Source organism: Pan troglodytes, chromosome 17 (assembly GCF_028858775.2).
Source record: "Pan troglodytes isolate AG18354 chromosome 17, NHGRI_mPanTro3-v2.0_pri, whole genome shotgun sequence".
Lineage (NCBI taxonomy): Eukaryota > Metazoa > Chordata > Mammalia > Primates > Hominidae > Pan > Pan troglodytes.
In genome coordinates, this window is record NC_072415.2 from 405,419 (window position 1) to 549,597 (window position 144,179).

Sequence of the window (144,179 nt, forward strand, 5' to 3'; positions counted from 1 at the left end):
AATGCCCTCTTAGGCAGATCACAGACAAGGGCCTGTCACCTGGGTTACCAGTGCAGAGTTATGATGTCACAATGCCCCTTTACGCCGTTCACAGACAGTGGCTTGTCACCTGGGTGACCAGTGCAGAATTATGATGTCACAATACCCCATTAAGCAGATCACAGACAAGGGCCTGTCACCTGGGTGGCCAGTGCAGAGTTATGATGTCACAATGCCCCTTTACGCAGATCACAGACAGGGGCTTGTCACCTGGGTGACCAGTGCAGAGTTATGATGTCACAATGCACACTCAGGCAGATCACAGACAAGGGCCTGTCACGTGGGTTACCAATGCAGAGTTATAATGTCCCAATGACCCGTTAGGCAGATAAAAGACAAGGGCCTGTCACCTGGGTGACCAGTGCAGAGTTATGATGTCACAATGCCCCCTTAGGCAGATCACAAACAAAAGCCTGTCACCAGGGTGACCAGTGCAGAGTTATGATGTCACAATGCCCCCTTAGGCAGATCACAGTCAGTGGCCTGTCACCTGGGGGACCAGTTCAGAATTATGATGTCACAATACCCCCTTAGGCAGATCACAGACAGGGGCCTCTCACCTGAGTGCTCAGTGCAGAGTTATGATGTCACAATGCCCCCTAAGGCAGAACAAAGTCTAGAGCCTGTCACCTGGGTGCCTAATGCAGAGTTATGATGTCACAATGACCCCTTAGGAGGATAACAGTCAAGGTACTGTCACGTGGCATACCAGTGCAGAGTTATGATGACACAATGCCCCCTCAGGCACATCACACACAAGGGCCTGTCACATGTGTGACCAGTGCAGGGTTATGATGTCACAATGCCCCGTTAGGCAGATCAGAGACAAAGGCCTATCACCAGGGTGACCAGTGCATGGTTATGATGTCACAATGCCCCCTTACGCAGATCACAGACATTGGCCTGTCACCTGGGTGCCCAGTGCAGAGTTATGATGTCACAATGCATCCTTAGTCAGATCACAGACAAGGGCCTGTAACCTGGGTTCCCAATGCAGAGTTATGATGCCACAATGACCCTAAGGCAGATCACAGACAAGGTCCTGTCTCCTGGGATACCAGTGCCGAGTTATGATGTCACTATGCCCCTTACGCAGATCACAGACATGGGCCTGTCACCAGGGTGAGTAGTGCAGACTAATGACGTCACAATGCACCCTTAGGCAGATCACAGACAGAAGCCTGTCACCTGGGTGACCAGTGCAGAGTTATGATGTCACAATGCCCCTTAGGCAGATCCCAGAGAATGTCCTGTCACCTGGTTGACTACTGCAGACTCTTGATGTCACAATGCCACGTCAGGAAGTTCACAGACAAGGGACTGTCACCTGTGTGACCAGTGCAGAGATATGATGTCACAGTGCCCCCGTAGGCAGATAAGGGAACAGGGCCTGTCACCTGAGTGACCAGTGCAGAGTTATGATGTCACAATGCCCCCTTAGGCAGATCAAAATCATGGGCCTCTCACCTGGCTGCCCAGTGCAGAGTTATGATGTCACAATACACCCTTAGGAAGATCACAGACAAGGGGCTGTCACCTGGGTGCCCAGTGCAGAATTATTATGTCACAATGACCCCTTAGGCAGATCACAGATAAAGGCCTGTCACCTGTGTGACCAGTTGAGTGTTTTGATGTCACAATGCCCCCTTAAGCAGATCACTGTCAAGGGCCTGTCACCTGGGTTACCACTGCAGAGTTACGATGTCACAATGCAACCTCAGGCAGATCACAGACTAGGGACTGTCATCTGGGTGACCAGTGAAGAGCTATGATGTCACAATGCCCCATCTGGCAGATCACACACAAGGGCCTTTCACCTGTCTGACCAGTGTATGGTTATGATGTCACAATGCCAGATTAGGCAGATCACACACAAAGGCGTGTCACCAGGGTGCCCAGTGCAGAGTTATGATGTCATAATGCCCCCTTAGGCAGATCACAGGGAAGGGCCTGTTAATTGGGTGCCCAATGCTGAGTTATGATGTCACAAAGCCCCCTTAGGCAGATCGCAGACAACGTACTGTCACCTGGGTTACCAGTGCAGAGTTATGATGTCACAATGCCCCTTACGCAGATCACAGACAAGGGCCTGTCACCTGGGTGACCAGTGCAGACTTATGATGTCACAATGCCCCCTTAGGCAGATCACAGACAAGGGCCTGTCACCTCAGTGACCAGTGCAGAGTTATGATGTCACACTGTCCCCTTAGGCAGATCACAGACAAGGGTCTGTCACCTGGCTGACCAGTGCAGAGTTATGATATCACAATTCTCCCTTAGGCAGATCACAGACAAGGGACTGTCACCTGGGTGTCAAGTGCAGAGCTATGATGTCACAATGACCCATTAGGCAGAACAGATAAGGGCCTGTCACCTGGGTGACCAGTACAGAGTTATGATGTCACAATACCCCATTAAGCACATTAGAGACAAGGGCCTCTCACCAGGGTGCCCAGTGCAGAGTTATGATGTCACAATGCCCCCTTAGGCAGATCACAGATAAGGGCCTGTCACCTGGGTGGCTAGTGCAGACTTATGATGTCACAATTCCCCCTTAGGCAGATCACAGACAATGGTCTGTCACCTGGGTGACCAGCGCAGAGTTATGATATCCCAATACCCGCTTAAGCAGATTACAGACAAAGGCCTCTCATCTCGGTGCCCAGTGCAGACTTATGATATCACAATGCCCCCTTAGGCAGATCACAGAGCAGGGTCTGTCACCTGGGTGACCAGTGCAGAGTGATGATGTCACAATGCACCGTTAGGCAGATCAAAGACAAGGGCCCGTCACCAGACTGCCCAGTGCAGAGTTATGATGTCACAATACCCCCTTAGGCAGATCACAGACAAGTGACTGTCACCTGGGTGCCCAGTGCAGAGTTATGGTGTCACAATGACCACTTAGGCAGATCACAGATAAAGGCCTGTCTCCTGAGTGACCAATACAGAGTCATGATGTCACCATGCCCCCTTAAGCAGATCACAGAGAAAGTCCTGTCACCTGTTTGACCAGTGCAGGGTTATGATGTCACAATGCCCCCTTAGGCAGATCACAAACAAAGGCCTGTCAAAAGGGTGACCAGTGCAGAGTTATGATGTCACAATGCGCCCTTAGGTAGATCCCAGACAGTGGCCTGTCACCTGGGAGACCAGTGCAGAATTATGATGTCACAATACCGCCTTAGGCATATCACTGACAAGGGCCTCTCACCTGGGTGCCCAGTGCAGAGTTATGATGTCACAATTCCCCTTACGGAGATCGCAGACAGGGGCCTGTCACCTGGGTGCCCAATGCAGAATTATGATGTCACAATGCCCCCTTAGGCAGGTCACAGACAAGGTCCTGTCCCCTGGGTGACCAGTGCAGAGTTATGATGTCACAATGCACCCTCAGGCAGATCACAGACAAGGGCCTGTAACTGATTGACCAGTGCAGAGTTATGATGTCACAATGCCCCTTTAGGAATATCACAGACAAAGGCCTGTCACCAGGGCGACCAGTGAAGAGTTATGATGTCCCAATGCCCCCTTACGCAGATCAGAGACAGTGGCCTGTCACCTGGGTGACCAGTGCAGAATTATGATGTCACAATACACCCTTAGGCAGGTCACAGACAAGGTGCTGTCACCTGGGTGCCCAGTGCAGTGTTGTGGTGTCTCAATGCCCCCTTAGGCAGATCACAGATCAGGGCCTCTAACCTCGGTGCCCAATGCTGAGTTATGATGTCACAATGCCCCCTTAGGCAGATCACAGACAAGGGCCTGTCACCTGGGTTAACAGTGCAGAGTTATGATGTCACAATGCCCCTTACGCAGATCACAGACAAGGGCCTGTCACCTGGGTGACTAGTGCCGACTTATGATGTCACAATGCCCCCTTAGGCAGATCACAGACAAGGGCCTGTCACCTGGGTGACCAGTGCAGACTTATGATGTCACAATGACCCCTTAGGCAGATCAGAGATAAATTCCTGTCACCTGGGTGACCAGTACAGAGTAATGATATCACAATGCCCCCTTATGCAGATCACAGATAAGGGCTGGTCACCTGGGAAACCAGTGCAGAGTTATGATGTCACAATGCCCCTTAGGCACATCACAGATAAGGGCCTGTCACCTGGGTGACTAGTGCAGTCTTATGATGTCACAATTCCCCCTTAGGCAGATCACGCACAAGGGTCTGTCACCTGGGTGACCAGTGCAGTCTTATGATAACACAATGCCCCCTTAGGCAGATGACAGACAAGGGTCTGTCCCCTGGGTGACCAGTGCCGAATTATGATGTCACAATACCCCCTAGGCAGATCACAGGCAAGGGACTGTCACCTGGGTGCCCAGTGCAGAGTTATGATGTCACAATAACCCCTTAGGTAGATCACAGGTAAGGTCCTGCCACCTGGGTGACCAATAAATAGTCATGATATCACAATACCACCTTAGGCAGATCACAGAAAAGGTCCTGTCACCTGGGTGACCAGTGCAGAGTTATGATGTCACAATGCACCCTCAGGCAGATCACAGACAAGGGCCTGTCACCTGGGTGACCAGTGCAGATTTATGATGTCACAATGCCCCCTCAAGTAGATCACAATCAAGGGCCTGTCACCTGTCGGACAAGAGCAGGGTTATGATGTCACAATGCCCCTTTAGGAAGATCACAGACAAAGGCCTGTCACCAAGGTGACTAGTTAGGGTTATGATGTCCCAATGTGCCCTTACGCAGATCACAGAGAGTGGCCTGTCACCTGGGTGACCAGTGCAGAATTATGGTGTCACAATACACCCTAAGGCAGATCACAGACAAGGTGCTGTCACCTGGGTGCCCAGTGCAGAGTTGTGATGACTCAATGCCCCCTTAGGCATATCACAGATCAGGGCCTCTAACCTGGGTGCCCAATGCGGAGTTGTGATGTCACAATGCCCCCTTAGGCAGATCACTGACAAGGTCTTGTCACCTCGGTTACCAGTGCAGAGTTATGATGTCACAATGCCCCTTACGCAGATCACAGACAAGGGCCTGTCACCAGGGTGACTAGTGCAGATTTATGATGTCACAATGCCCCCTTAGGCAGATCACAGACAAGGGCCTGTCACCTGGGTGACCACTGCACAGTTATGATGTCGCAATGACCCCTTAGGCAGATCACAGACAAAGGCCTGTCACCAGGGTGACCAGTGCAGACTTAAGATGTCACAATTCCCCTTTACGCAGATCACAGACAGTGGCCTGTCACCTGGGTGACCAGTGCAGAATTATGATGTCACAATACCCCATTAGGCACATCACAGACAAGGGACTGTCACCTGTGTGCCCACTGCAGAGTTATGATGTCACAAGGCCCCATTAGGCAGATCATAGACAAGGCCCTGTAACCTGGGTGCCCAATGCAGAGTTATGATATCACAATCCCCCCTTAGGCAGATCGCAGACAAGGTCCTGTCTCCTGGGTAACCAGTGCAGAGTTATGATGTCCCTGTGCCCCTTACGCAGATCACAGACAAGGGCCTGTCACATGGATGACTAGTACAGACTTATGATGTCACAATACCCCCTTGGGCAGATCACAGACAAGGTCCTGTCACCTGGGGGACCAGTGCAGAGTTATGATGTCACAATGCACCCGCAGGCAGATCACAGACAACGGCCTGTCACCTGGGTGACCAGTGCAGATTTATGATGTCTCAATACTCCCTTAGGCAGACCAGAGACAAGGGCCTGTCACCTGGGTGACCATTGCAGATTTATGATGTCACAAAGACCCTTACGCGGATCACAGACAAGGGCCTGTCACCTGGGTGACTAGTTCAGGCTTATGATGTCACAATGCCCTCTTAGGCAGATCACAGACAAGGGCCTGTCACCTGGGTTACCAGCGCAGAGTTATGATGTCACAATGCCCCTTTACGCCGTTCACAGACAGTGGCTTGTCACCTGGGTGACCAGTGCAGAATTATGATGTCACAATACCCCATTAAGCAGATCACAGACAAGGGCCTGTCACCTGGGTGGCCAGTGCAGAGTTATGATGTCACAATGCCCCTTTACGCAGATCACAGACAGGGGCTTGTCACCTGGGTGACCAGTGCAGAGTTATGATGTCACAATGCACACTCAGGCAGATCACAGACAAGGGCCTGTCACGTGGGTTACCAATGCAGAGTTATAATGTCCCAATGACCCGTTAGGCAGATAAAAGACAAGGGCCTGTCACCTGGGTGACCATTGCTGAATTATGATGTCACAATGCCCCCTTAGGGAGATCAAAGACAAGGGTCTGTAAACTGGGTGACCAGTGCAGAGTTGTGATGTCACAATGCACCGTCAGGCATATCACAGACAAGGGCCTGTCACCTGGGTGACCAGTTCAGTGTTATGATGTCACAATGCCCCCTTAGGCAGATCACAGATAAAGGCCTGTCACCAGGGTGACCAGTGCAGACTTATGATGTCACAATGCCCCTTTACGCAGATCACAGACAGTGGCCTGACACCTTGGTGACCAGTGCAGAATTATGATGTCACAATACCCCATTAGGCACATCACAGACAAGGGCCTGTCACCTGGGTGCCCAGTGCAGTGTTATGATGTCACAATGCCCCCTTAGTCAGATCATAGACAAGGCCCTGTAACCTGGGTGACCAATGCAGAATTATGATGTCACTATGCCCCCTTAGCAGATCACAGATAAGGGCCAGTCACCTGGGTAACCAGTGCAGCGTTATGATGTCACAATGCACCTTAGGCAGATCACAGATAAGGGCCTGCCACCCGGGTGACCAGCGCAGTCTTATGATGTCACAATTCCCCTTAGGCAGATCACAGTCAGTGGCCTGTCACCTGGGTGACCAGTTCAGAATTATGATGTCACAATACCCCATTAAGCACATTAGAGACAAGGGCCTCTCACCAGGGTGCCCAGTGCAGAGTTATGATGTCACAATACCCCCTTAGGCAGATCACAGTCAAGGGCCTGTCACCTGGGTTACCAGTGCAGTGTTATGATAACACAATTCCCCCTTAGGCAGATCAGAGACAAGGGTCTGTCACCAGCGTGACCAGTGCAGAGTTCTGATGTCACGATACCCCCTTAGGCAGATCAAAAACAAAAGCCTCTCATCTGGCTGCCCAGTGCAGAGTTATGATATCACAAGTCCCCCTTGGGCAGATCACAGAAAAGGTCTGTCACCTGGTTGACCATTGCAGAGCTATGATGTCACAATGCACCGTTCGGCAGATCAAAGACAAGGGCCAGTCACCAGGCTGCCCAGTGCAGAGTTACGATGTCACAATACCCCCTTAGGCAGATCACGGACAAGGGACTGTCACCTGGGTGCCCAGTGCAGAGTTATGATGTCACAGTGACCCCTGAGGCAGATCACAGATACGGACCTGTCACATGGGTGACCAATAAAGAGTCATGATGTCACAATACCCCCTTAGGCAGATCACAGAGAAGGTCCTGTCACCTGGGTGACCAGTGCAGAGTTATGATGTCACAATGCCCCGTCAGGCTGATCAGACACAAGGGCCTGTCACCTGTGTGACCAGTGCAGGTTTATGATGTCACAATGCCCACTTAGGCAGATCAGAAAGGCCTGTCACCAGGGTGACCAATGCAGAGATATGATGTCACAATGCCCACTTAGGCAGATCACAAACAAGGGCCTGTCAACTTGTTGACTAGTGCAGATTTACGATGTCACAATGCCCCCTTAGGCAGATCACACACAAGGTCCTGTCACCTGGGTGACCAGTGCAGAGTTATGATGTCGCAATGCACCCTCAGGCAGATCATGGACAAGGGCCTGACACCTGGGTGACCAGTGCAGATTTTTCATGTCACAATGCCCCCTCAAGTAGATCACAAACAAGGGCCTGTCACCTGTCTGACCAGTGCAGGGTTATGATGTCACAATGCCCCCTTAGGCAGATCACAAAGCCCTGTCACCAGGGTGACCAGTGCAGAGTTATGATGTCACAATGCGCCCTTAGGCAGATCCCAGACCATGGCCTGTCACCTGGGTGACCAGTGCCGAATTATGATGTCACAATACGGCCTTAGGCAGATTACAGACAAGGGCCTCACACCTGGGTGTGCAGTGCAGAGTTATGATGTCACAATGACCCCTTAGGCAGATCACAGATAAGGGCCTGTCACCAGGGTGACAAGTACAGAGTTATGATGTCGCAATGCCCCCTTAGTCAGATCACAGACAAGGGTCGGTCACCTGGGTGATGAGTGCAGAGTTATGATGTCACAATGCCCCCTTAGGCAGATCACAAACAACGGCCTGTCACCAGGGTGACTAGTGCAGAGTTATGATGTCACAATGCGCCCTTAGGCAGATCCCAGACAGTGGCCTGTCACCTGGGAGACCAGTGCAGAATTATGATGTCACAATACCGCCTTAGGTATATCACTGACAAGGGCCTCTCACCTGGGTGCCCAGTGCAGAGTTATGATGTCACAATGCCGCTTAGGGAGATCACAGACAGGGGCCTGTCACCTTGGTGCCCAATGCAGAGTTATGATGTCACAATGCCCCCTTAGGCAGGTCACAGACAAGGTCCTGTCCCCTGGGTGACCAGTGCAGAGTTATGATGTCACAATGCAACCTCAGGCAGATCACAGACAAGGGCCTGTAACCTGGGTGACCAGTGCAGAGTTATGATGTCACAATGCCCCTTTAGGAATATCACAGACAAAGGCCTGTCACCAGGGCGACCAGTGAAGAGTTATGATGTCCCAATGCCCCTTACGCAGATCAGAGACAGTGGCCTGTCACCTGGGTGACCAGTGCAGAATTATGATGTCACAATACACCCTTAGGCAGGTCACAGACAAGGTGCTGTCACCTGGGTGCCCAGTGCAGAGTTGTGGTGTCTCAATGCCCCCTTAGGCAGATCACAGATCAGGGCCTCTAACCTCGGTGCCCAATGCTGAGTTATGATGTCACAATGCCCCCTTAGGCAGATCACTGACAAGGGCCTGCCACCTGGGTTACCAATGCAGAGTTATGATGTCACAATGCCCCTTACGCAGATCACAGACAAGGGACTGTCACCTGGGTGACTAGTGCCGACTTATGATGTCACAATGCCCCCTTAGGCAGATCACAGACAAGGGCCTGTCACCTGGGTGATCAGTGCAGACTTATGATGTCACAATGACCCCTTAGGCAGATCAGAGATAAATCCCTGTCACCTGGGTGACCAGTACAGAGTAATGATGTCACAATGCCCTCTTATGCAGATCACAGATAAGGGCTGGTCACCTGGGAAACCAGTGCAGAGTTATGATGTCACAATGCCCCTTAGGCACATCACAGATAAGGGCCTGTCAGCTGGGTGACCAGTGCAGATTTATGATGTCACAATGCCCCCTCAAGTAGATCACAATCAAGGGCCTGTCACCTGTCTGACAAGAGCAGGGTTATGATGTCACAATGCCCCTTTAGGAAGATCACAGACAAAGGCCTGTCACCAAGGTGACTAGTGAAGAGTTATGATGTCCCAATGTGTCCTTACGCAAATCACAGAGAGTGGCCTGTCACCTGGGTGACCAGTGCATAATTATGGTGTCACAATACACCCTAAGGCAGATCACAGACAAGGTGCTGTCCCCTGGGTGCCCAGTGCTGAGTTGTGATGTCTCAATGCCCCCTTAGGCAGATCACAGATCAGGGCCTCTAACCTGGGGGCCCAATGCTGAGTTATGATGTCACAATGCCCCCTTAGGCAGATCACTGACAAGGTCTTGTCACCTGGGTTACCAGTGCATAGTCATGGTGTCACAATGCCCCTTACGCAGATCACAGACAAGGGCCTGTCACCTGGGTGACTAGTGCCGACTTATGACGTCACAATGCCCCCTTAGGCAGATCACAGACAAGGGCCTGTCACCTGGGTGACCAGTGCAGACTTATGATGTCACATTGACCCCTTAGGCAGATCAGAGATAAATCCCTGTCACCTGGGTGACCAGTACAGAGTAATGATGTCACAATACCCCCTTATGCAGATCACAAATAAGGGCTGGTCACCTGGGAAACCAGTGCAGAGTTATGATGTCACAATGCCCCTTAGGCACATCACAGATAAGGGCCTGTCACCTGGGTGACTAGTGCAGTCTTATGATGTCACAATTCCCCCTTAGGCAGATCACCCACAAGGGCCTGTCACCTGGGTGACCACTGCAGTCTTATGATAACACAATGCCCCCTTAGGCAGACGACAGACAAGGGTCTGTCACCTGGGTGACCAGTGCAGAATTATGATGTCACAATACCCCCTAGGCCGATCACAGGCAAGGGAATGTCACCTGGGTGCCCAGTGCAGAGTTATGATGTCACAATGACCCCTTAGGCAGATCACAGGTAAGGTCCTGTCACCTAGGTGACCAATAAATAGTCATGATGTCAAAATACCACCTTAGGCAGATCACAGACAAGGTCCTGTCACCTGGGTGACCAGTGCAGAGTTATGATGTCACAATGCACCCTCAGGCAGATCACAGACAAGGGCCTGTCACCTGGGTGACCAGTGCAGATTTATGATGTCACAATGCCCCCTCAAGTAGATCACAATCAAGGGCCTGTCACCTGTCTGACAAGAGCAGGGTTATGATGTCACAAAGCCCCTTTAGGAAGATCACAGACAAAGGCCTGTCACTAAGGTGACTAGTGAAGAGTTATGATGTCCCAATGTGTCCTTACGCAGATCACAGAGAGTGGCCTGTCACCTGGGTGACCAGTGCATAATTATGGTGTCACAATACACCCTAAGGCAGATCACAGACAAGGTGCTGTCCCCTGGGTGCCCAGTGCTGAGTTGTGATGTCTCAATGCCCCCTTAGGCATATCACAGATCAGGGCCTCTAACCTGGGGGCCCAATGCGGAGTTATGATGTCACAATGCCCCCTTAGGCAGATCACTGACAAGGTCTTGTCACCTGGGTTACCAGTGCATAGTCATGATGTCACAATGCCCCTTACGCAGATCACAGACAAAGGCCTGTCACCAGGGTGACTTGTGCAGATTTATGATGTCACAATGCCCCCTTAGGCAGATCACAGACAAGGGCGTGTCACCTGGGTGACCACTGCACAGTTATGATGTCACAATGCCCCCTTAGGCAGATCACAGAGAAGGGTCTGTCACCTGGGTGACCAGTACAGAGGTATGATGTCACAATGCCCCTTATGCCGATCACAGACAAGGGCCTGTCACCTGGGTTACCAGTGCAGAGTTATGATGTCACAATGCCCCCTCAGGCAGATCACACACAAGGGCCTGTCACCTGTGTGACCAGTACAGGGTATGATGTCACAATGCCCCTTTATGCAGATCACAGACAGTGGCTTGTCACCTGGGTGACCAGTGCAGAATTATGATGTCACAATACCCCATTAAGCACATCACAGACAAGGGCCTGTCACCTGGGTGACCAGTGCAGAGTTATGATGTCACAATGCCCCTTTACGCAGATCACCGACAGTGGCTTGTCAACTGGGTGACCAGTGCAGAGTTATGATGTCAAAATGCACACTCAGGCAGATCACAGACAAGGGCCTGTCACGTGGGTGACCAATGCAGAGTTATGATGTCCCAATGACCCCTTAGGCAGATAAAAGACAAGGGCCTGTCACCTGGGTGACCATTGCAGAATTATGATGTCACAATGCCCCCTTAGGCAGATCAAAGGCAATGGTCTGTCAACTCGGTGACCAGAGCAGAGTTGTGATGTCGCAATGCACCGTCACGCATATCACAGACAAGGGCCTGTCACCTGGGTGACCAGTTCAGAGTTATGATGTCACAATGCCCCCTTAGGCAGATCACAGACAAAGGCCTGTCACCAGGGTGACCAGTGCAGACGTATGATGTCACAATGCCCCTTTACGCAGATCACAGACAGTGGCCTGTCACCTGGGTGACCAGTGCACAATTATGATGTCACAATACCCCATTAGGCACATCACAGACAAAGGCCTGTCACCTGGGTGCCCAGTGCAGAGTTATGATGTCACAATGCCCCCTTAGGCAGATCATAGACAAGGCCCTGTAACCTGGGTGCCCAATGCAGAGTTATGATATCACAATCCCCCTTAGGCAGATCGCAGACAATGTCCTGTCTCCTGGGTAACCAGTGCAGAGTTATGATGTCCCTGTGCCCCTTACGCAGATCACAGACAAGGGCCTGTCACCTGGGTGACTAGTGCAGAAGAATGATGTCACAATGCCCCCTTAGGCAGATCACAGACAAGGTCCTGTCACCTGGGGAACCAGTGCAGATTTATGATGTCACAATGCACGCGCAGGCAGATCACAGACAACGGCCAGTCACCTGGGTGACCAGTGCAGATTTATGATGTCTCAATGCTCCCTTAGGCAGACCAGAGACAGGGGCCTGTCACCTGGGTGACCATCGCAGAGTTATGATGTCACAATGACCCTTACGCGGATCACAGACAAGGGCCGGTCACCTGGGTGACTAGTTCAGGCTTATGATGTCAAAATGCCCCCTTAGGCAGATCACAGACAAGGGCCTGTCACCTGGGTGACCAGTGCAGAGTTATGATGTCACAGTGCCCCTTTACGCAGATCAAACACAGTGGCTTGTCACCTGGGTGACCAGTGCAGAATTATGATGTCACAATACCCCACTAAGCAGATCACACACAAGGGCCTGTCACCTGGGTGACCAGTGCAGGGTTATGATGTCACAATGCCCCTTTATGCAGATCACAGACAGTGGCTTGTCACCTGGGTGACCAGTGCAGAATTATGATGTCACAATGCACACTTAGGCAGATCACAGACAAGGGCCTGTCACGTGGGTGACCAATGCAGAGTTATGATGTCCCAATGACCCCTTAGGCAGATAAAAGACAAGGGCCTGTCACCTGGGTGACCATTGCAGAATTATGATGTCACAATGCCCCCTTAGGCAGATCAAAGACAAGGGTCTGTCAACTGGGTGACCAGTGCAGAGTTGTGATGTCACAATGCACCGTCAGGCATATCACAGACAAGGGCCTGTCACCTGGGTGACCAGTTCAGTGTTATGATGTCACAATGTCCCCTTAGGCAGATCACAGACAAAGGCCTGTCACCAGGGTGACCAGTGCAGACTTATGATGTCACAATGCCCCTTTACGCAGATCACAGACAGTGGCCTGACACCTTGGTGACCAGTGCAGAATTATGATGTCACAATACCCCATTAGGCACATCACAGTCAAGGGCCTGTCACCTGGGTGCCCAGTGCAGAGTTATGATGTCGCAATGCCCCCTTAGGCAGATCATAGACAAGGCCCTGTAACCTGGGTGACCAATGCAGAATTATGATGTCACAATGCCCCCTTAGCAGATCACAGATAAGGGCCAGTCACCTGGGTAACCATTGCAGCGTTATGATGTCACAATGCACCTTAGGCAGATCACAGATAAGGGCCTGCCACCTGGGTGACTAGCGCAGTCTTATGATGTCACAAGTCCCCCTTTGGCAGATCACAGTCAAGGGCCTGTCACCTGGGTGACCAGCGCAGTGTTATGACAACACAATTCCCCCTTAGGCAGATCACAGACAAGGGTCTGTCACCAGCGTGACCAGTGCAGAGTTCTGATGTCACAATACCCCCTTAGGCAGAACACAAACAAAAGCCTCTCATCTGGCTGCCCAGTGCAGAGTTATGATATCACAATTCCCCCTTAGGCAGATCACAGAGAAGGGTCTGTCTCCTGGTTGACCAGTGCAGAGTTATGATGTCACAATGCACCGTTCAGCAGATCAAAGACAAGGGCCAGTCACCGGGCTGCCCAGTGCAGAGTTATGATGTCACAATACCACCTTAGGCAGGTCACAGACAAGGGACTGTCACCTGGGTGCCCAGTGCAGAGTTATGATGTCACAGTGACCCCTTAGGCAGATCACAGATATGGGCCTGTCACCTGGGTGACCAATAAAGAGTCATGATGTCACAATACCCCTATAGGCAGATCATAGACAAGTTCCTGTCACCTGGGTGACCAGTGCAGATTTATCATGTCACAATGCCCCCTCAAGTAGATCACAAACAAGGGCCTGTCACCTGTCTGACCAGTGCAGGGTTATGATGTCACAATGCCCCCTTAGGCAGATCACAGACAAAGGCCTGTCACCAGGGTGACCAGTGCAGAGTTATGATGTCACAATGCGCCCTTAGGCAGATCCCAGACCATGGCCTGTCACCTGGGTGACCAGTGCCGAATTATGATGTCACAATACCGCCTTCGGCAGATTACAGACAAGGGCCTCACACCTGGGTGCCCAGTGCAGAGTTATGATGTCACAATGCCCCTTAGGGAGATCACAGACAAGGGCCTGTCACCAGGGTGCCCAATGCAGAGTTATGATGTCACAATGACCCCTTAGGCAGATCACAGGTAAGGTCCTGTCACCTAGGTGACCAATAAATAGTCATGATGTCAAAATACCACCTTAGGCAGATCACAGACAAGGTCCTGTCACCTGGGTGACCAGTGCAGAGTTATGATGTCACAATGCACCCTCAGGCAGATCACAGACAAGGGCCTGTCACCTGGGTGACCAGTGCAGATTTATGATGTCACAATGCCCCCTCAAGTAGATCACAATCAAGGGCCTGTCACCTGTCTGACAAGAGCAGGGTTATGATGTCACAAAGCCCCTTTAGGAAGATCACAGACAAAGGCCTGTCACTAAGGTGACTAGTGAAGAGTTATGATGTCCCAATGTGTCCTTACGCAGATCACAGAGAGTGGCCTGTCACCTGGGTGACCAGTGCAGAATTATGGTGTCACAATACACCCTAAGGCAGATCATAGACAAGGTGCTGTCCCCTGGGTGCCCAGTGCTGAGTTGTGATGTCTCAATGCCCCCTTAGGCATATCACAGATCAGGGCCTCTAACCTGGGGGCCCAGTGCGGAGTTATGATGTCACAATGCCCCCTTAGGCAGATCACTGACAAGGTCTTGTCACCTGGGTTACCAGTGCATAGTCATGATGTCACAATGCCCCTTACGCAGATCACAGACAAAGGCCTGTCACCAGGGTGACTTGTGCAGATTTATGATGTCACAATGCCCCCTTAGGCAGATCACAGACAAGGGCGTGTCACCTGGGTGACCACTGCACAGTTATGATGTCACAATGCCCCCTTAGGCAGATCACAGAGAAGGGTCTGTCACCTGGGTGACCAGTACAGAGGTATGATGTCACAATGCCCCTTATGCCGATCACAGACAAGGGCCTGTCACCTGGGTTACCAGTGCAGAGTTATGATGTCACAATGCCCCCTCAGGCAGATCACACACAAGGGCCTGTCACCTGTGTGACCAGTACAGGGTATGATGTCACAATGCCCCTTTACGCAGATCACAGACAGTGGCTTGTCACCTGGGTGACCAGTGCCGAATTATGATGTCACAATACCCCATTAAGCACATCACAGGCAAGGGCCTGTCACCTGGGTGACCAGTGCAGAGTTATGATGTCACAATGCCCCTTTACGCAGATCACCGACAGTGGCTTGTCAACTGGGTGACCAGTGCAGAGTTATGATGTCACAATGCACACTCAGGCAGATCACAGACAAGGGCCTGTCACGTGGGTGACCAATGCAGAGTTATGATGTCCCAATGACCCCTTAGGCAGATAAAAGACAAGGGCCTGTCACCTGGGTGACCATTGCAGAATTATGATGTCACAATGCCCCCTTAGGCAGATCAAAGGCAATGGCCTGTCAACTGGGTGACCAGTGCAGAGTTGTGATGTCGCAATGCACCGTCACGCATATCACAGACAAGGGCCTGTCACCTGGGTGACCAGTTCAGAGTTATGATGTCACAATGCCCCCTTAGGCAGATCACAGACAAAGGCCTGTCACCAGGGTGACCAGTGCAGACGTATGATGTCACAATGCCCCTTTACGCAGATCACAGACAGTGGCCTGTCACCTGGGTGACCAGTGCAGAATTATGATGTCACAATACCCCATTAGGCACATCACAGACAAAGGCCTGTCACCTGGGTGCCCAGTGCAGAGTTATGATGTCACAATGTCCCCTTAGGCAGATCATAGACAAGGCCCTGTAACCTGGGTGCCCAATGCAGAGTTATGATATCACAATCCCCCTTAGGCAGATTGCAGACAATGTCCTGTCTCCTGGGTAACCAGTGCAGAGTTATGATGTCCCTGTGCCCCTTACGCAGATCACAGACAAGGGCCTGTCACCTGGGTGACTAGTGCAGACTTATGATGTCACATTGCCCCCTTAGGCAGATCACAGACAAGGTCCTGTCACCTGGGGGACCAGTGCAGAGTTATGATGTCACAATGCACGCGCAGGCAGATCACAGACAACGGCCAGTCACCTGGGTGACCAGTGCAGATTTATGATGTCTCAATGCTCCCTTAGGCAGACCAGAGACAAGGGCCTGTCACCTGGGTGACCATTGCAGAGTTATCATGTCACAATGACCCTTACGCGGATCACAGACAAGGGCCTGTCACCTGGGTGACTAGTTCAGGCTTATGATGTCAAAATGTCCCCTTAGGCAGATCACAGACAAGGGCCTGTCACCTGGGTGACCAGTGCAGAGTTATGATGTCACAATTCCCCTTTACGCAGATCACAGACAGTGGCTTGTCACCTGGGTGACCAGTGCAGAATTATGATGTCACAATACCCCATTAAGCAGATCACACACAAGGGCCTGTCACCTGGGTGACCAGTGCAGAGTTATGATGTCACAATGCCCCTTTACGCAGATCACAGACAGTGGCTTGTCACCTGGATGACCAGTGCAGAGTTATGATGTCCCTGTGCCCCTTACGCAGATCACAGACAAGGGCCTGTCACCTGGGTGACTAGTGCAGACTTATGATGTCACATTGCCCCCTTAGGCAGATCACAGACAAGGTCCTGTCACCTGGGTGACCAGTGCAGAGTTATGATGTCACAATGCCCCAATAGGCTGATCAGACACAAGGGCCTGTCACCTGTGTGACCAGTGCAGGTTTATGATGTCACAATGCCCAGTTAGGCAGATCACAAAGGCCTGTCACCAGGGTGACCAGTGCAGAGATATGATGTCACAATACCCACTTAGGCAGATCACAAACAAGGGCCTGTCAACTGGTTGACTAGTGCAGATTTACGATGTCACAATGCCTCCTTAGGCAGATCACAGACAGGGGCCTGTCACCTGGGTGGCCAGTGGAGAGTTGTGATGTCACAATACACCCTTAGGGAGATCACATTCAAAGGCTCTCACCTTGGTGCCCAGTGCAGTGTTATGATGTCAAAATGCCCCTTAGGCAGAGCCCAGGCAAGGGCCTGTTTCCTGGGTGACTAGTGCAGACTTATGATGTCACAATGCCCCCTTAGGCAGATCACAGACCAGAGCCTGTCACCTGGGTGACCAGTGCAGATTTATGATGTCACAATGCCCCCTTAGGCACATCACAGACACGGGCCTGTCTCCTGGGTGACAAGTGCACAATTATGATGTCACAATGCCCCCTTAGGCAGATCACAGACAAGGGTCTGTCAACTGGGTGTCCAGTTCAGAGTTATGATGTCACAGTGCCCCCTTAGGCAGATCACAGACAAGAGCCTGTCACCTGGGTGAACACTGCAGAGCTTTGATGTCACAATGCCCCCTAAGGCAGATCACAGACCAGGACCTGTCAGCTGGGTGACCAGTGCAGAGTTATGATGTCACAATGCACCCTCAGGCAGATCACAGACAACGGCCTGTCACCTGGGTGACCAGTGCACAGTTATGAAATCACAATTCACCCACAGGCAGATCACAAACAACGGCCTGTCACCTGGGTGACCAGTGCTGAGTTATGACGTCACAATGCCCCATCAGGCAGACCAGACACAAGGGCCTGTCACCGGTGTGACCAGTTCAGGGTTATGATGTCACATTGCCCACTTAGTCAGATCACAGACAAAGGGCTATCACCAGGGTGACCAGTGCAGAGTTATGATGTCACAATGCCCCCTTAGGCAGATCACAGTCAGTGGCCTGTCACCTGGGTGACCAGTGTAGAATTATGATGTCACAATACACCCTTAGGCAGATCACAGACAAGGGCCTCTCACCTGGGTGCCCAGTGCAGAGTTATGATGTCACAATGCACCCTTAGGCAGATCACAGACAAGGGCCTGTCACCTGGGTGCCTAATGCAGAGTTATGATGTCACTATGCCCCCTTAGGCAGATCATAGGCAAGGGCCAGTAACCTGGGTGACTAGTGCAGACTAATGATGTCACAATGCCCCCTTAGGCAGATCACAGACAAGGGCCTGTCACCTGTATGACAAGTGCAGGTTTATGATGTCAAAATGCAACCTTAGGCACATCACAGACAAAGGCCTGTCACCAGGGTGAGAAGTGCAGAGTTATGATGTCACAATGCCCCCTTATGTAAATCAAATGCAAGGGCCGGTCACCTGGTTGCCCAGTGCAGAGTTGTGATGTCACAATACCCCTTTAGGCAGATCACTGAGAAGGGATTGTCACCTGGACGCCCAGTGCATAATTATGATGTAACAATGCCACTTAGGCAGATCACAGACAAGGGCATGTCACCTGGGTGCCTAAAGTAGAGTTATGATGTCACAATGCCCCCTTAGGCAGAACAGATAAAAGGTCCAGTTACCAGGGTGACTAGTGCAGACTTATGATGTCACAATGCACCCTTAGGCAGATCACAGAGAAGGGCCTGTTACCTGGGTGAGCAGTGTAGAGTTATGATGTGCAATTCCCCCATAGGCAGATAACAGAAAACGGCCTGTCACATGGGTGACCAGTGCAGAGTTATGATGTCACAATGCCCCCTTAGGCAGTTCACACACAAGGGCCTGTTACCTTTGTGACCAGTGCAGGGTTGTGATGTCACGTTGCCCCCTTAGGCAGATCACTGACAAAGGCCTTTCACAAGGGTGACCAGTGCAGAGGTATGATGTCACAATACTCCCTTAGGCAGATCACAGACAAGGGTCTGTCAACTGGGTGACCAGTGAAGAATTATGATGTCACAGTGCACCCTCAGGCATATCACCGACAAGGGCCTGTCACCTGGGTGACCAGTACAGAGTTATGATGTCACAATGCACCCTCAGGCATATCACAGACAAGGGCCTGCCACCTGGGTGACCAGTGAACAGTTATGTTGTCACAATACCCCCTCAGGCAGATCACAGACAGGGTCCTGTCACCTGTGGGACCATTGCAGGGTTATGCTGTCACAATGCCCCTTTAGGCATATTACAGACAAAGGCCTGTCACTAGGGTGACCAATGCAGAGTTCAGATGTCACAATGCCCCATTAGGCAGATCACAGACAAGGGCCTGTCACCTGGGTGACTAGTGCAGGTTTATGATGTCACAATGCAACCTTAGGCAGATCACAGAAAAAGTCCTGTCACCACGGTGAGAAATGCAGAGTTATGTTGTCACAATGCCCCCTTAGGTAGATCAAAGACAAGTCCGGTCACCTGGCTGCCTAGTGCAGAGTTATGATGTCACAATACCCCTTTAGGGAAATCACAGTCAAGGGATTGTCACCTGGGTACCCATTGCAGAGTTCTGATGTAACAATGCCACTTAGGCAGATCACAGATAAGGGCCTGTCACCTGGGTGACCAGTACAGAGTTATGATGTCACAATACCCCCTTATGCATATCACAGACAAGGGCCTGTCAACTGGGTGACCAGTGCAGAGTTATGATGTCACAATGCACCCTCAGGCAGATCACAGACAATGGCCTGTCACCTGGGTGACAAATGCAGAGTTATGATGTCACAATACCCCCTTAGGTAGATCAAAGACAAGAGCCGGTCACCTGGCTGCCCAGTGCAGAGTTATGATGTCCCAATACCCCTTTAGGCACATCACAGACAAGGGATTGTCACCTGGGTGCCCAGTGCAGAGTGATGATGTAACAATGCCACTTTGGCAGATCACAGATAAGGGCCTGTCACCTGTATAATCAGTACAGAGTTACGATGTCCCAATGCCCCATGAGGCAGATCACAGACAAGGGCCTGTCACCTGGGTGACCAGTGCAGAGTTATGATGTCACAATGCCCTCTCAGGCAGATCACACACAAGGTCATGTCACCTGTGTGAGCAGTGCAGGGTTATGATGTCACATTGCACCCTTAGGCAGATCACAGACAAAGGCCTTTCACCAGCGTGACCAGTGCAGAGTTATGGTGTCACAATACTCCCTTAGGCAGATCACAGACAAGGGTCTGTCAACTGGGTGACCAGTGCAGTGTTGTGGTGTCACAATACTCCCTTAGGCAGATCACAGACAAGCAACTGTCACCTGGCTGCCCAGTGCAGATTTATGATGTCACAATGACCACTTAGGCAGATCACAGATAGGGGCCTGTCACCTGGGTGCCGAATGCAGAGTTACGATGTCCCAATGCCCCCTTAGGCAGATCACAGACAAGGGCCTGTCACCTGGGTGACCAGTGCAGAGTTATGATGTCACAATGCCCTCTCAGGCAGATCACACACAAGGTCATGTCACCTGTGTGAGCAGTGCAGGGTTATGATGTCACATTGCACCCTTAGGCAGATCACAGACAAAGGCCTTTCACCAGCGTGACCAGTGCAGAGTTATGGTGTCACAATACTCCCTTAGGCAGATCACAGACAAGGGTCTGTCAACTGGGTGACCAGTGCAGTGTTGTGGTGTCACAATACTCCCTTAGGCAGATCACAGACAAGCAACTGTCACCTGGCTGCCCAGTGCAGATTTATGATGTCACAATGACCACTTAGGCAGATCACAGATAGGGGCCTGTCACCTGGGTGCCGAATGCAGAGTTATGATGTCACAATGCCCCCTTAGGCAGATCACAGAAAAGGTCCTGTCACCTGGGTGACCAGTGCAGAGTTATGACGTCACAATGCACCGCAGGCAGATCACAGACAAGGGCCTGTCACCTGGGTGACTAGTGAAGACTTATGATGTCACAATGCCCCCTTACGCAGATCACAGACAAGGGTCTGTCACCTGGGAGACCCGTGCAGAGTTGTGATGTCACAATTCTCCCTTAGGGAGATCACAGACAAGGAACTGTCACCTGCATGTCCAGTACAGAGTTATGATGTCACAATGACCCCTTAGGCAGATGACAGATAAGGGCCTGTCACCACGGTGACCAGTACAGAGTTATGATGTCACAATGCCCCCTTATGCAGATCACAGACAAGGGTCTGTCACCTGGGTGACCAGTGCAGAGTTATGATGTCACAATGACCCCTCAGGCAGATCACACACAAGGGCCTGTCACCTGTGTGTACAGTGCAGGGTTAAGATGTCACAATACCCGCTTAGGCATATCACAGTCAAAGACCTGTCACAAGGGTGACCAGTGCAGAGTTATGATGTCACAATGCCCCCTTAGGCAGATCACAGTCAGTGGCCTGACACCTGGGTGACCAGTTCAGAATTATGATGTCACAATACCCCGTTAAGCAGATTACAGACAAGGGCCTCTCACCTGGGTGCCCTGTGCAGAGTTATGATGTCACAATGCCCCCTTAGGCAGATCACAGATAAGGGCTTCTCACCTGGGTGCCTAATGCAGAGTTAGGATGTCACAATGACCCCTTAGGCAGATCACAGACAAGTTCCTGTCTCCTGGGTTATCAGTGCAGTGTTATGATGTCTCAATGCCCCTTTCGCATTTCACAGACAAGGGCCTGTCACCTGGGTGACTAGTGCAGACTTATGATATCACAATACCCCCTTAGGCAGATCACATCAAGGGCCTGTGACCTGGGTGACCCGTGCAGAGTTATGATGTCACAGTGCACACTCTGGCAGATCACAGACATGGGCTTGTCACCTGGGTGACCAATGGAGAGTCATGATGTCACTATGCCCCCTTAGGCAGATCAAAGAGAAGGGTCTGCCACCTGGGAGCCTAGTGCAGTGTTATGATGTCACAATACTCCCTCAGGCAGATCACAGACAAGTGACTGTCACCTGGGTGCCCAGTGCAGATTTATGTTGTCACAATTACACCTTAGGCAGATCACCGATAAGGGCCTGTCACCTGGGTGACCAGTGCAGAGTTATGATGTCAAAATACCCCCTTATGCAGGTCACAGACAAGGGCCTGTCAACTGGGTGACCAGTGCAGAGTTATGATGTCACAATACACCCTCAGGCAGATAACAGACAAGGGCCTGTCACCTGGATGACCAGTGCAGAATTATCATGTCACAATGCCCCTTCAGGCAGCTCAAACGCAAGGGACTGTCACCTGTGTGACCAGTAAGATTTATGATGTCACAATGCAACCTTAGGCAGATCACAGACAAAGGTCAGTCACCAGTGTGAGAAGTGCAGAGTTATGATATCACAATGCCCCCTTAGTGAGATCACAGTCATGGGTCTGTCACCTGGGTGACCAGTGCAGAGTTGTGATGTCCCAATTCTCCCTTAGGCAGATCACAGACAAGGGACAGTCACCTGAGTGTCCAGTACAGAGTTATGATGTCACAATGACCCCTAAGGCAGATCACAGATAACGGCCTGTCACCAGGGTGACCAGTACAGAGTTATGATGTCACAATGCCCCCTTATGCAGATCACAGACAACGGCCTGTCACCTGGGTGACCAGTGCAGAGTTATGATGTCACAATGCCCCCTCAGACAGATCACACACAAGGGCCTGTCACCTGGGTGAGCAGTAAAGAGTTATGTTGTCACAATGCCCCCTCAGGCAGTTCACAGACAAGGGCCTGTCACCTGTGTGACCAGGGCAGGTTTATGCTGTCACAATGCCCCTTTAGACATATCACACACAAAGGCCTGTCACCAGGGTGACCAGTGTAGTGTTATGACGTCACAATGCCCCCTCAGGCATATCAAACAGGAAGGCCTTTCACCTGTGTGACCAGTGCAGGGTTATGATGTCACAATGCCCCCTTAGGCAGATTACAGACAAAGGCCTGTCACCAGGGTGACCACTGCAGAGTTATGATGTCACAATGCCCCTTTACGCAGATCACAGACAGTGACATGTCACCCGGGTGAAAAGTGCAGAATTATGATGTCACAAAACCCAATTAGGCAGCTCACAGAGGAGGTCCCGTCTCCTGGGTTACCAGTGCAGAGTTATGATGTTACAATACCCCTTACGCGGATCACAGACAAGGGTCTGTCACCTGGGTGACCAGTACCGGGTTATGATGACACAATGCCCCCTTAGTCAGATCACAGACAAGGGCCTGTCCCTGGGTGACCAGTACAGAGTTATGACGTCACAATGCACCCTCAGGAATATCACAGAAAAGGGTCTGTCACCTGGGTGACCAGTGCAGATTTATGATGTCACAATGACCCCTCAGGCAGATGACAGACAAGGGCCTGTCTCCTGGGTGCCTAATGCAGAGTTATGATGTCAGAATGACCCCTTAGGCAGATCACAGACAAGGGCCTGACACCTGGGTGCCTAGTGCAGACTTATGATGTCACAATGCCCCAGCGGCAGATCACAGACAAGGGCCTGTCACCTGGGTGACCAGTGCAGAGTTATGGTGTCACAATGCCCCCATAGGTAGAAAACAGAAAATGGCCTGTCACCTGCGTGACCACTGCAGGGTTATGATGTCACAATGCCCCCTTAGGCAGATCACACACAAGGGCCTGTCACCTGTGTGACCAGTGCAGGGTTATGATGTCACAATGCCCCCATAGGCCGATCACAGACAAGGGCCAGTCACCTGGGTGACTAGTGCAGACTAATGATGTCACAATGCCCCGTTAGGCAGATCACAGACAAGGGCCTGTCACCTGGGTGACCAGTGCAGAGTTATGATGCCACAATGCCCCATAGGCAGAAAACAGAAAACGGCCTGTCACCTGGGTGACCAGTGTAGAGTTATGATGTCACAATGCCTCCTTAGGCAGATCACACACAAGGGCCTGTCACCTGTGTGACCAGTGTGGAGTTATGATGTCACAATGCACACTCAGGCAGATCATTGACAAAGGCCTGTGACGAGGGTGACCAGTGCAGAGTTATGATGTCACAATGCCCCTTAGGTAGATAACAGTCAAGAGCCTGTCACCAGGGTGACCATTGCAGAATAATGATGTCACAATGCCACCTTAGGCAGATCACAGACAAGGGTCTCTCACCTGCATCACCAGTGCAGAGTTATGATGTCACAATACTCCGTTAGGCAGATCAGAGACAAGGAACTGTCAACTGGGTGCCCAGTGCAGAGTTATGATGTCACAATGCACCCTCAGACATATCACAAACTAGGGCCTGTCACCTGGGTGACCAGTGCAGAGTTATGATGTCACAATGCCCCCTCAGGCAGATCACAGACAAGGGCCTGTCACCTGTGTGACCATTGCAGGCTTATGATGTCACGTTGCCCCCTTAGGCGGATCAGAGTCAAAGGCATTTCTCCAGAGTGACCAGTGCAGAGTTATGATGTCACAATTCTCCCTTAGGCAAATCACAGAGAAGGGTCTGTCAATTGGGTGACAAGTGCAGTGTTATGATGTCACAATACTCCCTTAGGCAGATCACAGGCAAGGGACTGTCACCTGGGGGCCCAGTGCAGAGTTATGATGTCACAATGACCCCTTGGCAGATCACAGATAAGGGACTGTCACCTGGGTGACCAGTACAGAGTTATGATGTCACAATGGCCCCTTAGGCAGATCACAGACAAGGGCCTGTCACCTGGGTGACCAGTGCAGAGTTATGATGTCACAATGCCCCCTTAGGCAGATAACAGACAAGGGCCTGTCACCTGGGTGACGATTGCAGAATTATGATGAACACAATGCCCCCTTAGGCAGATCACAGACAAGGGTCTGTCACCTGGGTGACCAGTGCAGAGTTATGATGTCACAATACTACCTTAGGCTGATCACAGAAAAGGGACTGTCACCTGAGTGCCTAATGCAGAGTTATGGTGTCACAATGCCCCCTTAGGCAGATTACAGACGAGGATCATTCACCTGGGTGACTAGTGCAGACTTATGATATCACAGTGCCCCCTTAGGCAGATCACAGACAAGGGCCTGTCACCTGGGTGACCAGTGCAGTGTTATGATATCACAATGCCCCCTCAGGCAGATCACAGACAAGGGCCTGTCAACTGTGTGACCAGTGCAGGGTTATGATGTCACAATGCCCCTTTAGGCATATCACAAAGTCCTGTCACCAGAGTGACCAGCGCAGAGTTACGATGTCACAATGCCCCCTAAGGCAGATCAGAAACAGTGGCCTGTCACCTGGGTGACCAGTGCAGAATTATGATGTCACAATACCCCATTAGGCAGATCACAGACAAGGGCCTGACACCTGTGTGCCCAGTGCAGACTTATGATGTCACAATGCCCTCTTAGGCAGAACACAGACAAGGCCCTGTAACCTGCGTGCCAAATGCAGAGTTATGATGTCACAATGCCCCCTTAGGCAGATCACAGACAAGGGCCTGTCACCTGGGGGACCAGTGCAGAGTTATGATGTCACAATGCGCACTCAGGCAGATCACAGACAAGGGCCTGTCACCTGGGTGACCAATGCAGAGTTATGATGTCACAATGCCCCCTTAGGCAGATAACAGCCAAGGGCCTGTCACCTGGGTGACCATTGCAGAATTATGATGTCACAATGCCCCCTTAGGCAGTTCACAAACAAGGGTCTGTCACGTGGCTGAGTAGTGCAGAGTTATGATGTCACAATACTCCCTTACGCAGATCACAGACATGGGACTGTCTCCTGGGTGCCCAGTGCAGAGTTACGATGTCACAATGACCCCTTAGGCAGATCACAGGTAAGGGCCTGTCACCTGGGTGACCAGTACAGAGATATGATGTCACAATACCCCCTTATGCAGATCACAGACAAGGGCCTGTCAACTGGGTGACCACTGCAGAGTTATGATGTCACAATGCACCCTCACGCAGATCACAGACAAGGGCCTGTCACCTGGGTGACCAGTGCAGAATTATGATGTCACAATGCCCCCTCAGGCAAATCACACACAAGGGCCTGTCACCTGTGTGACCAGTGCAGGTTTATGATGTCACAATTCAACCATAGGCAGATCACAGACAAAGGCCTGTCACCAGGGTCAGAAGTGCAGACTTATGATGTCACAATGCCCACTTAGGTAGATCAAAGACAGGGGCCGGTCACCAGGCTACCCAGTGCAGAGTTATGATGTCACAATATCTCTTTAGGCAGAACACAGACAAGGGATTGTCACCTGGGTGCCCAGAGCAGGGTTATGATGTCGCATTCCCCCTTAGGCAGATCACAGGCTAAGGCGTTTCACCAGGGTGACCAGTGCAGAGTTATGGTGTCACAATACTCCCTTAGGCAGATCACAGACAAGGGTCTGTCAACTGGGTGACCAGTGGAGTGTTATGATGTCACAATACTCCCTTTGGCAGATCACAGACAAGGGACAGTCACCTGGCTGCCCAGTGCAGAGTTATGATGTCACAATGAGTACTTAGGCAGATCACATACAGGGGCCTGTAACCTGGGTGCCAAATGCAGAGTTATGATGTCACAATGCCCCCTTAGGCAGATCACAGCAAGGTCCTGTCCCCTGGGAGACCGGTGCAAATTTATGATGTCACAATGCCCCGTAGGCAGATCACAGACAAGGGCCTGTCACCTGGGTGACTAGTGCAGACTCATGATGTCACAATGCCCCCGTAGGCAGATCAGAGACAAGGCCCTGTCACCTGGGAGACCAGTACAGAGATATGACGTCACAATGCCCCGTTACGCAGATCACAGACAACGGTCTGCCACCTGGGTGACCAGTGCAGAGTTATGATGTCACAATGCCCCCTCAGGCAAATCACACACAAGGGCCTTTCACCTGTCTCACCATTGCAGGGTTATGATGTCACAATGCCCCGTTAGGGATATCACAGACAAAGGCCTGTAACCAGGGTGACCAGTGCAGAGTTATGATGTCACAATGCCCCCTCAGGCAGATCACACACAACGGCCTGTCACCTGTGTGACCAGTGCAGGGTTATGATGTCACAAAGACCCCTTAGGCAGATCACAGTCAAAGCCCTGTCACCAGGGTGACCAGTGCAGAGTTATGATGTCACAATGTCCCTTTACGCAGATCACAGACAGTGGCCTGTCACCTGGGTGCCCAGTGCAGAGTTATGATGTCAAAATGCCCCCTTAGGCAGATCACAGAAAAGGCCCTGTAACCTGGGTGCCCAACGCAGAGTTGTGATGTCACAATGACCACTTAGGCAGATCGCAGATGAGGGCTTGTCACGTGGGTGACCAGTACAGAGTTATGATGTCACAATGCCCCCTTAGGCAGATCACAGAGAAGGGCCTGTCACCTGGGTGACGAGTGCAGAGTTACGATGTCACAATGGCCCCTCAGGCAGATCACACACAAGGGCCTGTCACATGGGTGACCAGAGCAGGTTTATGATGTCACCGTGCCTCCGTAGGCACATCACAGACCAAGGCCTGTCACCCGGGAGACCAGTGCAGAGTTATGATGTCACAATGCCCCCTTACGCAGATCACAGACAGTGGCCTGTCACCTGGGTGACCAGCGCAGAATTATGATGTCACAATACCCCCTTAGGCAGATCACAGACAAGGGCGTGTCACCTGGGTGCCCAGTGCAGAGTTATGTCACAATGCCCCCTTAGGCAGATCACAGACAAGGGCCTGTCACCTGGGTGCCCAATGCAGAGTTATGATGTTACAATTCCCACTTAGGCAGATCATAGACAAGGTCCTGACCTGGGTTACCAGTGCAGAGGTATGATGTCACAATGCACACTCAGGCAGATCACAGACAAGGGACTGTCACCTGGGTGTCCAGTACAGAGTTATGATGTCACAATGCCCACTTAGGAAGATGAGAGACAATGGCCTGTAACCTGAGTGACCATTGCTGAATTATGATGTCACAATGCCCCCCTTAGGCAGATCACAGAGAAGGGTCTGTCACCTTGGTTACCAGTGCAGAGTTATGATGTCACAATGCCCCATTACGCAGACCACAGACAAGGGCCTGTCACCTCTGTGTCCTGTGCATAGTTATGATGTCACAATGCCACCTTAGGCAGATCACAGAGAAGGGCCTATCACCTGGGTGACCATTGCAGAATTACGATGTCACAACTCCCCCTTAGGCAGATCACAGACAAGGGTCTGTCACCTGGGTGACCAGTGGAAAGTTATGATGTCACTGTGGCACCTTCGGCAGATCAAAGACAAAGGTCTCTCACCTGGGTGACCAGTGCAGAGTTATGAACTCACAATGCCCCCTTACGCAGATCACAGACAAGGGCCTGTAACCTGGGTGTCCAGTGTAGAGTTGTTATGTCACAATGCCCACTTAAGCATACCACAGACAAGGGCCCGTCATCTGGGTGACCATTGTAGAGTTCTGATATCACAATATCCCCTTAGGCAGATCACGTCAAGGGTCTGTCACCTGGGTGACCATTGCAGAGTTATGATGTCACAATGTCCCCTTAGGCAGATCACAGACAAGGGTCTGTCACCTGGGTGACCATTGCAGAGTTATGATGTCACAATTCCCTCTTAGGCAGATCACAGAAAAGGGTCTGTCACCTGGGTGACCAGAGCAGAGTTACGATGTCACGATATCCCGTTAGCCAGATCACAGAGAAGGATCTCTCACCTGGGTGACCAGTGCAGAATTATGATGTCACAGTGCCCCCTTGTGCAGATCACAGACAAGGATCTGTCACCTGAGTGACCAGTGCAGCGTTATGACGTCACAATGCCCCCTTAGGCAGATCACTGACAAGGGCCTGTCACCTCTGTGCCCTGTGCATAGTTATGATGTCACAGTGCCATCTTAGGCAGATCAGAGATAAGGGACTGTCACCTGGGTGACCTCTGCAGAATTACAATGTCACAATGTCCCCTTAAGCAGATCACACACAAGGGTCTGTTACCTGGGTGACCATTGCAGAATTATGATGTCAAAATTTCCCCTTAGGCAGATCACCGACAAGGTTCTGTCACCTGGGTGACCAGCACAGAGTTATGATGTCACAATGGCCCCTTAGGCAGATCAAAGACAAAGGTCTCTCACCTGGGTGACCATTGCAGAGTTATGAAGTCACAATGCCCCCTTACGCAGATCACAGACAAGTGCCTGTCATCTGGGTGAGCAGTGTAGGGTTATGATGTCACAATGCCTCTCAGGCAGATCAAACACAAGGGTGTGTCACCTGGGTGACTAGTTTAGAGTTATGATGTCACAATGACCCCTTAGGCAGATCAGAGACAAAGGTCTGTCACCTGGGTGACCAGTGCAGAGTTATGATGTCCCAATGACCACTTAGGCAGATCACAGACAAGGGCCTGTCACTTGGGTGACCAGTGTAGAGTTATGATGTCACAATGCCCACTTAGGAAGATCACAGACAAAGGCCTGTAACATGAGTGACCATTAAAGAATTATGATGTCACAATGCCCCGTTTGGCAGATAACATTCAAGGGCCTGTCACCTGGGTGACCAGTGCAGAGTTAGGTTGTCACAGTGCTCCATTAGGCAGATCACAGACAAGGGCCTGTCACCTGGGTGTCCAGTGCAGAGTTATGATGTCAAAATGCCCACTTAGGCAGATCACAGACAAGGACCTGTCACCTGGGTGTCCAGTGCAAGGAAATGATGTTACAATGCCCCTTAGGCAGATCACAGACAAGGGCCTGTCACCTGGGTGACCAGTGCCGAGTTGCGATGTCACAATGCCCCCTTAGGCAGATCACAGTCAAGGGCCTGTCACCAGGGTTACCAGTGCAGAGTTATGATGTAACAATCACCCCTTAGGCAGATCACAGACAGGGTCCTGTCTCCTGGGTGACCAGTGCCGTGTTGTGATATCACAATGCCCCCTTAGGCAGATCACAGACAAGGGCCTGTCACCTCGGTGACCAGTGAACGGTTATGATGTCACAATGCCCCCTTAGGCAGATCACAGACAAAAGCCTGTCACCTGGGTGATGAGTGTAGATTTATGATGTCACAGTGACCCATTAGGCATATCAGAGACAGGAGTCTGTCACCTGGCTGACCAGTGCAGAGTTATGATGTCACAATGACCCCTTAGGCAGATCACAGACAAGGGCCTGTCACCTGGGTGACCAGTGCAGAGTTATGATGTCACAATGCCCACTTAGGAAGATCACAGACGAAGGCCTGTAACATGATTGACCATTAAAGAATTATGATGCCGCAATGCCCCGTTTGGCAGATAACATTCAAGGGCCTGTCACCTTGATGACCAGTGCAGAGTTATGTTTTCACAGTGCTCCATTAGGCAGATCACAGACAAGGGCCTGTCATCTGGGTGTCCAGTGCAGAGTTATGATGTCAAAATGCCCACTTAGGTAGATCACAGACAAGGACCTGTCACCTGGGTGTCCAGTGCAAGGATATGATGTTACAATGCCCCTTACGCAGATCACAGACAAGGGCCTGTCACCTGGGTGACCAGTGCCGAGTTATGATGTCACAATGCCCCCTTAGGCAGATCACAATCAAGGGCCTGTCACCGGGATTACCAGTGCAGAGTTATGATGTAACAATCACCCCTTAGGCAGATCACAGGCATGGTCCTGTCTCCTGGGTGACCAGTGCCGAGTTATAATGTCACAATGCCCCCTTAGGCAGATCACAGACAAAGGCCTGTCCCTCGGTGACCAGTGCCGTGTTGTGATATCACAATGCCCCTTAGGCAGATCACAGACAAGGGCCTGTCACCTCGGTGACCAGTGAACAGTTAAGATGTCACAATGCCCCCTTAGGCAGATCACAGACAAGGGCCTGTCACCTGGGTGACCAGTGGCTAGTTATAATGTCACAATGCCCCATTAGCCAGATCACAGACCAGGGCCTGTCACCTCGGTGACCAGTGCCGTGTTGTGATATCACAATGCCCCTTTAGGCAGATCACAGACAAGGGCCTGTCACCTCGGTGACCAGTGAACGGTTATGATGTCACAATGCCCCCTTAGGCAGATCACAGACAAGGGCCTGTCACCTGGGTGACTAGTGCAGAGTTATGATGTCACAATGACCCCTTATGCAGATCAGAGACAAGGGTCTGTCACCTGGGTGACCAGTGCAGACTTATGATGTCACAGTGAGCCCTTAGGCAGATAACAGACAAGGATGTGTCACCTGGGTGACCAGTGCAGAGTTGTGATGTCACAATGCCCCCTTCGGTGGATCAAAGTCAAGGGTCTTTCATCCGGGTGACCAGTGCAGAGTTATGATGTAACAATGCCCCCTTAGTCAGATCAAAGTCAAGGGTGTGTCACCTGGGTGAACAGTGCAGGGTTATGATGTAACAATGCTCTCTTAGGCAGATCACAGGCAAGGGTCTGTCACCTTGGTGACCATTGCAAAGTTATGATGTCCCAATGTCCCCTTAGGCAGATCACAGGGAAGGATCTGTCACCTGGGTGACCAGTGCAGAATTATGATGTCACAATACCCCCTTAGGCAGATCACAGACAAGGGTCTGTCACCTGGGTGACCAGTGCAGAGTTATGATGTCACAATTACCCCTTAGGCAGATCACAGACAAGGGCCGGTCTCGTCTGTGCCCTGTGCATATTTATGATGTGAAAATGCCATCTTAGGCAGATCGCAGACAAGGGCCTGTCACCTTGGTGACCAGTGCAGGGTTATGACGTCACAATGCCCCCTTAGGCAGATCACAGACAAGGGCCTGTCACCTGGGTGAAACAGTGCAGCGTTATGATGTCACAATGCCACCTTAGGCAGATCACAGACAAGAGCCTGTCAGCTGGGTGACCAGTGCAGGGTTGTGATGTTACAATGTCCCCTTAGGCAGATCACAGACAAGGGCCTGTCACCTGGGTGACCATTGCATAGTTATGATGTCACAATGCCCCTTTAGGCAGATCACAGGCAAGGGCCTGTCACCGGGTTGACCAGTGCAGTGTTATTATGTAACAATGCCCCCTTAGGCAGATCACTGACAAGGGCCTGTCACCTGGGTGACCAATGCATAGTTATGTTTTCACAGTGCTCCATTAGGCAGATCACAGACAAGAGCCTGTCACCTGGGTGTCCAGTGCTTAGTTATGATGTCAAAATGCCCACTTAGGCAGATCACAGACAAGGACCTGTCACCTGGGTGTCCAGTGCAAGCATATGATGTTACAATGCCCCTTAGGCAGATCACAGACAAGGTCCTGTCACCTGGGTGACCAGTGCCGAGTTATGATGTCACAATGCCCCCTTAGGCGGATCACAGTCAAGGGCCTGTCACCGGGGTTACCAGTGCAGAGTTATGATGAAACAATCACCCCTTAGGCAGATCACAGACAGGGTCCTGTCACCTGGGTGACCAGTGCCGAGTTATAATGTCACAATGCCCCCTTAGGCAGATCACAGACAATGGCCTGTCACCTCGGTGACCAGTGCCGTGTTGTGATATGACAGTGCCTCCCTAGGCAAATCACAGACAAGGGCCTGTGACCTCGGTGACCAGTGAATGGTTATGATGTCACAATGCCCCCTTAGGCAGATCACAGACAAGGGCCTGTCACATGGGTGACTGGTGCAGAGTTATGATATCACAACGTCCCCTTAGGCAGATCACAGACAAGGGCCTGTCACCTGGGTGACCAGTGCAGAGTTATGATGTCACAATGCCCCCTTTGGCACATCGCAGAAAAGGGTCTGTAACCTGGGTGACCAGCGCAGAGTTATGATGTCACAATGCCCCCTTAGGCAGATCACAGACAAGGGTCTGTCACCTGGGTGATGAGTGTAGATTTGTGATGTCACAGTGACCCCTTAGGCTGATCAGAGACAAGAGTCTGTCACCTGGGTGACCAGTGCAGTGTTGTGATGTCACAATGACCCCTTAGGCAGATCACAGACAAGGGTCTGTCACCTGGGTGACCAGTGCAGAGTTATGATGTCACAATGCCCACTTAGGAAGATCACAGACAAAGGCCTGTAACATGAGTGACCATTAAAGAATTATGATGTCACAATGCCCCGTTTGGCAGATAACATTCAAGGGCCTGTCACCTGGGTGACCAGTGCAGAGTTATGTTGTCACAGTGCTCCATTAGGCAGATCACAGACAATGGCCTGTCACCTGGTTGTCCAGTGCAGAGTTATGATGTCAAAATGCCCACTTAGGCAGATCACAGAGAAGGACCTGTCACCTGGGTGACCAATGCAGAGTTATGATGTCACAATGGCCCCTTAGGCAGATAACAGACAAGGACCTGTCACCTGGGTGACCAGTTCAGAGTTATGATGTCACAATGCCCCATTAGGCAGATCACATACAAGGGCCTGTCACCTGGGTGTCCAGTGCAGAGTTATGATGTCACAATGCCCACTTAGGCAGATCACAGACTAGGGCCTGTCACCTGGACGACCACTGCAGAATTATGGTGTCACAATGCCCCCTTAGGCAGATCACAGACAAGGGTCTGTCACCTGGGTTACCATTGCAGAGTTGTGATGTCACAATTTCCCCTTAGGCAGATTTCAGACATGGGTCTGTCGCCTGGGTGACCAGTGCAGGGTTATGATGTCCCAGTGGCCCCTTAGGCAGATCAAAGACAATGGTCTTTCACATGGGTGACCAGTGCAGGCTTTTGATGTCACAATGCCCCCTTACGTGGATCACAGACAAGGGTCTGTCACCTGGGTGACCAGTGCAGAGTTATGATGTCACAATGCCCCCTTAGGCAGATCACAGTCTAGGGTCTGTCACCTGAGTGACCAGTGCAGAGTTATGTCACAAGGCCCCCTTAGGCAGATCACAGACATGGGCCTATCACCTGGGTGACCCGTGAAGTGTTATGATGTCACAATGACCCTTAGGCAGATCAGAGACAAGGGTCTGTCACCTGGGTGACCAGTGCAGAGTTATGATGTCACAATGACCCGTTAGGCAGTGAACAGACAAGGGTGTGTCACCTGGGTTACCTGTGTAGAGTTATGATGTCACAATGCCCCCTTAGGCAGATCAAAGACAGGGTTCTGTCACCTGGGTGACCAGTGCAGACTTATGATGTCACAATGCCCCCTTAGGCAGATCAAAGACAATGGTGTGTCACCTGGGTGACCAGTGCAGAGTCATGATGTAACAATGCCCCCTTAGGCAGATCACAGGCAAGGGTCTGTCACCTGGGTGACCAGTGCAGCGTTATGATGTCACAATGCCCCCTTAGGCCCCCAGTGTGTGATGTTCCCCTTCCTGTGTCCATGTGTACTCGTTGTTTAATTCCCTCCTATGAATGAGAACATGTGGTGTTTGGTTTTTTGTCCTTGTGATAGTTTGCTGTGAATAATGGTTTCCAGGTTCATCTTTGTCCCTACAAAGGACATGAACTCATCATTTTTATGGCTGCATAGTATTCCATGGTGTATTTCTGCCACATTTTCTTAATCCAGTCTATCATTGTTGGACATTTGGGTTGGTTCCAAGTCTTTGCTATTGTCAGTCGTTCCTCAATAAACTCCTTCTTTCTTTGCCTAGTTACACCTCAATGCAACCTCCTGGCTGGCCAGCCTTAAGCCCAGCAGTCCAACCATGCATCTAAGCTGAGTTCTCATCAGAGCCGACTTCAATTATAAACAACTGAGATGATGCCAGAGGCCAGAATCCCTGAGAACCCAATTTGCTGTCATCACTGCAGCTGAAACAAGGCGCTTGGCATCTAGAAAATCTGATCTGTAGGAAATTTCCAATAGAGTTCAATTTTTTCTAAGTTTAAAGTGTACAATATCATCAAGGTCAGACCCTCAAGATAAAACTAGGCTTGTGTTTAAATATAATAAAAATATTTGAAGAATAGTATGAGTGGTGAATGCTTTTACACAGAAATGTTTCAAATAAATTGTTTTTTTCTTGTGCCTTTTAAATTTTGTGATTTGTCAATGAGATGCTGACATATTTTTAATGAAGCATGCCTTGTAAAATAATAAGTGAAAGAAAACTACACAGTAATATTTACATCCACAAAGCTAGAAGAAGACTGTATGTCTCAAGAGGCTCCATCATCTACCCAGTGGCCACTTCACCAAATTAAGTTCCAAATACCAAAAAGAAAAGTAATTAAAATTTGTGTTGTATGCCTTATAAGACCAAACCTATAAAATGAGGGGAAACTTCACAATTACTTGTAATTTGCTCTGTGGAATTGTAACTGATGGATTATAAAGATGATTCCATGATAAACATCTAAATGTGGTTACTACCTTCTGTGCTTTCTTGGTTCATCTTTTTATTGATTTTTTTCTTTATAAACAGATAATTCATTCTTATCTATGGCAATGCAAACTTTTCAGATGTATTGAATATGTCATAGTTTTTTTCTATTGTAGGCATCTCTAAAAAATTATAGAAAACAAACAGAGAAAAGTCTAGTGTTGGAAAGGAGAGAGAAATAAAGCTTGTAAAGGAATGAAGATTAGAGCTTTCTGGAGATGAACATTTTTAGAAGATACAAAAGCTAGTTACTGAATTAGATGAAGGTTCTTTTTCAGTTTTTCCCAGTTTTTCACCTCTTAGAAGGCACATATTCACAGCAGAAAAGAAAAAAAGTGTTAAAAAGAAAATACCTCAGCGTAGTGAGACTGTAATTTCATGAGGGCATTACTGAAGACTCACTTTCTCCAGCATCACTCAGCATGGTATTATGCATGTGTGTAATGTAAAGGAAAGTGAATACGCATTCTTGGATGGGTGATCAAATCGTAATTCCAGAATATAATCAGAAGCTGATTCATTATCCTCTTGAGATTTCACAATCTTTTCATCAGGAATTAAAATTCAGAAGAGGGTAAATGTATCTAATCACTTGAAAGTTAAAAATTAGAAGATGGAGGCAACATGGCCGAATAGGAACAGCTCCAGTCTACAGCTCCCAGCGTGAGTGATGCAGAAGACAGGTGATATCTGCATTTCCAACTGAGGTACCAGGTTCATCTCACTGGGGAGTGCTGGACAGTGGGTGCAGCGCACCATGCAGGAGCCAAAGCAGGGCAAGGCATCACCTCACCTGGGAAGCACAATGGGTCAGGGAATTCCCTTTCCTAGTCAAAGAAAGGGGTGACAGATGGCACCTGGAAAATCAGGTCACTCCCACCCTAATACTGCACTTTTCCAACAGGCTTATCAAATGGCATACCAGGAGATTGAATCCAGCACCTGGCTTGGAGGATCCTACACCCACGGAGCCTCACTGTTTGCTAGCACAGCAGTCTGAGCTCAAACTGCAAGGTTACAGTGGGGCTGGGGGATGGGCGCCCGCCATTGCTCAGGCTTGAGTAAGTAAACAAAGCAGCCAGGAAGTTCGAATTGGGTGGAGCCTCACTGTTTGCTAGCACAGCAGTCTGAGATCAAACTGCAAGGTTACAGTGGGGCTGGGAGAGGGGCGCCCGCCATTGCTCGGGCTTGAGTAAGTAAACAAAGCAGCCAGGAAGTTCGAACTGGGTGGAGCCTAACACAGCTCAAGGAGGCCAGCCTGCCTCTGTAGGCTCCACCTCTGGGGGCAGGGCACAGACAAACAAAAGACAGCAATACCCTCTGCAGACTTAAATATCCCTGTCTGACAGCTTTGAAGAGAGTAGTGGTTCTCCCAGCATGCAGCTTGAGATCTGAGAACAGGCAGACAGCCTCCTCAAGTGGGTTCCTGACCCCTGAGTAGCCTAACTGGGAGGCACCCCCCAGTAGGGGCAGACTGACATCTCACATGGCCGGGTACCCCTCTGAGTCAAAACTTCCAGAGGAATGGTCAGGCAGCAGCATTTGCAGTTCACCAATATCCACTGTTCTGCAGCCACCACTGCTGATACCCAAGCAAATAGTGTCTGGAGTAGACCTCCAGTAAACTCCAACAGACCTGCAGCTGAGGGTCCTGACTGTTAGAAGGAAAACTAACAAACAGAAAGGACATCCACACCAAAACCCCATCTGTATGTCACCATCATCAAGGACCAAAGGAAGATAAAACCACAAAGATGGGAAAAAACAGAGCAGAAAAACTGGAAACTCTAAAAATCAGAGTGCCTCTCCTCCTGCAAAGGAATGCAGCTCCTCACCAGCAATGGAACAAAGCTGGACGGAGTATGACTTTGATGAGTTGAGAGAGAAAGTCTTCAAAAGATCAAAGTACTCCGAGCTAAAGGAGGAAGTTCGAACCAGTGGCAAAGAAGTTAAAAACTTTGAAAAAAAATTAGACGAATGGATAACTAGAATAACAAATGCAGAGAAGTCCTTAAAGGACCTGACGGAGCTGAAAACCATGGCACAAGAACTACATGACAAATGCATAAGCCTCAGTAACTGATGTGATCAACTGGAAGAAAGAGTATCAGCGATGGAAAACGAAATGAATGAAATAAAGCATGAAGAGAAGTTTAGAGAAAAAGGAATAGAAGAAATGAACAAAGCCTCCAAGAAATATGGGACTATGTGAAAAGACCAAATGTATGTCTAATTGGTGTACCTGAAAGTGATGGGGAGAATGGAACCAAGTTGGAAAACACTCTGCAGGATATTATCCAGGAGAACTTCCCCAATCTAGTAAGGCAGGCCAACATACAAATTCAGGAAATACAGAGAATGCCACAAAGATACTCCTCGAGAAGAGCAACTCCAAGACACATAATTGTCAGATTCACCAAAGTTGAAATGATTGAAAAAATTTTAAAGGCAGCCAAGAGAATGGTCAGGTTACCCACAAAAGGAAGCCCATCAGACAATCTGCTGATCTCTCCTCAGAAACTCTACAAGCCAGAAGAGAGTGGGGGCCAATATTCAACATTCTTAAAGAAAAGAATTTTCAACCCAGAATTTCATATTCAGCTAAACTAAGCTTCATAAGTGAAGGAGAAATAATATACTCCACAGACAAGCAAATGCTGAGAGATTCTGTCACCACCAGGCCTGCCCTAAAAGAGCTCCTGAAGGAAGCACTAAACATGGAAAGGAACAACTGGTACCAGCCACTGCAAAAACATGCCAAATTGTAAAGACCATCAAGGCTAGGAAGAAACTGCATCAACTAACGAGGAAAATAACCAGCTAACATCATAATGGCAGGATCAAACTCACACATAACAATACTAACCTTAAATGTAAATGGGTTAAATGCTCCAATTAAAAGGCACAGACTGGCAAATTGGATAAAGAGTCAAGACCCATCAGTGTGCTGTATTCAGGAAACCCTTCTCACCTGCAGAGACACACATAGGCTCAAAATAAAGGGATGGAGGAAGATCTACCAAGCAAACGGAAAACAAAAAAAGGCAGGGGTTGCAATCCTAGTCTCTGATAAAACAGACTTTAAACCACCAAAGATCAAAAGAGACAAATAAGGCCATCACATAATGGTAAAGGGATCAATTCAACAAGAACTAACTATCCTAAATATATATGCACACAATACAGAAGCACTCAGATTCATAAAGCAAGTCCTTAGTGATCTACAAAGTGACTTAGACGCCCACAAAATAATAATGGGAGACTTTAACACCCCACTGTCAACATTAGACAGATCAACGAGACAGAAAGTTAACCAGGATATACAGGAATTGAACTCAGCTCTGCACCAAGCAGACCTAATAGACATCTACAGAACTCTCTATCCCAAATCAATGGAATATGTATTCTTTTCAGCACCACACCACACCTATTCCAAAATTGACCACATAGTTGGAAGTAAAGCACTCCTCAGCAAATGTAAAAGAACAGAAAGTATAACAAACTGTCTCTCAGACCACAGTGCAATCAAACTTCAACTCAGGATTAAGAAACTCACTCGAGGCCGGGCGCGGTGGCTCACGCCTGTAATCCCAGCACTTTGGGAGGCCGAGGCGGGCGGATCACGAGGTCAGGAGATCGAGACCATCCTGGCTAACACAGTGAAACCCCGTCTCTACTAAAAATACAAAAAATTAGCCGGGCGTGGTAGCGGGCGCCTGTAGTCCCAGCTACTCGGGAGGCTGAGGCAGGAGAATGGCGTGAACCCGGGAGGCGGAGCTTGCAGTGAGCCGAGATCGCGCCACTGCACTCCAGCCTGGGCGACAGAGCGAGACTCCGTCTTAAAAAAAAAAAAAAAAAAAAAAGAAACTCACTCGAAACCACTCAACTACATGGAAACTGAACAACCTGCTCTTGAATGACTACTGGGTACATAAGGAAATGAAGGCAGGAATAAAGATGTTCTTCGAAACCAACAAGAACAAAGACACAACATACCGGAATCTCTGGGACACATTCAAAGCAGTGTGAAGAGGGAAATTTACAGCACTAAATGCCCACAAGAGAAAGCAGGAAAGAAATAAAATTGACATCTTAACATCACAATTAAAAGAATTAGAGAAGCAAGAGCAAACACATTCAAAAGCTAGCAGAAGGCAAGAAGTAACTAAGATCAGAGCAGAACTGAAGGAAATAGAGACACAAAAAACCCTTCAAAAAATCAGTGAATACAGAAGCTGTTTTTTGAAAAGATCAACAAAATCGACAGACCACTAGCAAGACCAATAAAGAAGAAAAGAGAGAAGAATCAAATAGATGCAATAAAAATTGACAAAGGGGATATCACCACCGATCCCACAGAAATACAAACTACAATCAGAGAATACTATAAACACCTCTACACAAATAAACTAGAAAATCTAGAAGAAATGGATAAATTCCTTGACACATATACTCTCCCAAGACTAAACCAGGAAGAAGTTGAACCTCTGAATAGACAAATAACACGCTCTGAAATTGAGGCAATAATTAATAGCTTACCAACCAAAAAACGTCCAGGACCAGATGGATTCACAGCCGAATTCTACCAGTGGTACAAGCAGGAACTGGTACCATTCGTTCTGAAACTATTCCAATCAATAGAAAAAGAGGGAATCCTCCCTAACTCATTTTATGAGGACAGCATCATCCTGATACCAAAGCCTGGCAGAGACAAAACAAAAAAAAAAAGAGAATTTTAGACCAATATCCTTGATGAACATTGATGAAAAATCCTCAATAAAATACTGGAAAACCGAATCCAGCAACACATAAAAAAGCTTATCCACCATGATCAAGCGGGTTTCATCCCTGGGATGCAAGGCTGGTTCAACATATGAAAATCAGTAAACGTAATCCAGCATATAAACAGGACCAAAGACAAAAACCACATGATTATCTCAATAGATGCAGAAAAGGCCTTTGACAAAATTCAGCAAACCTTCATGCTAAAAACTCTCAATAAATTAGGGATTGATAGGACGTATCTCAAAATAACAAGAGCTATCTATGACAAATCCACAGCCAATATCATACTGAATGGACAAAAACTGGAAGCATTCCGTTTGAAAACTGGCACAAGACAGGGATGCCCTCTCTCACCACTCCTATTCAACATAGTGCTGGAAGTTCTGGCCAGGGCAATCAGGAAGGAGAAGGAAATAAAGGACATTCAATTAGGAAAAGAGGAAGTCAAATTGTCCCTGTTTACAGATGACATGACTGTGTATGTGGAAAACCCCATTGTCTCAGCCCAAAGTCTCCTTAAGCTAATAAGCAACTTCAGCAAAGTCTCAGGATACAAAATCAATGTGCAAAAATCACAAGCATTCTTATACACCAATAACAGAGAAACAGAGAGCCAAATCATGAGTGAACTCACATTCACAATTGCTTCAAAGAAAATAAAATACCTAGGAATACCATTTACAAGGGAAGTGAAGGACCTCTTCAAGGAGAACTACAAACTACTGCTCAATGAAATAAAAAAGGATACAAACAAATGGAAGAACATGCCATGCTCATGGGTAGGAAGAATTAATATCGTGAAAATGGCCATACTGCCCAAGGTAATTTATAGATTCAATTCCATCTCCATCAAGCTACCAATGACTTTCTTCACAGAATTGGAAAAAACTACTTTAAAGTTCATATGGAACCAAAAAAGAGCCCAAATTGCCAAGTCAATCCTAAGCCAAAAGAACAAAGGTGGAGGCATCATGCTACCTGACTTCAAACTATACTACAAGGATACAGTAACCAAAACAGCATAGTACTAGTACCAAAACAGAGATATAGACCAATGGAACAGGGCAGAGCCCTAAGAAATAATGCCACATATCTACAACTATCTGATCTTTGACAAACCTGACAAAAACAAGAACTAGGGAAAGTCTACCCTATTTAATAAATGGTGCTGGGAAAACTGGCTAGCCATAGGTAGAAAGCTGAAACTGGATCCCTTCCTTACACCTTACACAGAAATTAATTCACGATGGATTAAAGACTTACATGTTGGACCTAAAACCATAAAAACCCTAGAAGAAAAACCAGGCAATACCATTCAGGACATAGGCATGGGCAGAGACTTCATGTCTAAAACACCAAAAGCAATGGCAACAAAAGCCAAAATTGACAAATGGGATCGAATTAAACTAAGGAGGCTCTGCACAGCAAAAGAAACCACTATCAGAGTGAACAGGCATCCTACAGTATGGGAGAAAAGTTTTGCGACCTCCTCATCTGACAAAGGGCTAATATCCAGAATCTACAATGAACTCAAACAAATTCACAAGATAAAAACAAACAACCCCATCAAAATGTGGGCAAAGGAAATGAACAGACACTTCTCAAAGAAGACATTTTGCAGCCAAAAGACACATGAAAAAATGCTCATCATCACTGGCCATCAGAGAAATGCATATCAAAACCACAATGAGATACCATCTCACACCAGTTAGAATGGCGATCATTAAAAAGTCAGGAAACAACAGGTGCTGGAGAGGATGTGGAGAAATAGGAACGCTTTTACACTGTTGGTGGGACTGTAAACTAGTTCAACCATGTGGAACTCGGTGTGGTGATTCCTCAGGGATCTAGAACTAGAAATACCATTTGACCCAGCCTTCCCATTGCTGAGTATATACCCAAAGGATTATAAATCATGCTGCTATAAAGACACAAGCACATGTATGTTTATTGTGGCACTATTCACAATAGCAAAGACTTGGAGCCAACACAAATGTCCAACAATGATAGACTGGATGAAGAAAACGTGGCACATATACACCATGGAATACCATGCAGCCATAAAAAATGTTGAGTTCATGTCCTTTGTAGGGACATGGATGAAGCTAGAAACCATCATTCTCAGCAAACTATTGCAAGGAAAAAAACCAAATACCACATGTTCTCACTCATAGGTGGGAATTGAACAATGAGAAAACATGGATGCAGGAAGGGGAACATCACACACTGGGGACAGTTGTGGGGTGGGGGGAGGGGGGAAGGATAGCATTAGGAGATATACCTAATGTTAAATGACGAGTTAATGGGTGCAGCACACCAACATGGCCCATGTATACATATCTAACAAACCTGCACGTTGTGCACATGTACCCTAAAACTTAAAATATAATAATAAAAAATAAATTAACAGGAGACTTTTATACAGATAAATTTGCTTTGCATCATGATCAGCACTAAAGAGCATCATAGATTTAAACCATATTTACACAGTTAAAACAATGTAACCAAATATGCAATATATTATGTAACATTCTACAAGATGCTTTCAAACATGCAAACTGACCTTTAAAACAATTTTGCATAAAATAACATTTCTAGGTAAGAGAAAATACAGACATGTGGTTAGTGCAAAATATTTCTGTTCAAATTACAAAATACTGAATGACAAATCACAGGATAGAAAAGAATTATATTGTACCTGGAATTTGAAGTCTTCAAATTTATTTAGATATATGTATCTATATGTATTAATAGAGACGTATTTAACTGATTATAAATTTAGAACATTTATATTTTAAAGATGTCATTCTTTAAAAATTATTAATATCTACAGGATTGCTGCAGATATTTTAATTTTAAACAAATATTTTTCACTAATGTGACCAGTATTTATGTCCTATTTCATTAAACAGACATTTCAAGATTTTTTAGAGTTAATTTTTAAAAATTAAGTATCGCAAATATTTCTGAAGTACTACCTTAAAAAATAAAACTCTTTCCTAGCTTTTCATATAGTTAAACATTTTCATAATGACTAAAAAGATAAAAATAAATTAACAACCATAATTAAATTAGAATTCTACTTTTTATATCAGATGAAATACTATATAAATGTCCAGAAAATCTAGTGTTAATGAGGCTGTGCAGCCGGGACATTTGATGTCTCATCTGTGGGAATGTGAACTAACCCAACAATTCTGAATAATTATTGGCTCTGTGTGTTAACAGTCTAGAGTCCTGAAACAAGGATCTTAATTCTAAAATAAAATCCTATTCTAAGAATATACCAAGGGTTGATAATCAAGGAAGTTTCAAAGTTATAGAGAAGAACCTTCATCCTAGCATTATATATGTAATCATCCATATAAACCAGATAGTGTTGAATGAAACTACAGAAAAACAAAGAGCCTACAGAATATGTTTCTCTTTGTGTACAACAGTAAATGTACACATCTATCCATGTAAAATTTTACATCTCAGGAGGATAGGTACCAACATGTTAACATGCTATATCTATAAGATAAGAAATTTTACTTTCCTACAATTTCATACACACACACACACACTCTCAAACACACATACACACACACCGAGGATATATACGCACACAAATATATATATAAACATACATGTTTATATAGGTACACACAGTACAATATTCAACAAATTACATAAAATATCCAATACTTTATTATAAAGTGGGTTTTGTATTCAATGATTTTGCCCAATTGTCAGCTGATGTAAGTGTTCTGAGCACATTAAAGGTATGCCTGGATAAGCTGTGATATTCAGTAAGTTAGGTATTAAATACATTTTTAACTTACTGTATTTTCAATTTAAAGTCAGCTTATCAAGACTTAACCCCATTGTACATTGAAAAGCATTTGTATTGCATTAAACATGTTATATAATATTTTTAATTGAAATTACTGGCAACTTTTGAAAAAATGTAATGAAATAATGTGCTTTGCTTTGCTATTGGTTAAAATGTTTTTGGGCAGGGTCAGTGGCTTACACCTGTAATCCCAGCACTTTGGTAGGCTGAGGTGGGCAGATCGCTTGAGGTCAGGAGTTTGAGACCAGCCTGGCAAACAGGGTGAAACCCCATCTCTACTAAAAATACAAAAATCATCTGAGTGTGGTGGCATGTGCCTGTAATCCCAGCTACTAGGGAGGCTGAGGTGTGAGAATTGCTTGAACTAGGCAAGCAGAGGTTGCAGTGAGCCAAGATCATGCCACTGCACTCCAGCCTGGGCAACAGAGTAAGATTCTGTCAAAAAAAAAAAAAGAAGGAAAGAAAAGAAAAAAAAGTTTTTAGCTTCAAGTAACAGAATAGTCAACTAATTGAAGAAAAAAACAAGGAGCAACTTTTACCAAATCGCACAACAAATAGATGGTATCAATGCTTAGTTAATTCAACATGATCCACTTCTTTGTGATTCTCTTATCTTTCTACCTATGTTTTCAAGATGGCTATGGCATTCCCAGCCTTACAACTTCACGTGACAAAATCCAATGGCAGGAAATAATAAGTGATGGTATTTTGGAACTTTAAGGAAAAACTTTAAGGATTGGAAAACAGGGATGCCATATGTCCAGTAACATGGGATAGCCGTTCCTAATTAAGGATTGCTGTATGTCCTGAATGACTTTCTAATGTAATGAAGGTGAATAACCTGCTTTGTTTAATTATACAATCCCAAATGTAACTGCCTAAGTGCCAAGTACTTTTGCATGGTTTTAATATGCCATGAATTTTGCAAGAATGAAACTACTATGTATATGAGAAAAGATGGTAGATTTTTTCATTTAGATACTCATTTCAGAGTCTCAATAGGAAAAACAGAACACACACAAACTAAGATAATTTAACATGGGTTTATTTCCAAAGAGACTACTTACGAAAATGTCAGGGGAGAAGGGTGAAGGAATCACAGAAATCACACCCCACAATAACTCTGGGTTAGTAGCAGCAGGCAGAGTTCTGGGGAGTAAACTGCCCTGATCACGCAAGGAAACACTAATTTTCTTATGAAAAAGATTGGTCAAGGAGACCTAGCAGAGAGGGAGTTTAGGCAATAACCCCCAATCCCATTTCCTCCTTCCCTTTAATCTCATGAACATGCATAGAAGGCAATGAGCAAGGGAACAGATTGAGATATTCAATATGGACCATTCCACTTGGACAAAAGCCAGTAAATAGGAGAGTATAACAGGGGACAAGGGCCAAACAGAAAGTATCTATTACATTTACCAATGCAGATCAATCATGTCAAAAACAGAAATGGCAGTTTTGGCATTTGGTTATTCAATGAAACTATATTTGTAGCTTTTTATTTACAATGTTTCAAGGTATGGGCGAAGATATGAAAATCTCATTATGTTCTATTGTATTTGATATGTAAATGTTCTGGCACAATTATATACATTTTGGATCATATATTGACAGTAAATTATTTCTCCTTTGTTAGCTTCAGCATAACATTAATATTTTCAACAACTTGAATACATACATTGTGTTCTCACTAATAGTTTAGAATAGTGAAGGGGTCTTTGAAGAATTTCTTATGAAGTAGAGGCATTGGGTCAGACAGAGCCAAAAACCATCGGCTTAGATTAATCACTATTTATCCTAGGGCTGAAGAGGGCCAATTGAAAACACAAATGTCCAATCCCTCTGTGACCTTGGAGTTCTATGAACCACAGAAATAGAGACTGGTTCTCAAGGAGGTAATAAGTGTGCCTTCTATGGTTTATAATAATATGCATTGTCTTAACAATCAAATACTTAAAAGTTAATGCCCTCATAATATGCAAAATTTTTAATAAGCACATTGGTCCCTGTGTTCAAGTAGTTGGTAATCAAATTAGCGAAGTATGGTAAGTCTTTTGAAGAGCATTAAACAGCAGAGAATGTAAGAAATTTGTCTCTATAATAGTGTGGGCCTTCTGTGTTTCCTAAGGGCACATTCATATGATCTAATAACTGAGCAGAGACAAGCCTAAAGGATAGTTTATGGTTTCATTTGTTTGTTTTTGCCAATTAACATACATTTCTAGATTAAAAGTCAACTATCTTTTCCTTGGGAGTCAACTATAGGAGAAGATAGTGAAGAGGCAAGGAAAATTACAGCAGCTCAACAGCTTTACCCTGGAAATATCTGTATTGTGTACCGCTATAGCCTACCTTTATCAGTCAGATAACAATGTCAAAGAGGCAAGATTGGCACCATTGCTCTTAGTGAATCCCTGCTGCCAGCCTTTTATCCTAAGTGCTCTCCAAAGACCCATTTAATGGACCTTCCTGAAATTGTGCTCAGGATCAATATGAGGCTCATTGATACAGCATTTTTGGAACTCACCATTTGCTTATTTATTAAACCTGGGATAGTTGCCCGACTTCTATCATCTGAAATCCTCTTAATGACTTTCAAAATTACCAACATTGGTTCCAACGTCATTCCTAGAAAACATTTCAGTGGAGTATATTTATCTGACATTTGACTGTATTTATAGCAGTAAGAATTTATGATGATTCCTCCCAAAATAATCCCACAATTACCCATTTTGGGTCACCTTTGAGGGTCTTACCCTTAATATCAGAGATCTGTTCTATACATTTGAGTCTTAGAAAAAATTACTAGCTTCTCTCTGAATTTAACTGAAGTTCCTTACTTTTATTCAGCCTGTTACCCAAATTACATAATGTATTGAAGGCTAAAAACTGTCCAAATTTCTGATTACATTTAGTTAAAAATGGGAATATGACTTTCTTTTTCTAACTTGGCAAAGATTATGTTTTTTCATGAAGAAATATAGGCATATTTAAACACTCAGGATCTGAGAATTTGAAATACATGAAACTTAGCAAGTGGTCTTTAAGTAGTTTTCATTTCTAAATTATAGTACATACCATTGAATGCTGCAGAAGGAAAGACAATGAGGGATTACTCATAAACATTGCCTTTATGATATCCTTCCAAAGAAAACCAAGTGTCCCTGTGCTTGGACTCATAAAGCAGAAACGCTTACCTTGCTTTTATCTCACTAACAAACAATTGTGCCTAGTCATTTAATTCTAACGCATTTAAGCCATCTAGAGAGTGGAGCCCCTAGGGAAAACTACAAATGGAAAATTCATTGATTTTTGATTTTGCTTTCCTATGGATTAAATTTAACACTTTCTTGTAAATCTCTCCCTTTACAGATCATATGTGATCAATAGTTATCCAACTTTCTAGATGTCCACCCAGAGCTGCTTCCATATGAAGAGGTGGAAACGGATTCTGTGCATGATACTGGTTAGGTTCGGGAACTGTTTTTTATAAAGGAGATTTTTAAAATTTGTTTTCCTTCTACACATAGCCTTAATATTGTGTTGCTAACTGCCCTCTGGGAACAAAGTCATACCAATCACAAATACATTGCCTAAAGCGGGAGGGTTATTACTCTGCTGTGAATTCCTTCTCCTATTATGTTTTAAAGATGCTACAAACTTGAGACATTACTATGTAGATGACATTCCCAGCAAATCCCCAAACAACACTTAATGAGATTTCAAATACCAGGATCATGAAACAGTAAGAGATATAAGGAAATAAAGAAAAGCACAGTATATGTGTAGAAGGCATTAAAACACAAATTTTATAATTATGAATGCATATAATAAGGAACAAGTTTTATTCTAAATAGCAATTAAATCAGAACTACGATACAGGGAATAAAAGTGAATATTAAACCATTGTACCAACAATAACAGAGCCCTTTTTCTGCTGCGTGATGGAATTTCGTGTTTACTAAGGAAGAAAAAAATGCAAGATATCTTAAATTTGGTACTTTCCAACAAATTTAAGAAATGTGTACACACTTGAGGACACTTAAGAAGTCTGACTAAAATACTAGAAAAGAAAACCAGTGAAAAGCCAAATAAGTATTACTCAACAATAACAACATTTGTTACTATTATATTAATATTAAACACACTATTAAGCAACCACATTTCAGTTACTCACTGAGCCCAGAGTCATTTTTCATGAACCATTCACAACACTGATAACCTATTGAAAAATGATTGAAAACAAAAAAGCTTATTGCTTTCCAAGTCCTTTTAAAGCCTTCTCATGTGTCATTTCATATAATCCTTATAACGAATCTATGGAGTATATACTGACTTTATCTCTGTACAGAAAAGAAAACTGAATCACATTCAGAATAAGTTGCAAAGTTCCCCAGATAATCAGTGTCATAGGTGAAATATGATGTCACAGTGTACTCAAGAGTAATTTACGGAAGCAGTACAAATGATGGTTGAAAGCACAGGTTCTGGGGTAAATAGCCTGAAGTCAAAATCTAGTTCATATCCTCAGTGGCTGTGTGATCTTGGGAAATTTCCCTTAACTCTCTGTGTCTTGATTTTATAGTTTCATCCATTTTTGCCTCTCATATGAGCTGGTGAGCATTACACCAGTTTATGCTTCTAGGACACTGAAAACAGTACCTGGCTCTTGATAAATATTAACAATTTTGTTTCATTTTCTTCACCTTGAGTATTTCATGGCCAGATGGAAATCAATGTCAATATGAAAAAATGTTCATAATTCAGCAGGAAGAAATACAAAACCATTTAAACAACTTTGTTTTACTGGCAAGTGTATTTGGAAGCTATGTTAAATTGAGAAGGGGAAGGGAAAGCCTCTAAGGATATCAATTAATCAATGACCAAAAGCTGATGAGACTTGTCTGGAATTTTTTTTGGAGACTCTGAGACTTAAAATTTTGACAGAATAAGGAGATGAATTGAGTAGTGTGGAAGAGACATTTTCTGAAGTCAGCAGAAAAAGGAGAGACAAATATGGTAAGGGGAAAATGGTATGAAGTAATAATATGAATGAAGTGCTTTCTAAAGTATAACACATGTAAGTTGTGTTAAATGTAAACTATCGTGATTATATCATTACTGCCTGACTGATACAACTATATCCACCTCAGTTAGCCACATAAGATCAATTTTCCTATACCTTATAATAATACCAGTAACCTCCAGTTCAGAAACAGCATAAATATCTATCCTCAGCTGAGCAGACACATACAGCTAGCTACCAGATGAAATGGGCTATATCTTCAAATACTATTGTTTTCCGTTTTTTAACTGTGGCAAAACACACTCAACAATTTGCATCTTAACCACTGTTAAGTATACAATTCAGTGTCATTAAATGTATTCACAATGTTGTGCAAGCATCACCACCACCCATCTCCATAATTCTTTTTGTCTTGTAAAATTGAAATCCTGTACCCATTAAAAAGTGACTCCCCATTCCCCGCCCTCCCAGGGCAACTACAGCTTTACTTTCTGTCTTGATGAATCATACAATATCAAATGGAATTTTTAAGATATTTAAAATCTTTTGTCTGGAAGCGAAGTGGAAGTTAATATCAATGGCTATGCTTTCAGTGAGTTCTCAGACCACATTGCAATGTAGTTAACTATTTATCTTTTATTACGTTCTAGACCTATTATTTCTTTCTGGCACAAAAATATCTTCTTTGTAGATTATGGCATTTACCTCTATCTCCACACCTTTCTGGGTCTGTCATCCACAGATCATCAGCCTCTTGCTTAGTCTCCATTTAATGACAATTTCTATTTAGCATACAAGAGTCCTTCCCCCTGCAATGCAATTTCTTCACTCTTTAAAGCTCTGACTCTGGCTACTGGTCTCTGTTATGTACTCATCCCTAGAGCCATGTCTTCAAATATTTCTCAGAACTTCTTCACATCTAAAAATCTAGGATTAATTTATTGCTCTCTGATTATATTCTTCTGGTATTTCAAGTATCCCCTATAACTTCTTCATCTGCCCTTGCTTTTCTTCTACATCAAGATGTCAAGTTCATGGACTTCCCAATTAATCATTTTAAAAATTTATTTCAAGCCTTTATGAGTCACTACAATGTACATATGTTCTCAGGAATTGTGGCCCTACAATTTGTATATAAGAATAGTTCCTGTGTCAGGCATTATGGACATAAGAATAAATAAATTCTAGCCCCTGCCTACAAGGAGCTAATTCCCAGCCTAAGACAGATTGCAAGCCAATAATATGCAGAGTTGTAAGTCTAAGGAAACTGATTGGGATGTAACTAATTCGAGCTGGGAATATCGGAAGAAAAACTTTTTGAAAGTCATGAGACATGAGCTGTGCCTAAAAGAATAAAAAATAGAGTGAGAAATAAGAATAAATAAATTAGGGAATGAGATGGGTATAATAGTAGAAAAAGGAAATCTCTTTAGATAAAACAGGTTATGAGAGTATATAGGAGGCTTATTAACTCAGTGTGGTTGGAGAAAACAGGTTGAAAGGAGAAATAGGGGAGAAAGTTACAAAGGGAATCAAATGTGTTAGTAGTTGAGGGAAAAGCAAATATTGAATACGACCCATAGATCTTGGATAACCCAGTGTTTGGTAGTAGCTTACATAAAAGGTTGTGACAAAATAACCAGAGATATGCGGAGAAAATAATAACTCAGTGTTATATTTCCTCTCAGTAGAAACCTAAAAAAAAAAATGTAATCACACCCTGATCTTTTAACTGACCTCCACTTATCTTGCTGCCTGGATTGGTATACATATTCCTCTGCCTGAAAAATTGCTCAACACTTTTGAAAGGTTGTTTCTCACTGTTACACCCAGGCATTTCTGCTAACACCAGCTGAGTTGTAAGGGGCCCTCCAGGAGGCCTAGGTTGTTCTCCTTATCACATACATTATTTTCATTTATCAATTTACCCAGAACATCTAATGAAATATTATGGACACCAATAACATGAATACAAATATAGCTATAGACCCTAAAAAGTAAATTGATGTCTCTTGAAAGGCTGTCATGTCTTAGATGCTAAATTTGGAGTATGTGTTTCTAATAAATAAATAGCTTGCTTTAATGATTCTGATTTATGAATGTAATATAGGGGAGCAGCTTTTATTTCCCACTTAATCTTAAAAAACAATTAGCCGGGTGTGGTGGCGGGCACCTGTAGTCCCAGCTACTCAGGAGGCTGAAGCAGGAGGATGGTGTGCACCTGGGAGGCGGAGCTTACCGTAAGCCAAAATTGTGCCACTGCACTCCAGCCTGAGTGACAGTGTGAGACTCTGTCTCAAAAAAAAGAAGTATGCTAACTAGTAAACAGAAAAGGAATGACGAGGTAGTATGTTGACATTTTGCAACCCCTAATGAAACAGTGGACCCACGGGAAGATTGTCAATGGCAGCTAACAGCACACACAAAAACCACTGGAACTCGCCAGCTTCTGAAGGAAGAATAAAACACCACCTTTGAAGTATTCTTATGAAAAAATCAAACCTGACCTTCATCAGGCCCCAAACTACCAGTTTTCAGGAAAAGGGGAGGCAGAAGGTTACAATCAGCAAAATGCAGACTGTGGGAAACTCTACAAGACAAGGGAGAAAAGAAAAAGAGTGAGGGGAGAAAACCTAGACATTGAAAGAAATCTAGAAGTCATATGAATCAATTGCAATGTATGAACCTTATTGGGTCCTGAGTTAAATAAATTATTTTAAAAGTAAAAAAAAAAAAAAAAAAAAAAAAAAAAAAAAAAAAAAAAAAAAAAAAAAAAAAAAAAAAAAAAAAAAGATCATACAAGGAGTAAATGATGATTTAGCATAAAACACAACTTTAGCCTAAAACACAGATCATAGGGCTCAAACTTTGTTATTTTATGGGATTATACTAACCAGTTAATATTCAAAATTTACCATTTCAAAAGAAGAAATATTGGTCTGGGAAAATTGCCATTGCTTATACAGAAGAATGGAGGAATCTTTTTGAGAACAACAATTCTAATGATCTTCCTCATCACTGGTTCCAAAACCAAGCCCATGGAAGGCCTGCATAGGGATAATGTGGAGAACATGCAAAAGAAATACACATCACCAGCTCCTCAACTCAGAGCTCCAAGGGAATGGCCAAGGAAGCTGTATTGTCCTAAGAAATTTGAGACTGTTTTGACTTACAATAAATCCTGCTCAATCATATGTATGTATACACACACACACACACACACACACACACACACAGACGGTGTTGTCAGTGAAGCCTCTAACATTGCATCTTGACTGGACAGATTTGACAATTAAAATGGCTGGAAGAAAATAGGCTTCATAAGTGTCACTTACTATTCACATTACTCATTAAAAGGACATCTCCTAAATTAAATCTTGTCTATGATAAAAAGGCAGAAAATCATGACCCAAGGCTCATTTATAACTGCAGAAATGTTCAAGATAGACCAAGGCTTGCTATGTTTAGGAACTGACAAGAAAGTACAGGTCTTTATAATCTACGATTTTGCCCCTTTTGATACCAGGTGACCTTCATAATGCAGCCTATAGAGAATTGCAAGATTTGTCAGAGATTTCAGGTCTTTGGAAAGCTATGCTCTTTCACAAGAACAGCCATGGAAACAGGAAGAAAGTCAATTCCCACCTAAGGTAATCAGAATTTACAAATATTCCTTTCTTCATTGAAATCTCAATAGGCACTTCGATATTATATTTAATTAATTCTTTTGTTACAATCATGCATCACATAACAACATTTTGGTCAAGGATAGTGCACTTGTATGACAGTGGTGCAATAAAATCATAACACTGTATTTGTACTGTACCTCTTGTATGTTTAGACATGTATAGATACACTTACTGTATAGATATAAGTAAGTATAGATATACTTAACTGTTGTGTTACAATTGCCTACAGTATTCAGTACAGTAACATGCTGCACAGGTTTGTAGCCTAGGAGGAATAGGCTATACCACCTAACCTAGATATGTAATCAGCTATAGCATCTAGGTTTGTGTAAGTAAACTCTGTGATGTTCATACAATAATAAAATTGTCCAGCAATGCATTTCTCAGACACACCCCTGTCATTAAATGACACATGACTGTATTAGTTAACACTATGGGAACTTCATGGGAAATGGACACTCTAGCTCCACCATAAATAGAAACGGTTTATGTCAAAAAACACATAAAAGCATAGTTGCAAGATTACAATTCCTTCCAGATATTTCATTTAGTACCTCCACAGATCACTAACTTCCTGAATAGCATTCTTGTGTCTCCACTGCCTCCCATTTGATTTCAGGTCATTCCATCAATTGTCAAAGGCGCATCCAACATTAACTTTCCAACTACTGGTTTGGATTGTGTCAACATTGTCATTCTGGGCCACAACAACACAAAAGGCTAACTCAGTGAGGTAACAGACACTGATCAGTGAGATTTTGCTGATGGGTGGTACCATTTTTTACCAAGATTAAGGGTATTCATACCTTCAGGCATCTAGATAACATTGAAAAGGGCAGGTTCATAGATAAAAAGGGACAGAGGAAGGGTTTTTGCAGTATACATGAGCTACCGTGTCTCCTGTTTAACCTGAGTCTGAAGAGATTCAAAGTGCAGGTGCCATGAATGCCTCTTTAATAGCTCCATGTCGATTGATTTTCTGGGCTCCACTTCCCAGCATTGAAATTGCTAAATGCATATAAACTACTAGTGAATATTTATTACCTGGATTTCTGATTTTGAGTGACCTTATCTATAGTTATGTGCTTCAGTGATCCAACTTGGGGTACACTCCAAACTTTGATAAATTAAAGACCCTGCTTATTCCTTCAGTATTGCTACACTGACAGCTGATTTAGTGAATGCCACTGTGAAAATAATAAACCTCTTGGTGAATATATTTAAACATGTCTTGTAACCTGTACACATCTTAACCAGGGATGTTACTTGGTCTTTTTATGTTCAGGAGTGTGTGGAGATAGAAAAACATACAGGATTGTAATTGTTGCCTGTGAGACTAACAGAAAATTCAAGCTAGTGAAGTATGCTTATGCATGGCACACTTCTCACCAGCAATTTTAGGAAGTTCTACCCACAACCCATATGTCTTTTGATATGTGGGTTACCTTGGAGAGAGAAAAAGAAACTCTGAACACAAGCATGAAATACTTTCGAATTTTATCTAGAGTTGGATTTGTCCAAAAGCTTTTGTATAAACTTGCTTGATGAGCAACTGTTGTCCACTGGTACCTTCACTGTACAATCCACACACAACAAAACTTCACAACTGGACGCCTAAATTTGCACTTTGTTTGGTAAAGTTGAATGAAAAATGTTGTATTTTAAGCTTATGCTCTCTTATGAAAGCTGTTATTAGATTAATTTTACTCCAAGATATGCCAGTTGGAAATAACTTCCCATTTAATTTCACCAGCTCCCTGTGGGTGGACTAATTACTCACACATCACACTTACTCTGGTGGTGAAATGCCTCAAAAGAAGGTCTCCAGAGTGTTGCTCTACCTAGAAGGACAAGAATGAAGAGACATAAAAATCATTCATTAAGAAGGAAGAAGATTTCCCTTGCCTAGATTTTCACTTGTAGGATCCAATTAATTTTATCACTTAATATTTTGTCCTGGTGGGCATTCACTTTACAAATTTGTAAGGTCAGTAGAAATGGAAACTTTTGGAAATCAAACTGTAAATGTTCTCTAGACGTTGACAGAAATAGCTATTTGGAGCTGTGCTTTTGCCAACTAGACACTCTGAGAAAATCTGTGAAAAGATATTTTCAGGAAGTCATTGAACCCCCTAAAAAGCAAGTTTATTGCTTTTGCCATAAATATAAATAATTTATTTATTATCAACCACTTTCAATATTCCAATAAGTAACTTTATTGTTTATTTCATTGACATGATCTGCATAGACATGCAATTTATCTTCTTTTGTGATACATTCAGAAAATTTGTTGCCTGGAAAAAGCCATGTTTTGAAATTACCACCGGTTTGATGATTTTTTTTTATACTTTAAGTTTTAGGGCACATGTGCACAACGTGCAGTTTAGTTACATATGTATGCATGTGCCATGTTGGTGTGCTGCACCCATTAACTCGTCATTTAACATTAGGTATATGACCTAATGCTATCCCTACCCTCTACCCCCACCCCACAACAGGCCCTAGTGTGTGATGTTCCCCTTCCTGTGTGCATGTGTTCTCATTGTTCAATTCCCACCTATGAGTGAGAACATGCAGTGTTTCATTTCCACTTAAGTATCTATCTCTATTTGTCCTTTATTTTCACTTCCATCCTAGCTCTATCCCTTGTCTCCTTCGTGTGTCTCAGGATAAGTGCCCTATAACATTTTATATTTCTGGAAACCCTTCAATATAAAGTTATTACATGCAAAAATAAAAAGTCTGTTTTAGCGAACTTTTTCTTCACAAGTTATCTTTTCCTAGTTCCCTATTAGACAATTTTTGTAGGCTCCATATGCTATTAATTTATATTCACTTTTAGAAGAATTTTCATCAAAAGCAAAAGTCTTATGTAAATTGTTTATATGCTATTTGTACTTCTATGTATATATACACACATAGCCACATACATATATGTAACTCCGGAGGCCTGCCTGGACTGTTAAATAACTGTATTGAACAAGAGCAAGAAAAAGCTGTTCAAATTTCAAACAACAAGTTGAACTGAAGAGCTCACATCTTTGAATGAAATAGACACTAGTATCCTTTAAAAATTAAACATTTCTACTGTTTTTAAAAATTATAGCCATCATAGTATGAGGAAAAAATGTAATAATCCTCTTTAATTCTTGCCATTTTATTAACCACGGAGTCCTTATGCCCTGACTTCATTGGTACCCCTTTGAGATTAAACAGAACAATTAATTTAAAATTCTGATAAATAAATTAATTACACCATTTACTTGATGTACTCTTTCACCTTTCAAGAAATATTTTGAGAATTCATTAGCTAAATATTGCTATAATGCAGGCTAGTAGTAAATGGAAATAATGATTTCATTGTAAAGTTTAAACTAATGATGGTATGATCTGGAATTTTTGTTAACCTAGAAGACATAATTAGCTCTAGAGGTGAAATGAAAGACAAAATCACTTCACATATTAGTAAAAAACAAATAATATAACTTTATAAGCTACTGCTGTTCTTTTGCTATTAAGAATCAATGACATCTGTAATTAGGGAAGATTATGGAAAGGTTAAAGGTGAGAATACATGCAGTCTATATACAGGAAACCCAAACTGTTTAGGTTAAGGAAATGTCTGCAAAAGTCATATTAATTAGCAGGTTCACAGTAAACTAACATTTATTGTATAAATTCCATGGTCAAATGTATTAGGGCTCCACGCACAGAACTGTGCGCCATCTATGTTACCACACAGTGCTTACTTCTTTCAGTCTTTATTCATTTCTCTCCTAATGGTCTGTATGGTATTATTACATAGTTCTAAAAACCTTCCATAAGGCAGAAATTTCATTTAATGATACAGCTTCAAAAATAATGAAAAACAGTAGAAACTTTCTATTTTTTTATGAAGCAGAATTATTGAATTTTCAGTTTCATTTATTTAATGTTACAAGAGGACAAATATATTTCTTTAATTCCTTCTTGTTATTTTTGTCTAACATCAACCAAAGCCATTTCTTTCATTTGAAGGTGAAAACTGCTCATCAAAATTCAGTTTAAGCTGAGAAACAAAGAACTAAATTTTGCATGAGACATTATAAACTGCATAAATATAAAACAGGACCAGAAACAATGGTGGATTAGCAATTTTTAAAAAGACAAAAGCAGGTTATCATCAAATCAATTGTTACCAAAACACCAATGCCACCTCTAGGCCAGAAAATTAGCCAGTTACCCACGGGAAAACAATGATTGAAGACAAAGTTCACCAGTGAAAGTTGGTTATTTTTTTTCCATCCTTGCATCACTAAAATTATATCTACAGTTCCTCTTAACACTTTACTTACTTTCAAATATGTAGGTATGCTTCATTAGCTGAGGCCATGTTCCATATGCACATCTGGCTACAAGGGAAACTGGGAATGTGAGCCCTGATCCTAATGTTTGTAGAGTATTTAGAAATTTGAGAATTCCCTCCAAATAAAGAGTTTTTTAAAACATTGTTAGACAAAAAGTTTGAATTACAAAATGTGGTAGTAGCTCAGGTCTAACTCAAATGCAGGGAAAAAACTATTAACTCTAAAAAAAATTAAATACACATTTGATGGTAATGAGAAACAGAAAACAGTCAGAAATAGTAGAATATTCAACCACTGATGAAGTATTTGACCATTGAATAAAGAAAATTGCAATGATTTAAATTTGCATCAATGCAACTTCACACCTGCTGACACTTCCCAGTCTGTGCAAAATTAGATGTCTAAGAGTAAAGCGGTGAGTTTTACTAGCTTGAGGAATAAGAGTACAGAGTTCCAGGCTGACAGAAAAGAAGAACTGGGAAATTTGAATGATATGGGAGGAAATCTCACACAACTGAAAGTCACAGAGGAGAATATCACAGAGTAGAAATCTAAAATCAGCACTTAAACATCATTCAGATATATGATGGCTGCTACATTTCACATTCATAAAAAGAGACTCCATAGAATCCAGCAGAAAACAACAGCTAAATTGCTAGTACAGAGCAGAGATTTCAACCATTGCATATAGCTCAGGAGTGAAAGTTTGGTGTTTGACTACAGAAAGAAGACTAATGTTAGAAAAGAGTCACTCTTCAAAGGAAAATAAAAGAGCCTATCTCTACAAAATATCATACACATAATCTAACATATAATTTAACCGGCCTAGACATAGAACCAGGAAAATATGACACATAACAAAAAAAGTAAACAATGGATTAAGACATTGAAATGGCCCACGTGCTGGAATTAGAAGATAAGAAATTTAAAATAAGCTATTATAAGCATATTCAAGGATTTAAGGAATAGATGGTCATAAGAGGGAATATATGGAGAATCTCAACAGAGAAGTAAAAATGATAAAGGGATAATAGGACAAATTTTAGAACTGAGAAACAGAATATCTTATATAAAAGTGTCATTTTATGCACATACCAGTAAATTAAAGATGGCAGAAAAAACTATCAGTGCACTTAAAAACAGATCAAGAACAATTTCCCAATACAGTTAATACAAAGGAGAAAAATAATAAAAATATGACCAGTCTAGCACTAATATAATTGGACTCCTAGAAAGAGTAGAGAAGAAAATGAGACAGAAAAAGCTATTTGAAAAAGTAAAGACCAAAAGTTTTCCTAATTGTCAGCGTATATCAACTTACAGGTTTAAGAAACTCAAAGAACAGAATAAAAATATAGAGAACCAAATGTAGACATACCATAGTCAAACCACTGGGCAAAAAAAAGAGCAAATCTTGAAAGTAGCTAAAGGGAGGGAGAAAATAATTTACATACGTGGAAACAAATAGACAGATGACCTGTCATCAGAAATGACACTTTAAAAAGCAATGAAACTACATCTTCAAAATAAAAAAAAAAAACCGTCAACTCCAAATTCTATAACTAGAAAAAGTAATTCTTGAGAAAAGAAAGATTTATTCAGATAAAAGAAAGGTTCGAACAATTGTCATTAGCAGATCTAGATACAAGAAATGCAAACGGAAATTTTTTAGACTAAAGAAAGATAACAGATGGAAATTCTGACCTACAGGAAGCAAGGAGAAGCTCTAGGAATGGCATGTGGATAAACAGGAAAAAATAAGACTTTTTTCTTTTAGTTTTATAACAAACAACTGATTGTTTAAATAAAAAATTAAGAGTACTATTGATAATGTATGTAGAGTAAAATATTCTAAATTAATAGCTCTGACAGGAGACTAAACGCAACAATTTTGCCACAACTTTTCTTTATGTTACATGAAAACTTTGACTATTAACAGTAAGTGGACTGTGATAAGCCCAGGATGTTTATTACAATCCCTAGAGAACCATCACATTATATGAAGATATTCTTCTAAAATGTCAATAAAGGAATTAAAATGGAATGCTGAATATTGTTCAGTTAATATAAAAAGGCATGAAAGAAAGAATAGAGGAGCAAAAAATGATGGAACAAATAGAAGATAAGAGCAAAATAGGCTGGGCGTGGTGGCTCAGCCTGTAATCCCAGTACTTTGGGAGGCCGAGGCGAGTGGATCACGAGGTCAGGAGATCGAGACCATACTGGCTAACACGGTGAAACCCCATCTCTACTAAAAATGCAAAAATTAGCCAGGCATGGTGGCGGGCGCTTGTAGTCCCAGCTACTCCAGATGCTGAGGCAGGAAAATGGCGTGAATCTGGGAGGCGGAGCTTGCAGTGAGGCGAGATCCCGCCACTGCACTCCAGCCTGGGCGACAGGACCAGACTCCGTCCCAAAAAAAAAAAAAAAAAAGCAAAAATAGTAGGCTTAACTCCAACCTTATCAATAATTATTTCAAATGTAATTTAAATACTCCAAATAAAACACAGATTGTCCAACTATATAATAAAAGTACCTATAAGAGATGCATGCCAAATATTATGGTATAGATAAGTTGAGAGTTAAATAATTTCCAAGTATACCAAGGAAACAACAAGCCCAAGAAATCTTATGTGGCTGTATTAATATAAGAATAAGTAGACCTCCAAACAAGCAACATTACAACAGAAAGCTATTTCATAATGATAAAATGTCAAGTAATTATGAAGACATAATGCTGTATTGCTGATAGAATAACTAAAGAAAGTTAAGGTAAAATAATTTTGACAACGCCTTGACCTAACGATATTGACCAACAAAATTGAATATATGTTCTATTATGCTACACATGAAACATTTATCAATAGGCTATAGACCACAAAATATCTCTTAAGAAGTTTCAAAACACTGTAATCATAGAAAGTATGCTTTCTGACCATAATGAAAATGAGTCGAAATGGGTGAAAACAAGCTACCCAGGAAAGTCTACACTATTGGAAGATTTAAATACACCTTAAAATGCCCTTTAGCTCAAGGAAGAAATCATAAGAAACACCTTAAAATACATTGAACTGAATACAAATAAAAATATACTATATCAAAATATGTGGGATAAACTTAAGCAGACCCAGAGTAAATTTTTTGTATAAATGCTTATTCTAAAAAAGAGAAGTTCAAAACAAGTGAACTAATTTTCTACCTTAAAAAGAAAATCTAAAACAAGAGAGCAAATTAAGTCCAAAACAAGTAGAAGAAAGAAAACAAAACAGAAATTAGAAATCAATGAGACAGAAAACAGACACAGGAGAAAATTAACATGGCCAAAAGTTAGTTCTGTGAGAAAGAAAGAAAACGCAAATTATAAATATCAGGGATTAATGAGATTGTACAGTTGCAGACATAAGAGACATTAACAAGATAATGGAATATTGTGAAACATTTTATACTAATTTTCATTACTTGGATGAAAGGGTGAATTCCTTGAAAAAAACTTATAAAAAAATTCACAAGATTAAATGGAATATATGAAGTAATTGACATTTATTAAAGTAATTAAATTGTCAAATACCTGCACATAAAAACATAAAACTAAAGAAATAAAAAAATAAGCAAACTCCACATCCAAAGAGTTTTGCTGGTGAATTCTTTCAAACGTTTTAAAAAAATAAAATTTTTAAATTATTTCAGAAGAAGGGGGAAATTCCAAACTTGTTTTATGAGTCAGAATCCTGATAGCAAAACAGCAAAACCCAGGAATGCAAAATTGATTTCAACATAAAGGGCTATCACCATTCTAATCTGTGATTCTAATGAATTTGGCTATCTTAGATACTTTATACAAGTGGAATCATACAGTTTGTCCTTCTGTGACTGATTTACTTTACTTAGCATTAATGTCCTCTAGGTTCATCCATGTTGCATATTGCCGGATTTTCTTGTTTTAAAGCTGAATAATATTCCGTTGTATGAATATACCACATTTTCTTTATCTATTCATCTGCCAATAGACATTAACCTTATTTCTACATTTTGATTAGTGTAAATAATGCTGCAATGAGCCTGAGAATCATCCCAATCTCAATTCTTTCAGATAAGTAACCTGAAGTGAGATTGCTAGATCATATGGTAGTTCTACTTTCTTAATTTTTTTGAGGAACCACTGTACTGTTTTCCATAGAGGCTGCACAGTTTTACTTTCCCAGAAACACTGTACAAGTGTTCCAATTTCTCCCCATTGTTAACACTCGTTATCTTTTTCTTTTAATAAGACCATTCTAACAGGCTTGAGGCAATATCTCTTTGTGGTTTTGATTTGCATTTCCGTGATGATTAGTGATGCTGAGCATTTTTTTCATGTACCTGTTGGTAATTTGGATATTTTCTTTGGAGAAATATCTGTTGCTGATTAAAAAAAAAAAACTCTCAGCAAGCTAGAAAAAGAAATTTTCTCGAAGTGGTGGAAAGCATCCACAACAAAACATATAAACAATATTATATTTAATTGTGAAAGCGTAAATGTTTCAACCACATAGATTAGGACAAGAAAAGGATGTGTGTGTTCATCACCTCTATTCAACATTGTACTGGTGATCCTAGATTGAGTATAAATATTTAGGGGATAACTATTGTCACTGAAGCCCAAATCTTGGTCATCCTCAGGAAAAAAAAAAGTTGATTAGGTTGCACATAATCTAATTCTACTTGCTAATTTAATTTCTCTAAAATTACAGCTTGTATCAACTCTAGAATTTATTGGGCACCTCCTACGACATAAACACTGGAATTTGGTGAGAGACATCAATTAGGAAAGAACCTGGCTCTGACATAAATTCAACACACGGAGGGGGACACACGTTGTGAGACTGACCTGGCCTCTTCATCTCATAAAAGGGGTTCTTGTTGCTGGTAACACAGATAAAACTATTTCAATTACATTCAAGGTAAAAAGATTAGCAATGATATGTAAGATGAAAAAATCACCCCGCAGGAAGACAAAAGTCTCACAAAAGGATATTTAAACTAGCCAACACTTTGAAATTCAGGCAGAGATCCTGCTTTCTGGGTCAACTAAAGTAGCAAGAACAAAGTAGAGGCTCCAATTCTAGGAAAAATGGACCCTAATAAGGTTTACAATCCAGAAACTCAAGATATCCAGACAGAAGGATGCAGTCTCCGCTCTCAAGGCAGTAGCAGTACCTGGATTACTATGCCAATCCCCAACACAATCATAAACACAAATTTGATTGAGGAAGAAGCTTGCCGACCAGAAGATTTAGGTTATTACAAGGTAGAATGTGATAGAGAAAACGAGCATGGGACTGGAAATAAGAGGAGGTAGCCCCATGATTACAACTGGAATATATCTGTCAGAGATGGTGCGGAAATAAGACTGAAGAGAGAGCTCCTTAAACCCCACGTGCCTTACATCAGGACTAATCCTGCACACAGGCTGGAAAGCATAGCCTACAGGTGGTGAGGGAGGAGGAGTGGGCTCAGCTGTGAGAAGGAGAAGGAAATATGGCTGTAAACAAGATACGGGTCTTGAAATCACACAGAGGATTTGGGCCTTTGCTGCTGTCTGCCAGCAGCTGCCAGTAGTTCTCGCACTTTGGCTGGCATCAAAATCACCTGGGGCAGTGGTGGGGAAGCGGGGGGAGTGTTGTAAAACCACAAGTGACCAGGCAAAAAACACCTGTATGTTTTCCAATTCAGTAAGTACAGAAATATTAATTGGAAAAAGGTGGACGTCAGACATTGACAGTGCTGTGGACTGCTCCAGGGACGTAAGCATGATCTTTAGAGAGGTGACTCTCATCAGTTGAGGGCAACCACTGGACAGAAAGAGGTCCAGACCAACCGTAAACAGAGACATCATACAAATACACTTTAGCAACCTCTCCAAATAACATGTCTCTTAGTGAAACTTAGGAGGTTGAAAGTTAAAAACATAAAATCCAGTGGCATTTATGTATCCTAGGCACTTACATTTGTCTGATTCTTCCATCTTGCCTTTGCTTGGTTAGAGTTTTGGGTAGACAAGAGGTGGATTTACATGTGCCATTGTGAGAACTTTGATACACTCATTTAGACATTGACCTACTATCTTGATGTTTGAAAGCTAAAACCCAAAGAAATTTGTCTTTTTACATAAAACAAATTCAGCCCTTACCTTCCTTGTCGATTACATCTTCCACTAGCAGTAATAAAAAAGTAACAATATGCATAAGTCAAAGTATCTTCTTAGATCCTCTGCAGTGTTTTATTATTTTGTTGCGTTAATTAAAGTAACTGTCTCAAAATTTCAAGGAATGCCTGAGAAGCAATTCATGTTCAAAGGCTGCCCTCTTGTGACAATGTGTTGTATGTTTTACTGTAAAAGTCATCTTATTTTACCTTATAACCTCTACAATCCAATTCATAACAACATAAAAAGGAAATAAAACCTCACATAATTTTGAATTTTAAAAAGTACCTTGTTTATATGGCTCCTTTAGCTAATGAATAGTCAATTTGGTAAATATTCCAGTGAGTTGAAGGTTTGAATCCATCTCACTTAACTAGCTTGATGGATGTATTTCTAAACCTATACAACCCACTATTCTGCTTTTAAAAAATTAAAGTTAGCTGTAGATTGAGATGTCAGTGACACAGTTTATAGAACATAACTTAGATTGTCATCTACATTACTGTAACTACAAATACCACCCTCAGATGGAAGAATCAGTTTTATCAGTGAACATCTCTAATTGAACTATAAATGGTGTATGTCTTCTGGCTTTTACAAGCTCTTGGTCTAACACAGGGGATATATGATGTAAAAATTACAAAGCAGGGTCACTCACGGTGGCTCATGCCTGTAATCCCAGCACTTTGGGAGGCCAAGGAGGGCGGATCACAGATTCAGGAGATCGAGATCATCCTGGCTAACACGGTGAAACCCCATCTCTACTAAAAATAGAAAAATTAGCTGGGTGTGGTGGCCCACGCCTGTAGTCCCAGCTACTCAGTAGGCTGAGGCAGGAGAATCACTTGAACCCAGGACGCGGAGGTTGCAGTGAGCCGAGATCGCACCACTGCACTCCAGCCTGGTGGCAGAACAAGACTCCAAATCAAAAGTAAATAAATAAATAATAAAATAGCAGTGACTATAATGTTTTGTGATGTTAAACTTTGGGAGCTTTTTTTTTTCTTTCTTTTCCCAAGTCCCTTTCCCAGTTCCAGGAGCAGAGTTATTCTAAGCTCACTGATGTAAAGGAATAGAAAGAAAAGGTTTGGTGGAAAACCTAATAACCTGCTATCTTTCTGTCTTTTATTTTTTAAAAGCTTGAGCATTTGGGAGAATTTGGAAAGATTGTGGAGTAAGTGCAAAGAAGGAATTTGCTAACAAAAATTATATAGGGTAAAATGAGTTTTTTCCAGGTTAGAAAATATCCACTCCCTACCCTCCTACATTCCTTTCCCATGGTTAAGAAGAGGAAAAAACAAAGGCCTCTTGGTGAGCAGTGGTGACTTAGGCAATTTCTTAGAAATATTCTAGAAGGCATAGTCATCTTTTAAAAAAAAAATAGCTACAAGGATATGTCTAAGCACAAGGGACCATGGGCCAAATTACGTGTAGATTTTTGCATTCCAAATATGGTAAAGAAGAAGCAGGAAGCTGGGGTGCCTAAACAGGCCACACAGAAATGGACAAGGAAGAGGCCAGTAACAGCTTGTGGGGACAAGATGTCAAGCCCCAAATGTTAAACCCACCAACCATCCTCCAAATTCTGGCTCTGTTTAACAAGGCTGTGGTCTGACACTACATGCCGCCTCAGTGACTAAAGCATAATTCCCCGTCTCCTGGGAGTGTTGACAGCTGACTCCTGGCAACAATACTCACAGCACAGCAAAGTTCCTTCATCCAAGTTCATGTCCCTTCTCAAGGCATCCCACATCCGAGAACTGCTTGGTACAGAAATATAATGGCCTGGTTTTCTTGCTCCAATTCGAGGTCATTAGGTAAACTCACCAAGATCCCTGTAGAGTGGACTGCGGCCATGATAGTGATTGCATTCCAGCCGACTTCCTGCTCCTCCCAATCCTATTGCTTTCACTCTTCCACAGGTGTTGGGAATATCATTTCAACCTCCTTGCATGCAAATCTCCAACTCGGAGTCGGCTTCCTAGGACACCTGACTGGTGATATCTCTATCACTATCACGGTACTTAGAGGGGAGCATCTTAAAATGATTGAAGGCTAACTGCCCTAACAGCACAGGCAGATGATGGCTTAAAATAGAATTTAAGTGGATTTAAAAAAACATGAAAAAAGTTGACATTGCACGCTCATATCAGCTTATGGATCAAACCATGTGTATGATTTCTAAGATCCCTCGCGCAGTATATATTTGCACTGTTTATAAATGACATCCCCTTGAATTGAATTCAGTGCAATTCAAAACAGTGATTTGTGGGAAAAATTAGATATGCAGATAGCCTGGACTCTAGAGAGGGACACATCATTTGGAGAATAATAGTGAACCGGCTGGTCTATGAGGGAAGAAAACAGAGTGAATATAGACTATTAGTGAACAAGGATATTTTCCCATGTATATTCAGATTAAGGTGAACTTCTTTAGAGAATTGTGCCTTAGAAAGAAAAAGTATTTCCCTATATTTGAGTCCTCACAAGTTTTCCTACGATGAGTGATTTTGTGATTATTTTGAATAACAAAGTAATATTTAAAGAAACTCTCTTGCCCTGAATGTACTTTATGTCAATTGATGTTGCATATAGAGAGCATCAGAGTCAAGTCACAAGAAAAGGAGGAACATAACTTAGCAAAGACTTAGAGGATTAGTCCTAATAGTGTGAAATCAAAAGTTCAAGTGAGGGAATAAATGCAGCTTTTAATGATTACTTAAATGAAGTTTAACTCTAGCAGGATCTACAAGAAATTGGCAACCTTTGGCTTCAGTAACAGAAACTCAGGATATATGCCCTTCAGTGCTTTTGGATTCTGCATCATATTGAGAGAGACTCCTTTAAACAAGCAATAAGAAACTTCCTGTGACAACATAATAAATTCAAAAGTTTCTGTAACTCAGACAATTTAGATAGATGTGAGGACTTTGGCCTAGACAGCCCTGTTCACTCTAAAGATGGATTAAACAAGGAAAAAGATATTGATATCAAAAATTCAATCAGGAATTTGATTAAAACATTTCATTAAATGTTATAATTTCTTAGTATATTATCTTACATATGCAATATTCATGTGTAACAAATTAAATACCAGTAAACATTTGACCATATTATCTGCAGCATAATTTACATATCAATTTACATATTCAGTTTTGCTCACATGAAAACTTCGATCTTCTCAATAAGAAAATTTGTGAAATCTTTAATTCCTCATCCCCAGGAATGTAAATAAATAAATATAAATACTGTAAGTCAGTGATTTTTTCCTAGGAAGACAGTAAAAATACTTTACACGCCTTCTCATTGTAAACCTCAATAACAAACAGAGAAAGGCTCTCTAAAGGAAGAAGACACATCTTAGGGAGGAGGGCACTGCAATGGGAATATGCATGACAAAGCAAACTGTGTAGATTCAAATGGTAAAGGAAGACAAGGTCTTTAAAAGAAAAGCGATCAACCTGGAAGTATGGGGGAGTAGAAAAAAATAAATAAAGGAAAAATGAAGAGGCTTATATAATTGTTATAGTTATCTTTGACTATAAAGATCAACAACAAGGTCGATGTCAGTTGAAGTTTGAGCAGGTGGTTGCTGGATAGATGTCCTCACAGAAGTGTATTTTGTGTAAGGTTGCTATGGCCTTTGTGCAAGGTTGTGGATTTTGTGGTATTTTGTGATAATTTTTATCAGGCCTAGAAGCATGAGAACCCTCTCTTCAAGGCCTTCTCTGAATCTATTTGTCCAGGTTTTTTCTTTTCTTTTTAAACATTAGTGACAGTTTTGATTCTGATAACTTTTATATCATGATCCCTAATTTCAAAAAAAAATTAAACGTGTAACTTATTTGTGATGTATTTGATAGGCTTGGATTTATGAATCACCTCTACTATCTATAGTGGTAGATATATCTGAGCCTACTTACACAGCACTTCCATCAGATTTTCTCTTCAGTGGAATTGGAAGAGGGGGGTTTTGGAGAAGGGGATGAAGGAATTGTGCTGCATCAGAGGTCCCCACCTAACAGCACAGGGACTTTTTCTGTGCTCTTGCCAGGCCGTTGTATTAGGCTGATACAAAAGTAATTTTGGTTTTGTCATTGAAAGTAATGAGACCATCTGACTTACAATGTCTGTGCCGTAACCAGCTCCTAATAGCCTCCTAGGACAGCTTTGCCCTGACATACACTGTCCTGGAACCACGTCTGCTTTGTAAATCCTGAGGTAGCTGCCACCATGACCAATGCCTTCTCATCTTTACTCTACATGCAGGTAACAGTTATAATTATATCTCTGTGTATTCACAGAACATTTAGTACATCTGGGATTTCTACAAAATTTCCCTAGCTGATTTTGGTGTTCTGGTGTCCTGGCAGCTCTAGCCATGAAGGGATGATGCTTTATCAGCATTTCTGTTGAGTTTTTTACTTTTTCTGACAAACTGATTCCACTTTTCCCACATACATTTGACAATTCATTTGAACTCATTTATTCTAAACCCATTATTTTTTGTCTATTATTTAATAGGGAAGGGGGCGAGGGATAAAAGATAACAAATAAGGTGCAGTGTACACTGTTCGGATGATGGGTGCACCCAAATCTCACAAATAACCAGTAAAGAAGTTATTCATGGAACCACATACCACCGTACCCCAATAACCTATGGGAAAAAAATAAAAAATAAAATAAAAAAGAGTCAGAAAAAAAGAAAATAATCACTGTACTTACCATGACACTTAGAAATGGTGGCTAGCATTATTTGTGTCACCTAATAATATTATTATTTTTTCTTTATGCTACAAACTAGCTCTGCTATTACAATCACTACTATTTGAAGTGTTACTAAATTAAATTAAATTTATGGTATCCTTCTGGACTCAGAAATGGGGGTAAATGCTAAGACAATTTCAGAATATTATCACATATTAAAAGCATATTATATGGGGAAAATGTGATTTTTAAAAAATAGAAATTGGTAGAGAAACAGTTTTTGGGTCTCTTTAATTTCCGCACATTTTGCAAGTATGGACGCTGACTTTCTTGTTCCAAATGATTGTTTTCAAGCATGTTTGTATAGAAAACAGCCTTGGAATAGAAAACCAGTACCTCCTTCTGGAACAAAGGAAAAGTTTATTTACTGTCTAGTATAATGCAGATAATTTCTCCCTCTTGGGAAGGGTGCAGCCAAGTGAACTTCCCATAATACAAGTTGGGGTTTCTTGAGCTTGAGTTTTTCTTCCACAGTGTAATGTGCAGGTGCCACTTGGCTCTCTTTGTGTTATCCTGGGAAAGCTGATGGCTGTAGGTGCATGTTTATTTTGGGGTTCTCTATTCTGTTTCATTGGCCTTTGTGTCTGTTTTCATATCGCTACCATGCTATTTTGTCTATTGTGGCCTTAGGGTACAGTATGAAGTCAAGTAATGTGATGTCCCCAGCTTTGTTCTTCTTGCTTAGGTTTCCTTTGGTTGTCTGGGCTCTTTAAAAATCCATATGAAATTTAGAATATATTTTTTTCTAATTCTGTGTAAAACGACATCGGTTGTTTCATAGGAATAGTGTTGAATGTGTAGATTGCTTTTGGCAGTATAGCCATTTTAACAATATTGATCTTTCTAATCCATGAGCATGGAATAGTTTTCCATTTGCTTTGTCATCTATGATTTCTTTCTGCAGTGTTTTGTAGTTCCCCTTTTAGATATCTTTACCTCCTTGCTTAGACATATTCTTATTTTCTTTTATTTTATTTTGGGGGTTGCTGTTGTAAACAGGATTGCACTCCTGATTTACCTCTCAGTTTAAACATTTTTGGTGTACAGAAATGCTACTTCTTTCTATATGTTGATTTTTTTATCCTGAAAGTTTGCTGAAGTTTTTTTTTATCAGTTCTAGGAGCCTTTTGGCACAGTCTTTAGGGATTTCTAGGTGTAGAATCATATCATCAGTGAAGAGAGATAATTTGACTTCATTTCCTATTTGGATGCCTTTTATTGCTTTCTCTTTCCTGATTGCTCTGGCTAGGACTTGTTAAACAGGAGTGGTGAGAACAGGCATCCCTATTTTATTCCTGTTCATAAGGGGAATGTGTTGGGAGAAAAGCTGAGTGTTGTAAGAGAAGCTGAGTCAGGGCCATATGTTTCTCATTCACTTGATACACCGTTTCCTTTCAACCCCTAAATCCTCACCACCTGTTTGTTTGAGCACCAACAAATAGCGTGGGCTCCCAGAGCTTGGGGACTTTGCAGTCTCCACACTCGTGATGGTCTCCTGGTCCCACTTTCTCTCTCAAACTGTCTTTTTCTCATTCCTTTGACTCTGCCGGACTTCATCACTCCCATGACCTAGTGTTGGGTCTGATCACCCCAACATTCCTGGCGCCCAACATGGGGTGACAAAGACCCGGTGAAGGAAGGCTGGAGCATGTGAAAGCAGAGGACATATCATCAAAAGACACCCGAGGACATACAAAGATGGGGAATGAAATTTAGTACTTAGAATTTATTATCACTCTTTAGTACAGTAAAGCAGTTTTGTCCATGGTTTCCAGAACAAAGGACTATGAAGTTGGATGAATGGGAGAGAATTGGAAGAGGTTTTTTAAAAGGCATATAAAGATGGAACGGAAATTCCAGTTTCTGTATGGTCAGTGTGGGCACTAATAAAGGCAGCTCTTGAGCCATTTCAAACAGATGATGAGGCAGACTCAGATGAGGAAGAGGAGGATGAGTGTAAAAAACTAACCTCAAATTCTGAGTGTGGGGAGCAGCTACCAGAGGAGATTAAAGAAAAGAAAGAGAAACTTTAAAAAGTATGTTTTACTAGCCCGTTGGCTCCACCTGCTGAATTAAGTGAATGGCCACCTCCTCTCTCTCCCCTAAATGGGTGAGAAAATAAATTAGCTGAAAAACTTACTGCTCCTGTAGTTACAACATTAAAACCTGGAGTATTTGGTGGTGCTAGACAAAATTCTATTCAAAAAGCTAAAGCCAAGGGAGACCTTGAAGCATGGCAATTTCCCGTTACTATAATCCAGCAAGTAGGACAGAATATAGCTAATTAGGCTGTTTTTTCTTTTTAAGTTACTAAAGAATTTAAGCAAGCCATTAGTCAATATGGACTGAACTCTCTTTTTGTGCAAACTTTATTAAAAAATATGGCTCTTGATAATAGATTACTACCATATAATTAGGATACTTTGACAAAACCTGTTCTCACTCCATCTCAGTACTTGCAGTTTAAAACTTGGTAGGCTGATGAAGCTCAAACTCAGGCAAAAGAAAACACACAAGTGAAGCCACCTGTGCCTGTTTTCTTTGATCAGTTAATATGAGTTGGCCCTAACTGGGGTTGATTAGCGAATCAAGCAGTAATGGAAGATGTTGCCATTGTTCAGCTGTGCTTCATGTGCTTACAGGCATAGAAAAGGATAAATGTTACAGGGGGAAAGTATCCTTATTTCAGTTCTGTCTGACAAGGACCTAAAGAACCATATATTAATTTTATTGCTCAACTCCAAGAGGCTGTGTATAAAGCCATAAATGATAAAAACAGCTCAGGATGTTGTAATACAGCTTCTTGCATACAATAATGCTAATGCAGAATGTCAAACTGCTATTAGACCCCTGAGAGAGAAGGCTCACTTAACTAAATATATTAAGGCTTGCGATGGCATTGGAGGTAACTTATAGAAGGCTATTCTTTCAGCTGAGGCTATGGCAAGATTAGGAGTAAGAAAAAATATACTTCATTTCTCAGGCTCTTGCCTTAATTGTGGGCAAATTGGACACAAGAAAGGAATGTAGAAAAGAATTCAAAAGATGAAAACTACTACCATCAATGAACAGAAAAGTCCCAGTGTATGTCCCAGGTGTAAGAAGGACAATCACTAGGCAAGTCCTTGTCATTCTAAGTTTAGCAAAGATGGACAACCTCTTTCAGGAAATAGGAAGAGGGACCCGCCTCGAGCCCCTCAACAGAGGCATACCCAGCACAGCCACTGCCCTTACAAATGTACAACAATTGTCGGCTGCCTCAGCAAGCAGTGCTGCTGTAGACCTCTACAGCACAATTCCCATCTCCTTACTTCCTGGGGAGCCACCAAAGAAGGTCCCCACAGCAGTTAGGGCACCCTTACCCTGAGGAACTGTTGGGAACAAGTCCCCTCAAATCCGGCCATAAACTGGCCCCAAAACTGGCCATAAACAAAATCTCTGCAGCACTGTGACATGTTCATGATGGCTGTAACACCCACACTGGAAGGTTGTGGGTTTACTGTAATGAGGACAAGGAATACCTGGCTCTTCCAGGGTGGAAAACCACTTAAAGGCATTCTTAAGCCACAAACAATAGCATGAGTGATCTGTGCCTTAAGAACATGCTTCTGCTGCAGTTAACTAGCCCAATCTATTCCTTTAATTCAGCCCATTCCTTCATTTCCCATAAGGGATACTTTTAGTTAATCTAATATCTATAGAAACAATGCTAATGACTGGCTTGCTGTTAATAAATACGTGGGTAAATCTCTGTTCAGGGCTCTCAGCTCTGAAGGCTGTGAGACCCCTGATCTCCCACTTCACACCTCTATATTTCAGTCTGTGTGTCTTTAATTCCTCTAGCGCTGCTGGGTTAGGGTCTCTCCGACCGACCTGGTCTCAGCAAGTGGTGCCCATTCATGGGGGCTCGATTACAGGTCAAAAGGTTGCTGGAGCAACGATTGGAGAATGTGGAACTAGCTGGAGGACACCTGAGTACTCTTAAAGTAATCCCCGTGGTGAGTAAGAAGAGGAGCTCAGAAGCATCAGGGTAAATATGGGACAAGTCTGGGCTGTGGTTCGTTCTACCTTGGAACTTTTTCACGTTGATGATGAGGAGGAAGGAGAGTATAACAAAGTAACAGTAGAGGTTACAGACCAGGTTTATTTGCCACCTAAAGCTAAAGCAGAAAAGGAGGGAGAGGTTCATCCCTACCCTTCTGCACCCCCTCAATATTATTTTGAAGAAAACGACCCTCCAGATCTTTCTTTTCTGGAGGACACTGGGTGAAAAGTAGTTGCCCTGGTGACTGTTCGAGCAGCGCCTTGAGCGACTGCTTAGTTCTATTCAGGCAGGAATTCAGCAAGCTAGACAAAAGTGGGATTTAGAAGCTTGGCAGTTCCCTGTTGGAATACATGCCCCAGATCAACAGGGAAATATTATAGCTACATTTGAGCCTTTTCCTTTTAAATTACTCAAAAAAATTAAACAAGCTAAATCAGTATGGACCAGGTTCTCCTTTTGAAATGGGAACGTTAAAGAATGTTGCTGTTTCCAGTCGGATGATTCCTACTGACTGGGACAATTTTACTCTAGCTTGTCTAACTCCTGCTCAGTTCTTACAGTTTAAAACTTACTAGGCAGATGAAGCTTCCATTCAGACTGCTCACAATGCCTGGGCCCAACCTCAAATTAATATAACTGCAGACCAACTTTTGGGGGTTGGTGACTGGGCTGGTTTACATGCACAAGTGTCATGCAGGATGATGCCATAGAACAGCTTAGAGGAGTGTGCATTAGAGCTTGGAAAAAATCACTTCATGTGGAGAACACTACCCTTCCTTTAGTGCTATAAAACAGGGACCAAGACAACCATAGGTGGATTTTATAGCTTGGTTACAGGAGTCTCTTAAAAAGATGATTGCAGATTTGGCTGCTTAGGATATAGTGTTGCAGTTATTAGCTTTTGACAACGCTAATCCCTATTGCTAGGCTGCTCTGCGACCTATCAGAGGGAAAGCACATTTAGTTGCTTATATCAAGACCTGTGATGGTATCAGAGGTAATCTACATGAAGCTACTTTGTTGGCACTGGCGATGGCAGGACTGAGAGTGGATAAAGGAAATACTCCATTTCCTGGAGCTTGTTTTAACTGTGGGAAACATGGTCATACTAAAAAGAATGTAGAAAAAAAATCAGCGACTCAGGCCACCCGATAGGGGAAAAAAGAAAACTGCTGATCCTGAAATATGTCCAAAATATAAAAAAGGAAAACTTTGGGCTAATCAGTGTCACTCTAAGTTTGATAAAGAAGGGAACCCGATTTTGGGAAACTCCCTGATGGGCCCATCCCAGGCCCTGTTCTAATCCAGGGCATTTCCAGCTCAGGCCGTTCCCTCACCCCCAAATATTATCTGTCCCCCACCACATCCCATAGTGCCGCAGTAGATTTATGGTGCACAAAGGCTGTGAGCCTTCTGCCTGGGGAACCCCCACAAAAGGTCCCAACAGGAGTCTGTGGACCATTGCCAGGAGGGACAATGGGATTACTTTTAGGAAGGTCTAGTTTAAGTTTAAAAGGGGTACAAATACACACTGGAGTCATTGATTCAGATTACAATGAAGAAATTCAAATTGTGATATCTACTTCTGTTCCCTGGAAAGCACAGCCAGGAGAGCTCATAGCACAGCTCCTGAGTGTGCCGTATGTGGGAATGGGAAAAAGTGAAATTAAGTGAACTGGAGGATTTGGAAGCACAAATAAAAAAGGCAAGGCAGCTTATTGGGTAAATCAAATTACTGATAAACATCCTATCTGTGAAATAACTATCCAGGGAAAGAACTTTAAAGGTTTGGTAGGAGTGGACATTTTTTTTTGGTAGGAGTGGACATTTCAATCATTTCTCTACAGCACTGGCTGTCCATGTGGCCAATTCAGCCCACTCAATTTAACGCAGTGGAAACTGCTAAAGCTCCAGAAGTGTATCAAAGTAGCTATATTTTGCATTTTGAAGGGCCCGATGGACAACCTGGGACTCTTCAACCAATTGCAATTTCTGTACCTATAAATTTATGGGGGAGAGATTTATTATGACAATGGGGAGCACAAGTTCTAATTCCATAACAATTATACAGCCCTCAAAGTCAACATATGATGCACGAAATGGGGCATGTCCCTGGTATAGGAGTAGAAAAAAATTGCAAGATTTGAAAGAACTGCTTCAAACGGAAAGACAAAGTTCCTGCCAAAGATTAGGATACCATTTTTGATGGTGGCCACTGTTAAGCCTCCAGAACCTATACCTTTAAAATGGTTAACAGATAAGCCAATTTGGATAGAATAATGGCTGCATAAGCAAAGAGAAACTGGATGCTTTAGAGAAATTAGTTACTGAACAATTAGAAAATGGGCACATAGCTCCAACATTTTCCCCTTGGAATTCTCCAGTTTTCATAATTAAGAAAAAATCAGGTAAATGGAGAATGTTAACTGACTTAAGAGCCATCAATTCAGTTATACAACCTATGGAAATATAACAGCCAGGATTGCCTTCTCCTACTATAATTCCAAAAAATTGGCCTTTAATAGTCACAGATTTAAAAGACTGTTTCTTTACTACCCTTTTAGCTGAGCAAGACTGTGAACGGTTTGCATTTACAATTCCTGCAGTAAACAACCTGCAGCCTGCTAAGCGTTTTCATTGTTTCACAGATGGGTCTAGTAATGGTAAAGCTTCTTATTGTGGATCGAAAGGTAAAGTTTTCCAGACACCCTATACTTCAGCTCAAAAGGCGGAGCTTGTAGCTGTAATTGAGGTGTTGACTGCTTTTGATATGCCTGTTAATGTGATTTCTGATTCTTCATACATGGGTCATTCCACACAGTTAATTGAAAATGCTCAGTTAAGATTTCATACAGACGAACAACTGATAATAAAAACAAAAAAGGGGGAGAAACAGGGATTATGGGATAGCCCATACACAATTGAATCTTGCATTATTAACTTTCAAATTTTTGAGCCTGCCCAAAGGCCAGATGTGACCAGCAGCTGAACAGCATCTACAGAAACCAGCTGCAAAGACAGAAGCAGAACAACTGGTTTGGTGGAGAGATCCAATAACAAAAACGTGGGAAATAGGTAAAATTATAACTTGGCATAGAGGTTATGCTTGTGTTTCTCCAGGACCGAATCAACAACTGATTTAGATACCATCAAGACACCTGAAATTTTATCATGAGCCAGATGCTGAGGAAGAGATAAAAAGTACAATCATCATTGAAATTAGAGCTTCTGGCTGGGCGCGGTGGCTCACGCCTGTAATCGCAGCACTCTGGGAGGCCGAGGTGGGCACATCACAAGGTCAGGAGATCGAGACCATCCTGGCTAACACGGTGAAACCCCGTCTCTACTAAAAATACAAAAAATTAGCTGGGTGAGGTGGCGGGCACCTATAGTCCCAGCTACTCAGGAGGCTGAGGCAGGAGAATGGCGTGAACCCGGGAGGCAAAACTTCAGGTTTTGCCAAGAATGACACTGTAAATGTAACAAAGCTTCTGTGCTTGTTAGTGAACACCAAATCAGCTACTCTCCTGTATTCGGAGATCAGGATGAAATGAAAAGAACAAGCAGGCCGGGCGCAGTGGCTCATGACTGTAATGCCAACACTTTGGGAGGCTTAGGTGTGCGGATCACCCGAGGTTGGGAGTTCGAGACCAGCCTAACCAACATGGAGAAACCCCGTCTCTACTAAAAGTGCAAAATGAGCTGGGCGTGGTGGCACAAGCCTGTAATCCCAGCTTGGGAGGCTGAGGCAGGATAAGTGCTTAAACCTGAGAGGCGGAGGTTGCGGTGAGGCAATATTGCACCATTGCACTCCAGCCTGGGCAACAAGAGTGAAACTCCATCTCAAAAAAAAATAAAAAATAAAAAATGACCCCCAACCTTGTCTAGACTGTGGGGTTTCAGTTTCACCCCAGGGGGGTCCTGGTTGGGGTTAGAACCCTGAATCTGGTTTGAGTTCATATCCTAAAGAATAAAGGGAATAAAGGCTGTAGCCACTGAGCTACTCAATCTGGTCTGGTTCTGGCTTTTGTGTGTCTGTCTGTATTTTTGATCTAAATATTTGGCCCAACAGAGGTTAAAGGCTTTGATGTTCTCAGCAAAAGCCTTGTGAGATCTCTAGTTTATCTGTGTGCTCAACAGGAACAAACAGACTCCATAAACTAGAAAAACCTAAAGAAAATGGCACGCGTGAAAAAATGAGAGCCAACTCCTGTTTGTTGTTCTGTCCACCTCCCTCTCTCACTCCTCCTTCTGCCTTTGCTGTGGTCCCATGGTGTTTCTGTCTTTCTGGGGACCTGAGATTCAGTGTAGGAGTGAAGTCCATGATTTTAAAGCCTTCATGTCTCTGCTTTTTAACTCTGCCTGCTTTGCTGAGCTCTTATAATGAGAAATAAACCATTCAGAACAGAAACAACTGGGCATCAGAAAACCAACTTCAGGCAGCACTCCGGCAAGTACCTCCCTAGAGGGGAAGGGCCTACTAAAGGAGATTTAATCTTGAAAAGGCCAAAATGAGAAGCTCTAACCTTAAGCTTGCTAGGTTTTCTGGGACTCGAGCTGGCTATATATTATGGACCATTCTAGCCACACACACACACACACACACACACACACACACACACACTTTTTTGAGACAGAGTCTTGCTCTGTTGCCCATACTGGAGTGCAGTGGTGTGATCTTGGCTCACTGCAACCTCCACTTCCCAGGTTCGAGCAATTCTCCTGTCTCAGCCTCCTGAGTAGCTGCGATTACAGGTGTGCGCCACCATACCCAGCTAATTTTTGTGGTTTTAGTAGAGATGAAGTTTCACCATGTTGGCCAGGCTGGTCTCAAACTCCTGATCTCAAGTGATCCACTGGCCTTGGTCTCCTAAACTGCTGGGATTACAGGCATGAGCCACTCTGCCCAGCCTATACACACACACACACACACACGTATATATATACTTTTTTTCTTTTTCTTTTTGACACAGTGTCTTGCTCTGTTGCCCAGGATGGAGTATGGTGGTACAGTCGCGGCTCACTGCAACCTCCGCCTCCCAGGTTTGAGCGATTATCCTGCCTCAGCCTCCTGAATAGTTGGGACTGCAGGTGCACACCACCACACCCAGTTAATTTTTGTATTTTCAGTAGAGATGGGGTTTTGTCACGTTGGCCAGGCTGGTCTCAAACTCCTGGCCTCAAGTGATCCACCTGCCTCAGCCTCCCATAGTGTTGGGATTACACGCACACTTTAAACCTGATGGCCAAATTACATGAAAGAAAATTCAGAACTCAAATAGTTACTATTTTTAAAAACCCTAAAATGAAAAAATTCTCAGTACTTTTGCCTATCTATTTTTTTTCCCTGCCTACTTTAAATCTGCTGATTTGTCTACTGGTGTTAAGATAAGACTTACTGTCTGCGGTGTTACCAATTCAAGGTTACTTGGCTGAAGAAAAACAAAAGAATGAAACAATTCTTTATTTTTTTTTTCTCTTTTTGAGACAAGGTCTCACTCTAAGGTCTCACTCTGTTCCCCAGACTGGAGTGCAGTAGTGGGATCATAGCTCACTGTTATCTCAACCTCCCAGGCTCAAGCAATCCTCCTGCTTCATCCTCTCTAGTAGCTGGGACAATAGGCATGCACCACCATGCCTGGCAATTTTTTATCTTATTCTTAGTAGAGATTGGGTCTCACTATGTTGCCCAGGCTGGTCTCAAACTCCTGAGCTCAAGTGATCCTCTTGCCTCAGCCTCTCAAAGTGCTGGGATACAGGCACGAACCACTGTGCCCAGATAAAAGAGAGTTCTTTTATAAATACAAATAATTTAAAAAGTATTGATAAAATAAAAATAAAAATGTCTTCAGAATTGTCAGCATACATTTTTGACTGTGTTTTATATTTACATTTGCTAGATATTTTAAGGTGCTAGGGTTTGGCATGAAGGTTATAAAACTACAAACACAGGAAAAAAAGAATATTTGTTTATGTGATTTTTTAAATACATAAGACCAATTTAACACGGTTTGTTGAACAAAAATAATGGAATTTTCTGAGTTATTGGTAAAATACCCATGTATTTAACTTTGAAGTCCTCACTTACGTGAACACCTGATATTCACAGGCTATAACATGGTTAACAAGAGAAAAACCTAGAAATGATGACTAGCTTTGTCTAATACCTCAGTTCTCACAAATACTCTAGATAAACTGTCAAAAATAAGTAAATGTAAATGGATAAATGTCTATACAAGACATCTTAATGTATTTTTGAAATTTTTTTGAGACAGTGTCTCTGTCTGTCACCCAGGCTGAAGTGCAGTGGCATGATCACAGCTCACTGCAACCTTGACCTCCTGCGCTCAAGGAATCCTCCCACCTCAGCCACCTAAGTAGCTGTTAATTACAGGTATGCACCACCATGGTCAGCTAACTTTTTTTTTTTTTGTAGAGTCAGCATCTCACTATTTTGCTCAGGCTGGTCTCATGATACTCCTGCCTTGGCCTCCTAAAGTGTTGGGATTACAGGTGTGAGCCACCATGCCCAGCCTATTTTTGAAATTTTAGTTATATTAAATTAAATAATAGATATTCATTAAATATCTGGGTTATTTCCAATTTAAAACTTATGTTTTAGCCCAGGCACTATGGCTCACGCCTGTAACCCTGCACTTTGGGAGGCCAAGGTGGGCGGCTCACCCGAGGTCAGGAGCTCAAGACCAGCCTGATCAACATAGTGAAACCCCATCTCTACTAAAAAATACAAAAAATTAGCCAGGTGTGGTGCTGGGTTCCTGTAATCCCAGCTACTTGGGAGGCTGAGGCAGGAGAATTGCTTGAACCTGGGGGACGGAGGTTGCAGTGAGATGAGATCACACCATTGCACTCCAGCCTGGGCAACAAGAGTGAAAATCCATCTTAAAAAATATGTTTTAGGAACACATAATTCTAAATTATAAAATTATTCTCATATGTAAGATACTGCTATATGACAATTCAAGATTTCTTGCTTCCTAGGTTTTTTATTAAAATAAGGGTTACTAAGTGTTAATATCTTGGTAGATATATGTGATTAAGACTACTAGATACAAGAGAAACAATTCTGTATGCAAAATGTATACCGGTTTTTGTTTCAGAAAAAGTAAATTCGCTTAGAGATTTTTAAGGATTATTTTAAATTGAAGGAATAAAAAAGATAGATAAAACTAAATGTGTATAAAAAGTTGGGAAAGATGAAAAAATTATACAAGGTTATTAAAAGTTTATGTAAATCTTACATCGAGGTCAAAACTGATTGAGATCAGATAGATTGTTTATAAAGTTTATTTAAATTAGCTGTAATATTAAAAACATTAAAACTAGAAATTTTGGTTATAACAACAAGGTTTTCTTAAGGTATTTATTTGCTCATAATAAGAGGTAATAAATATTGACTTTTAATCCTGAAATCTGTTACTATAAAAAACTTTTCAGATTTGTATATCAGAAGTTCAACTTTTCCTGTACTTTCATGTTACACATGACTCACAGATCACATCATTGTCTCCTGTTCCTTCTTGAGAAGGAATAAAAGGCTTGGGTTTCCGGCTTGGCTGTGATGATAACTCCTTCAGGTTTTTCATCAGGTCTAATTTTGTACTCTTGGCTTTTAAATATGTCTTAATTACTTCATGTAACCAGGAAACTTCCATGCTATCATTGTGAGCTATGGATCCCCACTGCTCTATGCTCTGGTTTTCCTGTTTACATTCCTTTGTAATATTATGCTCACTCATGACCCTGGACACACTCTTTCTATGTCTAATTAAATTCAAGTCTCCTTATCATCGGAATTGACTTCCAAGTGATTTAAATTAGCTTCCTGTAAGAAGACACAGTTATGCCACAGGAGTTTTACCCTTTAAATGACTGGCCTGTAATAAAGATTTTAGGTTTTATCAAGATAATCCATGTGTTGCCTTTATTTTTTTTAATTACTTGGGAAAACTGAGGGTCTTCAGTTTTCACGTCCATGTAACCTTCTATGTTGCTTTTGATGTCTTTTGGTTGTCATGCTAATTAAATGAATGACTGTTATTTAAAAATGACATGTGGCTGTGTGCAGTGGCTCATGGCTGTAATTCCAGCCTTTTGGGAGGCCAAGGTGGGTGGATCACTTGAGCCCAGGAGTTTAAGTCCAGCCTGGGCAAAATGGCAAAACCCCATCTCTACTAAAAATGCAAAAGCTAGCTAGGTGTGGTAGCAAGTGCTCATAGTCCTGGCTACTTGGGAGACTAAGGTGGAGGATCACCTGAGCCTGGGAGGTTGAGGCTGCATTGAGCCATGATTTCACCACTGCACTCCAGCCTGGGCAACAGGGTGAGACCCTGTCTCAAAAAAATAATAAAATAAAAAACAATAAACTGTCATTCTGTTTTGGTCAAATGTTTTCAATTTTTTTACATCTTTGCTAAAACTTAGTTGATAATATTGTATGGAAAGCATTGCCAAAAGATAAGTCTAAATCTTCTTTTTTTTTTTCTCTGAGACAGAATCTTGCTTTGTCACCCAGGCTGGAGTGCAGTGGCGTGATCTAGGTTCACTGCAACCTCTGCCCCAAGGTTCAAGCGATTCTCCTGCCTCAACCTCCCAAGTAGCTGGGACTACAGACACATGCCACCACGCCTGGCTAATTTTGTATTTTTAGTAGAGACAAGATTTCTACATGTTGGCCAGGCTTGTGTCGAAGTCCTGACCTCTGATGATCTGTCGAACTTGGCCTCCCAAAGTGTTGGGATTACAGGCATGAGCCACTGTGCCTGGTCTAAATCTTCTTTTGGTTACATTTATAGGTATATTATTAATATAAATATTTTAAATGTTATATAAATTATAAAAATCTAATATGGTATCAGTCATAATTTTGATGATGTTAAATATTCTATAAAGTTGTATATGTATAGATATATTATTAATATAAATATTCCAAAGATTATATAAAATTTGTGGAAGTCTGATGGATCTGATGTGTTGCTGTCAGTCATGATTCTGGCTGTTATCTTAAAATGCTACATATAATAGAAATAACTAAATTTTCTCTCCAGTTGAGAACTTCCACTGGATTTTAACCAAAGGATATTCTAAGTTTTTGTCATCCACGGTGATTGTTTAAAGTTCCTCTCTAAAACCCTTTACAGGCCGGGCATGCTGCTGGAGGCTGTGCAGGGCATGGTGCTGGGCATGGTGCAGGGCATGGTGGCTCACGCGTGTAAAAATCCCAGCACTTTGCAAGGCCAAGGTGGGTGAATTGCTTGAACTCAAAAGTTTGAAAGCATCCTGGGCAACATGGTAAAACCCTGTCTCTACAAAAATACAGAAATTAGCCAGCATGATGGTGCATGCCTATGGTCCCAGCTACTTTGGAGGCTGAGGTAGGAGGATGGCTTGAGTTTAGGAGGGAGAGATTGCGGTGAGCCAAGATCATGCCACTGCACTCCATCCTGAGTGATAGAGCCAGACAATGTCTCAAAAAAAAAAAAAAAAAAAAAGCCTTTACAATCAGCTATCATCTAAATTACTTTTAATGGAAAGGACTCTGACAAGTTCTCTTAAATATGGTTTCAGATAACTTTGGGGATCATACTGTTGGACTAGGAAAATCTTCCAGGACTGTAAAAAGCTGAATGAGAATTTCCAATTGAAATCAAGCAAAACACAAAAAACTGAATGAGAATTGCTATTTGAAATCAAGCAGAACAAGATTTAGTTACATGGGACTGAACTTATAAAAGAAGGAAAAGATTTTATTCATGGCCCTTCCATTGGAAACATTGTTGATTCTCTTTATGTTTTGTTTTCCAAAGTCAAGAATTTTTTTCTTTTCAGCTATTTTTAACTTACAATACATTAGATAAACTACATTGTGAAAAAAAATTTGAGCCATTTATCTGTCTCTCTAGCTGATTTCTCCAGAATTCAGAAGCCATTCGTGAGCATTCTTAAATTATGGCAATATAATTATTTGCATAATTTCAATAAGAATCTATTTTTGGTAACAGGATTCAATTGGAGACACTGTTTGTTTTATCAAGGCTTTAACTCGAATGGCAGATACAACTAGACCACTTTAAGGAATTAAGGTTGACTTTATAGCACCAATACAAAGCCCCTTAGAATGACTGGCTTGATGTCCTGTCTACAAGGGTCCTTTACAAAGTTGCTGTCCTTGTGGTAAGAAGTAAAGAATGTCAGTTTCTGACGGGCCCAGGAACCTCAAGATATTTGGGGACCTTGAGAAGAGAGGACTACACCCACTCATTAAAGTATTACAGGAGAGCTGGCAAGATGTCTGAATAGGAACAGCTCCGGCCTGCAGCACCCAGTGAGATCAACACAGAAGGCAGGTGGTTCATGCATTTCCAACTAAGCCTCCACTGGTGATACCCATGCAAACAGAGTCTGGAGTGGACCTCCAGCAAACTCGAGCAAACCTGCAGCAGAGGGACCTGACTGTTAGAAGGAAAACTAACAAAGAGAAAGGAATAGTATCGACATCACCAACATCAAAGACCAAAGGTAGATAAATCCACAAAGATGGGGAGAAACCAGTGCAAAAATGCTGAAAACTCCAAAAGCCAGAATGCCTCTTCTCCTCCAGAAGATCACAACTCCCCGCCAGCAAGGGAACAATACTGGACAGACAATGAGTTTGACGAATTGACAGAAGTAGGCTTCAGAAGGAGGGTAATAACAAACTCCTCCGAGCTAAAGGAGCATGTTCTAACCCAATGCAAGGAAGCTAAGAGCCTGAAAAAAAAGGTTAGACGAATTGGTAACTAGAATAACCAGTTTAGAGAAGAATATAAATGACCTGATGGAGCTGAAAAACCCAGCACAAGGACTTCATGAAGCATACACAAGTATCAATAGCTGAATCAATCAAGCAGGAGAAAGGATATCAGAGATTGAAGATCAACTCAATGAAATAAAGCAAGAAGACAAGATTAGAGAAAAAAGAGTGAAAAGAAATGAAGAAAGCCTCCAAGAAATAGAGGACTATGTTAAAAGACTGAATCTACGTTTGATTGGTGTACCTGAAAGTGACAGAGAGAAGGGAACCAAGTTGGAAAACACTCGTAAGGATATTATCCAGGAGAACTTCCCCAACCTAGCAAGACAGGCCAACATTCAACTTCAGGAAATACAGAGAACACCACTAAGATTCTCCTCAAGAAGAGCAACCCCAAGACAGAAAATCATCAGATTCACCAAGGTTGAAATGAAGGAGAAAATATTAACGGCAGCCAGAGAGAAAGGTTGAGTTACCCACAAAGGGAAGCCCACCAGACTAACAGTGGATCTCTTGGCAGAAAGCCTACAAGCCAGAAGAGAGTGGGGGCCAATATACAACATTCCTAAAGAAAAGAATTTTCAAGCCAGAATTTCATATCCAGCCAAACTAAACTTCATAGTTGAAGGAGAAATAAAATCCTTTACAAGCAAATGCTGAGAGATATTGTCACCACCAGGACTGCCTTACAAGAGCTCCTGAAGGAAGCACTAAACATGGAAAGGAACAACTGGTAACAGCCACTGCAAAAACATACCAAATTATAAAGTCCATTGACACTATGGAAAAACTGCCTCAACTAAGGAGCAAAATAACCAGCTAGTATCATAATGACAGGATCAAATTCACACATAACAATATTAACCTTAAATGTAAATGAGCTAAATGCCCCCAATTGAAAGACACAGACTGGCAAATTGGATAAAGAGTCAAGACCCATCAATATGCTGTATTAAGGAGACCCATCTCATACACATAGGCTCAAAATAAAGGGATGAAGGAACATTTAACAAGCAAGTGGAAAGCAACAAAAAGCAGGGGTTGCAGTCCTAGTTTCTGATAAAAGAGATCTTAAGCCAACAAAGATAAAAAGAGACAAAGAAGGGCATTACCTAATGGTAAAGGGATCAATGCAACAAGAAGAGTTAACTATCTTAGACATATATGCACCCAATACAGGAGCACTCAGATTCATAAAGCAAGTTCTTAAAGACCTACAAAGAGACTTAGACTCCCACACAATAATAGTGGGAGACTTTAACACTCCATTGTCAATATTAGATCGATGAGACAGAAAATTAACAAGAATATCCACGACTTGAACTCAGCTCTGGACCAAGTGGACCTAAAAGATATCTACAGAACTCTCCACCCCAAATCAACAAAATGTACCTTCTTCTCAGCACCACATTGCACTTATTAGAAAATTGACCACATAATTGGAAGTAAAACACTCCTCAGGAAATGCAAAAGAATGGAAATCATAACAAACAGTCTCTCAGACCACAATGCATTCAAATTAGTATACAGGATTAAGAAACTCACTCAAAACCTCACAACTACATGGAAACTGGGCAACCTGCTCCTGAATGACTACTGGGTAAATAACGAAATGAAGGCAGAAATAAAGATGTTCTTCAAAACCAATGAGAACAAAGACACAACATACCAGAATCGCTGGGACACTTTTAAAGCAGTGTGTAGAGGGAAATTTATAGCACTAAATGCCCACAACAGAAAGCAGGAAAGATCTAAAATTGACACCTTAACATCAAAATTAAAAGAACTAGAGAAGCAAGAACAAGCAAATTCAAAAGCTAGCAGAAGACAAGACATAAATAAGATCAGAGCAGAATTGAAGGAGATAGAGACACGAAAATCTCTTCAAAAAATCAATGAATCCAGGAGTCGGTTTTTTGAAAAGATCAACAAAACAGACCACTAGCCAGACTAATAAAGAAGAAAAGAGAGAAGAATCAAATAGATGCAATAAAACATGATTAAGGGGATATCACCACTGATCCCACAGAAATACAAATTATCATCAGAGAATACTACCAAGACTAAACCAGGAAGAAGTCAAATTCCTGAATAGACCAATAACAAGTTCTGAAATTGAGGCATTAATCAATAGCCTACCAATGAAAAAAAGTCCAGTACCAGACGGATTCACAGCCAAATTCTACCAGAGGTACAAAGAGCAGGTGGTACCATTCCTTCTGAAACTATTCCAAACAATGGAAAAAGAGAGAATCCTCCCTAATTCATTTTATGAGTCCAGGATCATCTTGATACCAAAACCTGGCAGGGACACAACAAAAAAAGAAAATTTTAGGCCAATATCCCTGATGAACATCGATGCAGAAATCCTGAATAAAATACTGGAAAACTGAATCCAGCAGCACATCAAAAATCTTGTCCACCATGACCAAGTTGACTTCATCCTTGGGATGCAAGGCTGGTTCAACATGCAAATCAATAAATGTAATCCCATCACATAAACGGAATCAATGACAAAAACTACATGATTATCTCAATAGATGCAGAAAAGGCCTTTGACAAAATTCAACAGCCCTTCATGCTAAAAACTCTTAATAAACTGGTATTGATGGAACATATCTCAAAATATTAAGTGCTATTTATGACAAACCCACAGCCAATAACATACTGAATGTGCAAAAACTGGAAGCATTCCCTTTGAAAATCAGCACAAGACAAGGATGCCCTCTCTCACTACTCCTATTCCACATAGTGTTGGAAGTTCTGGCCAGGGTAGTCAGGCAAGAGAAAGAAATAAAGCGTATTCAATTAGGAAAAGAAGAAGTCAAATTGTCTCTGTTTGCAGATGACATGATTATATATATAGAAAACCGCATCGTCTCAGCCCAAAATCTCCTTAAGCTGATAAGCAACTTCAGCAAAGTTTCAGGATACAAAATCAATGTGCAAAAATCACAAGCTTTCTTATTCACCAATAACAGACAAACAGAGAGCCAAACTATGAGTGAACTCCCATTCACCATTGCTACAACAAGAATGAAATACCTAGGAATACAACTTACAAGGATGTGAAGGACCTCTTCAAGGAGAACTACAAACCACTCCTCAAGGAAAAAGAGAGGACACAAACAAATGGAAAAACATTCCATGCTCATCGATAGGAAGAATCAATATCATGAAAATGGCCATGCTACCCAAAGTAATTTATAGATTCACTGCTATCCCCATTAAACTACCATTGACTTTCTCCACGGAATTGGAAAAATATATTTTAAATTTCACATGGAATCAAAAAAGAGCCCGAATAGCCAAGACAATCCTAAGCAAAAAGAACAAAGCTGGAAGCATCATGCTACCTGACTTCAAACTATACTACAAGGCAACGGTAACCAAAACAGCATGGTACTGGTACCAAAACAGATATATAGATCAAAGGAACAGAACAGAACCCTCAGAAATAACACCACATATCTACAACCATCTGATCTTTGACAAACCTGAGAAAAACAAGCACTGGGGAAAGGATTCCCTATTTAATAAATGGTGATGGGAAAACTGGCTAGCCTTAGGCAGAAAGCTGAAACTGGATCCCTTCCTTACGCCTTATATAAAAATTAACTCAAGATGGATTAAAGACTTAAACTTAATACCTAAAGCCATAAAAACCCTAGAGGAAAACCTAGGCAATACCATTCAGGACATAGGCATGGGCAAAGACTTCATGACTAAAACACCAAAAACAATGGCAAAAAAACCAAAATTGACAAATGGGACCTAATTAAACTAAAGAGCTTCTGGACAGCAAAAGAAACTATGAGAGTGAACGGGCAACCTACAAAATGGGAGAAAATTTTTGCAATCTATCCATCTGACAAAGGGCTAATATCCAGAATCTACAAAGAACTTAAACAAATTTACAAGAAAGAACAATCCCATCAAAAAGTGGGCAAAGGATGTGAACAGACACTTCTTAAAAGAGGACAATTATGCAACCAACAAACATATGAAAAAAAGCTCATCATCACTAGTCATTAGAGAAATGCAAATCAAAACCACAATGAGATACCATCTCATGCCAGTTAGAATCACAATCATTAAAAAGTCAGGAAACAACAGATACTGGAGAGGGTGTGGAGAAATAGGAATGCTTTTACACTGTTGGTGGGAGTGTAAATTAGTTCAACCATTGTGGAAGACAGTGTGGCTATTCCTCAAGGATCTAGAACTAGAAATACCATTTGGCCCAGCAATCCCATTACTGGGTATATACCCAAAGGATTATAACTCATTCTACCATAAAGACACATGCACACGTATGTTTATTGCAGGACTGTTCACAATAACAAAGACTTGGAACCAACCCAAATGCCCATCAATTATAGACTGGATAAAGAAAATGTGGCACATATACACCATGGAATACTATGCAGCCATAAAAAAGGATGAGTTCATGTCCTTTGTAGGGACATGGATGAAGCTGGAAACTGTCATTCTCAGCAAACTAACACAAGAACAGCAAATGAAACACCACATGTTCTCACTCATAAGTTGGAGTTGAACAACTAGAACACAAGGACACAGGGAGGGGAACATCACACACTGGGGCGTGTTGGGGGGTGGGGGCGGGGGGAGGGAAAGCATTAGGACAAATACCTAATATAGGTGATGGGTTGATGGGTGCAGCAAACCACCACAGCACATGTATACCTATGTAACAAACCTGTGCATTCTGCACGTGTACTCCACAACTTAAAATATAATAAAAAAAAGTAGGTTAAAAAAAGTATTACAGACACAGTCTGATGCAAATCTTTGACTTGGCTAGCCTCAAGGCTTTTAAAAGTCTAAGATTCCTTATTAAAAAGTTCCAACAAAGCCAATTTTAAGAAGCCTATATGGTCAATAAATATTCTTGCTGCACTTTATGCAAATAATCAGGCCAGGTATGATAAGACTAAAACTTACTTTGCACAGAAATTTGTCCTACTATGATTTGTCTTTGATAAAATGATGGACTAGAGAGAGAAAATTTATGTTCCAAAAGAAAACTGTGACATATGCTATTAGATTCCAGCCCTGATCATTTTTTCCGAGTTTTTATTATTTGCCTATAATTTGGGCTGAATCCAGAATTATTTCTTGGCTCCAAGTGTTCCCTAGTGAACCCAGATATAATATATTTTATAAAACTTGTTTTATCCTGTCAGGAATGAGATGTATTTTTGAAGGACTACTTAAATTAGCAATTACAATTCGATTATTATGATTATAGAATCTCGGGATTTCTCTTCCTTCTTGTCAAGGTCTTTACCTGATGTTTGTCTCATTAAAAAAAAAAAAGAAGAAATCAGACTGATTACACTCTACTCAAGACTGAAGACATGTACTTTAACCTGTCTCTGTTACCAGTAAACCAAAGCCTTAAATTTCAGAATCCATCAGGGACCCTGTGTGGTCCCTGGATCAAGCACACATGGGCTTATGAATGTGTTGACCACTGACATATGAGAGGTAATTGTCTATTAGGTTATGTGGCTCTTCCTTTTTCTATTTATAACTCCAATGTTTCTGAACGCTGAAGTAGTTCATCGAAATTATTTTCCAGGATTAGACAAACCGTACCTGCAAACCAAGGAGATGAATTTTGGCCTATGTTTGGCAGAAGTCTCTTGCAATGGTGGGGAGTAACCTCTCATGAACGTATAATTAGAAATCTGTCAACCACTCTAGGTAACTTAGCAAGTGAACTAGCTGAAGCCATAGCTACCAAATAAAGATCTTCAGACTCTTTAGCCAGGATAGTCATGGATGACGGAATAACTTTAGGCTATATAGTGGTGAAACAGGGAGAAACTCATATGGCAGCTAGCTAACACATCATGTTGTGTTTAGATCCATACATCTTCTGAAGTTGAAACACATGTAAAAAAATAAGACGATATGGGAATTAATTATGACAAATCCTAGGGAAGAGGTTGAAAGAGCTGTAACACAAACAGGGCTGATACATGCCGCTTGCTCACCACATTGTGGGCAAAGAGAAGGAAAGAAGAGCTGTGGCCCTTTGGGGAGCCCAGACCTGGGAGCTCCCCAAGCCAGGGCTGTGATTCCTTCTTTGGGGCCCTTTGGTTCCTGATATCTCCAAGATTCTGGGTGCCACTCTGTTCCCAGTGTGCCAGCTATGGAAGCTGCTTGAGGTGCCCGTGGTCCAGCCACAGCCTTGTGGAGAGCTGGCGCCCGTGTTGGCACCTGGAGCCACCTGCCCCACTGCAGCAGCCAGCAGATCTGACTGCACAGTGGCCAGACCCCATGCTCACTCACACACCCCTTGCCACTCCACGCAGTCTCCCTTGGCAGGCATGGGATCCAACGTGGTAGCATGAGCTGAGCACAGCCTGCCAGGCTGAGAGTGCGGGGCCCAGCAAAACTCGGGCAAAGGTGCCACCAGCCATAGAGGTTTCTCTCCAGAAAAGTAACACCCCAAAGATCCCGTAACACCGCTACTCTTCCCAGCCTTTGGAAACTCTCAGTCTACTCTCTATCTTGATGAGTTCAGTTGTTTTAATTTTTAGCTCCCACAAATGAGTGAGAACATGCAAAGTCTGTCTTTCTGTGCCTGGCTCATTGTACTTAACATAATGTCCTCTAGTTCCATCCATGTTGTTGCAAATGACAGAATCTTATTCTTTTTCATGGCTGAAGAGTACTCCATTGTGTATATGTACTACATTTTCTTTATCCCTTCATCTGTTGATGCACACTTAGGTTGCTTCCAAATCTTGGCTATTATGAATAATGCTGAAATAAATATGGGAATGCAGATATCTCTTTGATATACTATTTTTCCCTCTCTTGGATATATACTCAGCAATGGATCATATGATAGTTCTATTTTTAATTTTTTGAGGGACCTCCATATTTTTCTCCATAGTGAATATACTAATTTACATTCCCACCAACACAGTAAGAGTGTTCCCTTTTCCCCACATTCTTGCAAGCATTTGTTATTGCCTGTCTTTTGCATAAAAGCCATTTTAATGGGGTAAGATGATATCTTATTGTAGTTTTGATTTCAATTCCTCTGATGATCAATGATATTGAGCTTCTTTTCATATACCTATTTGACATTTATATATCTTCTTTTTTGTTTTTGCTCATTTTTTGAGACAGCGTCTCACTCTGTCACCCAGGCTGGAGTGCAGTGGTATGATCATGGCTTAATGTAGTGTTGACTGCCAGGGTTCAAGCAATCCTCCCACCTCAGCCTCCTGAGTAGCTGGGACCACAGGCAGGCATCACCATGCCCAGGTAGTTTTTAAAATTATTTGCTATGTTGTTCAGGTTGGTCTTGAACTCCAGGGCTCAAGTGGCCCACCCGTCTTGGCTCCCCAAAGTGCTGGAATTACAGGTGTGAGCCACTGTGCCTGACCTGTGTGCCTTCTTTTGAGAAATGTCTGTTCAGATCTTTTGCCCATTTAAATAATTGGATTGTTAGTTTTTTTCTTATAGAGTTGTTTGAGCTCCTTATATATTCTGGTTATTAATCCCTTGTCAGATATATAGTTTGCAAATATTTTCTTCCACTCTGTGGATTGTCTTTTCACTTTGCCCATTGTTTTCTTTACTATGCAGAAACTTTTGAACTTCATGTGATACCACTTGTTCATTTTAGCTTTGTTTGCCTGAGCTTTTGGAGTATTACTCAAGAAATCTGTGCCAAGACCAATTTCCTGGAGAGTTTCCCTAATGTTTTCTTTCAGTAGTTTCATGTCTTTGATTTAAGTCTTTAACCCATTTGGATTTGATTTTTGTATACAGTGCAAGAGAGGGTTCTAGTTATATATTCTGCCAATGACTTTGGGAGGCCAAGGTGGTCAGATCATGGGGGCAGGAGATCGAGACCATCCTGGCTAACATGGTGAAACTCTGTCTCAACTAAAAATACAAAAAAAAAAAAAATTAGGCACGGTGGCGGGCGCCTGTACTCCCAGCTACTTGGGAGGCTGAGGAGGAGAATGGTGTGAACCTGGGAGGTGGAGCTTGCAGTGAGCCCAGATCGCGCCACTGCACTCCAGCCTGGGCAACAGAGCTAGACTCCATCTCAAAAAAAAAAAAAATCTGCCAATGAATATCTAGTTTTCCCAGCACAATTTGTTGAAGAGACTGTCCTCTCCCTCATGTATATTCTTGGCACCTTCATTGAAAATGAGTTAATTGTAAATGTATGGATTTATTTCTGGGTTCTCTATTCTGTTCCATTGGTCTATGTGTCTGTTTTATGCCAGTACCATGCTGTTTTGTTTACAATTGCTCTGTACTATAATTTAAAGTCAGGTGATGTGATTCTTCCAGTATTGTTCTTTTTGCTCAGGATGGCTTTTGGTATTCTGGGTCTTTTATGGTTTCGTATAAATTTTAGGATTTTTTTTCTATTTCAGTGAAGAGTGTTATTAGTATTTCAATAGGGATTGCATTGAATCTGTAGATTGCTTTGTGAAGTATGGGTATTTTAACAATATTTACTCTTCCAATCAATGAACATGAACTACCTTTCCTTTTTTTTTTCTTTTGGTGTCCTCTTTAATTTTTTTTTGCATCGATGTTTTATAGTTTTCATTGTAGAGATCTTTCACTTCTTCTGTTATGTTTATTCCCAGATATTTTATTTTATTTGTAGTTATTGTAAATTGTATTACATTCTTGATTTTCTTCTTTAGATTGTTCATTTTTGTCATTTAGAAATGCTACTGACTTTTGTAGTTTGATTTTGTATCCTGTGACTCTGAATTTGTTGATCAGTTCTAATAGTTTCTTGGTGCAGTCCTAAGGTTTTTCCAAATATAAGATCAAATCATCTGCAAACAAGAAAACAGTAATAATTTTACTTCTTTCCAATTTGGATCCCTTTTATTGTTTTTCTCTTGTCTGAATTGCTCTAGCTAGGACTTCCAGTACTATGTTGAGTAACAGTGTTGGAAGTGGACATTCCTGTCTTGTTCCAGATCTTAGAAGAAAGGCTTTCAGCTTTTCCCTGTTCAGGATGATACTGGCTGTGGGTCTGTTGCATATGGTTTTTATTGAGTTGTGGTATGTTCCCTCTATATCTAGTTTTTTTTGAGGGTTTCTTTTTATCACAGGGATGTTGAATTTTATTAAATGCTTTTCAGCATCAATTGAAATTATCATAAGGTTTTTGGCCTTCATTCTGTTGTTATGATGTGTCACATTCATTGATTTGCATATGTTGAACCATGTTGGCATCCTCGGTATAAATCCCCCTTAGACATGATGAATGGTCTTTTTCATAGGATGAGTTTGGAAATACTACAGTCTTCTCTGTTTTTTGGAATAGTTTGAGTAGGATTGATAGTAATTCTGCCTTCAGTGTTTGGTAAAATTAATCAGTGAAGCCAGTGAAGCCATTGAATCCAGGCTTTTCTTTGCCAGGAGATGTTTTATTATGGCTTCAATTTCATTTATCCATTTCTTCTAGGTTTTTTTTTTTTTTTTTGAGATGGAGTCTTGCTCTGTCACCCAGGCTGCAGCGTGGTACAATCTCAGCTCACTGCAACCTCTGCCTCCCAGGTTCAAGTGATTTTCCTGCCTCAACCTCTGGAGTAGCTGGGAGTACAAGTGCATGCCACCATGCCTGGCTAATTTTTGTATTTTCAGTAGAGATGGGGTTTCACCATGTTGGCCAGGCTGGTCTTGAACTCCTGACCTCAGGTGATCAACTGCCTTGGCTTCCCAAAGTGTTGGGATTACAGGCATGAGCCACGGTGCCCAGCCATTTCTTCCAGGTTTTTCAATTTATTGGAATATAGTCGGTCATAATAGTTTCTAATGGGTCTTTGAATTTCCGCAATATCAGTTATAGTGTCTCCTTTTTAATCTCTGGTTTTATGTATTTGAGTCTTCTCTCTTTTTTCTTAGTCTGGTTAAATGTTTGTTGACTTTGTTGGTCTTTTAAAAAATATTAACTTTTCATTTCATTGATATTTTATATTTTTAAATTTCAATTTCATTTATTTCTGCTCCGATATTTGCTATGTTTCCTTCTACTAATTTTGGTTTTGGTTTGCTCTTGCTTTTCTAATTATTTAAGATGTATTATTACGTTGTTTATTTGAAGCTTTTCTACTTTTTTTGATGTAGATGCTTTTTTCTAGAAACTTACTTCTTAGCACTGTAGTACTGTTTTTACTGTATCCCATAGCTTTTTTTTTCTTTCCTTTTTTTTTTTTTTTTGAGACGGAGTCTAGCTCTGTTGCCCAGGCTGGAGTGCAGTGACGCGATCTCGGCTCACTGCAAGCTCCGCCTCCCGGGTTCACGCCATTCTCCCACCTCAGCCTCCCGAGTATCTGGGACTACAGGCATCCGCCTTCACGCCTGGCTAATTTTTGTTTTTTGTATTTTTAGTAGAGATGGGGTTTCACCGTGTTAGCCAAGATGGTCTCAATCTCCTGACCCTGTGATCCGCCCGCCTCGGCCTTCCAAAGTGCTGGGATTACAGGCTTGAGCCACTGCGCCCGGCCCGTACCCCATAGGTTTTGGTTTGACTTTAAACTTTTTCTTTTCTCGAAAACTCAGTGTCATGGTACAGGCTTCTTGTGCTTTGGGCAGTGAGACCCTTTTACTTGATAACAGTAGTAGCTGGGACAACTTGGCAACGTAAATAAATAAACGGCATCTATATTGGAAAGGAAGAAGTACAGTTGTCTTTATGTACAGATGACATGATCTTGCATTTAGAAAATCGTAAGAAATTTACTAAAAAGTATTAGGACTCATGAACAAATTTAAGAATGTAGCACTATATAAGATTGGTATACAAAAATAACTGTATTTATTTATCAAGAAATCAAGAATCCAAAAATGGAATTACAAAAATAAATCTTGTTACAATAGAATTAAAGCTGGGGAAGCTTAAACTTGAACACTAAAAACCACAATACATGGTTAGCGTTGGAAACACCCAGATACCATCCCTGAGCGTTCTCTCCTTGGCTCTGAGGGCTTTACCTTCAAGGGGTGAGGAAAGGGGTTGCATTCTTGGCTTTTACATTATATTAGGTGGGTACGGGTTGAGGTATCTGCAATTCAAATGAGTATTACAATCTCTACTTTTATGGATAAGAGACTGAGGCCCACCAAGAGAGGGAATGACAGTCCATATCCTGGAAGGCGAATTGTCAGGCACTGATTTCCGCTATGTAACCCCTGCCAATCACCGTGTATTTAAAGGATCCCCAGATACCATACCAACAGGTGTTCAAGAGAGAGGCCTGTAATCTAGGCGTCTGAGAAAACAAGGCTAGAGATTCCAATATTGGAGACAACAGGGCTCTGGGAAGATTAAGGTTGAGTTTTCTGGATCTGCAGAATAGAGTCACTGGGGACCAATTGCAAGGTCAGAGGAGATGAAAGAACAAGTCAGGGCATGCTTAGGAGAAGAGAATACCAGGGATAGGTTTTACGCAAGAGTCACACTGAGGAAGGGCAGGTTCTTGGCGTCACTCAGGAAGAAATCCAAAAGCAAGCCTGTGGTGGAAGAAAGCAGCTCTACGGAGGCATTGGCGTTGTTACAGCCCTGCGTCCACTCCGGCTGGGCAGGGAGCCCTCCGTGGGTTGTGCTCCCAGAGCAGCAGCCTAGGGGTGGCTTGTAGTCATTTTTATAATTCACTTTTAATGGCATGCTAATTAAGGGGCGGGTTATTCGGAAATAGCTAGAAATGGGCAGCAACTTCCAGCTGTTTCTATGGCAAGGGTTGGGGACTTCCCGTGGTGCCATGGCATTGGCAAACTGTCATGGCACTGGTGGGAGCGTCTTCTGGTGATCTGAGGCGTGAGGTGCTTTCGCTGCCTCTCCCAGTTTCCTGTGTGCCTCTTACCTGAAAGCCCTTCACACCCCCATCTGCCCACCTACAAATGTCACTGACCTTTCACCCCACCCCCGTTTCACACGCACTCTCACATCAACCCTGAGCATTCAAGCCTGAGTTTCCCTGTTAGGAACCTCAGTGATAGCTGGAGCTCTGAGAAACCCCTAGGCAGAATTCCTTGCCTAGTTTGTGGCAGAAATCAGGGAAGGAAAGGCAAATTTCAGGTCTTTCTCACAATAAATAAATAAAGATAGGTAGATTTGATTGATTGATGGATGGATGAAACGTGGGAGTCTGCAGGCAAATATTTATCAGACACTGGAAGTGTAAGTTGTCACAAAGATTATGGAGTGCACCTGTCTTATGACCCTGTTATTTTATCCTAGTATATGCACTAGAGCATATTTTCTAACTGTGTAAATTGAAGGCTCACAAATTAGTTTAGTGAGAGAAAAGATAACGGATTGGAAGAGAATTACCATATTCATTAGTTGTGTTTTTAAAATTTTAAAGTAAAATAGAGACATGATTTTTTTCATGCTTTCGAATGCATCTATAAAAAATAGACTTGAGGGCTGGGAGCAGTGGCTCACGCCTGTAATCCCAGCACTTTGGGAGGCCGAGGAGGGCGGCTCGCGCGGTCAGGAGTTGGAGACCAGCCTGACCAACATGGTGAAAACCCGTCTCTACTAAAAATACAAAAATTAGGCGAGTGTGGTGGCGTGCGCCTGTAATCCCAGCTACTCAGGAGGCTGAGGCAGGAGAATCGCTTGAACCCGGGAAGCGGAGGTTGCAGTGAGCCGAGATAGCACCATTGCACTCCAGCCTGGGCGACAGAGTGAGACTCCGTCTCCAAAAAAAAAAAAAAAAGTTACTCATTAATAGCATAGACCAATTGGCCTCTATTGAAATTTCTCCATTATTTTCACAATGTCCCAGGCTGTGAAACCAGGATTTAATAAAGAACCAGAATGCCACATCTGTGTCACCTGGGTTGGGACCAGTCCTGATCCATTAAGTCCGGGTGTCTGGGTAACTGAACTCAACTGCTGGGCAAAACAGAATGTCCTGCGTAGGTTCCTAACGGGGGACCGCAGAGCCTCATGGGAAATGTAGTGTCACCTTCCAATTATGTTACCATCAAGGACCTTGGGAACCAGCTTTTCTCTCTGCGCTTGCGCCGCCCGGCCCACTCCGCCATTTTTCTCCGGAAGTGCGGCACCCAGAGGCGGTCCTGTAGCTGGGCCGGCTTGGGGCTTGGTTCTATGTCCCTGCGGGTCGGTGCGAGGGCGAAGAGGAACCTGTGGGCCTCAGGGGATCCCGGGGGGCCAGACCAGTGTTCCCTAGTTGTGGGAGCAGACGCGTGGGCGCATCGCGGGCGGGCAGGGCCTGAAGTGCAGGTGTGGGCCGCGGACCCTGGCGGGGGCTAGGAGGACAGGCGTGGGGTCCTGGCAGTGAAGCGGGTTCTAGAGGTGCAGGAGCGGGTAGGCGAGGCCGGTGGCCCTGGGCCTGGAGTCTGCAGGCCAAGCTCCTGTCCTGCCGCCGAGGGACCCGGTTACCAACCCGCAAGTCGCTAAGTTTGCCCATGTGTCCCGGTGCTAACACACAGTTCTCGGGAGATGTTCCCCATTCCCAGAGGAGTAGTGCGAAACGCGTGTGCCTCTAGTCTTAAACTTGCCGTTTGTATTAGTTGGGTTTCCTAGTGTCTCTTTAGCAAGTGAAGTTTCTGGTTCCCTCCTTCACTGTGTGACCTGCCTAGTCCTCCTGGGTCGCATTTACAGAAGTTTATATGAGACCTAGTTTCCAGGGAAGAACTCACTGATTCCGCGAGGGAGATGGTGTAATGGATGATGGTCGTCAGCCTTAAGGGTACTTCAGTCTTAACTGTGTGTTACAAAGTTTGAAAGGGAGGGTTCCCTATGAATAAGAAGCGCACTTGAAAGAACAGCCCTCTGGTCTAACCTCTCACTGGTGCTTCAGAGGAGGAAAAAAGGTCACAGGTGAAGATCCCAGTTTTCCTCGCTCAGGAAATATTAATTCTACTCCCTAGAATGCACAAGATTTGCAAAGACTAGGTGATAGTAGAAGGTTTGGAAGAACTTTCAGAAGGTTGAGGTGAATTCAGCTGAGAAGAACAGGCAAGGACTTAGGAAATACTCCTTATTTGAATGGGCCTGAAAGTGTGGTCTGGGGTACAGGAGTGACCTGTCATACTTGAGGAGATTAAAATACTCTCCAAACACAGTCCCATTCCTTCAACCTTAGCTCAATTTTTCCAGCGTCTGAGATATATTAAACCTAGTCCATCACCAAATTTAGCATTAGATTGCGAAGTTCTATTGATTGTATTTGATTTGTAATTTAAGATTTTCTCCCCCTACGTAATTTTGTTAAAAACACAGAAATGAATTCTGTTCACTTAGGTGTAACAGTTAATACTTGCTGTTTAAGGAACTAATTAAACCTTACTGGCTTATAAAAAACAACCACCATTTTATTTGTTTGAAGTTCTGTGGATCTGCATTTTGGTGTGGTGGGTTCAGCTGGGTAGTTGATATATTTGTGTTGCCTGGATCACAAAAAGGCCTTAGTCACCTGGTGACTTGACTGAGTCTTGTTGGTTTAAGATAGTTTCCTTCACAATCTGGTGGTTTGTGGTGACTCTTGGCTAGGCCCTGTGTCTCCAACATGGTAGCTCCAGACCTCTTCACAATTTGACTGTGTCCAAAAAGGGAAGAACCAATGGATATTTGCATCACATTTTCCATTGTCCATTCACTGGACAAGTCAGATGGAAAAGCCCAATTTATTGTCAGAGCATAATATGAGGGCTTGGATAGAAGGAAAGGTGTTATTGGGAAACATGAGTACAATGGTGTACTGCAGGAAGTACATATTATGTACATTTTAAAAAACGTAACTGTAGGTCAAAATTGCTGGTTTGCAAGATGCACTTTCCATGATGTTCAGGTATAGAAAAGCAAGATGTACTGTCATGGGAACACTCATATGAAGTTATTTGTGGAATCTACATACTAATAGGAAAATAGTTAATACAGCCCAGTATATTTCTATAACATTTATTTTAGTGAACTTATAATGTTTCTTTGTATTAAATTATTAGATTATATCTTTAGATAACATTGTTACTAAATTAGTAGGTAATACATATTTTTATTCAAAAATAAATTGTGCATCTAATGTCTACCAATTAATGTACTTGTAGATGTATCTTATCTTAACTTGAGTCTTTGCTGCCCCTAATGAGGCATAAAGGACTCTTCTCCCATGGCGAAGTTTTTCTTTTTCAGGAGGGAGGCGGGCTTTCCCAGGTAATGCGTCTAGAGTGTTGGGCAGAAGAATCTGGGAGCACACCACACCAGTTCTCTCCTTAATCCACGTCATTTGCCTTCTATCCCAGCTATGTTTCCAGTGTCCTCTGGGTGTTGCCAAGAGCAACAGGAAACGAATAAATCTCTGGTGAGTTGTTTATTTGTTCTTCAGTTTGTTTTACACTGTATTTTCTGAGTTTATGGGTGTCTGTGAATTAAAAAGGAAAAGTAGAAATAAGTAAAACTCTAGTTGAAGGAAATATACATAAATAAGATAAAGCTGACCTGTAGATATAGGCAGGTTATAAGAGCTTAGAGTTGTCTAAGTTGAGTGCAAATTTTCCTCTGATCTTTCTGATGCCGAGACAAAAAAGGCAGTCATATTTGTTACGTGATTGGAATGGAATCCGAGAAGAGAGCATGCTGTGTTCTTGTGGGACAGGAAAGCTTGTGTGCACCAAGTCTGAACCACCACCTTCATTGGTGACATAGATTATGTGCTGGAACATATTTCACACCGGCCTGGCAGTAAGCACTTGTAGTGTTGTGCAGTGGAAATGGTCATCTTCCGCTAAAGCACAGTGTGTTGTGCAGTGGAAATGGTCATCGGCCACTAAAGCACAGCTTCCATCGTAAGGTATGCTCCTTGCTCAAAGACTGTGGTCCCAAACAGCTTTTGGGAGGTCCTCCTTGATTCATGGATGAAACCCGGAACATCTTGAGGACTGAGTTAACCATAGGTCCTTAAATAACTCTCCACACCTTTTTCTTAGTTTATCTGTACATGCAGGGTGTGCAGCAGCCTGTTCAAAGTCATATTTTCTGGGAAATATTTCCAGTGTTTATTTGCACTTTAGCCCACTCTGTGTAGTCTTAACTTATTTCCTCTAAACTCACCATTAACCTAAATAATAGTCAAATTTAGGGGGACTGTATTTGCCTTACTCGAGTCTTCTACCATAGTTGAAACTGTCATACCTGAGTGAGTTAAGGAAAAACGCCACACTTTGAGATGAATTCGGGAGTCCTTTATTAGCTGGTGACTGAGAGATGGCTAATGCACAAAATTCTCTTGGCCCCGAAGAAGGGAATAGATTTTCTTTTATACTTTGGTTTAGAGAGGGGAGGGGGGATTCTAGCTGCAGCAACTTTACAGAAGAAAAAAACGACAAAAACGTTAAAAAGACTTATGGTTACAGGAAAACAAACTGTTCCAGGTGCAGGGGCTTTAAATTCACCACAAAGTGATAGGTGAGGGGGCTCTGGGCATTATCTGCCGGACAAATGTGGGGGCTTTATGATACTATCTCTGAGTAATTTGCTGGGAACTGCGGACATCGCTTGTCTCAGCACTTTATCAGTTAATTGCACTCTTTGATATGTTGAAAATCAGCTTGCACAAGTTAAAGTACTTGAGGAAAGGGGGTGGGTAAGGAGCCCTTGATGTCTTGTAAATGAAGGAGCCAAATGGAGTTTGTCTGGTTTTCTCAGCTAAGGAAGAGTCTACTCATGTTAATACAAGGTTGGATATTACAAAACGTCTGGTCATGATCTGGAAATTCTTCTGTGTTAGTTCTGTTAAAAGAAAAACTTTAAAGGAGTTTAATTGAGCAATAAATGATTCACGAATCAGACGGTCCCCAGAATCACAGCAGATTCACAGAGACTCCAGCGCAGTCATGTGGTGGAAGAAGATTTATAGACAAAAGGGAAATGGCATACCGAAATCGGAAGTGAGGTACAGAAACAACTCAGCATTTGCCTTGTTTGAACACAGTTTGAACATTTGGCAGTGCCTGAGTGGTTGAAGTTTGGCCATTGGGATTGGCCAAGATGTAGCTGTTGTTCCAGGTGCATACTCTCAAGTTAGTTTTTCATTCTTGTATACCTATTAAAGTAGGTTGCAGTTCATCCACAAAGACTCATATATAGAATTATGGAGTCCTTCTCAGGTCATACTTAGTTCACTTTAACAATGCCTTCCCTTTGGTTATTTTCTCAATTTTGAGAGATTGGCCAAAACTTCAATCACTGGTGTCACTATTACCATTGCAAATGTACTTACTTGGTTTAGAAACCCATTGGGAAATAGACCAGTGAGATTTGAAAAGGTGGAACAAGGACTTGAGTAGAAGATATCTTCTTATGCTGGAACATCCTGTTTACAGGAGAAAAACAAAACCTGGTTTGTTCTAGGATTTATGTGTTTCCTTAAAGTCTTAGTTTGATTATGTTACATTTAGCATGAGTGACTCCATTTTGGTTTGGTTTGGTCTGTTGGGACCTATTGCATGAGCTTAGTTCAAAACAATGGCCTCCCATAATTTTGCTTAAAAAATTCCTCCTTTTGGCTGGGTGCGGTGGCTCACACCTGTAATCCCAGCACTTTGTGGGGCTGCGGTGGGCAGATCACGAGGTCAGGAGATTGAGACCATCCTTGCTAATATGGTGAAACCTCATCTCTACTAAAAATACAAAAAATTAGCCAAGTGTGGTGGCGGGTGCCTGTAGTCACAGCTACTCAGGAGGCTGAGGCAGGAGAATGGCCTGAACCCGGGAGGCGGAGCTTGCAGTGAGCCGAGATCGTGCCACTGCACTCCACTCTGGGGGACAGACCAAGACTCTGTCTTAGAAAAAAAATCCTCCTTTTCAGTCAAGTTCTCACTTAGTTGAGAGTGTGACCAAAATGTAGGGCCTTAGCATCACTCTTAGTTACCATTGTTTTGGGTTCCGATTTTAGCACGTCATTCCCATTGTTTTGGGTTTCTGGTTTAGCAGGATGCTCCCATTGTTTTGGGTATCTGGTTTTAGCACGTCACTCCCATTGTTTTGTGTATCTGGTTTTGGCACCTCACTCCCATTGTTTTGGGTTTCCAGGTTTTAGCACGTCACTCCCATTGTTTTGGGTTTCTGGTTTTATCACGTGACTCCCATTGTTTTGGGTTTCTGGTTTAGCAGGACGCTCCCATTGTTTTGGGTTTCTGGTTTAGCTGTCACTCCCATTGTTTTGGGATTCTGGTTTAGCAGGATGCTCCCATTGTTTTGGGTTTCTGGTTTTACACGTCACTCCCATTGTTTTGGGTTTCTGGTTTAGCAGGTCACTCCCATTGTTTTCAGTTTCTGGTTTAGCAGGGTGCTCCCATTGTTTTGGGTTTCTGGTTTAGCAGGTCACTCCCATTGTTTTGGGTTCCAGTTTAAGCACATCACTCCCATTGTTTTGGTTTCTGGTTTTACACGTCACTCCCATTGTTTTGGGTTTCTGGTTTAGCAGGTCACTCCCATTGTTTTGGGTTCCAGTTTAAGCACATCACTCCCATTGTTTTCATTTCTGGTATTAGCACGTCACTCCTATTGTTTTGGGTTCCAGTTTTAGCAAGTCACTCCCATTGTTTTGGGTTTCTGGTTTAGCAGGTCACTCCCATTGTTTTGGGTTCTGGTTTAAGCACATCACTCCCATTGTTTTCATTTCCGGTTTTAGCACATCACTCCCATTGTTTTGGGTTCCAGTTTTAGCAAGTCACTCCCATTGTTTTGGGTTTCTGGTTTAGCACGTCACTCCCATTGTTTTGGGTTCTGGTTTCAGTGCACGTCACTCCCATTGTTTTGGGTTCCAGTTTTAGTACATCACTCCCATTGTTTTGGGTTTCTGGTTTAGCATGTCACTCTCATTGTTTTGGGTTTCCGGTTTAGCATGTCACTCATAGGTTATGGTGTCCTTATGGTTGCACTTGTTTTTTTAATCTCTTGTCATTCCAGTTGAAGAGATACCATTTGATATTTTAGAGATGCCTGCATGCAAACTCTTAAAACATTTGAGTAAGTACAGTGCACCAGGGAGACTCTTATGACTATTGGGATAACACCAAGAATTTGGTATATGCTCCTAACTCAGGGTCCCCATAAATCAAACCACCTAAAATCAAATAGATTAAAGAATGAATTAGATAAAGAGTTTACTTGCTTAACTAAGTGGGTTTTTCTGTTAATTCCCTACAACCAAATCTTTATAATACCCCATGTTTTCTCCACATGTTATAAGTGTTAGCAGCTGCACAGATACTTCAGATAAGTGTCTCATGATAGTAGAGAAGTCTTGATCTGTGATCTTGGGAAAAGCTCTTCACATTAAGGATGCCATCTTCTTCTGGGGGGGAACTGTCCTTGTTAGCTTTACCTTAAGGGTTCCAGTGGGTATATGGTTCCAAGTGTGGAAGGACCCTTCTGAGTTGTGAGACTATGAACCCAAAGTTTAAGGTTTTAAAGTTTTGCTGTCATGTGGATGGCAAGGGCAGTCCTTCTCTGATGTTCTCAGAAGATCCAGTCATCAGATTCTAGATTTTGCAGGGGTTGACTGTCCTCAGTGAACCATAAAAGGCTTTCTTTACCTGGTGAAAATACACTTCAGGGTAATAATCTACTATTTTAACATCAACTCTCTCGCATGGAAGAGCTTTTATACAATCAGAAAACATGCACTGAAAATGACAATTGAATGAAATCCCTTTATAAAATGTTTAAATGGCCCATCAGGTAACCAAATGTACCTGAAGTTTTGATTGTTTTCCTAGAAATATAGGTTTGACAAACCAAACATTGGTTATAAACTATTTTAGCAGTTTAGAAATCACCACACCAATATATTTAATTTGGATCATTTTCTCTTTCCCTGATGAGTTATGGAATGCAGAACTTTTAATAACAAAAGTTTTAAGGACTTAAGAAGGATAAGGTGGCCATCCTGGTTCTTCATAAGTCTATGCTTAATTAACATTAGACTTACATCCTCTTGAATACCAGCTGTTTCTCCAAATTAGGTGCATGGCACTGGTAACTGATGAGTAGTTATAGGTGATTTGACTTAGACCATGGAGTTTATTTAAATTATATATCTAAACAATTTCAATATTGGTGATTTAGCTTGCAAATGTGGCAAAATATTTCCTTGGTATACAATTTTTGTTTTACTTAGGTTAGCAGTTTTATAAACCAGTTGGTCTTTTTATTAAACTTTTGGGATTTTTTTTTTTTTTTTGAGACAGAGTCTCACTCTGTTACCTAGGTTGGAGTGCAGTGTCACAATCTTGGCTCACTGCAACCTCCACCTCCTGGGTTCATGCAATTCTCTTGCCTCAGCCTCCAGAGTAGCTGGGATTACAGGCACATACCACCACACCGGGCTAATTTTTATATTTTTAGTAGAGGTGGGGTTTCACCGTAGGCCAGGCTGGTCTCAAACTCCTGACCTCAAGTGATCCACTGGCCTTGGCCTCCCAAAGTGCTGGGATTGCCGACATGAGCAGCTGCACCCAGCCTAACTTTTGAGAATTCTTAACCAGTCCAATTCTTGGGGTATCAGGGAACTTATGGGGAATTTTTACCCATGATATTAAAGTTATTAGAAATCTGTGTTCACGAGAGTTTTTCAGGATCCTTTTCATTCTTTCATGAATCTTCTAAGAGACACCATATTCTAGAATTTTGCATGCTTGTGAAGTTTTTAGAAACTGCATCACCATTAAGCAATTAACTGTGGAAATGACTTTAAATAGTTACAGTTAAAGACAATTGACAAGGAAGTTTGGTTATTTCTGTGGTCTACAATGACTTAATAACCATAATTAGGGTGGATGTGGTAGCTCATGCCTGTAATCCCAGCACTTTGGAAGGCTGAGGTGGAAGGATCACGAGGTCAGGAAATCGAGACCATCCTGGCTAACATGGTGAAATCCGTCTTAACTAAAAATACAAAAATTAGCCTGGCATGGTGGTGGGTGCCTGTAGTCCCAGATACTCAGGAGGCTGAGGCAGGAGAATGGCATGAACCCGGGAGGTGGAGGTTGCAGTGAGCCGAGATTGCACCACTGTACTCCAGCCTGGGTGACAGAGCAAGACTCCATCTCAGAAAAAAAAAAATACAAGAATTTTAGAAATCCTATACAATTTTAGAATGGATTGATGACATACACTGAATATAACCTAAAGAAGGTTCAACATTATTTTTTATTTTGACAGTGCTAGCCATGTGACTTAACATGTTAAATAGTCCTGTTTACCTCTCTTTTGGGTGCTTCAGGGGCCTCTGTAGTATCCCAAAGTTATAGGTCAGAAAAGAAAATTTTGAAGTTGAAATTTGAATTTGGGAAGCCTATTAAATATATTAAAGGTTTAAACACTTGATGTTGTGAAATAGAATTCCACGTCAACGTAAGTCATTCATTTACCTAAAATCATGACTTAAAAAATTTTTAAAGGGCAAAAATCTTTACTCATTGATAGGGGGAAGACTTATCTCCACAAATAATCTGCCTCTTGTTTTTCCTTTTTTTTTGGTAGTTTATTTACAAGGCAAACAAATTTTTCATTTTTTCATTTTATTTTATTATTATTATTATTATTATTATTATTATACTTTAAGTTTTAGAGTTTATGTGCACAATGTGCCGGTTAGTTACATATGTATACATGTGCCAGTCTGGTGTGCTGCACCCATTAACTCGTCATTTAGCATTAGGTATATCTCCTAATGCTATCCCTCCCCCCTCCCCCCACCTCACAACAGTCCCCAGAGTGTGATGTTCCCCTTCCTGTGTCCATGTGTTCTCATTGTTCAATTCCCATCTATGAATGAGAACTTGCAGTGTTTGGTTTTTTTGTCCTTGCGATAGTTTACTGAGAATGATGATTTCCAATTTCATCCATATCCCTACAAAGGGCATGAACTCATCATTTTTTATGGCTGCATAGTATTCCATGGTGTATATGTGCCACAATTTCTCAATCCAGTCTATCGTTGTTGGACATTTGGGTTGGTTCCAAGTCTTTGCTATTGTGAATAGTGCCACAATAAACATACGTGTGCATGTGTCTTTATAGCAGCATGATTTTTTGTCCTTTGGTTATATACCCACTAATGGGATGGCTGGGTCAAATGGTATTTCTAGTTCCAGATACTTGAGGAATCGCCACATTGACTACCACAATCATTGAACTAGTTTACAGTCCCACGAACAGTGTAAAAGTGTTTCTATTTCTCCACATCCTCTCCAGCACCTGTTGTTTCCTGACTTTTTAATGATTGCCATTCTAACTGGGGTGAGATGGTATCTCATTGTGGTTTTGATTTGCATTTCTCTGATGGCCAGTGATGATGAGCATTTTTTTCATGTGTCTTTTGGCTGCATAAAGGTCTTCTTTTGAGAAGTGTCTGTTCATATCCTTCACCCACTTTTTGATGGGGTTGTTTGTTTTTTTCTTGTACATTTCTTTAAGTTCGTTGTAGATTCTGGATATTAGCCCTTTGTCAGTTGAATAGGTTGCAAAAATTTTCTCCCATTTTGTAGGTTGCCTGTTCACTCTGATGGCAGTTTCTTTTGCTGTGCAGAAGCTCTTTAGTTTAATTAGATCCCATTTGTCAATTTTGGCTTTTGTTGCCATTGCTTCTGGTGTTTGAGACATGAAGTCCTTGCCCATGCCTATATCCTGAATGGTAATGCCTAGTTTTACTTCTAGGGTTTTTATGGTTTCAGGTCTAACATTTAAGTCTTTAATCCATCTTGAATTAATTTTTGTATAAGGTGTAAGGAAGGGATCCAGTTTCAGCTTTCTACATATGGCTAGCCAGTTTTCCCAGCACCATTTATTAAATATGGAATCCACTCCTTGTTTTTGTCAGGTTTGTCAAAGATCAGATAGTTGTAGGTATGCGGCATTATTTCTGAGGGCTCTGTGCTGTTCCATTGGTCTATATCTCTGTTTTGGTACCAGTACCATGCTGTTTTGGTTACTGTAGCCTTGTAGTATAGTTTGAAGTCAAGTAGGGTGATGCCTCCAGCTTTGTTCTTTTGGCTTAGGATTGACTTGGTGATGCAGGCTCTTCTTTGGTTCCATGTGAACTTTAAAGTAGTTTTTTCCAATTCTGTGAAGAAAGTCATTGGTAGCTTGATGGGGATGGCATTGAATCTATAAATTACCTTGGGCAGTATGGCCATTTTCATGATATTGATTCTTCCTATCCATGAGCATGGAATGTTCTTCCATTTGTTTGTATCCTCTTTTATTTCATTGAGCAGTGGTTTGTAGTTCTCCTTGAAGAGGTCCTTCATGTCCCTTGTAAATTGGATTCCTAAGTATTTTATTCTCTTTGAAGCAATTGCAAATGGGAGTTCACTCATGATTTGGCTCTCTGTTTGTCTGTTATTGGTGTATAAGAACGCTTGTGATTTTTGTACATTGATTTCGTATCCTGAGACTTTGCTGAGGTTACTTATCAGCTTAAGGAGATTTTGGGCTGAGACGATGGGGTTTTCTAGATATACAATCATGTCATCTGCAAAGAGGGACAATTTGACTTCCTCTTTTCCTAATTGAATACCCTTTATTTCCTTCTCCTGCCTAATTGCCCTGGCCAGAACTTCCAACACTATGTTGAATAGGAGTGGTGAGAGAGGGCATCCCTGTCTTGTGCCCGTTTTCAAAGGGCATGCTTCTAGTTTTTGCCCATTCAGTATGATATTGACTGTGGGTTTGTCATAGATAGCGCTTATTATTTTGAGATACGTCCCATCAATACCTAATTTATTGAGAGTTTTTAGCATGAAGCATTGTTGAATTTTGTCAAAGGTCTTTTCTGCATCTATTGAGATAATCATGTGGTTTTTGTCTTTGGTTCTGTTTATATGCTGGATTACATTTATTGATTTGCTTATATTGAACCAGCCTTGCATCCCAGGGATGAAACCCACTTGATCATGGTGGATAAACTTTTTTATGTGCTGCTGGATTTGGTTTGCCAGTATTTTATTGAGGATTTTTGCATCAATGTTCATCAAGGATATTGGTCTAAAATTCTCTTTTTTGGTTTTGTCTCTACCTGGCTTTGGTATCAGGATGATTCTGGCTTCATAAAATGAGTTAGGGAGGACTCCTTCTTTTTATATTGATTGGGATAGTTTCAGAAGGAATGGTTCCAGTTCCTCCTTGTATCTCTGGTAGAATTTGGCTGTGAATCCATCTGGTCCTGGACTCTTTTTGGTTGGTAAGCTATTGATTATTGCCACAATTTCAGATCCTGTTATTGGTCTATTCAGAGATTCAACTTCTTCCTGGTTTAGTCTTGGGAGAGTGTATGTGTGGAGGAATGTATCCATTTCTTCTAGATTTTCTAGTTTATTTGCATAGAGGTGTTTGTAGTATTCTCTGATGGTAGTTTGTATTTCTGAGGGATCAGTGGTGATATCCCCTTTATCATTTTTTATTGTGTCTACTTGATTCTTCTCTCTTTTTTTCTTTATTAGTCCTGCTAGCAGTGTATCAATTTTGATCCTTTCAAAAAACCAGCTCCTGGATTCATTAATTTTTTGAAGTTTTTTTTGTTGCTATTTCCTTCAGTTCTGCCTTGATTTTAGTTACTTCTTGCCTTCTGCTAGCTTTTGAATGTGTTTGCTCTTGCTTTTCTAGTTCTTTTAATTGTGATGTTAGGGTGTCAATTTTGGATCTTTCCTGCTTTCCCTTGTGGGCATTTAGTGCTATAAATTTCCCTCTACACACTGCTTTGAATGTGTCCCAGAGATTCTGGTATGTTGTGTCTTTGTTCTCGTTGGTTTCAAAGAACATCTTTATTTCTGCCTTCATTTTGTTATGTACCCAGTAGTCATTCAGGAGCAGGTTGTTCAGTTTCCATGTAGTTGAGCAGTTTTGAGTGAGTTTCTTAATGCTGTCTTCTAGTTTGATTGCACTGTGGTCTGAGAGACAGTTTAATTTCTGTTCTTTTACATTTGCTGAAGAGGGCTTTACTTCCGAGTATGTGGTCAATTTTGGAAGAGGTGTGGTGTGGTGCTGAAAAAAATGTATATTCTGTTGATTTGGGGTGGAGAGTTCTGTAGATGTCTATTAGGTCCGCTTGGTGCAGAGCTGAGTTCAATTCCTTGGTATCCTTGTGAACTTTTTGTCTCATTGATCTGTCTAATGTTGACAGTGGGGTGTTAAAGTCTCCCATTATTATTGTGTGGGAGTCTAAGTCTCTTTGTAGGTCACTCAGGACTTGCTTTATGAATATGGGTGCTCCTGTATTGGGTGCATATATATTTAGGATAGTTAGCTCCTCTTGTTGAATTGATCCCTTTACCATTATGTAATGGTCTTCTTTGTCTCTTTTGATCTTTGTTGGTTTACAGTCTGTTTTATCAGAGTCTAGGATTGCAACCCCTGCCTTTTTTTGTCTTCCATTTGCTTTGTAGATCTTCCTCCATCATTTTATTTTGAGCCTATGTGTGTCTCTGCACATGAGATGGGTTTCCTGAATACAGCACAATGATGGGTCTTGACTCTTTCTTTATCCAATTAGCCAGTCTGTGTCTTTTAATTGGAGCATTTAGTCCATTTACATTTAAAGTTAATATTGTTATGTGTGAATTTGATCCCGTCATTATGATGTTAGCTGGTTATTTTGCTCTTTAGTTGATGCAGTTTCTTCCTAGTCTTGATGGTCTTTACAATTTGGCATGTTTTTGCAGTGGCTGGTATCGATTGTGCCTTTCCATGTTTAGTGCTTCCTTCAGGAGCTCTTTCAGGGAAGGCCTGGTGGTGACAAAATCTCTCAGCATTTGCTTGTCTGTAAAGTATTTTATTTCTCCTTCACTTATGAAGCTTAGTTTGGCTGGATATGAAATTCTGGGTTGAACATTCTTTTCTGTAAGAATGTTGAATATTGGCCCCCACTCTCTTCTGGCTTGTAGAGTTTCTGCTGAGAGATCAGCAGTTAGTCTGATGGGCTTACCTTTGTGGGTAACCTGACCTTTCTCTCTGGCTGCCCTTAACATTTTTTCCTTCATTTCAACTTTGGTGAATCTGACAATTATGTGCCTTGGAGTTGCTGTTCTCGAGGAGTATCTCTGTGGCATTCTCTGTATTTCCTGAATCTGAATGTCGGCCTGCTTTGCTGGATTGGGGAAGTTCTCCTGGATAATATCCTGCAGAGTGTTTTCCAACTTGGTTCCATTCTTCCTGTCACTTTCAGGTACACCAATCAGACGCAGATTTGGTCTTTTCACATAGTCCCATATTTCTTGGAGGCTTTGTTCATTTCTTTTTATTCTTTTGTCTCTAAACTTCCCTTCTTGCTTCATTTCTTTCATTTCTTCTTTCATCACTGATACACTTTCTTCCAGTTGATCTCATCATCTCCTGAGGCTTCTGCATTCTTCACACATAGTTCTCAAGCCTTGGCTTTCAGCTCCATCAGCTCCTTTAAGCACTTCTCTATATTGGTTATTCTAGTTATACATTCATCTAAAGTTTTTTCAAAGTTTTCAACTTCTTTGCCTTTGGTTTGTATTTCCTCCTGTAGCTCGGATTAGTTTGATCATCTGAAGCCTTCTTCTCTCAACTCGTCAAAGTCATTCTCTGTCCAGCTTTGTTCCATTGCTGGTGAGGAACTGCATTCCTTTGGCGGAGGAGAGGTGTTCTGCTTTTTAGAGTTTCCAGTTTTTCTGCTCTGTTTTTTCCCCATCTTTGTGGTTTTATCAACTTTTGGTCTTTGATGATGGTGATGTGCAGATGGGTTTTTGGTGTGGATGTCCTTTCTATTTGTTAATTTTCCTTCTAACAGACAGGACCCTCAGTTTCAGGTGTGTTGGAGATTGCTAGAGGCCCATTCCAGACCCTGTTTGCCTGGGTATCAGCAGTGGTGTCTGCAAAACTGTGGATTTTCGTGATCCGCTAATGCTGCTGTCTGATCGTTTCTCTGGAAGTTTTGTCTCAGAGGAGTACCTGGTCGTGTGAGGTGTCAGTCTGCCCCTACTGGGGGGTGTCTCCCAGTTAGGCTGCTTGGGGGTCAGGGGTCAGGGACCCACTTGAGGATGCAGTCTGCCCATTCTCAGATCTCCGGCTGCATGCTGGGAGAACCACTGCTCTCCTCAAAGCTGTCAGACAGGGACATTTAAGTCTGCAGAGGTTACTGCTGTCTTTTTGTTTGTCTGTGCCCTGCCCCCAGAGGTGGAGCCTGCAGAGGCAGGAAGGCCTCCTTGAGCTGTGGTGGGTTCCACCCAGTTTGAGCTTCCCGGCTGCTTTGTTTACCTAAGAGAGCCTGGGCAATAGCCAGTGCCCCTCCCCCAGCCTGGCTGCTGCCTTGCAGTTTGATCTGAGACTGCTGTGTTAGCAATCAGTGAGACTCCGTGGGCTTAGGACCCTCTGAGCCAGGTGCCGGATATAATCTCCTGGTGTGCCGTTTCCTAAGCCCATCAGAAAAGTGCAGTGTTAGGGTGGGAGTGGCCCGATTTTCCAGGTGCCGTCTGTCACCCCTTTCCTTGACCAGGAAAGGTAACTAACTCCCTGACCCCTTGCGCTTCCCAAGTGAGGCAATGCCTCGCCCTGCTTCAGCTAGTGCACAGTGCACTTCACCCACTGTCCTGCGCCCACTGTCTGGCACTCCCTAGTGAGATGAACCCAGTACCTCAAATGGAAATGCAGAAATCACCCGTCTTCTGCGTCGCTCATGCTGGGAGCTGTAGACTCGAGCTGTTCCTATTCGGCCATCTTGGCTCCTTCTCCCATTATTTTTTAATATTTTCTGAAAATCTTCTTTAAAGAGAGAAAGCCAAATGTCACCCACTTTTTCATAAAGCCTTATAGGCAAATCTATTATTCTTTTCTTTTTTTTGAGGTGGATTTTCCCTCTTGTTGCCCAGGCTGGAGTGCAATGGTGCGATCTCGGTTTACTGCAACCCCCTGCCTCCCAGGTTCAAGCAATTCTCCCACCCCAGCCTCCTGAGTAGCTGTGATTAGAGGCATGCCCCACCATGCCCAACTAATTTTGTGTTTTTAGTAGAGACAGGGTTTTTCCTTGTTGGTCAGGCTGGCCCTGAACTCCTGACCTCAGGTGATCCACCTGCCTCGGCCTCCCCAAGTGTTGGGATTACAGGCATGAGCCACTGCCCCTGGCCATTTTTTTTAAAGATAACGTCATGCTCTGTCACCCTCCTCACCACATTATAGCTCTGGGGCCAAGCTGCATCACAATGGAAATCATGGAGCCACAGGAAGAATCCACTCAGCTTTGCAAGATGCTGCCCAAGGGGTTGCTTGGAGTAACCAAATTAACTTTTTTCATTCTGCTCAGAGCAAAATACATGTGACAAAACATAGACATGAGCCACTTTGCTTAGCACTCAGTGTCAAACTGGTAAGACTTAAACTTGCTCCCAGATAGGCCGTGCCATCTCTAAATCTTTTTAGAAGCTTCTGCATATTAATAGGCATCCCTAGATGAGACTAATTTGGGAGCCCTCATTTTTAAATGCACTTCAGGGCATTATTCATTTGGAATGTTCCACTGTAAGTTATCTTTAGTAAGATTTTGCCATTTCTGTAAGACTTTGCTGCTTCCCAGGCCTAATGAATTAGCCAGAAGGAACTAAGTTTTCCAGAAATTAAGGATCCTATTTTTACCTAATATATTGGCTTTACTGCAAGGTTCCCTTGATTGACTTAGCCAATGATTTTTTTTTTCCTACCTAAGCATGTGAGGAAAATGAAACAAAGGGGTAGAACACAAAAATCCCTGTGAATTTTCAAAAGCCAAATTTTACAACCCTCCAATATTATCATTTACTACCACTTTCCTTCTGACCCATTCAGATGTAGGAGATCTCTAACTGGAACTGGATTCAAGCCAGTTAACTACTGGATCAAATCTGATCCTGGACCCGGTCCCGTTTCTGTAATAACTTCTAAAACATCTAGCCAGTCATGGCTGGATAGCAGTTTGGAACACAAATTTGCTCAAAGAAACTCAGAGCTCAAAACACAAATCCATGGAGCTCTGAAATCCGAGAGAGAATTTACCATAATCCCCAGCTGCTCCGAGAGGTCAAAGGGCACAAGTGTTACAGAATCCTGAGACATCACTTTTCTGCCTGAAACCTCTGGCTGGTGGTGTCTTTACCTGTGTTTTGCTCGGGCCCACTGGGTTCGTTCTGTCCACTCGGCTCATGCTAGTGGTGTGGACCCCACACCTGCCAAGGGTAAGCTGGGTACAGAGCAGTGAAGGGTGTGTGAGCAAGCAAGCATGGGATCTGGCCACTGCACACAGCCAAGCATGCCAGCTGCAGTGGGGTGGGCAGCTCCAGGCACCGGCACAGGTGCCAGCTCCCTGTGAGGCTGCAGCTGGACCAGGCCGACTGCAAACAGCTTCCACTGTGGTTATCAGGGAATGCAGTGGCGCCCGGAAACTTGGAGATGCAGGAACTGCAGAGCCCCAAAGAAGGTGTCACAGCCCTGGCTTGGGGAGCTCCTAGGTCTGGGCTCCCTGAAAAGCCACAGCTCTTGTCTCCTTCTCTCTTCTCTTCTTCTTGCCTGCAATTTGGCAAGCAAGGGGTGCGTTTCAGCCCTGTTTATGTTACACCTCTTTCAGCCCTGCTAGTTGGCAGGTCCTGAGTTCTTGTCCTGTGTCCAGGAAGAATGAGATATGTGGGCAAGTAGAAGGTGAGCAAGGTGAAGAGGTGCTTTATTGAGCAACAGTACAGCTCAGAGGAAACCTGCAGTGGGTAGCTCCTTTCTGCAGGCAAGTCATCCCAACGTCTGTTCAGCTCTCAGCAGCTGAGAGAGACGCACTGTGGTTAGCTGTGCCCACATTGCCGAGGCTGTTCGAGCTGAGGAGTGCCTTCAGGCCAGTGCTGAGCCACTCTTAGCCCCACCTCAACCTCCCTCTTGTGCTCGTCAGCGCCCAAAGTCTGGAGGGGGCCGAGGTGGCAGGGGGCTGGCATGTCAGCACTGCCCTGAGCTTGCAGAAACCGGCCCGGGTTGTGACTGTGCCTGGGTTCAGCCTCAACTTGGATCCGAAGTTGGAGTGGGCTCTGGGAGCGGAGAGACGCCAGGTGGTGGGACCAGGTACGACTGAGCCTGCAGGGGCAGGGGGGCTTGCTGGGCCTCTGAGAGTGCAAAGATGCCCGGGTTTGCAGTCATGGCTGGATGGCTGCAGCTGTGCCTGGGAGGGCGGGGCTCCTGCCTGCCAATTTAGAAGGGGTGGGTCTCCCACCCATTCCAGGCTCCCACCAGCTTCGAGGAGCGCACAGCCCCAGCCACTCCTCCCCACTGCAGCCAGTGTCTCCATAGCAACTGCTCCACGTGGGCCACTGCTGCCATCACAGAGCAGTCCTTGCAGGTGCCTTTCTTGTACCTCAGCACTCCTGGGGGTCATTAGAAGCCCTAGCAACACTGCTCACCACACTATAGCTCCGGAGGCCCTAGCAGTCCTGCTCCCACAGATCCCACTTCTGACACCATCTATTAAAAGAAAATCTTCAGCTGAATTAAATTTAAAGGAACTTAATTGAGAAATGAATGATTCACGAATCAGGCAGCCACCAGAATCACAGCAGATTTGGTGAGACTCCAGCACAGCTACATGGTGGAAGATTTATAGACAATAAAGGGAACGTGGTGTACAGAAATCTGAAGTGAGGAGTGAGGTCCAGAAGCAACTGGGTCCCTTACCATTCTCAGCAGTGAGGTCCAGAAACAACTGGACTGGTTACAGTGCTCAGCATTTGCCTTATTTGAACACAGCTGAACACTCAGCAGTGTGTGAGTGGCAGAAGTTTGGCTGTTGGGATTGGCCAGGACTCAGCTATAGTTACAGGCACATACTCCTAAGTTAGGTTTTCAGTCTTTCTACCTATTAAGTTAGGTTGCAGTTTGTCCACAGGGACTCAAATCTAGAAGTACAGAGTCCTTCCCAGGCCATATTTAGTTCACTGTAACAGTTCCTATTATGACCTCACTGACAGTTCTTTTTCTCTGAATTCTCCTTTCTTCTCAACAGCTTATCCAAATGTTCCACTGGTCCCTGTTCATCTTGCCCTGCAGTTCTCCATGACTGATTCAGCCCTTTGTGGTTTGCAGTCCTGTTTCTCTACAGCTTGGACCCCTTCAGTCTTTCCATCATAGGTTTAACTCTCTGTTGAATGCTTCTTTGTAGCTATGCAAAAGTTACCTTAAGCTCAAAAAATTCAAAGTGAAAGCCACATCCTCCTCTCTTCCCTTATGTGTATGGTATTACTACCATGCAGCCAGTGACCCAAAATGGGATTTCTTCTGGCCTTTTCTTGCTTAGATTCAGGCTCATCTGGTGTCAAGCCTTGTTACTTTTGTTTCCTTGTTCTTTTATTTTTAATTTTTTTTCTTTTGAGACAGAGTTTCACTCTTGTTGCCCAGGCTAGAGTGCAGTGTTGTGATCTCGGCTCACTGTAGCCTCCACCTCCCGGGTTCAAGCAATTCTCCTGCTTCAGCTCCTGAGTAACTGGTATTACAGGCACTTGCCACCATGCCTGGCTAATTATGTATTTTTAGTAGAGATGGGGTTTCTCTGTTTTGATCAGGGTGGTCTCAAACTCCCGACCTCAGGTGATCCACCTGCCTCGTCCTCCCAAAGTGCTGGGATTACAGGCGTGAGCCACCGTGCCTGGTCTACTTATTGTTTTAATCTCATCCTGATTTCTGAATACAGGAGAGGAGCTGAGTTGGTGTTCACTAACAAGCACGGAAGCTTTGTTACATTTACAGTGTCATTCTTGGCAAAACCTGAATGGTATGTTTGTGGGGTGATGAGATTCAGTCCCCTGTGACCTGTGCATCTGGCCAACACTGTGGTGACATCCTTAGGAATCCATGGGGAGAGAGGAATCATTCAGGAGTTAGTGGGTCACGTTTGACAAGGGCCAATAAAGAAATATGCAAAGACAAAAATCAAGAAGAACATTGTCATATTTTCTACCTTTTGTTTATATAAATTTATGTCAATGATTCTAGCTTATGTTAATATGCAATGTATACAATATGCTAACATATACAATATATGTTTATAGTTTAAACATTTCTGTCATGTTTTCAGATTCTTTAAAGATTATATTATGCTTCCTATTTCAGATAGCTGTTTAAAATGAGTAAGGAAAAACGGATGTGTGCATCAGTTCTAACTGTTTATGGACTAAAACTAGTTGATTTCTTGGTTAAGAACAAAAAGTGACAACCTAATTAACTGAAAATTTTAAGGAGGCATTATAGTTTTAGCTTTAACATAAAATATTAACTATGCTCCATTCTTGCATTTTTAACCTAATACTCAATATAAATCGCCACATACCACGTTTCAGATCAAGGTTCTACTTGTGATCTCTCATGAGTTTTTCAAGGTTTTAATTATCTGAGATGTAACAATGTACCAGTAATCTTACTGGCATAAACCAGGAATTTATTCTTTTTACATGTCACAATTTTCTGGGTCAAGACACTGGACAGGCGATGTGGGTTCATTGCTTCATGATGTCCTTGGTCTCATCTGGAAGGACTCTAGTGGCTGGGGACATGGAGCAGGAACCCAGCCCTCTCTTTGTGGCCAGCACGGACTTCCTCCCAGTCTGGCAGCGTCAGGTAGTCAGGTTTGTCTGGCTTCTCCCAGGGTGTGTGTCCAAGAGGCCCAGGCAGAAGCTGTAAGGCCTCTCATGATCACCCCTCAGAAGTCCCAGAGCATCTCTCCTGCCACACTGCCCAGTCACACTCATCACTGAGACCAGCCATGATTCAAGGGGGTTGGTGATTAGATTCCACCTCTTGATGAGAAGCATAGTAGGAACCTGCAGCAGTCTTTAATAAACCACAGCTTGTCCTCTGGCCACAAACTATTAACATTTCTCCCACATGCAAATTATGCTTTGCCTCTCTCAAGAGCCCCAGAACGGTTTTCCTTATGGCACTGGTTGGTAGCCCAACTGAATCCTGAATCAGGTTGTGGTGGCCTGTCATCTGCACCCACACACACTCAGCCGCAGTGAGGACTGAATCAGGTTGTGGTGACCTGTCATCTGCCCCCCCCGACACAGCAACAGTGGGGACTGAATCAGGTTGTGGTGGCCTGTCATCTGACCCCCCACACACAGCCACAGTGGGGACTGAATCAGGTTGTGGTGGCCTGTCATCTGAGCCCACAAACTCAGCTGCAGTGAGGGGACTGGTGTGAAAACAGTCGACATTTCCCTTTAGAAGCTGTTGGTGGGAGGCAAGAGGGAAGTGCTGCCCTGCAGGCCCCGTCTAACAGTTGGTCATTCCCATGGGGTGCCTGTTACAGTTCTGTGATTAGTGCCCAGTCCTGGTCCCTGAGAATGGCGCCCAGTCCTGGTCCCTGAGAATGGTGTTTGTGTCCTTTTACTCCTCCCTCTGGGCTTTTGTCATTCTCCATGTTCTTTTTCCTTCAGTGCCTGGGTTGCCGTTGACCAATTTTCCCTGCCTTTTTCTTATGGTCAATAGGGTATTCAGTGGCTTCTTTTTCATTTTTTTTTCCTTTTCTTTTCTTCTTTTTTTTTTTTTTTTTTTTTTTACTTTGGCCTTTTGAGACAAGAATTTATTTCTTTACATTTTCTCTAAATTCTGTTTGAAAACTGAACCTCCTTCTTTAGATCATGTCCCTCTCCTGTCATATTTATTCAGTGACAGTTAGGGGAGGCTGGTAGCACTTTCCATGTTCTTCCCAGATGTCTCCTTAGGCAGATCCCTGAGATGGTGCAGTGCCCTTTCAGTTTCCATGTTGTGGCCGTAGTTTTCCCACAGTCCCTCAGCACGTAACTCTCAGGACTTTTCTCCAGTTTCCAATGACATTTTCTCACCGTTCTTCAGGCCCTGACCAAGAGTCTTGATGCCCTTCCAGGCTGCATGAATGGTCTCCTTGAGGCCCAGTTACAGGTCAGCCTCACAGTCGTGGCACATACTGTAGCTTCTGACTACCACAGCAGCTCATTTCCAGCTGCCATATTCTGTTCCAGTTATCTATTCTGAAGAAACCATCCCCATAACTTGGCAGCTTAAAACAACTCATTATTACTTGTTGTTTGGCTTAGAGAGTCTTGGTGGCCAGCTCATCTCACACACAGTTGCAGCCAAGCTGGATTGTGCGAAAGCACAGTGGTTTGCAGTGTGGCTCACTAGTGGTTGGGAGTGGATGTTGCTGGAGGCTCACTAGTGGTTGGGAGTCGGTGTTGCTGGAGGCTCAGTGGGGGATGTCAATGCGTGTAGCTAGTCATGGACTGGCCGTGTGGTTTCCATCATGAGGTCTCAGGGGAGTGGGATTTCCTGCCTGGTGACTGGCTTTCTCCTGGATAAGTGTTCTGTTTTCTCATCCTGGCTTCTGAAGTCCCCAAATACCACCTTTGTCACCTTCTGTTGGCCAAATAAGTCAGTAGTCTGGGCAAGGTTTAAGGGGAATTGGTTCTCACAGAGAGAGGAGCAGGAAAGAAGTTGTCACCTTTAGTCTACCAGAAATGAGATTTTTATAACAAGTTTGTTCCAAATACATTCCAGTTCCCCTTCTGAATACTTTTTGACTCACAGGGTATTTCAAAGTTTATTACTTGGTTTTCAGACATTTGAGGCTTTTCTGGATATCAATTTGTTTTTGGTTTCTAATTTAATTTCAAGTGTTCAGACAACATACTTTGTATACTATTTCAGGCTTGAACCTTTTCTCAATCGATCGACATACAGTCTATCTTGGTACTGCCAAGTACCATTTGGGTCAGGATTTTGTCATTTAGATCCGTATTTTTCCTATATTTTTATCTGGTTGTTCCATCAGTTACTGAGAGAGTGGTATTAATTCACCAGCTATAATTTTGGATTGTCAATTTCCTGCTTTTGTTCTGTTGTTTTTGATTCACATACTTTGAGGCTCTGGGTGTGTGTACTTTGCGTGCACTTTGAGGCACAATTTGTAATTGTAACATCATCCTCTCTGATTCTTTTATTTTTATTAAATTACCCTGTTTATTTCTGGTGATATATTTTGTTCTGAAGCCTCTTTCATCTAGTGTTAACATCTCTGTTGAAGCTTTTTATGATTAGTGTCTGGATAGCATATTTTTATGATTAGTGTCCGCATAACATATTTTTTCTCATACTTTGTTTGTGTCTTTGTGTTTAAATTGTGTCTCTGTGGATGCCATATTGTTGGGTCTTGCCTTCCTGTCAGGTCTGGCAGTCTCTGTCTTAAGTAGAGTATTTGTCCAGTTACATTGTAACTAATCATTGCTAAGGTTGGATTTAGGTCTGCCATTTTTCTACTTATTTTCTATTTGTTTGTTTATTTTTTTTTAAGACAGGGTCTTGCTCTGTCACCCAGACTGTAGTGCAATGGTGCAATCTTGGCTCACTGCAACCTCTGCCTCCCAGGCCCAACCAATCCTCACTTGAGCCCCTGAGTAGCTGGGACTACAGGTGCATGCACCACACCTGGCTAATTTTTATACTATTTGTAGAGATAGGGTTTTGCCATGTTGCACAGGCTGGTCTTGAACCCCTGAGATCAAGCAATCTACCCACCTTGGCCTCCCAAACTGTTCAGATTATAGGCATGAGCCACCATGCCTGGCCTTCGTCTGTCTTTTGATCTATATATTCTTTCCTAACATCTTTTGGGTTAAATATTTCTAAATATTCTAGTTTGATTAATCTTTTGGTTTTTTGAAATAATTTTTTATAGGCTGGGCATGTTGGCTTATGCTCATAATCTCAGCTCTGCGGGAGTCCAAGGGAGGTGGATTGCTTGAGCCCAGGAGTTTGAGACCAGTCTGGGCAACATGGCAAAACCCTCTCTACAAAAAAACCAAACCAAAATTTAGCCTGACATCTTGGTGTGCACCTGTAGTCCCAACTATTCAGAAGGCTGAGGTGGGAGGGTTGCTTGAGCCTGGGAGGCTGAGGCTGCAATGAGCTGTGATCATGCCATTGAACTCCTGCCAGGGCAACAGAGTAAGACCCTGTGTCAAAAAAGATCATTTTTTATAAATAATTTATTATTTCAAATTTTGGTAACAAACACATACCTTAAAATTTACCATCATATCCAGTTGTAGGTATACCGTTTTGTAGAGTTAAGAATATTTACAGTGTTGTGAAGCAGATGTCTAGATTTTTTTTCTATCTTGGAAAACTCTATACCCATTCAGCAACTATTAATTTCCCCTTCATTCCACCTCCTGGCAAGTACTATTCTACTTTGTGCTTCTAAAAATTTGGCTTATATACCTAGGGTTATATAATATTTGTTGTTTTGTAAGTAGGTTCCATGTTATGTGTCAGATGTGTCAGGATTTTCTTCCTTTCTATGGCTGAATAATATTTCTTCATATATATATATTTTATCTCTCTCTCTCTATATATATATCCTTTTGTTTATCCATCTATTCCTGGATGGACGTTTTGGTTTCTTCCACCTTGTGGCTATGTAATGCTCCTGTGAACATAGGTGTGCACATATCTGTTTGAGGTCCTGCTACTAGTTATTCTGTCTCTGTAGAAGTTGGATGGCTGGATCATATGGTCATTTTATTTTTATTTTTTTTTGAGGAGCCAGTTCATATTTCCACCAACAGTGTTCAAGGGTTTCAGTTTCACCTGCACTTGTTACTTTCTGTTGGGTTTGAAGTGATGTCCCATTGTGGTTTCTATTTGCATTTCTCTAATGACTAGTGATGTTACACATCTTCTCATATATCTCATGTATCTGTTGGCTATTTGTATATAATCTTTGCATCTTTGGATAAATGTTCTTTGTCCATTTTTTAATCACTTTATTTTGTTGTTGTGTTGTAGCGGGGTTTTCTGGTCATGATCATTCATTTATCTCACAGTTCATTCTCGTTACTTGGGCCAGGGTCATGATCATTCATTATCTCTCAGTTCATCCTCATTACGTTGGGCAAACAGTCATGCTGCAGAGTATAGATTATGTTATTCTGTTACTTTTGGGTAGAATTTGGGTCTAGGTTCTAATTGTTTCTAAGTTTAGATTCTGAATGAGAATCAGCAGAGGTAGACCACTGCTGCTGAGGCCTGGGGATTGCTGGGAAAAAGGCAGGAAACAGATACGGACCTGACCATGGAGGGTTTGTGTTTCACGGCTCCCATCTGGGTACCCAAGGAACCTACATATAGCTCGTGTGTGGAGAGCCTACATTGCCCACTCAAAGCAATTGAGGATGGAACAGTCTTGGGGCTGGAGCTCACTATTTGGAATGATAACCACATCTGCACAGAGAGGACCTGATAAGATGTTGTCCTTCCATGTATATCTGGGAATCCTGTGTAGGGTCTCTCTGTAAGGACAGGGATAGTGTTGGCTCCTTGGCCTCTAGTTAGCCTCACGAGTAGTCTAGTAAAGGCTTTGCCAACTTGTCACCATCTGTGGATATTCTGGCCAGCTCTTGTTTTCACCCTACTGACTTCTTCAGACACTAGGCTTTTGCTTTAGACCATTCATGGTTTTTCTTCCTCTTCAAATCAGTAATCAATAAATCCTCTTCAAATCAATAAATTTCCACTCCTTTAGGAAACTCTGATCTTCTGGTCATGCCAAGGTTTAATTAACTGGTTTGATTGTTTTTCTGTTTTCTTGGGTTTTTTTTTTCCTTCTTCCTGGGGGTTTCTAGTAATTCTAGTTTGATGTCTCACTTTCTCCATTTTTTATTTCTTAGTTTTCTTCTGTGATTATTTTCACTGCAGCTGCAGGGCCTAATCCTGGGTTGGCAGAGAACTAGCACTTACTCTGCCCTAATTGGAATCCAGGAGAGATAGGGGGTGCCCTACTGTGAAAATGTGTTTGCTCCTCTCTGCTTCTGGTAGTCTCTCTGTAGGAGTTCTTTACGTATTCTGAATGTTCACTTCTTATGAGATACATGATGAGCAACTATAGGTTGAATGTCTCTGTTCCAAAAATCTGAAATCCCAAATGCTCCAAAGTCTGAAACTTTTTGAGTGCCAACATGACACTCAAAGGAAGTGCTTATTGGAGCATCTCAGACTCAGGGGATTGAATTCGAGATGCTCAACCAGTAAGAATAATGCAAATATTACAAAATCTGAAACACATCCCAAGCATTTCAAATAAGGGACACTCAACTGGTATTTTCTTTTATTCTACAGTTTGCCTTTTACCCTGTTGGTTGTGACCTTTGAGGTACAGAAGTTTTTAGGTTTGATATATTTTTGCTTTTACTACCTGAGCTTTTAATGTCATATCCTAAAAATTATTGACAAATTCATCGTCATAAAGCATTTTCCAAATTTGTTTTCCCTAGGAGTTTGATAGTTCTAGTTTTACATTTAGGTTTATAATTCACTTTGAATTAATTTTAACGTGGTGTAAGGTAAGAGTCCAACTTCATTGTTTTGCATGTAGATGTACAATTTTCCCAACACCATTTGTTGAAGAAAGTGTCCTTCGCCTTTGAGTGGTCTTGGCATCCTTGTGGAAGATCATCAGACCATATATGCCAGGGTTGGTTTCTGAGGTCTCTGTTGTGTTGGTCCATAAGTGTGTCAAGTATGTCTTTATGCCATGACCACATTTTTTTTTGGCTTATTGCAGTTTTGTAATTGTTTTGAGACCTTTAATTTTGTTCTGTTTCAAGATTGATTTGCCTATTCATGGGCCCTGGAGATTCAATATGAATTTTAGGATAGGTTTTTCTGTTTATCAAAAATGTCATTGGAATCTTTATAAGGATTGTATTGAATCTAGGTCACTTAAGTAGTGTTGACATCATTCCAAGATGAAATCATCTAATCTGCAAACCCAGCTTTTCTTTTCATTTATTTGTGTTTAATTTCTTTCAACAGTGTTTTGTAGTTTTCTGTGTTCAAATCTTTTGCCCTTTTGGTTAAGCTTATTTTTAATTTTTATAATGCTGTTGTAAATGTAATACTTTTTTTTTTTCGAGATGGAGTCTTGCTCTGTCTCCCAGGCTGGAGTGCAGTGGCACTATCTCAGCTCACTGCAACCTGCGCCTTCTTTATTCAAGCGATTCTCCAACCTCAGCCTCTCAAGTACCTGGGATCACAGGTGCACGCCAGCACGCCCAGCTAATTTTTTGGTATTTTTAGTAGAGACAGGGTTTCTCCATGTTGACCAGGCAAGTCTTGAACTTGTGACCTCAGGTGATCTGCCCACCTCGGCCTCCCAAACTGCTGGGATTGCAGGCATGAACCACTGCACCCGGCCAAATGTCATTCTTTTTAAAAATTTCTTTTCTTTTGTTTTACCTTTCTTTTCTTTCTCTCTCTTTCTTTCCTTTCTTTCTTTTCTTTGAGATGGGTCTCACTCAGTTTCCTAAGCTGGAGCGCAGTGGCACAATCTCAGCTGACTGCAACCTCCACCTTCCAAGTTCAAGCAATTCTCCTGCCTCAGCCTCCCAAGTAGCTGGGACTACAGGTGTCTGCCACTACGCCCAGCTAATTTTTGTATTTTTAATAGAGACAGAGTTTTACTATTTATTTTAGAGATGGGTTTGGCCCAGCTGGTCACGAACTCCTGACCTCAGGTGGTCTACCCGCCTTGGCCTCCCAAAGTGCTGGGATTATAAGTGTGAGCCACTGCACCTGGCCTCTCTTTTTAAAATTTTATTTGCAGATTGTTCATTGTTAGTTTATGGAAATGCAACTGACTTGTGTGTGTTACTGTATCCTGAAACTTTGTTGAATTTCATTATTTTACCAGTATTTTGGGAATTTCAGGATTTTTACCCATTACATCCTGTTGTCTGTGAACAAAATTTTATACTTTTTCCTTTCCCATTTGCATCCTTTTTATTACTTTCTCTTGACTAATTATTCTGAGTAGAAATTCCAGTACTGTGATGAATAGAAGTGACAGGAAGAGATGTTGCTATCTTATTCCTGATCTTAGAGGAAAAGATTTTAGTTTTTCACCATTGAGTATGATGTTAGCTGCGAGCTTTTCATGTATAATCTTTATTTACTGAGGAGTTTCCATATATTACTAATTCTTTGAGTGTTTTTATTACAAAAGGTGTTCATCTGGCTCTGGAACCAGATAAATGTTGACCTGATAGAATGGATTGGAATGTCCCCCTCTGGTTTTTGAACACTTTTGGAATATTTTGCAGAGGATTGGCATTAATTCTTCTTGCAATGTTTGGTAAAATTTTCCAGTGAAGTTATGTGGACCTGGAATTTTCTTTTTGGTGGGGTTTTTGATTACTGGTTGAATCTTCTTACTAGTTACAGGTCTCTTTAGATTTTTTATTTCTCCATGATGCAGTATGGTGGTTTGTGTTTCTAGGAATTTATAAATTTATTCTAGGTTGCCCAGTTTTGTTGCCTATGCTTGCTCACATTAGTCTCTTGTAATCTTTTTCATTTCTGTGGCATCTGTTGTACTGTCACCTCTTTTATTTATGATTTTAGTATTTGAGATTTCTCTTTTTTTCTTAATATAGCTGTGAGTTTTAAAATATTTATTGATCTTTAAAAAAACAAACTCAGTGTTTTTTTTCCTTTTCTTTCTGGTCTTATTCTGCTTATCTCTGTTCTAATCTGTTATTTTCTTCCTTTTGCTTGGTTTGTCATTAGTTTTTTTTCCCCCTTTAGGTGTAATGTTAGGTTATTGATTTGAGATCTTTCTTCTTTTTAATGTAAGCACCTGCAGCTATAAGCTTCACTTTAGCATGGGTTTGAGATCTTTCTTCTTTTTAATTTAAGCATCTGCAGCTGTAAGCTTCCCTTTAGCATGGGTTTGAGATCTTTCTTCTTTTTAATTTAAGGATCTGCAGCTGTAAGCTTCCCTTTAGCGTGGGTTTGAGATCTTTCTTCTTTTTAATTTAAGCATCTGCAGCTGTAAGCTTCCCTTTAGCACTGCCTTTGTTGCCTCCTCCTGAGTTTGGGTATGTCATGGTTTCGTTTTCATTTGCTTAAACATTTTTTGTCCTATTGTAATATAATTGTGTTGTTTTTAATAAAGATAATTAATGAAACACATAATGAATTGTGCTTCTGTTTTTATAATATTTTAAGCATTCTTAACTCAGAAATGTAAATTTTAGAAAAAAATTCCAGGCCAGGCACAGTAGCTCACACCTGTAATCCCAGCACTTGAGGAGGCCGAGGTGGGAGGATCATCTGAGGTCAGGAGTTGGAGACCACCCTGGCCAACATGGTGAAACCCTGTCTTTACTAAAAATAGAAAAAAAAATATAAAAGTTAGCTGGGTGTCATGGTGGGTGCCTGTAATCCCAGCTACTCTGGAGGCTGAGGCAGGAGAATCACTTGAATCTGGGCGGCGGAGGTTGCAGTGAGCTGAGATGGCACCACTGCACTCCAGCCTGGGTGACAGAATGAGAGTCCATCTCAAAAAAAAAGAAAAAAGAAAAAATTTCAAACATATTTATTTGTATTTCAATTTAGAAACTATGATCTCCTAAGTGTATTGACACAGCAACCTGACATAAAGATAAAGAATAATATGCATATAACAAAACAGAAACTTGCAAATACCTGTTTTTTATTAATTTTTAATTATATATATTTAAAAATTGCCGGGTGCAGTGGCTTACACCTGTAATCCCAGCACTTTGGGAGGCTGAGGTGGGCAGATCACATGAGGTCAGGAGTTTGAGACCAGCCTGGCCAACATGGTGAAACCTCATCTCTATTAAAAATCAAAAAATTAGCCAGGCGTGATAGCATGCATCTGTAGTCCCAGCTACTGGGGAGACTGAGGCAGGAGAATTGCTTGAACATGTGAGGCAGAGGTTGCAGTGAGCCAAGATAGTGCCACTGCACTCCAGCCTGGGTGACAGAGTGAGGCTCTGTCTCAAAAAAATAAAAATTGTCTGGGCGCGGTGGCTCACACCTGTAATCGCAGCATTTTGGGAAGCTGAGGCAGACAGATCACGTCAGGAGATTGAGACCATCCGGGCTAACACCGTGAAACGCCATCTCTACTAAAAATACAAAAAATTAGCCGGGCATGGTGGCGGGTGTCTGCAGTTCCAGCTACTCCGGAGGCTGAGGCAGGAGAATGGTGTGAACCTGGGAGGTGGAGCTTGCAGTGAGCCAAGATTGCACCACTGGATTCCAGCCTGGGTGACAGAGCGAGACTCTGTCTCAAAAAAATAAAATAAAATAAAACTAAGGTGTGGTTGACATACAAAAATTACACATATTTAATATATACCGTGTGTGTGTGTGTGTGTGTGTGTGTGTGTGTGTGTGTGTGTGTGTTATGGAGGTTTTACTCTTGTTGCCCAGGCTGGAGTGCAGTGACACGATCTCAGCTAACTGCAACCTCTGCCTCCCAGGTTCAAGCAATTCTCCTGCCTCAGCCTCCTGAGTAGCTGGGATCACAGGCGTGCGCCCCCACGCCCGGCTAATTTTCATATTTTTTTAGTAGAGACAGGGTTTCACCATGTTGGCCAGGCTGGTCTCGAACGCCTGACCTCAGATGATCCACCTGCCTCGGCCTCCCAAAGTGCTGGGATTACAGGCGTGTGACACCAAATATATACATCTTAATGAGTATAGAGATAAATATTCGCCCCAGGACTCATCACAACAAATAATGCCGTAAACTTGACCATCACCCCCCATATATTTCTCATTCTCACCCTTTTTAAGAAATGAGACCGGGAGTAGTGGCTCACGCCTGTAATCCCAGCACTTTGGGAGGCCAAGGCAGGTGGATCACGAGGTCAGGAGATCAAGACCATCCTGGCTAACACAGTGAAACCCCGTTTCTACTAAAAATACAGAAAATTAGCCAGGCGTGATGGCGGGCACCTGTAGTCCCAGCTACTCGGGAGACTGAGGCAGGATAATGGTGTGAACTCGGGAGGCAGGGCTTGCAGTGAGCCGAGATCGTGCCACTGCACTCCAGCCTGGGCAACAGAGTGTGACTCCGTCTCAAAAAAAAAAAAAAGTGAGATGACCATTTCTCCTAAAATATACCCTCTTAAGTATTTTTTTAAGTGTACAATACAGGACGGCCATGCATCAGAGATATATGTGGGTTTGGTTCCAGACCACTGCAATAAAGTGTTATACAATTTCTTTTGGTTTCCCAGTGCATGTAAAAGTATGTTTATACTGTGCTGTATAAAGTGTGCAATAGCATATGTCTACAAAGTATGCACACTGTAATTTACAAATACTTTATTGTTAACAAATGCTAACAGTCATCTGAGCCTTCAGAAAGCTGCAATCTTTTTGTGTGTGTGTGACAGGGTTTTACTCTGTGGCTCAGGCTGGAGTAATTGCAGCCTCAACCTCATGCTCAATCAAACCCCCACCTCAGACTCCTGACTAGCTGGGACTACAGGTGCATGCCACCGTGTCCAGCTAATTTTTGTATTTTTTTTTTTTGTAGAGATGGGGTTTTGCCATGTTCCCTTGACGTCCTGGGCTCAAGCAATCCACCCACCTTGGCCTCCCAAGGTGTTGGGATGACAGGTGTAGCCACTGCACCTGGCCAAGTTTCAGTCTTCTTGCTGATGGAGGGTCTTACCTTAATGTAAGGTGGTGGTTGCTGAGCGTTGGGGTGGCTGTGGCAATTTCTTAAAATAAGACAACATTGAAGTTTGCTGTGTCAATTGACTCTCCCTTTCACAAAAGAATTAACTGTAGCATACGATCATAGCTTTTTACCCACAGTAGAACTTTCAAAATTGGTTTCAATGCTGTCAAACCTTCGTACTGCTGTACCAACTAAGTTTATGTATTATTGTAAATCATTGGGTTCAATCCTGTCAAGCCTTCCTTCTGCTGTACCAAGTTTATTCTAAATCTGTTGTCATCTCAACATTGTTTACACTGTCTTCACCACGAGTAGATTTCATCTCAAGAAACCACTTTCTTTGCTCATCCGTGGGAGTAACTCATCCTCTCACGTTTTCTCCAGAGGCTGCTGCAGTCTTGCCAGATCTTCAGGCCCTTTCTCTGATTCTAGTGCTCTTGTTATTTCCACCATATCTGCAGTTACTTCCTCCACAGAAGTCGTGAACCCCTGTGTCATCTGTGAGGGTTGGAATAATCTTCCCAACTTCTCTCTCTCTCTTTTTTTTTTTTTTTTTTTGAGATGAAGTCTTGCCTGGGCTGGAGTGCAGTGATGTGATCTCAGCTCACTGCAACCTCCACCTCTCGTGTTCAAGCAATTCTCCTGCCTCAGCCTCCCAAGTGTTTGGGATTACAGTCACCCCCGACCAGGCCCAGCTAATTTTTTGTGTGTTTTTAGTACAGACAGGATTTCACTATGTTGGCCAGGCTGGTCTCAAATTCCTGACCTCGTGATCCACGTGCCTTGGCCTCCCAAAGTGCTGGGATTACAGGCGTGAGCCACCAAGCTCAGCCCCAACTTCTCCTAATGTTGCTATTTTGATCTTCTTTTTTAAATCATGAATGTTCTCAATGGCATCTAGAATGGTGAATCCTTTCCAGTAGGTTTTCAATTATTTTGCCCAGATCCATCAAAGGAATCACTTTCTAGAGAAGCTATAGCTTTATGAAATATATTTCTTAAGTGATAAGACTTGAAAGTTGAAATTATTCTTTGATCCAAGGGCACCAGAATGAATGTTGGGTTAGTAGGCATGAAAACAATATTCAGCTCTTTATACATCTCTGTAAAAGCCCTTGAGTACCAGCGGCATTGTCAGTGAGCGGTAATACTTTGAAAGGAATCTTATTTATTGAGCAGTAGTTGTCGACAGTGGGCTTAAGATATTCAGTAAACCATATTTGTAAACCGATAGTCTGTCATCCAGGCTTTGTTCCCATTTGTAGAGTACAGGCAGAGCTGTGTTTTATCATAATTCTTCAGGGCCCTTGGATTTTCAGAATAGTAAATCGTCATTGGTTTCAAGTTAACATCACCAACTGCATTAGGCCTTAACAAAAGAGTCAGCATGTCCTTTGAAGCCTTAAAGCCAGGCATCAACTCCTCTCTAGCTGGGAACATCCTGGATGGCATCTCCTTCTAGTAGAAGGCTGTTTTGTCTCCATTGCAAATCTGTTTAGTGTAGCCATCTTAATCAATTATCTTCTAGATAGCTTTCTGCAGCTTTTCCATCAGTACTTGCTGCTTTATCTTGCGCTTTTATGTTATGGAGATGACTTTTTTCCTTAAACCTCAAGAAACAAGCTCTTCTAGCTTCAGACTTTTCTTCTGCAGCTGCCTCACCTCTCTAAGTCTTCATAGAATTGAAGGGAGGCCGGGTGCGGTGGCTGTCACACCTGTAATCCTAGCACTTTGGGGGGCCGAGGCGGGCAGATCACCTGAGGTCGGGAGTTCGACACCAGTCTGACCAACGTGGAGAAACCCCGTGTCTACTAAAAATACAAAAAATTAGCCAGGCGTGGTGGTGCATGCCTGTAATCCCAGCTACTCGGGATGCTGAGGCAGGAGAATGGCTTGAACTTGGGAGGCAGAGGTTGCGATGAGCCAAGATCACACCATTGTACTCCAGCTTGGGCAAGAAGAATGAAACTCTGTCTCAAAAACAAAGAAAAAAAGTAAAAAGAGAGTTAGGCTTAGGCTTAATGGAATTTTTTTTGTTTTTTTTATCTTCTATCTAGACCAATTGAACTTTCCTCATAACAGCAGCAAGATTGTTTAGCTTTTTATCATTCATGTATTCACTGGAGCAGTACTTTAAATTTCTTTCCAGAACACTTCCTTTGCATTCACAACTCGGCTAATGTTTGTTGCATGAGGTCTAGCTACTGGCCTGTCTTGCTTACAGCATGCCTTCCTCACTAAGCTTAATTATTTCTTCCTTTTGGTTTAAAGTGACAGACATGCAACTCTTCTTTCACTTGAACATATAGAGGCTATTGTAGGGTTATTAATTGGCCACATTTTAATATTAATAAAAAGAAGCCTGAGAAAAAGAGAGAGAAAGAGAAATGGCCCATTGGTGGGGCAGTCGGAACAAACGCATTTGTCAACTGTTTGCTGTCTTATCCTGGTGTGATTTGTGGTTCCCAAAACAATGACAACAGTAGCATTAAAGATCACTGATTACAGATCACTATAACAGATTCAATAATAAAAAGCTTAAAATACTGTGAGAATGACCAAAATGTGACACAGAGACGTGAAGTGAGCACGTGCTGTAGGAACAATGGTGCCAGTGAGACCTGCTTATTGCAGGGTGGCCACAAACCTTCAATATGTAAAACACATGGTCACAAAACACAATAAAGCAAAGTGCAGTGAAAGAAGATGTGTCTGTCTTTTGATAGACTCTGACAATCTCTATCTTTGAATTGGTACATTCATACCATTAGCATTCAAAGTGATTATTGATATCATTGGATTAATATCTACTATATTTGTTACTGTTTTCTATTCATTCTCCTCAGTCTCCATTCTTTTGTCTACCACTCTTTTTCTGCCTTTTGCAGTTTTCATTGATGATTTTAGATGACTACATTTTCCCTGTCTTTCTTAGCATGTGCTTCTCTTTTTAAAACTTTTTTTTAACTAGTTGCCACAGAATTTGCAATATACATTTACAACCAATTCAAGTCCACTTTCAAATAACACTATCCCACTATCCCACAAATAAGAATACCTGCTGAACAAACAAAACACCCAATTCCTCAGTAACATTTACAACAAATTCAAGTCCACTTTCAAATAACACTATCCCACTATCCCACAAATAAGACTACCTGCTTAACAAAGAACACACCTAATTCCTCAATATACATTTACAACCAATTCAAGTCCACTTTCAGATAACACTATCCCACTTCACGGGTGACTACCTGCTTAACAAAGAAAACACCTGATTCCTCCCTCCCATCCTTCCATTCCATTCCTTGTATTATTGTTCCTTATTTCACTTGTGTATAAGCATACATAATCTATCTGTGTGTATTTATTATTATCTACAAACTTATTGGTCAGATCAATTATGAATAAATACATGTTTTTATTGTACCACAATTCCTCCCTCCCATCCTTCCATTCCATTCCTTGTGTTAGTGTTACTCATTTCACTTGTGTATACGCATACATAATCTATCTGTGTGTATTTGTTATTGTCTATGAACTTCTTGGTCAGATCAATTAAGAATAAATACATAGGTTTTTATTGTACCACAATTCTTTAATGCTCTTTTTTAAAAAATGTTGATCCAGGTTTCAGTTATATATCTTTTGTTTCCCTCTAAAGAATTTCATTTAACATTTCTTGCAAGACAGGTCTCCTGGTAACAAGTTTCTTGAATTTTTATTTTTCTGAGGAAGGCCTTAATTCTCCTTCACTTTTGAAGGGTGGTTTCAGTGGGTACAGAAACTTAGGCTGGTGGGTTTTTTTCTGTCAACAGTTTGAATTTTTCATTTCACTGTCTTCTTGCTTTCACAGTTTCTGCAATGTTGAATGCAGTTCTTATCTTTGTGTCTCTGTAGGTAAGGTGTTTTCTGCCCCACCTCTGGTTTCTTTCAGAGTTTTCCTTTATCTTTTATTTCATATAGTTTGAAAATTATATGTCCAAGTGTAGGTTGTTGGCATTTATTCTGCCTGGTGTTCTCGGAGCTTCCTGGATCTTTGGTTTGGTGTCTGACATTAATACTGGAAGTTCTCAGACATGGTTGTTGCAGAACTTTCTTCTATTTCTTCTCCTCCTGGTATTCTCATTACTCTGTTTCACCTTTTGTAGTTGTCCCACAGTCTTGGATATCATCTTCTGTTATTTTCAGTGTTTCTTTTCTTTAGTTTTCGAAGTTTCTGATGATAAATCCTCAAGCTCAGAGATTCTTTATTCAGCTGAGTCCAGTCTACTAATAAGCCATCAGAGGTATTCTTCAGTTATTTACCACATTTTTTACCACTACATTATGTTGAAGGTTCTTACGATGTCTGTCTTTCTGATTACATTACCCATCTACACTTGAATGCTGTCTACTTCATTCATTAGGCCCTTAGCATATTCTCCAGAGGTTTAAAAAAAATTCCAAAATCATATCTTTGTCTGCTTCTGAAGCTTGCTCTGTTGACACAAATTGTATTTTTTTCTTTTTTTGGATTTTAGTATGCCTTGCAATTTTTTCCCTTTATTCTCATGCATGAAGCACCCATTAAAGGTGACTGCTGTTAGTATAGCTTTAGTAATGCGATGATGAGGTGACAGGGCAGGTGATGCTCTCTTAGTCTCTTTAGGCTACTATAACAAAATACTTTAGACTGAGTAATTCATATGCAACAGAGATTATTGCTCACAGATCTGGAGGCTGGAAAGTCCAAGACTAAAGGGGCAGGATATTTAGTGTTTGGTGAAGGTCAAACATTCAGACACTCTCAACGACTATAGTGACAGCAGCAGTCTTCAGGAATCATATGTGAGGGAAAAAACATTCAGACCACAGCAGGAGTGCTCAGGAATCCTATGTGAGGGACAAACATTCAGACCCCAGCAGTAGTGTTGTGGAATCCTATGTGAGGGAAAAACTTTCAAACCCTTGTAGCAGTGTTCTGCAATCCTATGTGAGGGACAAAAATTCAGAACCTCATAACAGTGTTCTGGAATCCTATGTGAGGAACAATCACACCACAGCAGGAATGTTCTGGAATCCTATGTGAGGGACAAACATTCAGACCACAGCAGGAGTGCTCTGTAATCCTATGTGAGGGACAAACATTTCAAAACCTCGTAGCAGTGTGCTGGAATGTTATGTCAGGGACAGACATTTAGACCCTTGCAGCAGTGTTCTAGAATCCCATCTGCGGGACAAACATTCAGACACTTGCAGCAGTGTTCTGGAATTCTATGTGAGGGACAGACATTCAAACCCCAACAGCAGTGTTCTAGAATCCTATGTGAGGGACAGACGTTCAGACTCCAGCAGCAGTGTTCTGGAATCCTATGTGAGGTACAAACATTCAGACACCAGCAGAAGTGTTCTGGAATCCTATTTGCGGGACAAACATTCAGACCCTCGTAGCACTGTTCTGGAATCTTATGTGAGGGACAAACATTCAAACCACAGCAGCAGTGTTCTGGAATCCTACGTGAAGGACAAACTTTCAGACCACAGCAGGAGAGTTCTGGAATCCTATATGAAGGACAAACATTCAGACCCCAGGAGCACTGTTCTGAAATCCTATGATAAGGGCAAACATTCAGACCCCAACATGAATGTTCTGGAATCCTATGTGAGGGACAAGCATTAAGACCATAGCAGGAGTATTCTGGAATCCTATGTGAGGGACAAACATTCAGACCCTTGTAGAAGTGTTCTGGAATCCTATGTGATTAACAAACATTGAGACCACAGCAGGAGTGCTCTGGAATCCTATGTGAGGGACAAACATTCAGACCCCAGGAGGAGTGTTCTGGAATCCTATGTAAAGGACAAACATTCAGACCCTCGTAGCAGTGTTCTGGAATCCTATGTGAGAGAAAAACATTCAGACCACAGCAGGAGTGCTCGGGAATCCTGTGTGAGGGACAAACATTCAGACCCTCCCAGCAGTCTTCTGGAATTCTATGTGAGGGACAGACATTCAAACCCCAGCAGCAGTGTTCTGGAATCCGATGTGAGGGACAAACTTTCAGACCCTCATAGCAGTGTTCTGGAATCCTATGTGAGGTACAAACATTCAGAGCCTCATAGCAGTGTTCTAGAATACTATGTGAGGGACAACCAGTCAGACCATGGCAGTTCTGAAATGCTATGTGAAGGACAAACATTCAGACCCTCGTAGCAGTGTTCTGGAATCCTATGTGAAGGACAGACATTTAGACCCTCGAAGCAGTGTTCTGCAGTCTTAAGTGAGGAACAAAAATTCAGACCCTCGTAACAGTGTTCTGGAATCCTTTTTTGAGGGACAGACATTGAGACCCCAGCAGCAGTGGTCTGGAATCCCATGTGAGGGACAAACATTCACACCCCAGCAACAGTGTTCTGTAATCGTATGTGAGGGACAAGCATTCAGACCCCAGCAGCAGTGTCCTGAAATCTTATATGAGGGACAAACATTGAGACCCTCGTAGCAGTGTTCTGGAATCCTATGTGAGACACAAACATTCGTACCACAGCAGAAGTGTTCCGGAATCTTATGTGAGGGACAACCATTCAGATCACAGCAGGAGTGTTCTGGAATCCTTTGTGAGGGACAACCATTCAGACCACAGCAGGAGTGTTCTGGAATCCTATGTGAGGGACAAATATTCAGACCCTCATAGCAGTGTTCTGGAATCCTTTGTGAGGGACAAACATTCAGACCCCAGCAGGAGGGTTCTGGAATCCTGTGTGAGGGACCAACATTCAGACCCTCGTAGCAGTGTTCTGAAATCCTATGTGAGGGACAAACATTCAGAACCCAGCTGCAGTGTTCTGGAATCCTATGTGCGGTACAAACTTTCAGACCACAGCAGGGGAGTTCTGGAATCCTATGTGAGGGACAAACTTTCAGACCCCAGGAGCAGTGTTCTGAAATCCTATGTTAAGGGCAAGAATTTATATCCCAGCGTGAATGTTCTCGAATCCTAGGTAAGGGACAAATATTCAGACCACAGCAGGAGTGTTCTCGAATCCTATATGAGGAACAAACATTCAGACCACAGAAGGAGTGTTCTGGAATACAATGTGAGGGACATTCAGACCCTCTTAGCACTGTTCTGGAGTCCTATGTGATGAACAAACTTTCAGACCACAGCAGGAGTGTTCTGGAATCCTATGTGAGGGTCAAACATTCAGACCACAGCAGGAGTGTTCTGGAATCCTATGTGAGGGTCAAACATTCAGACCCCAGCAGTAGTGTTCTGGAATCCTATGTGAGGGCAAACATTCAGACCCACGTGGCAGTGTTCTGGAATCCTATGTGAGGGACAAACATTCAGAACCTCGTAGCAGTGTCCTGAAATCTTATGTGAGGGAGAGACATTTAGACCCTCGCAGCAGTGTTCTGGTATCCCATGTGAGGGACAAACATTCAGACCCTCCCAGCTATGTTCTGGAATTCTATGTGAGGGAAAGACATTCAAACCCCAGCAGCAGTGTTCTGGAATCTGATTTGAGGGGCAGACATTCAGACCCCAGCAGCAGTGTTCCGGAATGCTATGTGAAGGACAAACATTCAGACCACGGGAGCAGTGTTCTAGAATCCTATGTGAAGGACAAACATTAAGACTCTCGTAGCAGTGTCCTGGAATCATATGTGAGGAACAACCATTCAGACACCAGCAGAAGTGTTCTGGAATCCTAGGTGTGGGAAAAACATTCCGAACCTAGTAGCAGTGTTCTGGAATCCTATGTGAGGGACAAACATTCAGACCACAGCATCAGTGTTCTGGAATCCTATATGACGGACCAACATTCAGACCCTTGCAACAGTGTTCTGGAATACTAGGTGAGGGAGAAATATTCACACCCTTGTAGCAGTGTTCTGGAATTCTATGTGACTGACAAACATTCAGACTCCAGCAGCAGTGTTCTGTAATCCTATGTGAGTGACAAACATTCAGACCCCAAGAGCAGTGTTCTGAAATCCTATGTTAAGGGAAACATTGAGACCCCAGCATGAATGTTCTGGAATCCTAGGTGAGGGACAAACATTCAGACCACGGCAGGAGTATTCTGGAATCCTATGTGAGGAACAAACATTCAGAACACAGCAGGAGTGTTCTGGAATCCTATATGAGGGATAAGCATTCAGACCCTTGTAGCAGTGTTCTGGAATCCTATGTGAGAGAGAAGCATTCAGAGCACAGCAGGAGTGCTCTGGAATCCTATGTTAGGGACAAACATTCAGAACCTCGTAACATTGTTCGGGAAACCTATGTGAGGGACAGACATTTAGACCCTCGCAGCAGTGTTCTGGAATCCCATGTGAGGGTCAAACATTCAGATCCTCACAGCAGTGTTCTGGAATTCTATGTGAGTGACAAACTTTCAGATTCCAGCAGCAGTGTTCTGTATTCCTATGTGAAGGACAAACATTCAGAATCCAGGAGCAGTGTTTTGAAATCATATGTTAAGGGCAAACATACAGACCCTAGCATCAATGTTCTAGAATCATATGTGAGGGACATACATTCAGACCCTCGCAGCAGTGTTCTGGAATCCTAGATGAGGGACAAACATTCAGACCCCAGCAGCAGGCTTCTGGAATCCTATGTGGGGGACAAACATTCAGACAATGGCAGCAGTGTTCTGGAATCCTATGTGAGGGACAAACACTCAGAGCCTTGTAGCAGTGTTCTGGAATCCTATGTGAGTGAGAGTGCCTGGAGCCTACCCAACCTGACGCCCCCAAAGCCCTCACAGGGTCTGACCTCCCAGCATGCACCTGCCTCTCCCTGAACCCCAACTGCCCACCCTGCCTGTTCCCTGGCCTCCTTCATCCTGTGCAGCCCGTAGACTGTGACCATCTCTGCAGCCACTCTGGCCCTTCCTTTACCTTTGTCCTGTCAGAATCTCTGAGCAGGATCTCCCAGGTCCATCCAAACACGTGCTTTGTCCACTTTTGACTAGGCCCTTGGGCATCACTGGGCTATCCCAGCTGTCCACAGGGCCTTCAATAATGCACATTGCACCTGGCCTATCCAAGCAGTGCTCAGCAGCCCACATTGACCAGGTCCCTGCTGACCAGACCCCGCACATCAGGTCCTCCCTGATGACACCCTCACTGATTAGACCCTCATGACCAGGCCCCACTAACAAGGCCCCCACTGCCAGGCACACAATGACAAGGACCCCACTGACCACGACCTTACTGACAAGGCCTCACTGACAAGGCCCCACGGACCAAGTCCTTACTGACAAGTCCTCACTGACTAGGTCATTATTGACAAGGCCTCACTGATCAGGTTCCACTGATCATGACCTCATTCCCTGGCCCCCAAGATGAGGCCCCACTGACCAGGCCTCCAGGGAACAGGTTGCCAATGATCAGGCCCCTAATAACCAGGCCTAAGGTCACCAGATGCCCCTGACTGGGACCCTAGTGAGTAGACCCCACTGAACTGGCACCAAATGCTGAGATCCCCGCTGACCAGGTCACCCTGTAGACCAGTGCTACAAAAGTCACCACTGACCAAGTCCTCTCTGACAAGGACACTACAGATTAGGTCCCGCTGACAAGGTGCCCTGACCAGGGCCCCACTGACAAGGGCCTCACTGATGAGGACACGCCCACCAGGGTCTGATGACTAGGTCCCATGTGCCCAGTCCTCCACTGAATAGCACCCCTTGACCTGGTCACCAGTGCCCCAGCCCATGCTGACCAGGCCAGCACTAAGCCCCAGCTGACCAGGTCTCCACTGATCAAGCCCCACAACCCAGGTTTGCACTGACCAGACACCAAACAACTGGCAGCCAATAGGTCCCCACTCACCAAAACCCCCACTACTAGACCCCACTAATGAGACCCTCTCTAAGCAGACCCCTGCTGACCACGATCCCACTAAATAGCCCTCACTGACCTAGGTCCACTGACCAGGCCCACACTGATCAGGCCCCTCCTAACCACACCGGAAATCCAAGCAGCAATGACATGTTTCATATGCCAGAAGTTGGAAAAAGACAGAGAGAGGAAAGAGGTTCCACAGCCTTTTAAACTACTAGATCTCATGAGAACTCACTCACTATCAGGAGGATGGCATTAAGGGCTTGGTGCTTTGCCATTTGTGAAGGATCCACTCCCACCCCTTTAAGATTAAAGCTTTTTCCACCTAGGCCCCGACTCTAACATTAGGGAGTGTACTTTCACATGAGTTTTGGAAGGAGCATAGAGAAAAACCGTATTATTCTGTCCCTGACCTCACACATCTCATGTCCTTCTCACATTGCAAAATACAGTCATGCCTTGCCAGCAGTCTCCCAAAGTCTTAACTCATTTCAGCATTAACTCAAAGATACAAAGTCCAAAGTCTCATCTGGGTCAAGGCTACATTCTCTTTTGCCTACGAGTCTCTGAAATAAAGAAGCAAGTTTACTGCGTCTAAGGTACAATGATGGTACAGGCATTGTGTAAGCTTTCCATATCCAAAAGGGAGACATTTTCCAGAAACCTTCTTATTTTTATCTGAGACCCCCTCAGCCTGGCCTTCACTGTCCATGTTTTTGTCAGCATTCTTGTCACAGCCATTTAACCAGTCTCTAAGATGGTCCAAAAATTTTCTCATCTGTCTGTCTTCTTTGGAGCCCTCCAAACTCTTCCAACCTCTACCCATTACCCAGTTCCGAAGTTGCTTCCACATTTTCAGGTATCTTTATAGCAATGCTCCAGTCCTCATTTGCCATTTTTGGTAAGATTTATTTTGAAAAAGAGGTTTAATTGGCTTATGGTTCTGCAGAGTGGACAGGAAGCTTAGTGCTTCTGCTTCTGGGGGGCCTCAGAAATCTTTCAATCATTGTGCAAGATAATGAAAGAGTGAATTGTCTCACATGGCAAGAGGAAATCACGGACAGTAGGGAGTGATATAGAGTTTTCAGTGGCCAGATCTCACGAGAATTCACTCATGATTGTGAGGACAGTACCAAGGGGATAGTGCTGAACCACTCATGAGAAATTTGCCTTCATGATTCAATCACCTTATACCAGGATCCACCTCCAACATTAGGAAGCATAACTCAAAATGAGATTTGGTGGGGACACATATTCGAATTGCCTCATCAGTCTTTGAGTATAAAGACATCCATAGCAGGCTTTATCCAGCCAGCTTCTTTGGGATTCTTTATAGGGTTTCAGGTCTATAGCATATCCACTAAAATATTCCTACTTCAAAAGGCAATAAAGTAAGTGGTATTATCATTCTTCAAAAAGTTATAATGGTAGTATAGGCATTCATAGTATGATTTAGTTCATTTGCTACTGTTTCTATTCTATCACCATATTAACACTTTCCTACACAATTCTATATTCAGCTGGGTTTCAGTTGAGCACAAAGTCATCCTTGTACTACCACTGATAGCTGGCACTAGCTCTTTGATACTGTTATCATTCTGCTGTAGAAAGTACCCGTGAACAGGAAAAAGTCCACAATAGAATAGCTAGTCATTCAACACTATCAAATTTTAGGTGACTTTTTGAAAAAATAGTATCTCTTGTTGCAAGAAATGGTCCATTTGTGATTTCAAGTCTCTCGCTTGAGTGAATTGGATGGAAGTGGTGAATTTCAGCCAAAGTGGCCAAAGAAATCCTGTTCCTGTGATAATGACGCCATCAGCCTCTGCACCTCTGTCTTCCCTTCTGCCACATGTTGCCTGTTCTCCGTGACTTTGGTAAGAGCTTCCTTGTGTATGAGGATGATGTCCAGGATGTTGGTCTGGTGTCCCTGAGACAGCACTAACAGGTCCATGGCTGGGTCCAGGTCCTTCCTGGACTCATTGGCAAGGAGCTTACTGATGTTCTTGAAGGCATCTCTGGTGAAGTGGATGGCCTAGTCAAGTCCCAAGGCCTGGCTGAGGCTGAAGAAAAACTGGCCACCTTCTGATGCTCTTTCTAAAAGCCTGTCACTGTCATCTGCTTGCTTGTCAACTCATTGGCTGTGAGGATGAGCTGAGTGGCCTGTGTCCATCTTCTTGGGGAAGCATTTGAAGCCATCAGTCTTGCTCTCCCACCCCTAAAGGTTGATGGTCACCACCTGGGGGTGTGCTGAGGGTCAGAAAGAAGCCAGCACTCACTATCTCATCCTTCTCAGCCTTCCTCTTGCACTCTGTCCAGGCTGTCCCTTCAGTGTTGGTGGGATACGTCAGAAAGCGATGGAAGATGTGGCACTGTGTCCACACCCAGAAGCTGGTCATGTGGTTGGCTCATCCACCAGAATGGATGCTCTGGGTGCTCTTTAAGCCAGCTTGGCCTTGCCTGGCATGCACAGGCCCCAGGTTCCGACATGTTGCTCCGAGTGAGCTTGTCCTGCCTTGGGCCAAATTCTGTCAGGCCAGGGCCACAAAAGGCCGAGTCCCACGGGTGGTAATCCTGGCTGCTTTCTGCACTTCCATATGAAGACCTCCTGAAGCTGGCCTGTGGTCTACCTCTTTGCAACCAAGAAGCCCACAGTGCCATATGAACCCTTAGGCATGGACTGGAGCCCCTTAGGAAGCACACACCCTGCTCCTGAGCCTGCTGCCCATTTTCTCTGGGTGGCTCCATTTGTGTCACAGTTGTTGCACAGACTTGTGCATGCCAGGCAAGGCCAAGCTGGCTCAAAAAGCAACCGGCCACCTCTGCAAGGTTGTGCCAGGAGCCGGTGGACCGGCCACCAACCTCACTTGCTGCCGGTCAGGTTACATCAGTTCTTCTACCCTAGAGGTAGGGCCCCAGTGTCATATGCTTTTCCTCAGGCCTCTGCTCTATCAGTCATCAGGCGGCAACCACTCAGGCTGTGGGAACCTGGCCATCCCTCCTTCCTTGAGTAGCTGAGGATGCTGGCTTGTCTGCCTGCTACAGGTGCAGCCTTGCAGATGTGGCTAGTTGCTCTGAGCCAGCTTGGCCTTGCCTGGCATGCATAGGCCCCAGGTACTGACACTCTGCTCCGAGTCAGCTTGTCCTGCCTTGGGTCAAATTCTAAGTCTGGCCAGGGCCACAGAAGGCCCAGTCCCCTGGGTGCTAATCTTGGCTGCTTTCTGCACTTGAACATAAAGTCCTCCTCAAGAAAGCCTGTGGTCTGCCTGTTGGCGACCAAGAAACCTACAGTGCCATACGAGCCCTGAGGCATGGACTGGAGCCACAAAGGCAGTGCACGCCCCGTTCCTGAGCCTGCTGATCATTTCCTCTATATGGCTCCATTTGTAGCACACTTGTTGCAGCGAGGCTTGTGTATGCCAGGCAAGGCCAAGCTGGCTCAAAGAGCAAGCAGCCACCTCTGCAAGGGTGTGCCAGGAGCAGATGGACCAGCTGCCAACCTCACTCACTGCCAGATGTGGTACATCAGTTCTTCTACCCTAAAGGTGGGGCCAAGAGGCAGACCACAGGCCATCTTGAGGAGGACTTTATGTTCAAGTGCAGAAAGCAGGCAGGATTACCACCCTGGGGACTCACCCTTCTGTGGCCCACAGTGCCATATGAGCCCTGAGGCATGGACTGGTGCCATCTGCTTTATACAAAAATTAACTTAAGATGGATTAAAGAGTTAAATATGCCACCTGCTTTTCCTCAGGCCTCTGCTCCATCAGCCATCAGGAGGCAGCCACTCAGGCTGTGGAAACCTGGCCATCCTGGCTTCCTTCAGTGGGTGAGGTTGGTGGCTGGTCCACCTGCTCCAGGCACACCCTTGCAGAGGTGGCTGCTTGCTCTTTGAGCCAGCTTGGCCTTGCCTCGCATGCACAGGCCCCACCTACTGACACACTGCTCTGAGTGACCTTGTCCTGCCTTGGGCTAAATTCTGTCAGGCCAGGGCCACAGAAGGCCGAGTCCCCTGGGTGGTAATCCTGGCTGCTTTCTGCACTTGTACATAAAGTCTTCCTCAAGATGGCCTGTGGTCTGCCTCTTGGCAACAAAGAAGTCTGCAGTGCCATAGGAGCCCTGAGGCATGCACTGGAGCCCCAAAGGCAGTGCACACCCTGCTCCTGAGCCTCCTGCTCCTTTCCTATATATGGCTCCATTTGTAGCACCGTTGTTGCACCGAGGCTTGTGCATGCCAGGCAAGCCCAAGCTGGCTCAAAGAGCAACCAGCCACCTCTGCAAGGGTGTGCCAGGAACAGGTGGGCCAATCACCAACCTCACATGCTGCCAGTCACAGTACATCAGTTCTTCTGCCCTAGAGTTAGGGCCCCAGTGCCATCTGCTTTTCCTCAGGACTCTGCTCCATCAGCCATCAGGTGGCAGCTACTCATGCTGTTGGAACCTGGCCATCTGGGCTTCCTTGAGTGGGTGAGGTTGCTGGCTTGTCTGCCTGCTTAAAGGTACTACGGGGATAGAACACTGAAATAATAATAATGCATTTTTCAAACAAATTAATTCCTTGATTTTCAAACAAATTGAAGACAAAGGAAACTCATGATTCAAATGAATACATATGGCTCATTTTATTCAATATTTATGCTTACAGAATATATGCAAATAAGACATTTCCATGATTAATATTAGTATTTAAGACTGATAAACTTTTGAGTGGGCAGTTAAAGCTTATCTTCTACATTTTCTAACTTCAGAAATGCTTTTGTTTGAAAGTTGGGTGACAAAGTTTCAAGGAGATTAAGTCCCAATATTCCTATTTTAAATCTCTCAGCTTGTGCAGGCAGGGCAGGTAAACATGAAGTTTTTAAGGATAGAAGGGTCCTGAGAGATAGCAGAATATGTCTGCTACATAACAGGCACTCAGGTTATGTTTGATGAATAAATGGAATGAAAGAATGGATAAATACAGTTGGGGAGTTCAATATTTTTAAATAAACTCCTATAAAGCAATATTTTTGCAATAGTAATATTTATATGTTATTTTTATTTAAGAATACAATTAAAATGAAATGATTAATCTATCATTGTTTGCATAAATTGAATGAATACATAAGAAAAACATATGTACATAATAAAATATATAGATAATAAAATCTGGAAACAGATAAAAATATTCCCTTTTTACTTCTGAAGAGGCTAAAAGTTCAAAGAAGATAACAATACACTCAATAATGATAAAAAATAGAAAGTGAGAAATTATTTTTAATATTGTAAGATTCATATTCCTGTCTTCCCAAGGATTATTCCTTTATTAATAAACTTTACTAGAAGTTTTGTACATGCTCACTGCAGCAATCACAGATAAGAAAAAGGAAAAGAACTTTCCTTAAAATACATATGCTCAGAAATTACAAATTTTATATTTTGTACATATTTTTTGATAAAACAAGACCATAGTATATTTGTATGTATAACTTAATTGATTTTTTTCTCACTAGCTATAACAAAATACATCTTCGCACATCAATATACTTCTGTATCTATTGCCACCTTCAATGGTCACATATTATTCCATCCTGTGGATGCAACTGAAGTTTATTTATAGGATCCATTCTTTGGGTTCTTTTTAAAATAAGTGAGGTGAAAAATAAAGTGCATGTATCTTTATTTCCTAAGGGTGTTTTAGTATAATGGAATTGATGGGTAAAGGGCATACATATTTTTTAATTGTTGTACTTACCACCAAATTATCTATTTGAAAAGTAATCAGCAACTTAAACTTTAAGCAGGAGTATAAAACATCCTCACAAATATTGTGGATAGAAAACTGTTTCATTCCTCTTTTAATTTAAATTCTTATACCAGAAATGTGAAGGCCTTTTTCCTATGTACACAAGTAACTTGCAGATCTGGAAAAGTGTACTTTGCCCAATTTTAGAGTGTTTGATGATTTGATTTGAAAGAATTCCCTGTCAAATGAAAATGTACTTTACATCTAATGTGTATATATAACTGATATATATGACATATTATATCTGGTATATATGTATACGTATCTATCTATCTATCTATCTATCTATCTATATATATATATAACTTATGATATATAATAAACAACATAGGCCGGGCGCGGTGGCTCACGCCTGTAATCCCAGCACTTTGGGAGGCAGAGGCGGGCAGATCACTTGAGGTCAGGAGTTTGAGACCAGCCTGGTCAACGTGGTGAAACCCCCTCTCTACTAAATATACAAAAATTAGCCAGGCACGCTGGCACCTGCCTGTAATCCAAGCTACTTGGGAGGCGGAGGTAGGAGAATTGCTTGAACCCGGCAGGCAGAGGTTGCAGTGAGCCAAGATTGTGCCATTGGACACCAGCCTGGGCAAAGAAGCAAGACTCTGACTCAAAAACAAAAACAGAATATAATGAATTCCCTATAAAATGAAAACATACTTTTCATCTGAGAATACATATATATATATTTATATATATATAAAATATAGTAAATATTTTTCAAGTAAGCTCTCTTATCTGAGAACTTTTTGCCTACTGAAATAACTCACGGTATTTTTGATAGGGGAACGAGTTCTCTCATTAGGCACCTCCTATAATGCATATAAACCATGTTTTCAACGTGTACGTTAAAAATAACAACACTGTGTACGCTTAACTTTGTGAGTTAAATCACTCAAATTCTCCAACTGCTCCAGCCATGGAATTATGAGGGATGGAAAACAGCCGAGAGTCCGTTTGGCTCCGCCGCTCTGAGGGTGCCCGGAGCCCTGAAAGGCCCCATCCCAGGGGCTGCGGGGAAGCCGGGCCTGGGGACCCCCTCCTACCCCGGGCTGAGCCCCCGCTACCTGTGCTGCTTGTCCAGGGCGTCCAGGTCTCCGCTCCTGTGCGCCAGGCAGCGCTCCACCCCCGCGGCGTCGCCCTTGACAGCTGCCCTGTGGATCTTCTGCAGTTCGGAGTCCCGGATTCGGTATCCGGAACCCGTGTAGACATGTTCTATGGAGCCGTGGGCCGTCTGGCCCCTGCGGCTCCCGAAGCCGAATAACTTCATAGTGGTGACTTCTCAGACCCCCAACCTCCGGCTCTTGAGCGGGGGCAGCTCCCTGTCACCTTTTCACCCACCCCATCCCCCGACCCCGGCCGACCCAGCCCCAAATCCCCTATCCAACCCCAAATCCCTGATCCAACCCCAAATCCTCGATCAACCCCCAATCCGCGATCCCAAATCTGTGATCTACTCCACAGTCCGCGATCCAGCTGGGTCCACCACAGCCTTCAGCAGCGACACTCGCAGCCTCCGACCTCTCAGACCGAGTGAGCCTCGCAAAGCCGTTGGGCGCGCGCCTGCACCGCGGTTGCTGCCCGGCTCCTGGAAGCCGCTCCCCGGCAGCGTGCGCCGGCAGGTGGGGCTGCAGCTCTGGGCGGGCGCCGATGGGCTCGCAGGTCCTCTTGGGATCGCCCGGGCGGCCCCAGGATCGCAGGAGCGCCGCCAGCCCGGCCTGAGAAGGAGGGCCTGTCTGGCCTTGCAGCCCGCCCCACTCCTCCTCGGAAGGGAGATAGGGTGCTGGCAAGGGCACTCCGCGGCCACCTGGGTGGCTTCGCAGATGGCCCGGCTTCACGCTGAGGCTCTGGCCCTGGAGTCTGTGTGGCTAGTGTCAGGTAGCTGGAGAGGCATGGAGGGAGAGTCAGGGGCTGCTCCTTCCCCCACCAGCCCTCACTGCTGCCAGTGCCCCACGCGCAGTTTGCAGCGGCAGATCTGGCACTGGCGTGGGACAGCGGAGCTTCCCTTGGATGGCCTCAGGGTCGCAGAGCGCACAGCCCACCTGGCCTCAAGTTCCGCTCCTCTTGGGCATCTCTCTGGATCCTGGGCCCGGGAGCTG